The sequence below is a fragment of the Verticillium dahliae genome, genomic scaffold (genome assembly GCF_000150675.1).
Source record: "Verticillium dahliae VdLs.17 supercont1.26 genomic scaffold, whole genome shotgun sequence".
Lineage (NCBI taxonomy): Eukaryota > Fungi > Ascomycota > Sordariomycetes > Glomerellales > Plectosphaerellaceae > Verticillium > Verticillium dahliae.
In genome coordinates, this window is record NW_009276941.1 from 374,813 (window position 1) to 499,255 (window position 124,443).

General features: G+C 55.0%; 44 protein-coding genes and 1 non-coding gene across 45 annotated transcripts; 25 read left to right on the top strand and 20 right to left on the bottom strand.

Annotated features, from left to right (window-relative positions):
- Positions 1-898: 898 nt before the first annotated feature.
- On the top strand, positions 899-1,941 carry VDAG_09532 (serine 3-dehydrogenase; the record flags this gene model as incomplete). Its single annotated transcript, XM_009658493.1, has 1 exon — positions 899-1,941. The coding sequence occupies one exon, from the start codon at positions 899-901 to the stop codon at positions 1,748-1,750; it is 852 nt and encodes a 283-aa protein (XP_009656788.1). The 3' UTR covers positions 1,751-1,941.
- Positions 1,942-2,265: 324 nt separating this feature from the next.
- On the bottom strand, positions 2,266-5,166 carry VDAG_09533 (uncharacterized protein; the record flags this gene model as incomplete). The annotated part of the gene is made up of 2 exons (XM_009658494.1): positions 2,266-2,655; positions 2,728-5,166. The coding sequence occupies 2 exons, from the start codon at positions 5,164-5,166 to the stop codon at positions 2,266-2,268; spliced, it is 2,829 nt and encodes a 942-aa protein (XP_009656789.1).
- A 1,677-nt stretch (positions 5,167-6,843) lies between these two features.
- On the top strand, positions 6,844-13,258 carry VDAG_09534 (aflatoxin biosynthesis polyketide synthase; the record flags this gene model as incomplete). Its single annotated transcript, XM_009658495.1, has 10 exons — positions 6,844-6,945; positions 7,006-7,644; positions 7,698-8,034; positions 8,123-8,307; positions 8,367-9,168; positions 9,505-9,619; positions 9,677-10,254; positions 10,326-12,617; positions 12,679-13,136; positions 13,196-13,258. The coding sequence occupies 10 exons, from the start codon at positions 6,844-6,846 to the stop codon at positions 13,256-13,258; spliced, it is 5,571 nt and encodes a 1,856-aa protein (XP_009656790.1).
- Positions 13,259-14,027: 769 nt separating this feature from the next.
- Positions 14,028-15,974, top strand: VDAG_09535 (vacuolar basic amino acid transporter 2; the record flags this gene model as incomplete). Its single annotated transcript, XM_009658496.1, has 5 exons — positions 14,028-14,523; positions 14,597-15,117; positions 15,170-15,491; positions 15,548-15,690; positions 15,786-15,974. The coding sequence occupies 5 exons, from the start codon at positions 14,028-14,030 to the stop codon at positions 15,972-15,974; spliced, it is 1,671 nt and encodes a 556-aa protein (XP_009656791.1).
- A 4,081-nt stretch (positions 15,975-20,055) lies between these two features.
- Positions 20,056-20,908, top strand: VDAG_09536 (pectate lyase; the record flags this gene model as incomplete). Its single annotated transcript, XM_009658497.1, has 3 exons — positions 20,056-20,289; positions 20,349-20,436; positions 20,499-20,908. 3 exons carry the CDS (start codon positions 20,056-20,058, stop codon positions 20,906-20,908), a joined length of 732 nt encoding a protein of 243 aa, XP_009656792.1.
- A 2,488-nt stretch (positions 20,909-23,396) lies between these two features.
- On the top strand, positions 23,397-24,394 carry VDAG_09537 (uncharacterized protein; the record flags this gene model as incomplete). The annotated part of the gene is made up of 3 exons (XM_009658498.1): positions 23,397-23,422; positions 23,469-23,793; positions 24,386-24,394. The coding sequence occupies 3 exons, from the start codon at positions 23,397-23,399 to the stop codon at positions 24,392-24,394; spliced, it is 360 nt and encodes a 119-aa protein (XP_009656793.1).
- Positions 24,395-24,452: 58 nt separating this feature from the next.
- Positions 24,453-25,664, bottom strand: VDAG_09538 (uncharacterized protein; the record flags this gene model as incomplete). Its single annotated transcript, XM_009658499.1, has 1 exon — positions 24,453-25,664. The coding sequence occupies one exon, from the start codon at positions 25,662-25,664 to the stop codon at positions 24,453-24,455; it is 1,212 nt and encodes a 403-aa protein (XP_009656794.1).
- A 372-nt stretch (positions 25,665-26,036) lies between these two features.
- On the top strand, positions 26,037-27,815 carry VDAG_09539 (WD repeat-containing protein; the record flags this gene model as incomplete). The annotated part of the gene is made up of 2 exons (XM_009658500.1): positions 26,037-26,703; positions 26,785-27,815. 2 exons carry the CDS (start codon positions 26,037-26,039, stop codon positions 27,813-27,815), a joined length of 1,698 nt encoding a protein of 565 aa, XP_009656795.1.
- A 1,685-nt stretch (positions 27,816-29,500) lies between these two features.
- Positions 29,501-34,102, top strand: VDAG_09540 (uncharacterized protein; the record flags this gene model as incomplete). Its single annotated transcript, XM_009658501.1, has 5 exons — positions 29,501-30,338; positions 30,399-30,496; positions 30,546-30,947; positions 31,004-33,697; positions 33,752-34,102. 5 exons carry the CDS (start codon positions 29,501-29,503, stop codon positions 34,100-34,102), a joined length of 4,383 nt encoding a protein of 1,460 aa, XP_009656796.1.
- Positions 34,103-34,656: 554 nt separating this feature from the next.
- Positions 34,657-36,519, top strand: VDAG_09541 (benzoate 4-monooxygenase cytochrome P450; the record flags this gene model as incomplete). Its single annotated transcript, XM_009658502.1, has 7 exons — positions 34,657-34,735; positions 34,917-35,363; positions 35,523-35,645; positions 35,697-35,968; positions 36,024-36,196; positions 36,245-36,381; positions 36,452-36,519. 7 exons carry the CDS (start codon positions 34,657-34,659, stop codon positions 36,517-36,519), a joined length of 1,299 nt encoding a protein of 432 aa, XP_009656797.1.
- A 323-nt stretch (positions 36,520-36,842) lies between these two features.
- Positions 36,843-37,685, bottom strand: VDAG_09542 (uncharacterized protein; the record flags this gene model as incomplete). The annotated part of the gene is made up of 1 exon (XM_009658503.1): positions 36,843-37,685. The coding sequence occupies one exon, from the start codon at positions 37,683-37,685 to the stop codon at positions 36,843-36,845; it is 843 nt and encodes a 280-aa protein (XP_009656798.1).
- Positions 37,686-39,087: 1,402 nt separating this feature from the next.
- On the bottom strand, positions 39,088-39,770 carry VDAG_09543 (NADH:ubiquinone oxidoreductase 14kD subunit; the record flags this gene model as incomplete). Its single annotated transcript, XM_009658504.1, has 4 exons — positions 39,088-39,133; positions 39,187-39,339; positions 39,446-39,552; positions 39,720-39,770. The coding sequence occupies 4 exons, from the start codon at positions 39,768-39,770 to the stop codon at positions 39,088-39,090; spliced, it is 357 nt and encodes a 118-aa protein (XP_009656799.1).
- Positions 39,771-40,626: 856 nt separating this feature from the next.
- VDAG_09544 (RNA polymerase II subunit A C-terminal domain phosphatase) lies at positions 40,627-43,083 on the bottom strand (the record flags this gene model as incomplete). Its single annotated transcript, XM_009658505.1, has 1 exon — positions 40,627-43,083. The coding sequence occupies one exon, from the start codon at positions 43,081-43,083 to the stop codon at positions 40,627-40,629; it is 2,457 nt and encodes an 818-aa protein (XP_009656800.1).
- A 2,454-nt stretch (positions 43,084-45,537) lies between these two features.
- VDAG_09545 (condensin) lies at positions 45,538-49,356 on the bottom strand (the record flags this gene model as incomplete). The annotated part of the gene is made up of 3 exons (XM_009658506.1): positions 45,538-48,105; positions 48,156-48,421; positions 48,474-49,356. The coding sequence occupies 3 exons, from the start codon at positions 49,354-49,356 to the stop codon at positions 45,538-45,540; spliced, it is 3,717 nt and encodes a 1,238-aa protein (XP_009656801.1).
- A 618-nt stretch (positions 49,357-49,974) lies between these two features.
- Positions 49,975-51,465, top strand: VDAG_09546 (cell division control protein; the record flags this gene model as incomplete). The annotated part of the gene is made up of 2 exons (XM_009658507.1): positions 49,975-50,275; positions 50,345-51,465. 2 exons carry the CDS (start codon positions 49,975-49,977, stop codon positions 51,463-51,465), a joined length of 1,422 nt encoding a protein of 473 aa, XP_009656802.1.
- A 560-nt stretch (positions 51,466-52,025) lies between these two features.
- On the bottom strand, positions 52,026-52,986 carry VDAG_09547 (60S ribosomal protein L27a; the record flags this gene model as incomplete). The annotated part of the gene is made up of 4 exons (XM_009658508.1): positions 52,026-52,076; positions 52,139-52,340; positions 52,577-52,741; positions 52,955-52,986. The coding sequence occupies 4 exons, from the start codon at positions 52,984-52,986 to the stop codon at positions 52,026-52,028; spliced, it is 450 nt and encodes a 149-aa protein (XP_009656803.1).
- Positions 52,987-53,290: 304 nt separating this feature from the next.
- On the top strand, positions 53,291-56,338 carry VDAG_09548 (fanconi anemia group J protein). The gene is made up of 4 exons (XM_009658509.1): positions 53,291-53,583; positions 53,630-54,082; positions 54,169-54,801; positions 54,906-56,338. Exons 1-4 carry the CDS (start codon positions 53,443-53,445, stop codon positions 56,193-56,195), a joined length of 2,517 nt encoding a protein of 838 aa, XP_009656804.1. The 5' UTR covers positions 53,291-53,442; the 3' UTR covers positions 56,196-56,338.
- Positions 56,339-57,569: 1,231 nt separating this feature from the next.
- Positions 57,570-58,636, bottom strand: VDAG_09549 (oxidoreductase; the record flags this gene model as incomplete). The annotated part of the gene is made up of 3 exons (XM_009658510.1): positions 58,262-58,636; positions 57,768-58,208; positions 57,570-57,714 (listed from the first exon to the last, which is right to left on the bottom strand). The coding sequence occupies exons 1-3, from the start codon at positions 58,558-58,560 to the stop codon at positions 57,570-57,572; spliced, it is 885 nt and encodes a 294-aa protein (XP_009656805.1). The 5' UTR covers positions 58,561-58,636.
- An 807-nt stretch (positions 58,637-59,443) lies between these two features.
- On the top strand, positions 59,444-60,854 carry VDAG_09550 (disulfide isomerase; the record flags this gene model as incomplete). Its single annotated transcript, XM_009658511.1, has 3 exons — positions 59,444-59,612; positions 59,754-59,976; positions 60,056-60,854. The coding sequence occupies 3 exons, from the start codon at positions 59,444-59,446 to the stop codon at positions 60,852-60,854; spliced, it is 1,191 nt and encodes a 396-aa protein (XP_009656806.1).
- Positions 60,855-60,980: 126 nt separating this feature from the next.
- VDAG_20253 lies at positions 60,981-61,147 on the bottom strand. The gene has a single exon. It is a non-coding gene; the product is annotated as a tRNA-Gln (tRNA).
- A 361-nt stretch (positions 61,148-61,508) lies between these two features.
- On the bottom strand, positions 61,509-65,858 carry VDAG_09551 (NACHT and TPR domain-containing protein; the record flags this gene model as incomplete). Its single annotated transcript, XM_009658512.1, has 1 exon — positions 61,509-65,858. The coding sequence occupies one exon, from the start codon at positions 65,856-65,858 to the stop codon at positions 61,509-61,511; it is 4,350 nt and encodes a 1,449-aa protein (XP_009656807.1).
- Positions 65,859-67,039: 1,181 nt separating this feature from the next.
- On the bottom strand, positions 67,040-67,910 carry VDAG_09552 (short-chain dehydrogenase/reductase SDR; the record flags this gene model as incomplete). Its single annotated transcript, XM_009658513.1, has 2 exons — positions 67,040-67,569; positions 67,625-67,910. The coding sequence occupies 2 exons, from the start codon at positions 67,908-67,910 to the stop codon at positions 67,040-67,042; spliced, it is 816 nt and encodes a 271-aa protein (XP_009656808.1).
- Positions 67,911-68,499: 589 nt separating this feature from the next.
- Positions 68,500-69,411, top strand: VDAG_09553 (isoflavone reductase family protein; the record flags this gene model as incomplete). Its single annotated transcript, XM_009658514.1, has 1 exon — positions 68,500-69,411. The coding sequence occupies one exon, from the start codon at positions 68,500-68,502 to the stop codon at positions 69,409-69,411; it is 912 nt and encodes a 303-aa protein (XP_009656809.1).
- Positions 69,412-71,061: 1,650 nt separating this feature from the next.
- VDAG_09554 (lysozyme) lies at positions 71,062-71,727 on the top strand (the record flags this gene model as incomplete). The annotated part of the gene is made up of 3 exons (XM_009658515.1): positions 71,062-71,200; positions 71,256-71,386; positions 71,434-71,727. The coding sequence occupies 3 exons, from the start codon at positions 71,062-71,064 to the stop codon at positions 71,725-71,727; spliced, it is 564 nt and encodes a 187-aa protein (XP_009656810.1).
- Positions 71,728-75,660: 3,933 nt separating this feature from the next.
- Positions 75,661-76,539, bottom strand: VDAG_09555 (uncharacterized protein). Its single transcript, XM_009658516.1, has one exon. It carries the CDS (start codon positions 76,512-76,514, stop codon positions 75,990-75,992), a length of 525 nt encoding a protein of 174 aa, XP_009656811.1. The 5' UTR covers positions 76,515-76,539; the 3' UTR covers positions 75,661-75,989.
- A 2,773-nt stretch (positions 76,540-79,312) lies between these two features.
- Positions 79,313-81,201, top strand: VDAG_09556 (uncharacterized protein; the record flags this gene model as incomplete). Its single annotated transcript, XM_009658517.1, has 3 exons — positions 79,313-79,433; positions 79,489-79,607; positions 79,666-81,201. The coding sequence occupies 3 exons, from the start codon at positions 79,313-79,315 to the stop codon at positions 81,199-81,201; spliced, it is 1,776 nt and encodes a 591-aa protein (XP_009656812.1).
- An 892-nt stretch (positions 81,202-82,093) lies between these two features.
- Positions 82,094-82,714, bottom strand: VDAG_09557 (acyl carrier protein; the record flags this gene model as incomplete). The annotated part of the gene is made up of 3 exons (XM_009658518.1): positions 82,094-82,140; positions 82,222-82,351; positions 82,484-82,714. The coding sequence occupies 3 exons, from the start codon at positions 82,712-82,714 to the stop codon at positions 82,094-82,096; spliced, it is 408 nt and encodes a 135-aa protein (XP_009656813.1).
- Positions 82,715-83,068: 354 nt separating this feature from the next.
- Positions 83,069-83,886, top strand: VDAG_09558 (NADH-ubiquinone oxidoreductase 23 kDa subunit; the record flags this gene model as incomplete). Its single annotated transcript, XM_009658519.1, has 2 exons — positions 83,069-83,446; positions 83,518-83,886. Exons 1-2 carry the CDS (start codon positions 83,159-83,161, stop codon positions 83,884-83,886), a joined length of 657 nt encoding a protein of 218 aa, XP_009656814.1. The 5' UTR covers positions 83,069-83,158.
- A 1,858-nt stretch (positions 83,887-85,744) lies between these two features.
- VDAG_09559 (uncharacterized protein) lies at positions 85,745-86,917 on the top strand. Its single transcript, XM_009658520.1, has 4 exons — positions 85,745-85,874; positions 85,923-86,128; positions 86,202-86,396; positions 86,481-86,917. The coding sequence occupies exon 2, from the start codon at positions 85,953-85,955 to the stop codon at positions 86,091-86,093; it is 141 nt and encodes a 46-aa protein (XP_009656815.1). The 5' UTR covers positions 85,745-85,874; positions 85,923-85,952; the 3' UTR covers positions 86,094-86,128; positions 86,202-86,396; positions 86,481-86,917.
- A 724-nt stretch (positions 86,918-87,641) lies between these two features.
- VDAG_09560 (chitinase) lies at positions 87,642-89,207 on the top strand (the record flags this gene model as incomplete). Its single annotated transcript, XM_009658521.1, has 3 exons — positions 87,642-88,203; positions 88,266-88,794; positions 88,853-89,207. 3 exons carry the CDS (start codon positions 87,642-87,644, stop codon positions 89,205-89,207), a joined length of 1,446 nt encoding a protein of 481 aa, XP_009656816.1.
- A 453-nt stretch (positions 89,208-89,660) lies between these two features.
- On the bottom strand, positions 89,661-91,379 carry VDAG_09561 (uncharacterized protein; the record flags this gene model as incomplete). Its single annotated transcript, XM_009658522.1, has 2 exons — positions 89,661-91,177; positions 91,247-91,379. 2 exons carry the CDS (start codon positions 91,377-91,379, stop codon positions 89,661-89,663), a joined length of 1,650 nt encoding a protein of 549 aa, XP_009656817.1.
- Positions 91,380-94,447: 3,068 nt separating this feature from the next.
- Positions 94,448-95,961, top strand: VDAG_09562 (uncharacterized protein; the record flags this gene model as incomplete). The annotated part of the gene is made up of 3 exons (XM_009658523.1): positions 94,448-94,483; positions 94,565-95,047; positions 95,125-95,961. The coding sequence occupies 3 exons, from the start codon at positions 94,448-94,450 to the stop codon at positions 95,959-95,961; spliced, it is 1,356 nt and encodes a 451-aa protein (XP_009656818.1).
- A 1,838-nt stretch (positions 95,962-97,799) lies between these two features.
- Positions 97,800-98,914, top strand: VDAG_09563 (tricarboxylate transport protein; the record flags this gene model as incomplete). The annotated part of the gene is made up of 5 exons (XM_009658524.1): positions 97,800-97,905; positions 97,956-97,976; positions 98,027-98,158; positions 98,214-98,361; positions 98,413-98,914. The coding sequence occupies 5 exons, from the start codon at positions 97,800-97,802 to the stop codon at positions 98,912-98,914; spliced, it is 909 nt and encodes a 302-aa protein (XP_009656819.1).
- Positions 98,915-99,115: 201 nt separating this feature from the next.
- On the bottom strand, positions 99,116-99,596 carry VDAG_09564 (uncharacterized protein; the record flags this gene model as incomplete). The annotated part of the gene is made up of 3 exons (XM_009658525.1): positions 99,116-99,259; positions 99,316-99,516; positions 99,579-99,596. 3 exons carry the CDS (start codon positions 99,594-99,596, stop codon positions 99,116-99,118), a joined length of 363 nt encoding a protein of 120 aa, XP_009656820.1.
- Positions 99,597-100,321: 725 nt separating this feature from the next.
- On the top strand, positions 100,322-101,731 carry VDAG_09565 (metal homeostatis protein BSD2). Its single transcript, XM_009658526.1, has 3 exons — positions 100,322-100,557; positions 100,610-101,008; positions 101,062-101,731. The coding sequence occupies exons 1-3, from the start codon at positions 100,537-100,539 to the stop codon at positions 101,635-101,637; spliced, it is 996 nt and encodes a 331-aa protein (XP_009656821.1). The 5' UTR covers positions 100,322-100,536; the 3' UTR covers positions 101,638-101,731.
- Positions 101,732-102,060: 329 nt separating this feature from the next.
- On the top strand, positions 102,061-102,963 carry VDAG_09566 (protein-L-isoaspartate(D-aspartate) O-methyltransferase; the record flags this gene model as incomplete). The annotated part of the gene is made up of 4 exons (XM_009658527.1): positions 102,061-102,162; positions 102,225-102,670; positions 102,739-102,846; positions 102,921-102,963. 4 exons carry the CDS (start codon positions 102,061-102,063, stop codon positions 102,961-102,963), a joined length of 699 nt encoding a protein of 232 aa, XP_009656822.1.
- Positions 102,964-103,089: 126 nt separating this feature from the next.
- Positions 103,090-104,796, bottom strand: VDAG_09567 (uncharacterized protein; the record flags this gene model as incomplete). Its single annotated transcript, XM_009658528.1, has 2 exons — positions 103,090-104,178; positions 104,233-104,796. 2 exons carry the CDS (start codon positions 104,794-104,796, stop codon positions 103,090-103,092), a joined length of 1,653 nt encoding a protein of 550 aa, XP_009656823.1.
- A 773-nt stretch (positions 104,797-105,569) lies between these two features.
- Positions 105,570-107,149, bottom strand: VDAG_09568 (purine-cytosine permease FCY2; the record flags this gene model as incomplete). Its single annotated transcript, XM_009658529.1, has 3 exons — positions 105,570-106,183; positions 106,275-106,837; positions 106,911-107,149. 3 exons carry the CDS (start codon positions 107,147-107,149, stop codon positions 105,570-105,572), a joined length of 1,416 nt encoding a protein of 471 aa, XP_009656824.1.
- Positions 107,150-108,099: 950 nt separating this feature from the next.
- On the top strand, positions 108,100-109,854 carry VDAG_09569 (endoplasmic reticulum mannosyl-oligosaccharide 1,2-alpha-mannosidase; the record flags this gene model as incomplete). Its single annotated transcript, XM_009658530.1, has 2 exons — positions 108,100-109,656; positions 109,711-109,854. The coding sequence occupies 2 exons, from the start codon at positions 108,100-108,102 to the stop codon at positions 109,852-109,854; spliced, it is 1,701 nt and encodes a 566-aa protein (XP_009656825.1).
- Positions 109,855-109,964: 110 nt separating this feature from the next.
- Positions 109,965-111,597, bottom strand: VDAG_09570 (alpha-N-arabinofuranosidase; the record flags this gene model as incomplete). Its single annotated transcript, XM_009658531.1, has 3 exons — positions 109,965-111,180; positions 111,237-111,431; positions 111,491-111,597. The coding sequence occupies 3 exons, from the start codon at positions 111,595-111,597 to the stop codon at positions 109,965-109,967; spliced, it is 1,518 nt and encodes a 505-aa protein (XP_009656826.1).
- A 1,217-nt stretch (positions 111,598-112,814) lies between these two features.
- Positions 112,815-114,461, top strand: VDAG_09571 (high-affinity glucose transporter; the record flags this gene model as incomplete). Its single annotated transcript, XM_009658532.1, has 3 exons — positions 112,815-113,175; positions 113,228-114,180; positions 114,234-114,461. The coding sequence occupies 3 exons, from the start codon at positions 112,815-112,817 to the stop codon at positions 114,459-114,461; spliced, it is 1,542 nt and encodes a 513-aa protein (XP_009656827.1).
- A 43-nt stretch (positions 114,462-114,504) lies between these two features.
- Positions 114,505-115,716, bottom strand: VDAG_09572 (TRI15 protein). The gene is made up of 2 exons (XM_009658533.1): positions 115,288-115,716; positions 114,505-115,233 (listed from the first exon to the last, which is right to left on the bottom strand). The coding sequence occupies exons 1-2, from the start codon at positions 115,592-115,594 to the stop codon at positions 114,605-114,607; spliced, it is 936 nt and encodes a 311-aa protein (XP_009656828.1). The 5' UTR covers positions 115,595-115,716; the 3' UTR covers positions 114,505-114,604.
- A 1,575-nt stretch (positions 115,717-117,291) lies between these two features.
- Positions 117,292-117,910, top strand: VDAG_09573 (uncharacterized protein; the record flags this gene model as incomplete). The annotated part of the gene is made up of 3 exons (XM_009658534.1): positions 117,292-117,327; positions 117,448-117,585; positions 117,650-117,910. The coding sequence occupies 3 exons, from the start codon at positions 117,292-117,294 to the stop codon at positions 117,908-117,910; spliced, it is 435 nt and encodes a 144-aa protein (XP_009656829.1).
- A 715-nt stretch (positions 117,911-118,625) lies between these two features.
- On the top strand, positions 118,626-120,267 carry VDAG_09574 (uncharacterized protein). The gene has a single exon (XM_009658535.1). It carries the CDS (start codon positions 118,685-118,687, stop codon positions 120,155-120,157), a length of 1,473 nt encoding a protein of 490 aa, XP_009656830.1. The 5' UTR covers positions 118,626-118,684; the 3' UTR covers positions 120,158-120,267.
- A 46-nt stretch (positions 120,268-120,313) lies between these two features.
- VDAG_09575 (esterase/lipase) lies at positions 120,314-121,168 on the bottom strand (the record flags this gene model as incomplete). The annotated part of the gene is made up of 1 exon (XM_009658536.1): positions 120,314-121,168. One exon carries the CDS (start codon positions 121,166-121,168, stop codon positions 120,314-120,316), a length of 855 nt encoding a protein of 284 aa, XP_009656831.1.
- Between the last annotated feature and the right edge of the window lie 3,275 nt (positions 121,169-124,443).

Sequence of the window (124,443 nt, forward strand, 5' to 3'; positions counted from 1 at the left end):
TCGCGACTTCCTGCGGCGAGGATACCTTCTTCCCGTAATTTAGAGCATTCTATAGGAGTCAAAATATTACTACACAACGTTAATGGGCAGCAAGTTCCCAGATTTCAGGTGATAGCATCTGTGAAAGCAATGACTAACCTACCTATCTTAGGCAAACCTCGAAAGTTGCTTCGCCCACCAGCCGGCCAGTCTGACACTTAGCGGCAACAAATGTTTCAACTCGGCCAGAGGGAATCGGCGGCACTGCAAGCAAACAGCAAGTTGTTCGTCTTTGAGCAAAAGCAGTAGAATCGAGATCTGTTGCAATTCCATCACAAAGTCAAACATGCATCAGATGGATCCAGTGTACTGAGTCGCTTGCATCGAATGGCATGCTAGAATGGTACGACGCCCCATCGGCTTTATCGGCGTTGCCAGGGTCTGGCACACCTCCAGAACCGCGTTCCACCACAGCATATAGACCAACTGTCGGTGTTAAGATCTGGCCGACCGATAACCTGCCAAGCCTTGATTCCTGTGCACCTACTATGTAGTGGCTGTTGCGGGGCCTGGCAGCCAGCTATCAAGAATCTACACTCCCGTCGTGTCGTGACGTGAAAGACATGGGGGTGCCATACTCCGGTCCCTGCAGATGCAACCTCATCTCAGCCTTGGCGCTCACTCAAGTCGCATCAGGTAGGTGTGCATAGACTATAGCCAACGCCATGAAGCCAACAGGATGAAGTCTGACGGCGTTGGCACAAAAGTGCCATATCACCTCGCCTTGAAGGGTTTGTTTGCAGGCCTCTTGTTTCCACACGATTTTGCCCACTTCCGTCCAACCCCCAAGCCCCTTACGATCTCAACCTCTTGGGCTTCAAGATATATCTATTCACAAAACTTAAAAGAACTCACCATCATGTCCAAAGTCTGGCTCATCACCGGCTGTTCCTCCGGGTTCGGCCAACAAATCGCCCTGGCAGCCCTCGCCCGCGGAGATACCGTCCTGGCCACAGCCCGCAACCCCCGAACCCTCACAGATCTTGCCAGCAAAGGTGCCATCGTTGAAAGACTGGACGTTACCGACACAGACGAAAGCCTTGCTGCCTCCGTCAATGGCTTCCTATCCAAAACGGGTGGCAAACTTGACATACTCGTGAACAACGCCGGATACATCCTGTCCGGTGGCGTCGAGGAATGCAGCCGCGCTGAGGTCCAGGCCACATTCAACACCAACGTTTTCGGGCAGTTGAACGTGCTCCGAGCCGTACTTCCCGTCATGAGGAAGCAGCGGAGCGGCATCGTTGCCAACCTTGGCAGCATCGGCGGCTGGTCCGGCTCGCCGGCTGCCGGATTATACTGCGCCACCAAGGCATGCGCCGCCATGATTTCCGAGTCACTGCGGCTTGAGGTCGCCCACTTGGGCATTAAGGTGGTCTGCATCGAGCCGGGATATTTCCGCACCAACTTCCTTGCGCCGGGCCACCGAACCCGCGCTGCCACGGTCATCGACGACCTGGCGGCCGGCGTCGACGGGACAATCACCGCTCTGGACGCGTATGACCGCCAACAGCCGGGAGATCCGGCTAAAGGAGCGTCGGTCATCGTCGAGGTACTCACTGGCACGGGAAGGGCCGCTGGTCGAGAGTTGCCGCCGCGACTTGTTGTGGGGAGGGACGCTTACGAGATCATCTCGGGGAACCTAGATCGCAACCGGGCCAGCTTGGAGGCCTGGAAAGATGTGACTACGACAACTGACTGCGATGCATAATGCATAATGCATAATGCATAATGTAAGATGTAGGCTGCCTTGTCGTTGCATCCCAGTTCTTCTGCAAGCTGGTCAAGTCACGATGTGCCATGACCTGATCCCACGCTGCATCCTAGTGACGTCCGCACCTATTAGTTCACCTCATTTAAATAGCAGCAAAGAAAAAGTTGTGAATAAAGTACAACACTTGCTCATTCACACTCCCTTCCGGAACTTTAACTTAGTAGAGTCGTGTTTTCTTAACTTTCTGCGGGATAAGCGATGGATGGGTCTGGTGGATGGTTCCATGATAGACATGGTTGAATGGACAGGGTCATTCTTCGGCCTTTTACTAATGGATCCCCATCAAACGAGTCAACTTCCCGCTAATAGCCTACTGTAATAGCCCTGGGGATTTTAGACTTTGGCGTCAGGCCTTGACGTGTTGTTGTGCTCTCAAAATCTTTGCCGCTGCATTTTTGTAACTGAAATGTATCGTGACTGATGGTATTTTTGCATCCACAAATACTCGGCCATTACTCTAGAAAACCCTCCTTCCGCCACCGCGCGACATACTTCGCGATCAGTTGCTGAGGGACTCCCCCGCTACTTCGCAGAGTTTCTGATACAGCCAGAGCCCTCGCTGTATCGAGCACTACAGACCCGCTAGCTAAAGCCTGAAAATGGTCCCTGAAAAATCCCTCTAATGAGCGGAGTGCCCCAGCATCACAAGACTGTTGCATCCACTCCTCGAATGGGATGGTCCTGGTGGGCAGACCGAGCTCCGCCGCGAAAAAGGCGCAGATATCGGCAAGGGGTTGCCGGACAGGATTCTCCAAGTGCAAGAAAAGAGGGACATCCGCTGCGTGTAAGGCTATTTCCGTAAGAGATTTGGCAGCACGGTCGACAGGCAGCCACGATGCTGTCTTTAAGACAAAGAATATTAGCATCACTGTCCGAGGAGGCACGTTAGAAATAAAAAGATGGACAAAACTTACCCCTTCAAGAGCGGGCAACCCCCCAACGATCTGACTCGCTTTCACCAGCGCGGGAATGTGCTCCGCCGTCTTCCATGCGCCCTCGCCGCTCTCTGGCCCGCTGAGCTGCCCGATGCGCACAACAACAGGCTCAACTTCGTCCCGTAGCTCTTGGCTGACCTGCGCGAGCATTTGCTCACACACCCACTTGGCTTCCGCATAGCCCATGGGCGTGGCAATGCATGGGTCATGAAACCCCATTTCCGGGACGGCGCCCGTTGCAGAGCGGCCGTACACCGAACCCTGCGCATCGGAATAGCTCCGTACCACGGCAATGGACGATGCAAAGACAAGGCGCACCCGGCCTGTGACTGCGCCAGCGCCGCGCAATCGCGCAGCCCTGGCAAGTTGAATCAGTCCCTGCGTCGCGCGGAGTTGAGGCCGAAAGCTTTCGAGCGTGCGATGAAAGTCCATCGGCCACGCCAGGTGGATGATATGGGACACCTGGTCTGCAATTCTGCTGAAGCTGGACTGAGTGTCCTGGAAGCAGTTCGTGCCCTTCGCCCAATGGCCTGGGTCGCACTGCTCAAACTCGACCTTTTCCCATTGCTGTGGGCTCAAGCTCAGGCCAGCAGCCCCCAGAGCTGTTCTGACGCGCTGTTCGGGGGTGCCCTGTCCACTGTTTCCTTCTCGCACGAGGCAGATGATTTTCTTGACCAGTGGGTTGGAGGCTAGCTGAGCCACGACATTGGCGCCCAGATTACCAGTCGCGCCAGTGATTGCGACAGTGAAAGGGGTCTTTGGGGTTCTGGGCATGGTCTGGGCACGAATATCCCGGACGCAGTCACCCAAAAGCGCCCGAATGTTCCTCAGTCGTGAGTCGGGACCTGGAGTGTCCTGGGACTCCGTACTGCCGCCTGTATTTTCTCCCTGCTCAGAAAGCAATTGGGTAACTGCTTGAGCGAGACGCCGAATGGATGGGTTCGCGTAAACAAACTCCTTGGTGACCAGTCGCCGAGACTTGGCCTCGCGGCTGGCGTGCTTCTCGCTCAGGGCCGAATTGAGCAGCCTGGCCAGCCGAACACACTGAAGGGAGTCCATGCCCCGTTCGAATAAGTCATCCTCTTCGCCAAAATCCAAAAGAGACTCGGAGAACAAGTTCGTCGCCACCGCCCTGACCATCTTTTGGACACTCGTCACCATATCGGATGTGTCGGTGATGGTATCGCCCGCAGTCACCTCATTATCCAACTCGGCGTAGGCAGCCTCAATTTCCTCTCGGAACAGGTCTGCAACCTCCCGGCGCATGACGGAACCTTTGTCTGATCTAGGAATTGACTTGCCGGGGGGCTTGACAATGATTGCATTGATCGAAGATATCCGAGCATGCTGATCTAGAGTCTCGTTGAGGGACTTAACCAAATCCCATACATGCCTTTTGAAATCGTTCACCTGTACAGATGATGACGGTTCAACAACGACAATAATTTCAAACGCGCCGCTACCGACACAAACAGCCGTTTGAATTTGTGGATCTGCCATGAGTGCTGTTTCCACTAGACGCGGCATGACTTTCTCGCCCGACTTGAGGACAATGACATCGTCCATGCGGCCAATGATCCGTACTTCGATCCTGGAAGGGTTGTCCTGATTTCGCTCCAGTTCATCTTGTACTTCGAATGGCGTATGCCAGCCAACGGGGTATCCAATAAGTTTGAAGCGTTCAGACCCTTTAATGGGCTGAAGATGAAGCCCGAGATCCTCACGTAGTCGTAGGTAGCGATGGTCGTAGTCGGGGCCAGGGTGGAAGATTGATGCGATGGCCCCGATCTCAGTGACACCGTAATGATTGACGAGCTTGATCTTATTTTCAACCAGATGCGTGCCAAGGTCTGGTCTCAGTGCTCCACCACCCACAGCAACGAATGACAGCGCCTTGAGTGAGTTCACGGCAACGATCTTTTCATCGTCAGGAAGCGATAAAAGGTCCTCAACAATGCTAGGGACGGTCAACAGTGCCTCTGCTTTAAATAGTTGAAGCAGATCAACAGTTGACCGCCCTGCTGGAATGACAGAGGCCGGAGGAAAACAGCAGGTCATTCCGATGGAGAGGCTCAGACACGGCGCAAGTAATCCAAAGCCATGATACATTGGCAAGGTTGAGAGGCTTCTTGAGCATACTTCGTTTTCGCTGATCTCGTGACAGGCGGCGTAGCCCAAGATATAGCGTGGTGCAAGATAAATGGGCTTTGGAAGGCCGGTCGTCCCAGAGGAATGAAGGATCAAAGCTCCAACGTTTGTTCCCGAATCTGTACCGTTGGTACTTAACCTTGACCCTAGATGGAGGGGACTCTCAGCAGTTGGACTTGTGGGCTGCTGAAGCCTCTTTCCATCGAAGTCTAGGCTGCCGTCTGGAATCGTCTCGTGAAGGAACTCCTGCCAATGCAGCACCTCAGTCATGCCCACACCCCCAAGGGCGCTCTCTTGTAACATCAACTTGGTTCTTCTAGTGACCAGTATGAAGGATGCCCCGGTTTCTCTTAGAAGATGAGCAACACTTAGCGGACCAAGTCTTGCTGATATCAGTAGAAGCTGTCGATTTCACGGTCAGGACTTGTAGTTATGATGGGGCTGGACCACTGGAACTCTTACGGGGATCTTCAACTCCGTCAAAGCTGCTAGATAGATGAATAAACCAACATCGCTTTCCATATAAAGCGCAATTGGTCTGTGATCCTCCATCAAAGCTCTGCGCAAAGCTTTACCTATCCAGGCTGCGCAGGCCCTGACTGCAGCATCGAGCTGCCCATATGATATGCTGCAACAATGGTACTTGTTACCAAAACTTTTATCATCTTCATCCAAGGCTGGATTTTGAACTATTAAAGCCTGTTTGCAGAATATTTCCTTGTTGTTCTTTTCGGCGTTGAAACGAATCAAGCCCGATAGAGAGGATATTTCATCTTGATCAGAAGTTGCCGAGAAGCTCTTCGAGGGGCTTGGGTGGAAGCGAGGTCGCACGAAGTGTTTGGAGGATGTGTGCCGCATTTTTCCAGTTGAAATGAAGGGTAAAGGTGCAGGTGCAGTTGTGAGACACTGGGCCTTCTCTTTGGAGGGTGCGGTTGTTCAAGATGATGGGACACTAGGAGGACGCAGTTGGCGCTTAATTGTTGCCGCGAGCATTTCCAGCGAGATAAGGCTTCTTGCCTGTCAGTACCCGAACCAAAACATGCAAAACCGAACAGGTGGTTTGAAACCCTGATTTGGTAAGTTCTAGTCCAAGTAACTGGGACCGGAGTGATACGATTAGGTTGCTCCTCACCAAGCACCGAGTGTACGCAGGGTCTAAGGACCGGAGTATCTGAACCCCAACAGGCCACTTCTCGGGACTTTTCACATGCTTTCAGTATATGCATTACTGTTGGAAAGGTCTTGGTAGTTGAGAAGAGTACTTGTCTCACTGCCTTTAGCAACTAGGTTTGAACTGACCCTCAGCCGCTACAGACTCAACTCGCGGACTACGGTAATTCTTGAAACTTTAAACACACAAGACAGAAGGTCAACCTTCGCCACCATTCAACATCAAACAAGGCCTGAATTCTATTCTACAAGCAACTTCAAGCAATGGGTGTCTCACGGGATGTGCTTGTCTTTGCCGGGCAAGGGTCCGACGGGCACTTTTCGGACAAGCACACAACAGTCAGCCTGCTTGAGCGTCTTGGAGACGGCTCTGAGCAACTATGGAACAGATTCCTGTCTCAATGCCACGCCTCATTTGAGAGTCTTTACCAAAATCTGCCTGAAAACGAGCGATCGATATTTCCCGACAACACCCTGGCATCCTTTCCAACATCGGATGATTTCCTGTACCCATCACCGGCGTTCCATTCTCACCCGGTCTTTCAAGCGACAACTTTATTTATGCGACAAGTTTTAGACCTATTCATTTACCAAGACTATCGTGGCAAGTCTGCCGTGGTTGTGGAGGCCTCTGGGGTCTGCACTGGAGCTTTGGCTGCCATCTTGGCCTCCGCATTCACGTCGTATGATTCTGCAGAATTTGTCACCGCCGCAGTCAACGGTTTCAGAGTATCCTTCTGGGTTGGACTTCGAGCTTCGCTACACTGCAGGGCAATCATGGGGCCCGACTGGAGAGCGAGCCCCTGTGTTTTGAGCATCTTCAAAACGCGAACCCCACAGGTTGAAAACTGCTTGTCCGAGCTCAACTCGACCCTTGACGTATGTATTCGTTCCTAAGTCTCGTCAAATATGCTTCGAAGCTGACTGAATCCCCCTCAGGCATCGGACATGCCGCTGAGACTCTCTGCAATCTTTGACGAAAATTCAACGTCAGTGACCGGACCAGGACGCAGTCTGGACAAGCTCAAATCCACCATCTCTTCACTTCCAGAGCCTGGCACATGTCGTTGGGCGCACGTGCACGGCTTTTACCACGGTGGTGATGAGATGAAGCAGGTATCAGATCAAGTCAAAAATGACATTTGCGGCATCGAGTTCCCCAACTGGCCTGTGCTCCATGCTTCGCTGAGGTCCACGGCCACAGGGCAAATATTTCAAGCCAACGACAAAAGTGTATCACTTCTCAGCAGGGCTGTTGAAAACATATTTTGCGACTTTGTTGACTGGAAGCTCACCTGGGAGGCAGCTATGGCGGACTATGCCAAGAAAACCCGCCATGACTCGAATGCTACAATTCGAGTCATCGGAATAGGGCCCTCTGCCAAGTCTTTGCTGGGCGCAAACAAGGACAAGATCCGTGATGCTGGAATACAAGTCATCGGGCATTTGTCAGAGGAGTTAGACATGATTGTGGACGATGACATTGCCATTGTTGGTGTATCTGCCAACTTTCCTGGAGAAAAGGGGCTTGATGGGTTCTGGAATATCATCAGCGACGCCCGAAGTTGCGCTACTGAGGTAATTATTCCTCTCACACATATAGCTGTATTTGACCTGACAGAATGCAACAGATCCCAGGCTCCAGGTTCAACGTCTCCGACTATCACCAGCCCAACAGCGGAGCCCCCAATACTCCCCGACAGATGGGTTCCAAGCATGGCAACTTCCTCGACAATCCTTTCACCTTCGACACGGAGTTTTTCAACATTTCTCCAAGAGAGGCCAAGTCTATGGACCCGCAGCAGCGTCTCCTGCTGCATGCTGCTGTTGAAGCCCTAGATGATGCAGGATATTCGCCTGGGGCTACCCCTAGCTTTCAGCAAGCCTCCTTTGGAGTTTACGTCGGTGCAGCTACGGGTGACTATGTAGACAATCTGCGGGATGAAATCGACGTCTATTACAGCCCAGGTAAGTGATGTACAGTCCGTGAACCACACATCGAAAGACTTGCAATGCGTGAATCACATCGACCCTTCTATCTAACGCCGGCTGCTAGGAACTTTACGAGCATTTCTGAGCGGTCGCATCTCGTACGCCTTTGGCTTCAAAGGTCCCTCCGTCGTCACTGATACCGCATGTTCATCATCTCTGGTCTCAATTTATCATGCCTGCAAAGCCTTGCAATCCGGAGATTGCACTGCCGCGCTGGCGGGTGGCGTAAACGTCATCTCAAGCCCTGATGTACGCAAATTCTGCCCTGACCATTGAGCCCTTGCACCCGGGACTGACCTTGCCCACAGATGTACCTTGGCCTTTCCAGAGCTCACTTTTTGAGCCCCACGGGCCAGTGTAAGCCCTTTGACGCTGAGGCAGACGGTTATTGCCGAGCAGAAGGTTGTGCTTTGGTCGTTCTCAAGAAACTATCTCAAGCCCGAGCAGAAGGCGATCATATCTATGGCGTCATCCGAGGCATCGGCGTCAACCAGTGCGGAACTGCGAAGTCCATAACGCACCCAGATTACAAAACGCAGGCTGAGCTCTTCTCGCAAACTCTCCAGCTGAGTAGGCTGAGCTCCGCAAGCATCGATGTTGTCGAGGCGCATGGTACAGGCACACAAGCTGGCGACTTTGCCGAGGTGTCAAGTTTATCCTCTGTTTTCAAAGGACGTCCAGCAGACAATCCGCTGCATCTGGGTTCTGTCAAAGGAAACATCGGCCACGTCGAGGCCGCGTCAGGCATCGCTGGTCTCATCAAACTTCTCCTTATGATGAAGCATGAAACCATTCCTCAACAGGGATCTTTCCAGACGTTGAATCCTAGGCTGACTCCCCTAGCCAACGAGCACAATCTCGTAGTCCCAAGCAGTCCCCGCAAGTGGACAAGGACCAAGGGTCACCCTAGACGAGCGCTTCTGAACAATTTCGGCGCTGCTGGTTCAAACGCTGCGCTGATTCTTGAGGAAGCCCCTCGCGAAGCCTCGCCTACCAGGGCGTCGATATCACAACGCAGCCAGCATCTACTGACAATGTCCGCGAGGAGCGCCAAAGCTCTGGAGCGCTTGAGATCAGACTACGCCTCTTTCCTTCACAAAAACCGACATTGTATGATACAAGACATATGCTACACTTCCAGTGTCAGGCGGCGTCATCACAAAGAATTCCGGTGGTCTGCCGCTGCGGCTAATATTGAGGACTTGTTGGTGCAGATACAGACGACGGCTGCGCCCCCGCAACGAATTCTTTCTAAACCGTCGAAAACAGTGTTCGTGTTCGCTGGTCAAGGTGGTGCCCACGAAGGTATGAGTGCCGAGCTTCTGCGCACATCTTCAGTCTTTCGGGATGCCGTTCGGGAATGTGATACCATCCTGCGGCGGCATGAATTTCCAACGGTCGAATCCTACCTAGACCCGACGGCTTCTGCAGTTAGCCATGCTCCAGTGCACGAAAGGGATGCTATTATCTTGGTTCAGTGTGCATGCTTCGTATTGCAGTATGCGTTGACGCGGCTCTTGCAGAGCTTTGGGTTGACCCCCGACCTTGTTTTGGGTCATAGGTCAGTACTAACTCTTATCACGCTACTTTCACCCTACTGATGAAAATTGGTTTACAGCATTGGAGAGTATGCCGCACTCGTCACTGCAGAGGCCCTTGGGCTGAATGATGCCTTGCTGTTTGTTGCTAGGAGAGCAGAACTGATGGTAAACCACTGCGAGGCAGGGGAGTCTGGCATGCTGGCATGTCGAATGTCTCCTCCAGATGCCTCACAATTCCTTCAAAACCGGTTCACTGCGTCGACTGACGAGTTAGTTGTGGCATGCCACAACAGCCCAGAGGACTGTGTTATTGCCGGTCCTACCGCACGCCTCATACAGGTTTCTGAGGTGTTCAAGGCCGAGGGCGTCAAGAGCAAGCTGCTGAATGTCTCCTATGGATTCCATTCACCTTTCATGAATGCCATAACGCCCAGTCTGAGGAATGTCGCCTCATCCATGGCCATCCGTCGGCCTAACATACAGGTTGGCTCCAGTGTTCTCGGACAGCTGATACAAGGACACGAAATCCTTAGTCCTGACTATTTTGTCAACCAGACAAGCCATCCAGTCTTGTTCATGGAGCTTCTGGCAGATATCCAGTCCAAGACTTTACAAACAACTCTGCAAGTGATAGAGATTGGACCATCGACCTCAAGTACGTTTATTCTCTTACCAGGCTTCACTTCTTCACAGTCATTCTTGAGTGATACTTATTGTTTTCTACAGCAAGTTCTATGTTGAAGTCGTCTTTCACGAAAATCCCATATTCGTACTCACCATCGCTGCGACCATCCGAGTCCCCTTGGAAAACGATCACATCCGCACTTCAAGGCCTTTACCAGTCAGGGCAGGACCTTAACTGGGATGCAGTCTTCAGAGACGAGTCACCACGCTTTTTGAAGAAGGTGCCGTCCCAAGTTCTTGATGGCAACGAGTATGTGGTTCGATATCATGAGCCAATGTCCACAAACAAGCCTACTAAGGACGTGGATTCCGACTTGTCCTCAACTGGCTTCGAATTGTTGGCCTCATCTGCCATGACCGCTCTCAAAGATGGGTCAAGCATTTTTCATGTCCCGATTGCTAGGTTCTCGAAACTTATCGAGGCACATGCTGTTGGGGGCGTCCCGCTCTGCCCAGCATCTGTCTACCTCGAACTGGCCTTAGAGGCGCTTTCAGTGATCAACACCACCTTCAACGCCCCGAGATGGTACTCAGTCGACGATGTCTGCTTCGAACACCCTTTGGTGTTCTCAAAGGTCAGGTCAGACGTTGTGGAAGTCAAAATACAGTCGACTGGGCAAACCGCTTCTCTTGGATCATCCCGTTTCTCCATTTCGAATCGCGACCATGGCCACCTCAACTGTTCCGGTTTTATCTCACCCATGGTTGAACAGTCTATCGAGGAGCTCTTTATGGTGAAAAGTGCGTACGTCAGGAAGCAAAAGGCCATTTTATTCCAGCTCGCAGCTTCCAACACCCTGGAGACGTTTACTTCTCGAACAATTTACGATGTCATATTCCCTCGCGTTGTATCATATTCGGAGCCATTTCGGACCCTCAAACATCTTACGATCAGCTCGTTTAGTTGGGAAGGCTACGGCACGTTCCAGCTCTCCACTACTCCGCAGTCCGGCAAATTTGTCTCCCCACCCCCGTTCGTGGACACCATGCTACATGCAGCAGGGTTTATTGCCAACGCCAAAGCGGATGTCAAAACAGCATGCATATGTGTGAATCTTGGCCGCACCGTGCTTCCGGATATGTCGAAACTTCAACCAGGTGGCCAAATGGACATCTACTGCAGCCTACTCGATGTGGGTGACAGCACTCTGGCAGATGCATATGTTCTCGATCAAGACGGCCAGATCGTTTCATTCGCGGAAGGAATGCGTTTCAAGAAGATTCGCCTGAGCTCTTTTCAAGCTGCCTTGTCCCGTGCAACGCAGACAGAAGGCAAAACTAGAATCGAGTCGTTGCCCAAACAGGTTGAGGGACTGCTCAGGAATCCGAAGCCCCCAAACAGCTCAAAGTTGCAGATACAGGCACCCCCGACGCCGTCCGAATCTATGGCAGAGGTCGTGAAACAGATGGTTCAGTCTGTGTGCGGCGTTTCTTTGGATTCATCCTCCGGTCGAACGTTGACCGAGCTGGGCATTGACAGCTTGCTATTTATTGAGTTGTCACAGGCCATTGCGTCGCGTTTCCCAAATCTCGTTGTGTCAACGGGCGAGATCGAAAGATGCCAGACTATGAGCGACCTGATTCAGCTACTGGCCAAGGCTCAAGGACATGATGATGTTTCCATGGCTCTGCCACCCTCGGTGTTATTAGATCACCTGGCACCTGAGGGCAACAACCCGCCGTCACCACCAACAGAGCCTGTGGGAACCGATGTTGCGTCCGAGGTTCGGGAGCTGTTCGTTGACATCTGTGGGAGGTCCATTACCGTTGATGACAAGGATGCAAGTCTTGCTTCTCTTGGGGTGGACTCCTTACTTTCCATCGAGCTCATCCACGAACTCCGCCATCGATTCGGGTTGGATCTTGAGGCGCTGCAGTCCACCATCTCAGATATGAGCATCAACAACATCGAGGCTCTATATGCTGCGAACATTTCATCTTCGAGTAATGATGTTTCGTACTCTGGCGACATCCTTGGTTCCTTTCCTGACCAGTCCTGCAACCTCGCAGAGCCAGAACTGCCCCTCCAAAAAGTAAACGATCAACGAGGTGCCACCGACATTTTTTCACATTTTATCCCATCAACCTTCCCTCAAATTCTACAAACTATCGACTCTGACATAGCGCCCTACAAGTCACCTCTCTACTTGTTTCACGATGGCAGCGGATTATCGAGCATGTACGCTCGCGTGAAACCCCTCGGACGGTCTGTCCGAGGCATCTTCAGTCCCGATGTCCCTGCCATTGACCCTGCAATTCAGTCCATGCAAGAGCTGGCATCCCGATACATTATGCAAGCAAATTTGATGTCTGAGAATAGACCAATTCTCTGTGGTGAGTGCAAATAGTGGCCGTCGCGGTAGAATTATTTGGTCAATTTGCTCACACATATTAGGCTGGTCGTTCGGTGGCGTGCTAGCGCTCGAGGTCTCCCACCAACTGCAGCAGCGCGGAAACTCGCCAAGGGGCATCATTCTCATCGATTCTCCCTTGCCAATTGAGCATGAGCCCCTGCCTGAGGAGATCATCTCTCGTGTTGTCAGAAAATTTCCGAGCCTGCACGAATCAGGGGCTGCAGCAAAGGTGCGATCTTGCGTCGAGGCCCAGTTCCGTCGTCATGCAGGACTCTTGAAAGGATACAGCCCTTTACCTCTTAGAGGTGACGTTCCTTGCGTTTCCATTGTCTGCAAGAAGACGATCGATACCCAAGCGCTTTGCGGCGTTTCGTATCCCTGGCTCTCCGATAGTGGCTTTCGAGACAAGTCATTGAAGGGCTGGGAGAGACTCCTTGGCCGTGAGATCCCCGTTTTAGAGATTGACTGCAACCATTTTGAAGTGTTTGACGCGCCGAATGTAAGTCACCACTGATCTCCATGATGACACGACTGGCAATTGTACTTACGCTGGCGTAGATCGACGAGGTCTCCGCACGGCTGGAGAGAGCGTGTGAGATACTGGACAGAGTTGAAGAATAGGCGTTGGTTGAGGGTACGGTTTTGCACATGTGACACGCGCTGATTGTGGTGACTTCTTTCCATTTATGAGTTGGACCAGGTAGTGTTAGGAGTTCATGGGTTCTTTCAATTGCATCTTGGCTCCAGAGTTCCATCTTTCAATTCAGCAATGGCTGTTCTGACTGTCCAGGGCTCAGGTGCCCAAGGAACAACACCATTTGCAAATGCAAGCGACTTTTGAAAGTACAATTGCTCAACAGTCACTCTTTTTGTGACATGTATCGTCACAAATGTCGCCCCTTTGAGAATCATGAAAGCTCAGTCTTGCTACACCTTGGAGGCTAATCCTCACCCGAATTCAGATTTCGTACCCCGATATCAGAGAATACATTAGCTTTCCACTATGTTCAGCATTCAGTAGCAGGTCAAGTTGACAATTGACCTTTTCTTTGGTGAGCATCAAGTTTTTGGGCCCCCACGAACGTCAGAGGCGCCAAACTGCTGGGACTGCATGAATAATTTCACTGAGGTGGTACCCCCACGATTGCGTGCTTGAACCACATCCACACCTACATCATCCGGCTGCGAGAGGGGCAAAATCGACGGCGTGTGGAGATCCGCGCTTGTAAAATCGTCAAAATCTTGCATCTGACATCGGTTGGTTGATATTGTGAGACACTGTCGCAAAACTGCTTGTCTTGTCTTCGACGTCGACGCTGGAAGCGCACCAAATCGACCCCAGTACGAAATTCACGCAGCCTTGCATCGGAGAGAGCAATTGTATGTGAATATGAGGTCTACTCATCTTCGCTTGCCAGACGAGGAAGACACTCTGGAGTCGCAACATGATATTCCTCCTGGGGCAGCTACCGGCGAGGCGGCAGAGGACTCAGAAACGACACTCGCCCCTCGTGAAGACCAGCCACTGCTTCAATCACCAGACGCAGATGTTGGTGATTCTTGGACCCCACCGTCAGGCTTCGGATGGATAGAGCTTGCCATCATGTCCAACGTTTTCTTATATGGTTTTGACGGAACGATCACCGCGGCCACATACGCCATCATCAGTTCCGAATTTGATGCGGCCAACACCGCATCTTGGCTCACCACTTCGTACCTGGTGACGAGCACCGCGTTTCAGCCACTCTACGGACGATTTTCCGATATATTTGGAAGAAGAGTTTGCTTTTTCGTCAGCACCATCACTTTTGGGCTTGGCTGTCTCGGTTGTGGATTGGCAAATCACATCGTTGTTCTCAACTGCATGCGGGCACTGACAGGATTTGGTGGTGGAGGTTTGATGACAATGGGTGAGTGCACTGCTTCAGTCACTGAGTCGGTGCTCTAACGAATGCTCAGCAACAATCGTCAATTCCGATATGATCCCCTTTCGCAAGAGAGGCATGTACCAGGCCATGCAAAACGGCATGTTTGGATTTGGCGCAGTAGCAGGCGCCTCATTTGGCGGCTCTATCGCAGACTACATTGGTTGGCGTTGGTGCTTCCTCCTACAGGTTCCCATTTCGCTCATGGCGCTTGTCCTGGGCGCATTCGTGATCAAGAACCCCGAAGGTGGGTTCGATATCGATACAAAGGACTTGCGGGCCGTTTGGACTCACGTTGATGTTTCGGGAGCACTTCTCCTGGTAACTGCCGTGTCCGTCCAACTCATCGGCCTCAGTCTGGGCGGTAATGAGTTACCTTGGGGTAGCCCAGTAGTCATTGGGACTCTTGTTGGCAGTGCCTTGTTGCTTGCCCTATTCTTTTTGGTTGAGTCAAGGACACGAGCAATCCCCGTCATCCCGTTGCGCATGCTGAAGGGCAGGCTTCCTGTCTTGACCCAACTTTCCAACGTCTGCGCTGGCTTTGCTGCATATGCGGTAAGTGAGTGATCTTCGTGTGAACTTGACTATTGCTAATGAGTACAACTAGTATCTGTTCATGCTTCCCCTGTTCTTTCAAGTGGTTTTGCTCGATTCTGCTACGAAAGCAGGGGCCCGGCTGGCGATCCCGTCTCTCGCCACACCTTTGGGAGGGCTCGTGGCCGGCATCGTCATGTCTCGTTGGGGCAAACTGATCTGGCTTATCAGGCTGGGTGCGCTCCTTATGCTCTTCGGAAACGGCCTCGTGACGTCTTTGCAATTCGAAGATTCCAAATGGAAATACTTGCTGTACATCTTTCCCGCGAACTTGGGCCAGGGCATCATCTACCCTTCGATCCTCTTCACTACCCTTGCCTCATTCGACCATGCAGGTAAGCTTCGATTCGTGCTGCCATAATGGAAGGGTTTCCAACTGATTGGCTTTTAGATCATGCCGTCTCGGCCTCGACCGTCTACCTTGTTCGCTCGCTAGGAACGGTTTGGGGAGTTGCTATCACCTCTGCTATCGTTCAGACCACCCTGAGTATCCGGCTTCCCGCAGTTCTTGGTGACATACCAAACAAAGAACAGGTACGTGACACTTTGATCGCCACTCGAAGTTTATTCCGACTGCTGTTCAACAGCTGGACACTGCCATGGGTGGAATCAGGATTGACGTCGCCTAGCTTATCGAAGAGATACGCCATTCGGTAACAGCGCTCAAGTCAGCGCCAGTCGAAGTCCGACTGCCTGTCCGCCTCGTCTACTACGAAGGTATCAAGTATGCATTCGCCGCATCTACGGCGGCTGCTGGGATATCTTTCGTGGCGGCCCTCTTCGCTCACCCCCGAGGTCTGCGCAGCACTCACAAGTAAAGAACTGAGGTGTCGCCAAAGCGTCTCCGACACGCGCGTTCTCCCCCGGACTCACTGCACGGCGCCAAGTTAGGTTCGGCATCGGCACGGAGACCAGACCGCAAGGACCACATTACGCGGGGATGTTGACACTGCATTCTTGGGAGGGTGACGGGAGGGGCCGGAACTTTAAAATCGCGAGAGAAGAAGAAACATTTTAAACTTTCGGCGTTGAAGGCTTTTCCTGGCCAACGGCCCCGCACCACGAGACTTGATCAATGCTTGATGGAAATCCGGGGTAAGCGGGCGAAAAGCTTGTCATTGACTTTCCCATGCACGGTTCAACAGTCAGATTACCCAAAGGAGCCGCGTGCATGGTCGAGTGACCACAGGCCAAGACATTGACCAAGTTCTCCATTGAAGCATGTTTGATCAAGTCACGGGCAGGGAGAGGCAATACGCGAGAAACGTTAGAGTGAGAATTATTAAACCTGACTTGTGTGCAGATGCACAGACGCCATAGTCGGCGAAGACCCCTCGGTATGATTGACCGACAGCCCCATGCTGACATCGTCAGTCGGGCCAGCCTCTAGTCATAGAGAGGGGTGAATCATAGTGACAAGGAGCCATTCTGTATGTTGAACTGTTGTCATACTGGCAATACGACCTTAATCTTGTAGCAATACTGAACTTCCTCCAATGATGCTTCGGTTCTCCTTGCAAGCCGAGTCCGTTTCCTGGTTCCCTTGGTTCATTACACAGAACGCTTTGCATCGTGGGGTACTGAAGCTCACAGCATGAACTTCCACCAATACCAAGAGAAACCCGATAAATGCGTTTTAAGGATGAACATCCTGCAGGTGTCGGTATCACATTCCGGTCTCAGTTATTATCGCGCGCTAACAAGAAGGGTCGCGTCATATTTCCCTGCATCCCACTTGTCATATCGTGGAAACGGGAGTCGAAGTTTCTCCGGATGACAACCAAAATTCTCATGCGTGAATTGCGCTACGTAAGGGTCACGAGCTACCATTCACTGCATACGACCGGCGGTCGGATCGGCAGAGGACTGAGCATCGTCGATCTTTCACAACGCTGGCCGAGATGAAGATCTGCAAGTCGTCACTGGATTGGTGGAGAGTCGGCTTCGATCCGCATGCTAGGACAGCCAGGTTCTGTGCTAAAATGCTTCCATCATTGCCCGCAATACCCTCGTGGCAGTGCAGTCATCGGTTCACCGGGCTCAAAATCTTGATGAAGCACTATGCGGGAGGATCTCACCTGGCTGCAAGAGCCGGTCTGGGGAAACCAAGGCAGTGAACAACAAAGAAAAATAACTCTGCAGCGATGGTTTCCCCAGCTATTGGGGTGCATGCTGTCCTGCACTCTTTCTGTGCCACGCACTCGGATGACATATTCCCCCGCCTCCTGCTCGGTACATGTGTCGCCCGTGGGCCGCAATTCCCCAGGTAGGTACAGATTGGGCAGGTTGGCAGTGCGGAGACGTCACATCACAGGAATCCGCCCCTGCACCCCATGTTTTGGATTTGCTGTTAGGTGCTGCTTGGACGCAGAGCCGGGAGATGGCCGGGACAATGATGACCGAGATCATATTGTACCTGACCATGACCTCGTCTGCATCTGGCAAACTCATCGTGCAAATGACTTGACAACACGGAGTCGCCTGACTCAAGTTGACATGACGCAAGTTGCTTTCATCTCAAAGGCTGAGTTGGAACCTAGACGCCATGGACTATGGGCACTGCTGAATACGTTGAACAGCATCGGGTCGCCGTCCCGTCTTCGAGATGTACATTGAAGCATCTTCGTCGGGACCATCGGTTTACCCCTGGGAGAGGCGTTTTCCTGCCGCACCACCAACAGCATACTTCCAGCTCTCCTCCTCCCGACTAACCTCTTCCGTCGACAAGATGGCCGAACAAGGTCAGCTCCTGATACTGCAGGTCCGTTGCAGGTCTCCACTCGATCATGTGTGCCAGAGTGGAGGTGAAAGGTTGCATCACCAGTGAGGACTAGCCAAGTTGAGACGATTGAGATGGCAGCCCCGAGATACCAAATCGGTGCAAGACTGGTGGACTCTGGCGAGTCTCCCGCTTTGCGTTGTAGTGTGCACTTTGAGCAAACCATTTTGGCCAAAAACAGATGGACCAAGACATGGGTGTTTGGGAGAACGATCTTCCCGGCGCTTCGTGGCGTCCAAGGGACACAGCTGCTGCGTGGTGTTGATGTTGCCTGACTCTACGATACAAAGTATGTCCTACAGTCATGCTGTGAAAGAGCTCTGATGCTCTCCGGGCGGCATTAAACGCGAGGCCGAGGCCGACACTGCAATCATCATTGGCAGAGTTGCATCGGTCATCCCGGGCAATGGGTCTCTGCAGCTGTCGAATGTCCAGGACATCGGGTGCATGATATCAGAACATGACCACGACAGACGGCGACCTCGTTGCTCCGGCATTGATGACAAGGGCGCGTCGGGACATGCAACCGAAAACGAGCATGTCCCCCCGAGCATCTCGAAATTGCCCGACGTTATTTCTGCGAAAAGCATGTCTTGGGACCGACCCTCTTTCAAGGCCGACCCTCTTTCAAGGTGCATCAGGTCCGCGATGCTGGCCTCGGCAGGGCTTGGAGGCCCGCTCGCCCAGTCTTGTCGTCAAGCGCTTGCCCCATCCCCTGATCCTGTGTAACACCGAGACGGCTTGAAAGGCCCAGAACTGAATGATTAATATCCACGTACTTGGCGCCATTGCTGATTGTGGAGTTTGGGGGCGGGCGAGGCCTGGAAATTGGAGGATGTTTCGAGTGTGTTGCACGGGTCTTAGGCGAGGGGCCAAGTGGGCGAGATCCGAGCCTGAAGTCCTTGCCACACGCGTGGGAGGGTGGTACATGCGCAGATAAGCTTCAATTACATCCACCGATCCCCTTGGGCGGGAATCGAGGTTCCCTAGCATTAGGTTTTCTGGAAGCGATTCCCGGGCTACTAGCAGTACTACTGCCACCTTAAATCGTGCCTGTGTTGTTTATTCTCTCGAGCAGCTAAGGTCTGAAGATCGCTTACACGGCACAGCAAACGATTGATGCCCGCGTTTCGACACGGTTGCCCCCAAGACTTGTCATCCATCAGGTAATCCGACAAAGGCAAAATTCATGCAATTAACTAAAAACATGCACATTGTCAGCTTTCACCCCCGGCAGACAGGCCCACAGAAGCTCCAATGTCTCGTGTCGCTGGGACTGGTCTGGACTGGGGCCCGAGGAGGAGACAGACACCACCAGGCACAACAGCATGTTCGCCCCCCTACCCCATTTCGCCCATGTCCTTTTGGGACTTCGCACTGGACTGCCCGAGCTTGAATCAAGCTTGGGAGATTGTTCCGAGCCTAGTTCCAGATGGCAGGTTAGAGGTGCAGCAGAACCCCAGTGATTGTGACAGGGGCCGCCATGGTCAACCACGAGGATCACCCCAGCTCTCAGTACCATTCGGGGGCGCGCCCAAATGCGGAGATGGATCACCCAGTACCAGGTGCCGGACGAATGACACAGGACGAAGAGCACCAACACCACTACCATCGTTTCCTTTGCGGAGGCAGCCTCCCAGGTTCCACCAATCCAGCCGCCAAGGGGCTCACCCTCTTGGTCAGGAGCCCCTGGCCTTCCGTCGACTAGATTGTTCGAGGTTAAGTGACGTGACAGCACTTGTCCTGGCCCCTGTGGCCCTGTGGGCTTCTGTTAGCTTGGTAGCTTCACAGCTGATTGCTAGCACATCGGAGCGGAATAGCCAGACGACGGATCAGGTCCGCTGGCTTTGAACCCTCCTCGGCCCTGACTGAGTGAGACTTGAATTGGGGAAATTGTCTGTCCGTCAATCAAACGCCATGGCCGGGTGGCGGCGATGATGGGGTCCAGGTCAAGGAAGAATGTATATAAGAAGTCATGGCCAGCCGTCGAAAGGGCAGAACATCTCCAGAACAGCAGACACTTCAGCTTCTACAGTTCAATTCTTTGACTATTTTCCACAGTCCAGCTCTTTATTTCAACATACAAACTTGATAACAACCTTCCGACTCCAACCATCAAAATGAAGTTCTCCCTCGCCATCACCGCCGCCGTCTCGGCCGTCGCCTCTGCGCAGACTCTCAACATCCCTACCCGCTCTGGCAGCATCGTCTCTCTGTCTCAGCCTTCCACCATCAGCGGCTCCAAGGACTTCGGCAACAAGGAGTTCGACCGCGGCCGCAGCTGCGACACCGACGCCGACACTGGCTCTGACTCCGCCGTCTTCATCCTCGAGAACGGTGCCAGCATTAGCAACGTGAGTTTCGATTCTAGTGTCATGGCAAAAGACGCCCTCTCTCTAACCCTACATCTCAGGTCATCATCGGCGTCAACCAGCTTGAGGGTGTTCACTGCAAGGGTGCCTGCACCCTGACCAACGTCTGGTTCCGTGACGTCTGCGAGGGTAAGCCTCCTTTCTTTCCGCAAGACTATCCAGAGATCGCCCTCGCTAACACTCTCTTCAAGACGCCATCTCTGCCCTCGGCAGCGGCAACGTCCTCATCAAGGGTGGAGGTGCACAGAACGCCAAGGACAAGGTCGTCCAGCACAACGGCCGCGGCACTGTTACCATCGATGGCTTCACCGTCATCAACGCCGGCAAGCTTTACCGTGGCTGCGGCGACTGCACTGGCAACGGCGGCCCCCGCAACGTTGTCGTCAAGAACGTCAAGGCCTACGGCATAACTTCCGACCTTGTCGGCATCAACTCCAACTATGGCGATGTGGCTACCATCAGCAGCTCTTGCGGATCCACCAAGAAGGTCTGCCAGGAATACAAGGGTGTGACCAAGGGCAACGGCAGCTCCTCCAAGGTTTCCACCACCGCCAACTGCCAGGGCGCCCAGGGCAAGCTCTCCTCGCTCCCCGCCTGCTAAACGGCTTGGCCATAACTCTCGGCTGGACGACGCGCTCTGTGAGCGCAAGATGAAAGCTAGAAGGCCCTCGCGTGTTGAGTGTTGCCAATTTTCTGTACATAGTTTGAGCATCCAGGCTTCCCATTGATGTGGCCATAAAAGGTCGCTAGCGGTTGAAAGCCCTCCTAGTTGAGGGCTTGGTCTCGAAGCGAATACATACACCCAAAATTTTCTTGCCTCGATAACCTCTGCGCTACTTACCTCCCCTGTGTTTGTATCAAGGCTTTACAGCTGTGTGATGGCTTATGCTTCTAAGCACACCACATCTTCCGTTGAAGAAACGGATCAAATATACTTCTCTATGGTATCCTGTTCGCAGAATTCAAGAACTTCGGCATGGGGGCGGCAGTGAAGCTGCGACTTGAGCGTCGGAGCCAGATTCCACTTATGAAGAGGGACTCGTATGTTTCGTATGCGACACGAAGGTGTGCTTTCATCCTTGCGAACCAAATCGCAACACAGGATGAATAAAATCCTCGCGATCTTGGATCCTGACTCGCCACAATCTTCGTTTGCGATCGTGGTGCGGGAAGCGGACCTGCGCGGTGAACGATTCAGGGACATGTTCGCTCAACAAAAGACGATCGATGGGGACATCGCCAAGCACTAAACGTGACGCTCCAGATATGAGGGTCAGCATGATCCCTGCCCTGGTCGGTCGAGGAAGTCCCTTGAAACCTTGCTTGCCAGGCCCTGACCCCCGGCCAGAAACCCCCCGGCCAGACCATCTCGTGATAGTGTCTTGGCTGTCTAGACAGGGCCACAAGACCTTGTTGTGGTCAATAACAGGCGCGTTCGTGATTGCATCTTAATGAAGTCGTATGAAACCGCAACGATGCCCGGCGCATCATGAATCTGCTCACTTTTTCACTGCATTGGCCTTGGTCACCGTCTTTTCTCTTCCCGTTTGGGTAGAGCGAGGACCTTGAATGGCATGCTGTGACTCGCGGCCAAGGATCGGGTCCGAGAAAAGGCAGGGCCTTTACTGAACACTGTTCAGGTTGCTGCAGCCCTTTATTGCTACAATATAAGACGGTTGGGTCACTTGACCGATATAGTGAGGGGCGGAGTCGGGGATGCCGTGCGGGTTGTAGTGGTGTAGGTTCGGCCGAACGCGATCACTCACGCCGAGCTGGAACATTGTTGCGTATACTGTGGCTCAGTTGTATGTCCGAGCAATCCGGACACCGAAGAATATCGGTCGTCTTCGCAATTTGGTGGCTCGGCGGCTGATCAGTGTTGTTCACGATCAAGCTCCCGGGTTCGGAGGCGTTGGGCAGTCGCGAGAAAAGGGAGTGGCGAGAATGGAGGCGGAGGGGACGGAGATCTGACAATGGGAAGGAATGGGCAAAGCCCCAGGCTACAGAATAGGGTATCTTAAAGTGGCAACGTTGTCATGTTCTTGCACAGCCCAGCAACAGCGGCATCACATCAGTGGAGGCGGACACTTTGGAAACTTGTACTAATAGAGGTGATCCCGAATTCCCATCACTGGCTCCAGCTGGATCCAACCCTCCGAGATTGGTCGGACAGCCGGTCGCAAGATCGATTTAGTCTTCAAAGATCTGCTTCTTTACCCCATATATCGTCTCCGGCTGCGCTCTCGGTTGCCGCCAGGCTCTCGGCTCTGGATGTTACCTATCCAACAAGCCTCTGGTCAGATCCGTTGCTGCGGACAAGGCAGAAGGGAGCGTCAAATCCAGAGGCCCTTCTAATTTTTTGTTCACTCCTCAAAATCTCAGTTGCACAATTGCATCCTCGTTACTCACTTGTGCCACAGACATGATCCTCCTGGCTTCCTTGAAGGCTCTCTACCAGTGTCACAGGACATTCAGGCGTGTCAGCCCCGCTCTTGCTGCTCAAGGCTGTCTCCTTGGCGATACCTGTGATTCCTTGAGAGTCTTGTATTTCACTGGCTGATCGAGCTGCTTCTACCCGTGAGCCTTCAGCTCGGCCGCACTCTATGTGATGCTGTGCTACAACAGGTAAACTGATCCTGATGGCTTGGCTTTTCCCCCCTCCCCTAGATATTCTCATCCCGGGTTCCTCCAGAAATCTGTCTCGCCTTGAGTGCTCATCAATAGTGAATTGGCTTGATTCTTGAACATTCAGACTTTACTCGTGACGATGATCCTTCTCCGTATCGTCGCCACTATCATCGTCAGAACCTGTCTCGCAACATGCTTTCAAAGCTTGGAAAAACGAACCGCCATGGACGATTCGGACGATCCTCAGTTTATCGGATATTTTCTAGACGGTCCAGCCAGTCTGCCGGCCCCTCCCTTCTTGTCTTTGGACTCTCATCATTAGCGATGGCTTTCTAACACATACAGCTGAACGACTGACCCTGTCGTCGGGCACAAGCTGGTCGTCCTCCAGCACAATTGCCGGGGAGTGCAGCACATCCCCTTGCGTTCTCGCCGTCGATTGCACCAATAATATCCTCACCATGGCGAACAATAACAAGCGAACTTGGTATGGGTGCCTCGAAAGACCGGCCGATCTTCAGCTGACAGACTAGTGCTGAGAGCTTTGCATGCGAGACCATGACAATTTACGAAACCTACCCTTTCGGCAAGCCAAGCGCGAAGAACTACAAATGTAGACTAGGCTGGTCGGCACACACGATCTACCGAGCGTTTGCCGAAGAGACGACGACATCTCTCGAGCCGCCCGCTCCCACAGACGTCCCATCTGTGACTCCGAGCCCGAACCGGTCGACCACGCCAGACGCAGACCCGCAAGCCTCATCAGCGGCGCCCGCGGAGACGCAGGAAGCAAATTCTGATCAAGGAGAAACCTCGGGCAGCAAGGCCTGGATCGCCGGCGCGGTCGCCGGCCCCATCGTAGGGCTGGCTGTGCTGGCGTTTGTCTTTTGGCTGGGGATGCGACATCAGCGCCGGAAACATGTGCCTGCAGATGAGGTGGCGGCGGTCGGGGACAAGCCACGGGAGGCGGAGTCGAGAGAGCTGCATGGGTCTTTGTATTCGCCGGCATTGTCAGAACTACCCGGGCATGGGTCTCCGAATGGGGTGATGAAGACGCCCGGTGCTTCGTCGTGAGAGCCATGCGCCAGGATGACAGCGATTTGAGGGGGTGTACCTCTTTCATACGCCTGTGCAGTGGCACAGACACAATGGCATACTGCGGCTCTTTAGTCCCGGGCAAGGGCCAGAGAAACATCTTCCGTGACCGTGGACGCCTCGCCTGGTTACTTTGGCCGACTGGCTTCAAAATTGTGGCTTGCAATGGGCTGGCTGAAGATGAAACCGGAAAATGAGCACAAGAAGCAAAGACAAAGGTGAATGGAGAGAGATGAAAAGTTTAATAGGGATATTGTACATTCCGCTCATTCAGATGGTGTGATATGGTACATGATATACAGGTATTGCGAAAGGGTCTGGGACCATTGTGTGTATCATTAATGGCCCATGACAGAACGCGTAACGAGATGGTTATCGAGGCTTTGTAGTCGCAACATGCGCATGCATCTCGGTCATCGTCTTCAAGATCGGTCGTCCCGCACAGCGGGGATGATCTTGTTCACCAAGCTAGTCAGCTGGGCGCGGACATCGAAGCTGTAGTCAGGCATCGTGGCTAGCACCTGCGTGAAGGGCCCCTGTGACTCGCTGGCCATGCCGTCCAACGAGGCCTCGATGGCTCTGACAAGTTCGAGCGTCCCTTTGTCAAAGCTCAGGCCGGCGTGCTGCATCTCTTGAAGAAGGCCAATGACACCGCGGACGTCGCCGTTACGACGCCAGTAAATCGTGGCCAGTTCGTTGAAGAAGCTGGTCGTAGCGCCAAGGACGTACGAGGCGAAACCTAGCTCACGAACACGGGGGAGAAGGTTGAAGACGAGGGGCGACGATCGGGCGAACTCCGTATCAAGGGCTTTCAGAGCCCGGAGAAGGTGCTGGGAGTATAGAGGGCCATAGAGGTTCATGTCGAGCTTCTCTTGCGTCTCTTCGGCCGCTACAGTGGAGACATCTGCGACTCCTAGCTTGTCGATCATGGAGAAGACCTCGCGGTTCAGAACGTTCCAGACGTCCAGATCAGTGCGGCACTCCTTGACCAGCGAGTCGAATCGCTCAATTTCGGCTTCGCGGGCCTGTTTTTGCGCTGCTAGTTGCTCTTGAACGAGGGGGTCGACCTCGACTGGCTTGATTTCCTCTGCTGCAACGGCTTCTTGGACTCTGGTCTGATGACCCAATGCAGCACGCACTGAACGGCGCAGGGAAGCAGGGTACTTGAGCATCCACTCAGGCGTGTCTGCGTCGGCCGATGCGGAGGAGATATCTTGGTTTTGCGTTCCCAGAGCTTCTCGCAAGGCTCGCATTGTTCGGTCTTGACTGTCTTGCGGCGCATCGGGGCCGAGGCCAGGGAACAGGGCGCCATTACGACTGCGCTTGGCTAGGTCGGCGAAAATGTCGTTGAAGGCTCGCTTCTCGGTTGGTGTAATGGTCGAGGCATGACGCTTGTTTCGCTCCCGACGGGTGCCATCATGGTTTTCGGCGTTGCCCTCGTGCCTGGAAGGTTCTTTTGCGGGCTCTCCAGCCCATTCGAAGGGAATGGTATCGAGGTTTCGATCTTGCGAACGTCGATTTGCGCGAAGGCTACTGGCGTGGTAACATCGCAGCGAGGTCAGGGCAAGGGGCGTCTTTGATGTTGCGCGTTGCAGCGTTCTCGTATGGTAGAGGAATGGGAGTAATGTCGACATGATTGCGGTGGTCGATGATGTTTCCCCTGTCGACCGGGCACCCTCTACGAAATTTTGCTGAAGCTTTGTCGATGTCAAGGCAGGTCGACCCTGGTCGCATGTCTTACATAATATCTCCATGACGCGCTGGCGCATGACTTCGCGTCGCGAGCCACCGCGCTTTGTCCAATTCAATTAACGCGTCTTCGTTCTTCTGGCCTGCTCGTCTGGTGCCCATCATTCATTCCCCTCGGCTGCCTAATTCGTCATTGATTCGATTAGCTTCAGAAGGAAGTATCGTATCTTCCTCTTTTGTGGCCTCTGCGACTTCTCTTTTACTGGACACTTTCTCCCCCAAACCAAATGCGCAAGTGGCTCATCCCGCAATCCAAAATGCCCGTCACCAGGAGATCGACGGGGAGAACAGAGGTGAAAGCAAAACCACAATACAAGGAGGAATCAGATTCAGAAACCGACGAGCTTACCCGAGATGAGGCGGCACCTGAACCCGAATCTCCGCCGGTGCCGGTCAAAAAAGAGGCCCCCGCTACTATGAGTGCCTTTGAGAAGCGTCGTCTCGAGAACATCGCTGCGAACCAAGCCCTGCTGAAGGACATCTCGGCGACTGCGAGCAAAATTTTACCGGCGTCCAAGCCCACACCCACCCGAGCATCCAAACCATCGAAGAGATCTAAAGATGCGCCTGTCAAGCGCGAACCAGCCATGGCCACGCGACGCAGCTCGCGTGTCGCTGGTCTTGGCCCCGACAAGGACGACGCAAAGCGTGCGTTTGAGGACACGGCACTCGAGTCACCTCTCGAGCGAGCGAAGCGCATGCGCTTCTCTGGCGACTTGAACCTCGGCGATGCCCTTGTGGAGGGGAAGAAGTGGAGCGCGAGCCTCGAGGGTCTACAGGGTCTTAAGGGGCTTTCCCGTGGTGCTCAACCTGGCCAGCGGACGTTCACAGAGGACGACATTAAGAACACGACCGACAAAGACCTGAAGGACCTGCGACTACGCATGGATGGCCTCAAGCTCTACGAGGGTTGGATGCCAAACAGTACGTTTCTTCTCGCCTGACACTGACGCATTGCATTCCTTTTTGTTCTGGCTGTAGCAACAAGCGGCTTACATCTCCTAGCTATCAAAATCACGCCTCAGCGGGTCTACTCCCTCGGTTTTCATCCTACAGAGGACAAGCCTGTTGTGTTCGCGGGCGATAAGGAAGGCGCGATCGGCGTGTTCGATGCCTCTCAGAAGGCTCCGGAACCTCCTGAAGACGAGGACGAGGAGTGGGACGAGCCTGATCCGATCATCAGTGCCTTTAAATTCCACACAAAGACAGCCTCGGCCTTTGTCTTCTCACCAGCCGACGACAACGCCGTATACACCTCTTCTTACGATTCGACGATCCGAAAACTCGATCTCGAAAAGGGCATGTCTGTGCAGGTATTTGCTCCCGATGATGTCATGGAGGACATGCCCATGTCGGCAATGGAGATGCCGACCAATGATTCGAACCTACTCTACTTTTCGACACTTCATGGCGGTTTCGGACGTCATGATATTAGGACACCCTCAGGCGAGCACGAAGTCTGGAGTTTATCCGATAATAAGATCGGCGGCTTCTCTCTGCATCCGCTTCAGCCTCACCTGGTCGCTACAGCGTCGCTCGACCGAACGATGAAGATCTGGGACCTTCGGAAGATAACCGGCAAGGGCGATCTCCAGCATCCTGCGCTGCTGGGTGAGCACGAGTCCAGGCTTTCTGTCTCCCATGCGTCGTGGAGCCCTGCCGGCCATCTCGCCACATCATCGTACGACGACACGATCAAAATCTATGACTTTACTACTGCCAGCACCTGGGCGCCGGGCCACGACATTGGCGCAGATAATATGGGGCCGGCGGTGCAGGTCAAACACAACAACCAGACCGGTCGATGGGTCACCATTCTCAAGCCCAAGTGGCAGCTGCAGCCAAGGGACGGCATCCAGAAGTTCACAATCGGAAACATGAACAGGTTCGTGGATGTCTTTGCAGCGGATGGCGAGCAAATCGCTCAGCTCGACGGCGATGGCATCACTGCAGTGCCGGCGGTGGCGCACTTTCACCCTACCCTGGACTGGGTCGCGGGAGGCAACGGCAGTGGCAAGTTGACGCTCTGGATGTGAGCGCATGAGATGTTGTATGAATATTGGTCTTGTCCTTTGGATGTTTTCAAGCGAGGGTGTTCAAGGGTTGGCTGGTATGCCGTCGTGCTTGTCCGCGGATTGGGTTGTGGCTCTATCATGTTGATGTAGGCCTGGCAAGGCAGCTGTGCACGAGCATTGCTCATCACTCAGAGCTGAATCTAAAGAACATGTCACTACATGTAATCCTGTTCCGGGCTATGGCAGGCAGGTTTGACGATGTAGAATGAAGTGCTCTAGGTAAAGGCTGCTGTTTAGAGGTCTCAATTCTGAGGTCTCCATTCTGACCGATGGTTTCGTGATGGCAATAGACGGACAAGTCAAAGTGCAAGAGTTTGCTATCAGTCTTTCTGCTCCCAGCATTGTTTTCACCTTCGTTACTCTAGCTACACTGACAGGTGGTGATGACGACGAAGACGCTTATTCGGCTTTATTATGGCTAGCATGAACCTGTCATCTTATTCATGGAAGTCCAATTTGATAGATCGCAGGGCTCGAGGGCTGATCCCTGTAGTCCGAGGTTTTCTCAGGGAAGATCAACTTGCGACTTTGAGCTGCGTTACTCGGTTGGCCTTTGGGCGGAGGCTTTCCGAGCGGCAGGGAATCCTCGGGTTGAGTGCTAAATTTGGGGCACTGCTCAACGGCCCACAAAAGGATAAGCTTATTGTGCACCGTCACCACGATAAAACCATAGCAAAAAGGAATGTTTCTTTGGCCAGCTGCCACCTACATTTGGCAGATGCGAGTATGATCTGATCAATATCATCAGGATGAAATCCGAAAGAGGAAAGCCTGCTGATAGAGTCATGGAACATCGCATGTGATAGATCGGGTGATGGTGGATAGGGAAACTGAGGGCGCCCTGTGACGGGGTCTAGTAGCACGAGGCACATTGTGGGTTCCTCTCAAGGGACGTGGTGCCCGTGTGGGGATCGGTTGTCGTCATTGGAGCCTTTGGTAGGCTTGGCCAGGCAGTCGTGCCAGATGGCCCAGGGCAGCCCACGGGCCAGTGGCTTCGATTCTAGGCTGTTATCGCTATCGCGATGGTTGATAGCGCTCGTTACAGGGGAGACAACCCCCACCAGGACGCCCAGCAAGTAACCTCACAGCCAATCATGATTCAGATAGTACCCTGACCCCCGGCCCGGCAGCGGATGGCGCCAACCCTTAGCTGACCATCCAGGCTCCTGCCCCCTCCTCCAGCTCCCAGGGTCCCAGCGTGTCCGTGTCTGGGTCCTCGACTCTCCATTGTTGCTTCAACGGGCAACTGATGCAGACCAACATCCATGACAGATCTATCATCACCAATGGAGGCGTGCAACCCTGAAATATACCGGCACCCATCCTCAGCCTAGTCAGGCAACCAACCGCCCAGTCGCCTGACCGATCGAAAGCCAACCACCGAAAGCCTACTACCCACCCATCCGCCTCCTCCGAACTTGACCGACTGATCGAGTGTCCGGACATTTCGGATCCTCTTCGACCTTTGTGCCTCGAGCTGGGCGACTCCCGAAACTACCTACTTCTGCCTGCTGTCAGCCTGCAAATCAGTTAGCTCCCTATCTTGATCCTGCCACCGCAACCTGTCTGACCCTTCCTCCGACACGCCCCCTTCTTCGGCGGATACCTCTTCACACCTCTACGGCTGCCCGCCACCAGCCGCTGTCATGGCGCCGACACATCCCTCCCTACCGCCCATTTCGACGGCCCTCCCTCCTACAACTGCCAGTCCTAACTCTGCCCAACCCACCCCTACGCCCACCGACGAGGACCCCAAGAAGCGCGTGGCCAGGAAGCTTCGAAGAAAACGTCGCAACGAAACCTACGCCATGGACCTGCCAGAAAGGCTAAAGGGCGGAAATGACAGTGAAGACGAGGAAGACCTTATGCCTGCCGGTAACACACAAAATGGACCTCCCATGTTCATGAACATGAACCAGAGTATCTTCGGTCTCATTGCTGCTGCCGGTTCGCGAGTCGACTTTCACGATCGGTTCGAGGGCCAATCGAGTGACGACGACGACGAGTCGGGCCACCAGACGACAAAGCCTGACATGCACACAGCCACGTCGCCGCGACCAGAGTCTAACCTCTCCAAAACGACCGTCATTGGCAAAGCGACTAAGGAACGCCGTCATCGTCGGTCCGGCTCGGCAGGCAACGTTATCGCCCGGTCTCTTCAGGCTCTGCCTCGCCTCGGGAAACGGAGGTCCAAGAAAGAATCGTCAAAGCTAGAGCCCCCGTCCGAAGACGCAAGCGAGTCCTCCGTGCCGCAATCCTCACAACCCGAGTCGGCTGAGGAGGACCAGGATCAGTATAAACTAGCACCCGTCATGAGCCGCATGCTCGAGGCCCGGGCGGACGTGGCTTCGCGGCCGAGTTTCGACCTCGACCGTCTGACAAGTGAGCACTCTCGCCGTGACTCGAGCGACTTGGGACCGAGCCCTTTGGCGCTGCGGTTAGCCGAGATATTCGAGTTCACCAAGCCGGAGGAGGTCATTGAGGGTATGTTGGGCCCCGTCTGCTTTGTCTTTCAGCCATTTGCAGGGAGCTAACTCGTCTTAGAATACCCATGTTGGCTCCTCCAGAGCGTACTCCTGCAAGGTTACATGTATATTACAGCCAGGCACATCTGTTTCTATGCATATCTTCCTAAGAAAGCCGTATGTCCCTCCCCTTCCTCGTTCGCCTATCAAACACTAATGGATACAGCACGAGGTTGTCAAGTCGGGCTATCTCTCCAAATCCGGAAAACGCAACCCCAAGTACAACCGCTACTGGTTCCGTATGAAGGGTGACGTTCTTACCTACTACCGCGACCCCTCCAACGTCTACTTTCCCAGCGGTCAGATCGATCTCCGCTATGGCATCTCTGCGAGCATCACCGACAAGGACAAGGCTGGCCTACACTTTTCAGTGACGACGAGCCACCGCACCTATCATTTCCGGGCTGACAGTGCGCCGAGCGCAAAGGAATGGGTTAAGAGCCTGCAGCGCGTCATCTTCCGATCCCACAATGACGGTGACAGCGTCAAGATTTCCATGCCCATCGAGAATGTTATCGACATTGAAGATAGTCAGATGTTGCAGTTTGCCGACACCTGCAAGATTCGCGTCATCGACAATGACGAAACATACGCCATTGACGAGTACTTCTTCTCATTCTTCAGCTTCGGCAGGAAGCCATCAACGTGTTGAAAATCATGTTTGAGGGTGCGTCGGCCGAGACGAAGGATCCCGCAGATTTGCCCAAGGGCGCCTCTGCGCGGACGTCGATTGCTGCAAACCGACGCAGTATAGGCCCTGATAAGATTGGCATTGCCAGACTGCCCGAAAATGTCAAGGCTACATTGTCGCCCATGTCACCGACAAGTCCTCTCGGACCAAGTCCTCGACCTAGCGCCGATGTGGCCAGGTCTAGCATGGACGCTTTCAGGGTCTTTGGTCGCAAAAGTCTTGACTTGTCGAGCGTCACTCGTGATGCCTCTCCGCGTCGCAGCTTCAGTGGCAGCCGCTCGCACAGCCGAAACCGACTCGAGGATTCACGCAACACGGTTGACAAGAACGAGTCATCCGATTCATACGTCCAGTCATCGATGGAGGATCCGAGCTTCTCTGCCATGGCGGCCTCATCTAATGAAGATGCCTCAGCTAGTCAGATACTACATCGTAGTGACGTTTTCCAGAGCCCGACCATGCGCCGCTCGGGATCGCGTACACGACATTCGTCTAAGAAGACGGTCCAAGGTACTCAATCACCTCCTGCTCTTGCAACATATTCCGGCCAACACGCTGCCACAACAGGCTCGATAGCCGATGATCCCAACAAAGGCCCCTCCCTACAGAGCATCACGAAGATGGGCGCCTATCCCCTGCAACGGGTCGGTGCCTTTGCCGAGTACCTGAACAGTTCAAGCCGCCGCATGAGCTCTATGTTGGCGACCGAATCCATGGGCTATGTTGAAAAGGTGTCTGGTATGTGGAAGGGCAACCGGAAGCACTACGATGCGCCGCCCGAAACGCGTACGGATGACGAGGATTTGTATGAGGATTCGGAGGGGAGGGTCCAGTTATCGACAGAGCGGTTCCGCGCGCACTTCGCGCTGCCTGAGACGGAGAAGCTGCAGGTGACTTACTATGGCTTCCTGTTCCAGGTGTTGCCGCTCTACGGCAAGATCTACATCAGCGACCGTTTCCTGTGTTTCCGCAGCCTCCTCCCTGGAACCCGAACCAAGCTCATTCTCCCTCTTAAGGATATCGAGAATGTCGATAAGGAGAAGGGATTCCGATTTGGATACTCTGGATTGGTTCTAGTCATCCGCGGTCATGAGGAGGTGTTTTTCGAATTCAGCCAGCGCGACGCGCGCGAGGATTGCTTCGGCCATCTCCTGAAGAGTGTCGAGCGGTCGCGCTTCCTGCATAACTCTGGCATGCTCAACCAGGAGGACAAGGAGGATGCCGAGTATGCGCTGGCTGAGAGGGAAGCCCTCAAGGAGGCTCGCCAGGACGAGTTCCAAGATCACGAGGTCAAGCTGCCCAAGCAGACATCCTGCCTCAGCGACGCTCCGACGATTCTTTTCGATGACCCCAAGGCATCTTTCCTCAACTTCAAGCCCGCACAGTCGCTCAAGGTCACCTGCCTGACTATTGGTTCGCGGGGTGACGTGCAGCCATACATTGCTTTATGCAAGGGGCTCATCGCCGAGGGCCACAGGCCGCGCATCGCAACACACGCCGAGTTCCAGCCGTGGATCGAGAGTCATGGGATCGAGTTTGCTAAGGTCGAAGGCGATCCCGGTGAACTCATGCGGCTGTGTATTGAGAATGGCACCTTCACATTTTCTTTCATTCGCGAAGCCAACTCAATGTTCCGTGGCTGGCTGGACGAACTTCTTGTATCAGCTTGGGAGGCTTGCCAGGGTTCGGACCTGCTGATTGAGAGCCCGAGTGCCATGGCGGGCATTCATGTTGCCGAAGCCCTTGGCATCCCATACTTCCGAGCCTTCACAATGCCATGGACGCGGACGCGAGCGTACCCACACGCCTTTGTGGTGCCCGAGTCGAAATTGGGCGGTGCCTACAACTACATGACGTACATCATGTTCGACAACATCTTCTGGAAGGCGACGGCAGGACAGGTCAACCGCTGGAGGAACAAGACGCTCAAGCTGCCAAACACGAACCTCGAGAAGATGCAGCCGAACAAGGTCCCGTTCTTGTACAACTTTTCGCCCTCGGTCGTGGCACCGCCGCTCGATTTTTCCGACTGGATTCGCGTTACAGGATACTGGTTCCTGGACGAAGCGACCAAGTGGGAACCGCCCAAGGAGCTGACGGACTTTATTGCTCAGGCGCGTGCCGACGATAAGAAGCTCGTCTACGTTGGATTTGGCTCCATTATTGTCAACGACACAGCCAAGATGACGCAGGAGGTCATTGATGCAGTACTCAAGGCCGATGTGCGCTGCATCCTTTCCAAGGGCTGGTCAGACCGCGTGGCAAACAGCGGCGATGCCGGCACTGATGATGCTGCTGCGGCATCTAAGCGCGAGGAGCCAGTCATGCCACCCGAGATTCACGTCATCAAGAGCGCCCCGCACGACTGGTTGTTCTCGCAGATTGACGCCGCGGCGCACCATGGCGGCAGCGGCACCACGGGCGCGAGTCTACGAGCAGGCATCCCGACAATCATTCGTCCGTTCTTTGGCGACCAGTTCTTCTTCGGTAACCGGGTTGAGGACATTGGGGTTGGTATCTGCCTGAAGAAGTGGGGGGCCACCAGCTTCGCGCGCGCTCTATGGGAGGCGACGCACAACGAGCGCATGATCATAAAGGCGCGCGTGCTGGGCGAGCAAATTCGCAAGGTACGTGTTTGATAAGCCCCGTCAAGTCAGATCAACGAGTACTAACATATACAGGAAAACGGTGTCGAGAGCGCCATTCAGTGCATTTACCGCGATATGGAGTACGCCACAAGCCTCGTCAAGCGCAAGGGCGACAAGAATCGCAAGGGAGCCCAAGGCCAGCAGGCTGACGCGAGGACGGGCTCAGACCCCGATGCAGATGCGGATGAGGAGGAAGAGGAAGAGAGTTGGACCTTTATCGGCGGTGACGAGCCGGACCCGGACGTGGTCACACAGCGACTTTCGGCAATGCATGCATCTGCCAGCGGTGGGCATGTCCCTGGCATGGGAACCCTGAGAGCCGACAGCAAGAGTCTAGGCAGCAAGGTGCTGGGCAGTAGCCCCGGGTCGCAGGTTGCTGCTTAGCAAGCCGATTCGTGGGAGCCTATGTGAGGAGGTGCGGGACGATGGTCTGGGACACGCCAGCCTGATATGGATGTTTGTTCTCACACATTTGGCTAGGCGTTTGGGTTACGAGGCTTGTTTTCAGTGACCCGATCACGACAGTCATGACGAAACTGATAGAGGTATTGCTAATAATACGATTACATGGAAACAGGCGTGGTGGCTGTGGTGTTTGCGCAGAGAATACGAACACGGATCTCAAGTCGCGGTTGGGTGCCGGGCGTGGCCGGGTCCGTTGTGACTCTAGCGCCAGCCTAAGGCACCGGCTCTTGGTGACTGAGGTTCGCGCTGCGGACACTTGTAAAGTCGCCGTACTATTACTCAAGAGGAGGTCGAGGGTTCCCCAGGCCTGTTCGAGCCGGTGCTTCTTTACCCCTTGCTGTCGTGTTCAGGCTACACACAGAAGGAGACGCAGTTGCCTCCTTGACTCTTTTGCATTTCCCCGTCAGCTGTTTGTCTCTCCTTTGATCTCCATTCAAGTGGACAGTTCCTCATGTTCCTGACCTCCCAACATCATGTCATCTCGTTCCAATGTCCCTGGTCCGTTCTGGGCTAAGATGATGGATCTCTGGATGGCAAGATTCGACCTCAAAGGTAAGCTGTCCCTGCAAGCTAACCCCTTTCCCTGCATACTGCGGGCATCTCTGCTCCTCCCCAGCCAGCATTGACGAGTGAAGAGGCAAACGAACCGCGATGATCCATTCACTACACCAGCAATACGGACCAGCGGTGCAGATCGGTCCCACCACTTTCTGCTTCGCATCACCGCGCGCAGTGGGGGATATCTATAACCACAAGCCCCGGCTCGATCGGCCTCGTGGCGACGCAATGTCTTTGGAACAGTTTGGGCGAGAGAACCTAGTCAGCACGCGGTGCGGGGACCTGCATTTTCGGCGGAGGAGGGCCGTCGCCGCGGGGTATTTCGTGCCTGTCGTGGGGGGGACTGCTGTGCAAGAGATGCTTCGCGAGCTTGTTGCTAGGTTCATGAGCAATTTGGAGACGGAGAGGACGGCAGCGGGCAGTCGTGGGGTTGATGTGTGGCCGCAGTTGCGGTGGCTGGCTGCGGATATCATGTCGAGAATCTCATTCGGTGATGCTGGTGGGTTAGACTTACTGGGAGATAAGGAGGGCCAGAGGGAGAGCATGTCGTATTATTTGAGCTCGAGCCAGATAGAGGAGGAGGCTTCTTCTTTGAGGGTTCTGATGATGGCGTGGTTCCCTCGTGAGTAGGTCCCTGCCTGCTTCGGCGCTCATTGCTCACCTCGGCAGGCATGAGCAAAGTGCTGGAGGGTATGTTCCCTTCCTGGTTCATTACAATGACGGATACCCAGAGATGGGCTCTCGAGGCCACGCCAAAGGCTTTGAAACTTGACGTCGAGAGCTCAGATGGCGAGCACATCGGTGGCGATGCAGCTCGCGAGACATCAAAAGGCAAATGGCAGCTCAGAGGCCGTGCCTGATGAGAAGTACATTGCAGGCGAAGCCCTGGATCACTGGCTGGCCGGTACGCACCATCCCGTCTTGCATCTTGCGTCCGCTAACAAATAACTTGTAGGGTCCTCCACGACCCCGGATGCGCTCTCCTGGTTGCTTTACGAGCTTTCGCGCCCCGAAAACGCCCTTCGTCAACAGCGTCTTCAGCAAGAGCTTCGTGCGGCCAGTATCACGCCGGAATCTCCGCCTCATATCCATGACCTCACCAAGCTTACCTACCTAGACTGCGTGCTCCGCGAGACCCTTCGACGGCATCCACCGACCCCTTTTTCCCTGACTCGGAAGGCTCGCAGTGGCGGCATGACAGTTGATGGGCACTTCGTCCCAGGCGGAGTCAGTGGCCTAGCTTCCAAGATGATCATGGTTCACCAAGTTGACCGACATGTAGGCACGAGTCTCGGTACAGTCAGTCAGCCTCCACATGGATCCCGACGTGTTCCATGAGCCCAATGACTGGAATCCCGAACGATGGGATATTTCGCGGGCCAGTCCGCAATTCAAAGACATGCAGAAGAGTTTCTGGCCATTCGGAAGTGGCCCAAGGATGTGCATCGGCATGCAGTGAGTCTCGGAGTCCTGAACGGGGTACCAATCTGCTAACGGGCACAGCCTTGCCTGGGCTGAGATGCGTTTGGTCGCTGCTAATGTCTATAGCACATACAAGACAAGGCTCGGAGAGCAGTACTACACGGAAAAGGCCGATGGCAGGCGAGCTTTGAGGGAGCTGGATGAAAATATTAATAGGGGTTTGCTTTCCGAAGCGCCCATTCATCCCATCATCTTTGAGAGAGTCGAGCGAATGACATGCTGTGGCAGTAGGCATTAAGCCTCGGAAGGCCGTCTTGGTCAAAGACGAGATAGAAACACAGAAGCATGTAAGATAGTCGAGGTTGTTTTGTGGCAGACACCTATTACCTGATGACTCTCATCTCCGCTCGGCAGGAAACCAAAGGTGATTCCTTACAATCACGAAGGTGTGAATACAATGAACCACCGCCATGTGATCAGATGATTGTCGACTACTTCTCCCATGGGCGAGAAGATCTCTCTCCCCCTTGCCACTGATCGATGAAGACAGCGCGAAGCATTCTGAATCAGATCGCGGCAGGGCTGGGAGACCTTTCAATCCTTGACTCTCATTACGACCAGAATCTCATCTCCATAATGCATGCATACCCCCACCCCATAGTTCATCAGCGAAGAGCCCTCAAGCGCCATGACTGAGTGCGCCGAAACGCCGCTGCCGCTTGTCCCTAGCGTAGATGACCATTGGCTTTCCGGCACCTGGACTTCGTCTGTCGATGTGGAACAGCTCGGTCGCAATGACGAGTTCGCTAAGCTTGGTGAAGCCGTACGTTCGCGGATCAAAGTCGGGATGCTGCTTCGTGATGAGACCGCCAACTTTGGCTAGGTTGGCCCAGCCTTCCTCGTCTGAAGCTGCCTCGATGGCCATGCGCAACTGCTTTGCCAGTTGAGCCTCGTTCCTCAAGGACGGCACTGCTTGTGAGGATCGCTGGGCCAGAAATGCATTGCTGGTGCTCGCCTTGGCTGTCGGCACTGTAGCTACCACTGGCAATGACGGCTGCACGGCCACGAGCTGCTCGTCATTGTAGAGAATGTTCTCAAAGTGAGTAAACTTGTCGCACGCTGCGACGAATGGCTTGGGTGTCTTGCGCTCGCCGAAGCCATACACGACCAGGCCCGACTCGCGGATGCGGGCCGCCAAACGGGTGAAATCGCTGTCACTCGATGCCAAGCAGAAGCCGTCGAAGCGATTCGTGTACAGCAGGTCCATGGCGTCGATGATCATGGCCGAGTCGGTCGCGTTTTTGCCCGACGTGTACGCGAATTGCTGGACGGGCTGGATCGACTGCGTGAGCAGCTGCTCCTTCCAGCTTCGGAGACTGTTGCCAGTCCAGTCGCCGTAGGCTCGTCGGGCGAACGCCGTGCCGAACTTGGCAACTTCGGCGAGAAGAGGTGCCGCCATGGCCGGGGAGACATTGTCGGCATCAATAAGGACCGCGAGTTTGACAGTCGTCTCAACGGCCATGCTGTGGGCTCTAGAGCTTGGACGCGACAGGTGATGATGTTAATTGATTGTGCTGATGTGTTGGTCGTTTGTTTGACTGCTGACGACAATCCGAGCTGTTAATTAGGTCATGTGTTAGGCGCCCGTCAAGCGGATCCCAACAGCACACAGCGGTAGAATGCTTGGTCCATCAGTGAGACGCGCGCATGTGGAACCTGATTGGAAAGTCCCTGAATGAGTGTCAGGCGTGCTGATATGAATTTGCAACATGTTTTTTTTTTAGTTTCGCTCCAAGTTTCAGGGTGCTGCCGCCCTCACCAATTGAGGCAATTAAGGCATACTACTCTGGATGGGGGGACTTCGTGAACACGAAGCTAGGGCGGGTCGCATGTCGCATGTCGCATGCCTCGCCTGGCTCAGAACTGGCTTGGTGTTACTCATAGTGCTTCTTATCGAGCGCCGCAAGCTTATCATTATAGTTGAGGCTCGTCGTCAGGGTTCCATGCGGTCGACAATTCAGCGGAAATCGCTGTAAAGCTCGGGACACGATGAAGAGCCCTGAAGCCTGACGCGCGAGATCATTGACGTCTGTCGCCCAAGTCGCCAATACTGTTGGTATATTTGTTCGTGCGAAGTCAGCATACCTAGCATCTAACATCAAGACGAGTATTTAGGCACGAGAGAACTAATGAAAGGGGGTAGCAGTTGGCTCTAGCATTCCTGTCGTTTGGTTGTCGTTCGTCTGGTGACAATGTCCTGGTCGAATAGTCTGATGGATGCTGTTCATATCTGTGAGAACGGATCCTTTGTGTATGTGTTGGTCGTTAGAAGTACTCGCCCTTGCCGTGACATCCTCATTGAGAAGCAGAGGCCGAATCCCCGGCCGTCCTCCATAACGCAAATAGAAATCGAGCCTGTCACAGCTTAAAACCACGTCGTCGCACCTATCATGACCGTCGTGCCTCGTTTTCCGTCGCTTCATTTTCAAGGAAATAGCTTCGGCCTCGCCCACCGCATGCCATACGTTGTTCTTGCCAGGGTCGTGGCCGAGAATAGTATCCAGTGTTGTTTCGAAGCGCCAATTGATTGTTTCCAGTTCGGTGCCTTTCCCATCCATTGCTAGTAATTTGTGGCTTTTTTAGGCTCGTCTTCGTTCAAATATAGTCGACCATCGTCATCTGTTGTCAGCTTCTCGATATCCGGCATCCCCAAGGCGACGTGAAGACGCCCCACGAACAAACAACCCCGTAGTTTGAACGATGTCCATTCTCCGTACTACCATATGTACACGGCTCGCTGCGTATTCCAACACAGTGAAGCACAGTCTCTGATCTTGTCGCCCCTTCTTCAACGGCTTCGTGCCCGGTATGGCTCTTCTTCTTCCCTGTTCCCCCAAGTCTCCTGTCCCGACCCGGCCTCCCGCCTATTTCGTCTTCTCCGGCGCAACAGCGAACGTAGGTCGGACAAACCTGCGCCTCGTTAGCAAACGGCCCTCTACAGCAAGCCGTCCAGTCAGTCCTACCTGTCCGTGTGGTACACACGCGTGTTCTCGCCCAGCAGCTCCTTCTCGCGCGCCTGGTCGGCGTACCATCGGCGGATCTGGTCGCGGTCCTCCTCGGCCTGGAGGAGAGGAATGAGGTGGATGCGCGCCCACATCTTCTCACGGGCGAGCTCGCTGGCACGGTGGTCAGTTCTTTGTTCGAGGGAGGATTGGTCAACGGCTCCAAGCTACGCAGCCGAAGCAAGACGAGGCAAAGCGGGAGGGGGGAACGAGGACGTACTTGGCCTCGCGGATGCCCTTGATCAGTTTGTACCAGCCGTAGCCCATGACGGCGCCCATTCCGAGAAGGAGGATTCCAGGGCGGAAGCCGCGGGCGGGGAGGTTGCGCTAGGAGAAGCGTTAGCCGGCGTTGCTCGGGGAGAAGTCTGTATGGGCGCCTGGGGCCTGATGCGGAGTCTCGTTGAAGTTTATCGGTGCTGAAGAGGCATTGATGCACTGTATTGAGCCCAATTGGCCTGGCTGTCGGCCACGATGGGATCGATCGGTAAACCCACCTTGTATTGAACGGCATTATAGCCGCCCACGGGCGGCATGTCCTGGGGCATGATGGCGATATGTCGCTGTCGCGCGTTTCTCGGGATTCGGTCGGTCTTCGGGGGCCAAGGTCGCCACGTTCGAAGCAGCGCAGTCGGAGCAGGCAATTGGCGTGGAGGGGAGGTCGTGATATGATTGTAGTAGTGGTCGATGATGGAGGTTGAGCTTGCTCTGAGGTTGTTTTCGGGATTACATAAGGGAGATGCTGATTGGATGTACACGGTGGCGGGTCCACAACTGGTGTTCACCTCCCTCACCGAGCTTGCGAGGCTCGCTGGCTCACCGACCTGGACTCAACGAGACTGGCTCCCGGCTTTCCGCAATTAGGATCATCCTCAGAGGTAGCTAGATGAAGCGACTTCGGGGCAAGCGAGTATGCAAGCGCATAAGAATTTAATCATTGTCTTGGGAACTGCTAGAAGGTCACTCCCATCCCACGCCAACATGGCGCTCTGTTGAGCGACCCAAAAGCACGTACTTGACAGATCCTTGAATAATGCATCGAGAAGAAACATCATTGTGCACAAACTCACATGTTCATGATCCCACCATCCTCACTCACATCACAGAACAAGAAAGTCATATGAGCAATACGCATACCATGTGGTACTTCAATCATACATCTACACTTGCACGCTTCCAACACCAAATCAACAAGTATCAACGCTCCCCGGAAGCCAAGCCCAGTCAAACGCCTGCGCCGCGCCGTGTGTGCCCCCTTTGCCATGCCTGCCTGCAACGCGAGATGGGGTATAAAAAAGAAACTGATACCATTGTCCAATCGCACTTGCACCAGCGCGTGGCCGCGTGCCTCGTGTCGTGTTTCGCCTCGCCTCCTTCCCCTCAACAGACGGCCAACGGCGTCCTCTAGCCAGCGGCAGCGGCCAGTTCCTTCTCCATCTCGGCTTCCATGGCTGCCTCGAGGTCGAGGTCATCGGTGTCGGCCTGGCTCGCGGCCTGACTGGCTCCATTGGTGTATGCAAGATTGTCCTCGTCGCCTGTGACCTGCGGTGTAGGCAAGCTGCTAGACTCGGCCGTCTCTTCTCCGGTACCGCTGCCGCCTGAAGTGCGGACGGCACTGAGCTTGGAGGCGCCGCGGTCTTTTGCGACTCGCTGGCGCTTCGCGAGGGCGGAGCCATCCTCCGACTCGTCTTCGGTGTCCTCGGCTTTCCGTTTGGTGCCCGAATGCGAGGTAGACTCAGCGTCCGAGCTGTCGCCATCTTCGTCGTCAGCGCGGGACTCCCCGTCCGTCCCCTCAGAGTCGCTGTCGCCGGCCATAAACTCATTGAGCTCATCGTCGACGCTTCCCCAGTTGAAGCCTTCGAGTGTCTCAATGGGACTCATGGGGCCGTTGTCATCGGGTGCAAAGTCTTCTTCGCCGTCGTCCGAGTCGTCCTCCAAAATCTGCTCTTCGCCGTCCAAGCCCAGCAATCGCAGCGTCGGCCGGCCGTCTTCAGATGCTGTGTCCTCAGCCGTCCCGTTGTGCCTACGCTGGTGTGGCTCAACGTCGACGAGATATGGTGCCTCATCGACGTGCTTCCACTGGCTCAAACAGTCAGACAGCCAATTTTGGTTGACAATCTTGATACTGGAGATGCGCGACGCCTGCTTGACCTTCTGCGTCCCGGTTCGCGCCGCTGCCACGACGAGGTGAGTAACTCTCCTAGACACCTTCGTCTGGATCTCGGCGCCATAACTCATAGCCTGGAGGCCAATCTCAGACTGAGTGACGTCGATGCCGAGCGGCACCAAGCCAGACAGCACAATCACGGTATCCTGCAGCACCTTGGCCTTGAGGTCGTCGAGTACCTCTCCGACGTCGGGCACCATGGACAAGTCGACGCCGTCATCGTATGACGCTTTGCGGGGCTTGTCGTGGGATGGTGCTTGCCTCGGGGGCGACTCCCTCCGAGAAGCACGGCGCGCGTCGTATATCTCGAAGAAATCGCCGTGGAGACGCGTCAAGTGCGACTGCAAGAACTGGAGCTCCTCGTCGTCATCACGGAGAACCTGACCACGGTGAATGGGTTCATTGTCCTCTTCAGGTGCTGCCTTTTCCTTCTCTTCCTTTTCCTTATCAAGAACTTCTTGCATGTGCGCGAGAGGGCGATCCGTGATCTGATGCTCCAGCGAACGCTCTTGCTCTTCCGTCTGTTCGGCCTGAAGCTTTTTGTCGTTGCCGCTCGACATGCTGACGAGCTCGTCGAGCGCAGATGGTTTGGCTGGCGTATGGGGTTGGGCTTGTTCGGGTGTGACGTTGGGTGACGCGTTGGCGGCCGTTTTACCGTTGGGCACGTCGGCGGGTGCGGGAAGAATATCCCTCCGCTTAGGGAGGAAACTCGAGTTGATGTCGCCGATGCCCTTGAAGAAGTCATAGGGTACCACTTTGATGAGGTTGGGGCGGTTGCGCGGCCAGACGTCGGCGCGGTCGTCAATGATGACAACCATATTCGTGCTGACGGGGAAAAGGCGCTGAAGGCTCTTCGATGTGATGCTGCCGTTCTCGTCACGGCTGATGACGCGGTTGCCGAAGAGCTTCTGCTGGGGGTCAACAATCTTGGCAATATTGAGAGCGTAAGCGCGCGTGCCCATGGTGTAGACATGCAGCTCGTATAGCTCTGCCACCTTCTCGAGAAACTCCCTGAGCCCTGGGCGCATCTTGATATAGTACCAGCATCCCTGTGTGACACCGCGGGGGCCTTCGTCGTTTAGTTGGAACTTCTCCACGTCTTTGACAGCGTCGTAATTCGGGTTTTCGGGGTCGTTCATCCACTCGCCCACAGTGGGTTCAATGCAGGCATGAATGATGGTCTGATCGAGATCGACGACAAGACTCAGCTTGCGCTGACGTAGGAGACGTCTTTGGGCATCATGTTCGGCACGAGCGGCCATATCGTTGCTAACCATGAGTCCAGTCTGGTCGTGGGTCATGTTGACCGTAGCGCGGTCCGTGTCGATCTGGTCGCTGGCCCAGTTGACCTCCGTCATGTCCTGACCGCAGACGGCGCAGAGGCCGTGGAATTGGATGGCATGGTCGCAAGGCTCTTCGACCTCCATGCAGGGCATATCGCGAACTATAACGTCGCCCTCACGGAGACGCCATCTCTCAAAGTTGCCATCGACCGGGCTGGCCCATTCGCTGATGGCGGTTTGTTCTTCCTGGTGGAGGTTGTCGGAGAACTGGTCGCCGACTTCCTTCATGAACTTGAAAGAATATTCTAGGACGGGCTCCTGTTTTTTTATGGTGTCGCCTTTGGATTTGAGAAGCTTCGTGATAGTAATGGGATAGCGCAGGCGCGCGCCGAGAGACAGGAGTTTGCCCATTCTGGCGTGCGTTAGAAGCAGAAGCGCGTAAAAGAAAAGAGAAGGGTAGCTGCGTGCAAGGAGAAGCTGAGTCGGCGTACTCAAGAGGCACCTCTAATATTGGTTAAGATGGTTGATGATGTAGCCTCCAATCCCATGGCACCGAGGCGCGTCGTGACGAGGGTGGGGTGCCGCAGTTGGAGCAAGGCAAGACGCGGTCGTCAGGTCGTGCTAGCTGATTGCGTAGCCGAATCAGTGATGGATCGGTGTTTAAAAGATTTCAAGCTTGTATAGAGACGCCGCCCAGCAGTGGTAAGTTGTAATGGATGGCCCTTCGTAGGTAGCCACTCGTCGAAGAGCTGGTGATGATGTCTCGGTCTGGGTCTGGACCGTCGAAGCTTTCGGGGGGGTTTAAATGTGACGGCGGAAGGGCGGGAGACGGCGGGATGGATTACGGTGGGGAGCTCAGTTGACGCTTGGGGTGCTCTCGCTCTAACAGTGTTCGTCTGCTGAGCCACACTGACGCCACAGCTGCAAACGGAGACGGGTGGCGGTGATACAATGTTCCGTACGGTCTTTTGACGGCGCGGGTAGGTGGGGGCTCTGGTGGAGACTAGGTATATGGATGGATGGGGGGTACAAAAGGAAATTGGGAGCAGGAAGAGAAAATCGGGGGACTGAGGCGAGCTTAAGTTCCCAAGACGCGTCAAAGAAAATTTCCGATATGCGCGGGTCCGTTCTATGCTCTTTGTGCCACGCGATTTTGCTGTCTTTGATGGGGAAGAATGTCGGCTGGTGGCGTGTGGATGTGGGATGATGTAGTCAAAGTCGGGGTTGAAGCACGACAAGCAGAGGCAGCAGCAATTGGCGGCCGGACCCGGTTTACAATTGTCATTGGGGGGGTGGGAAGCCCGGCCTTTTGTACCTGGCAGTGTCAGTGCCTGCTCCTTGCAGGCTGCGGCATTGGAGCTGACGTCCAGCGCTGCTTGCCAGTGGGCAGTTTTAGTTGGTGGTGCGTGGATTTGGGGCCTTGGGGTTCAAGCTGGTGGGGCGCATGATGCGGATGCAGGCGGGGGCTCGGGGCCTCTCGGCTACGGTCCCTGGCAGATGCCTGGCAGCTGGGGCGATCACTCCAGTGGATCCATTACCACATGTTTGTTGCGCGACTGGTACCATGGGCCACCATGAATATGACTGCATGGCCGCATCATGCGTAGCTTCAAAGCTGCACGTGTAGTGACACGACAGAAACACTGGAGATCGGCCGCAGCTCGGTCTAGTGGTTTATTGATTCGCAGATACCTAGCCATTTATACCATCTATACCTTAACTCGTTGAAGGTGGATGTCGCCATCGCAAGTCAGTCACAGACGACTGCTTTAGTACCTGCCCTCACAAAGGGGCAGTAGACCTTCGCAGAAGTACAGTCTAGTTACATGAAAGACTTGGGGTTGTTTTTTGAAATTAGTACGAAATGTACAAACATTTCCTTCCACGGACTGGACACAGTGTCTAGGAGCCAGAGCAGGCTTGTGTTAGTAAAGAATGCCTAGAGTCTCCATTTCCAGGAGGAAATGAGCATCATCAAATGGTACATGTGTAATGGAATAAGAGTTGCTTCAGGATGATGTTGCATGTAATCGCTTAAAGTAAAAATGTGAGTGCTGCTACTATTGAAGTTGTTTGTGATTCCTTTTACTCGAAGCTCAAACATTTATTTTAAGCAAACTAAATGAATACCTTTAACGATAAATATTTTCCACACTACAAAAATCGAGTATCGCCATGAAAATCTGTGCAAATCCATTATTCAGATCAAGAGAAACTCAGTAAACCACTTTTCAGCATTTCATTTCTAACGTTGAGGCCGGTAACACCCCCAGCCATACTCAGAGAGGAGCTCGCCTGCTTATTTTAATGTGCAATCCAGCATCACATCGAGAGCGAACGAGACGCCACTTACAAGCTTCTGGCCAGCAATCCGCCTTCGACTGACTTTTGTCAAATATCTACAGGAAACAGACAAGTATGCCGAAGACTGAGTCGAGGGGCGGTCTACTCGCCCGTCCGCCGGCTGGTTGCCTGGCTGTTGGCCTCACGCGTTGGCGTCATCTGACCCATCCATTCGAGTGTGCACGTCGCCTCACGCGATGGCCAGCCACATCAACACATCCACCACGGCTCAGCACTCAGGGAGTCATCGTCGAGTCACATCTGCCAGATCGTCAATGTTGAGTCACAATTAATACGATGAGACACACAGCCAGTGCCGATTGATCAAGGAACTGGTACAGCCTCAGGCAGCAGCATGCGTACAAGCAGGTAGAATGATGTAGCACCGACATGCTGGACAGGCAGAAAAAAGTCCATGAAACAAAAAAGTCATCATCATCATTACATCCATCGTACGAGGTATCCTAAGCCAGACCAGCCACCCATCCGCAACGCTAACTAATCTTACAGAGACCAGGCATCTCACGCTACCTGCACGAGCTTGAAGCCCTCGCCCACAACCCTTGCGATCTCCTCGTTCTTGTGCGGCAGCAAGCCCAGCGCGAATGCGACATCGTTCCACTGCCTCTCCGTTTCGCAGCGCGCCAGACGCGCCGCCAGCTTGTCGGCCAGCTGTCGTGCGTGCTTGTCCTTCTCGACGAACCCGAGCAGGAAACGCACAATGCGACGGAAACTTTCCTCGCCGAGGCCCTTCTCGGCTGAAAGCAGGCTAAACATATCGACAAAGTGGTTGTAAACGGCATTGTCCTTGGTGCTGAGCTCGGTGAAGAACATGCGCGCCAGGTCGGCGATGCGTCTGTCCTCGTCTTCGAGACACTTTGCCATTTCGCCGAGCTGACCCTTGACCTTGACCTGCCCTGCCAAGATGAGGAAGGTAAGAGTCATGAGACACGTACGCTTGACGGACTGGTCGCTGTCGGCAAGACGACGGTAAAGGAAGTCGGTGTTTTCGTCGATCAGGTGGTTGAAGCACACAGCCATGTCACCGAGCGCGATCACAGCGTTGGACCGGACCGTTGCGTCTGTGGACCGCTCCATGATGGTAATGAGGAGAGGGAGGTTCGCCTCGCAATACTCGGAGCTGACGCACATCAGCTTGGCCAGACACAGCGTAGCCGCCGCCTGGAGACCCTTGTCTGCGTATGTCGTGTTGTTGGCGCAAATTTCAGAAACCAAGGGGCCAAACTGCGCCAGCAGAGCATTCGAGCCAAAGAGGAGCTCCCGCTCGCGAATATGCGCCATGGCTTCTGTAAAATCATCTTCCGTTGTTCCGCCGATGAGGTCCAGATCATCTGGCTCTTCTGTCTTGTCTTTCTTGGCGGCCGGGTCGGCCTTCGCAGTCTTATCCTTCTCAAGATCCTGCTTCCGACGCTTGAAATCAAGTTCGCAGAGTTCGAGATGCACAATTTGCTTGATGGCAACATGGCCAACAATGAATAGAAGTTGTGAGAGGCCGATGGCAGCATCCCGCTTCTTCGGCTGCTGCGCAAATACAGTTTGATTTCCGTCAGCATCGACCCCTTGGGTCATCGTTTGCGTCTCGTCGCGCGAGCTCGGACGTGATTGTGGTGAGAACACCTGCCTTGTTTTCCTCCGAATGATGTCGGAACACAGAATGTCAGGGTGCTTCGAGATGGAGTAAATGGCGTTGATAGCTTGCTCTGTCATGCCGTACCATTCTTTGCTCTCGGACGGAACCTCAGTGATAGCTGCGAGCTTCCCCAAGACGGCGTGGTCATTCGGCAGGCGAGAGAACGTGATGAGTGAGTCTTTGGCCTGGCGCCCTGTCGGATTGATCCTGCGCAGCGCGATGCAAGTAAACTTGGCAAGCTGAAGGTCTGCCCTTCCGTGTGCACCCAAACCGGTACGAAGCATGGTTTCCATTTCGCCAACGACGATTTCTGGGTTGGCTGTAGCCAGCATGCCCAGCACAATGATGGCACCACGGCGTTGGGTCCGCGAAATCTCTCGCTTCTGAACACCATAGACTTGCCACAGTTTCGCAATGACAAAGTCGGGAATGAGACCACCCTTCATCATGGTAGCCAGCAGCTGCTCGAGAGAAGTGAGCTCGGCAGGCGAAGCGCCAAATGTCAGACTGATCATGTTGCGCGCAATGTAGTTGGCGGCGTCGTTGGGACTGAATGACTCAGGAGCTTCGAAGAAGAGCCTCTTGTAACAGTCAATCAGATGAGTCTGCACACCCTTGCCTTCGTCGCTGTTGCCTTTGGTCCAGATGAGACGCAGCATCCTGCGGATGCCCACCTTGTTCTGCTCAATGTTGTAGGCGTCGCCGACCTCAAAGTAATCCATAGCCTCGATAACCTCGCTCTTGTTCCTGGAGCCGAGGAGCTGGCAGATGGTTCCGGTGGCCTCGTGAAGGACGTCAATGAACTTGAGAGCTTCGCTATAGTATCTCTTGGTCAGGCCAAGCTTTTCAATAGCCTCCGATGTGGCAGCCTCCTCGCGTGCCTTCTGTACGGCAGCAAACCTCTCTTCATCCGTCATTGTGGGAGCGGGCTTCTTCTGCGGCGACTCTGGCACCTGCGTGGCGTCGTCCAGGAGCTCAGGGTCGACAGTCGTGTTCGCGTTCTCACCGAGACCAGGCGCCCCCTCGGGCGGCTGCAGCGCATTCAGCTCCTCGTCAACCTTGTCAAGACGTGCCTGCCACTCCTTGCGAGACAGCTGTGCGCCGTGCATGACAGTGAAAGGGTGTGTCTTGATCAGCGCGCCGAGCAACTTGATGGCATTACGCCTGACGTTGCTGCTCTTGTCCTCAAGGCTGCGGCAGGCTAGCTCGGCGGCCTTTTGCCTTCGCTTAGGGAACTTTTGCTCGAGGTCGCAGATCTTGACGTACACCTGGATGGCGCGGCATCGGCAGTAGGGGTTGATGTCGAGGAAACGCTCCTCTAGGACATCAAAGAACGCATTGAGCTGTGACTTGTGGTTCTCGCCACGTTCCTCCTGACGGCTGAGATGCGCGACCATGTTGCCACAAACCTCAATGAGGGAGCAACGCAGGGTATAGGACTGGGCACTTTGTTAGTCGAGCTCACATGTTTGAGTAGAAACTGTCATACCTCGCTATCGAGCTGCTTAGCCAGCATTGTCATCTGCTTGATCACCAGTCGCGGCGCCAACTCCGAGAGCTTGACGATGAATTGGGATACGGATTTGGGGCCCTTCGTGTCGTTGCTGTTGAACTCCTTGTTACTGAGTTCGCGCAAAATCTCGTCGGCCAGCTGAGGGTAGTCGTATGTCTCGGCAAGGATATGCAGGAACTCAGCCATGGGCTCTGAAAGGTGCTCGAAGTAGGTCAGGTTTTGCACAATGTTGATTTGCGCGGCTGTTCAATGTCAGATTTCCAGTTTGGATCGGAATGCCATGAGCTCGCATACCATATCCATGACCGTGGTGCTTGACGGCCATGCAGAGGACCTTGAAGGCGTGCATGCGAATGGACGTGCTCTTGACGCGCTGCTCGCTCTCAAGTACGAGATAGACTGGCCTCGTCAGAAGGCCAATGAAAGTGTCGCGCTCTGAGGTCGTCAAGAAGATCTTCGACAGCTTAAGCTTGAGCACCTTGCACATAGTGTCAAGAGCAGCCTGCAGCTGTGCCGAAGAGTCCCACACGGCCTCCTGGCCCTTGGGCGCATTCTTCTTGGGCTTGCCACGGCCGCGCGCGACGGGCTGAGCGGATGACTTCTCGGCGGCCTTTGTCTCGACGGCGGCAACGGTCCACTGCAGCAAGAAGCCGTAGACCTCGAGCAGGTGCTTGTGGTGGGCGAGGGTCTCCTGGTCGTCGGGAGACTCGAGGTCGTGAAGTATCGCGTCAGCCTCGGCGGCGAGGCCGGACATGACGAGATCGAAGAGTTTGCTCAATGCATGAGTCGGGAGGTAAGAGGTATATCTGGAAAGATTGAATAGCTCAGAAACTGTATCATTCGAAGGGGGCCGGCCGGCGGCGGAGGAAGAAGCGGAAGAGGAAGGGGGTTCAGAAGAGGAGGGAAAGACAGATTGACCGGGGGAGATGGGTGCACACTTTAGGAGGAACTGCAGCGAGTCCATGTACGAGGCGCGCGTGATGGCCTCGGGGTTCTCGGCGACAGCATCGACAATGGGGTTGAGGACAGGGTCGATGACCGCATTCGTCAGCGCGTCCGGCTCATTTTCGCAGTCAAAGAGGGCCCCGTCAGCCTCTGGCGTTGGGATCGAGGCCGGGTCGCTCATGTAGTGTTTCAGAGCCTCGTTAATATCGAAGGTAATGGACTCCATGGCCATGGTTGGTGGTGAAGTGTGCCCCTGGGGCGGGGGGGAAAGAGGGGGGGAAAAGAGAACAAGATGGTGTCGCAAAGAAAAGGCGCGGGGTGGGTGGTAGGTCGATGAAGAAGAGAAAGGAATGAAGAAGCGAAGGACGGCGACTAGGCCAGCTTTGCGTGCTCGTTCTAGATGGCTTGGTTAGTTGTGGGATGGAGGAGGCCGGCCTTTCTTACCAGATGAGGTTCCGAGGATTGTTGTGGTTGCACATCAGCGGCAGGCGGTGATGCGGCAGTGGATGCGCCTGGCAACGGCTGTTTTTGTTTTCTTCGACGCGCCCCCCGCATTGGCTGCTTCGCGCGCGCTCACTAATAGACACCATTGGAAAGCGCCCCACCAGCAGTGAAGGACCCCTCCACTCCACACCGGCTGTGGAATCGACTTTCGCCATGTGCTTGTCTGAAGGCTGACCAACTGCACGCACCGAAACATTCCAAACTCATTGATACCCCCTCTGATACATATCCTCAAAGTCAATTGCACAACTACCACTTCGTTTTAAGGCACACGTCTGCGTGCTGTAGTCTCTACCTCTCCCGCTGCCCTCCGTCCCTCCAGTTGAACAGTCTCCTCGTCTCCGACATGACGGCCGTCCGGCGACGCGCTGGCGATGCCTTTGAGATACACGAGGATGTGCCACGCACGGAAGACACAGAAATGATGGTCGAGTCCGAACTTCGCACAGAGGAAGCGGTACCAGAAGAGGTTCCCGAAGAAGTGCCAGATGACAAATACGCCGACTCCGAATACCCAAGCGACGGCTCTTCTCTGACCTCAGAAGAACCAGAGGTCGACTCAGGCGTGCAACAAGAGATGGACAGGCTGCAAGAAGTATTTCCAGGCTTTCGAAACCAGTACCGCCTGATTAAGCGCATTGGAGAGGGTAAGCTGCTTCCCTTGCCCCCCCTCCCCCCTGACCCAATCTTGTGGACCTGGTTGACACCTTCCGTAGGCACATTTTCGACCGTCTACAAAGCCGAGGACTTGCTTTACGAAGAATATGACAATGATTGGGACGTGGACGGACACCACGACGACAGGGATCGCTACGGCAGGATGAAGGCGCGAGCAGGGCGCTTCGTTGCTGTCAAGAAGATCTACGTCACCTCGTCACCAGCACGCATCTTCAACGAACTCGAGCTGTTGTATGACCTGCGCAACTCTCCCTCAGTGTGCCCCCTGATCACCGCGTTTCGCTCTACCGACCAGGTCCTGGCCGTTCTGCCCTACTTCCGCCACGAGGATTTTCGCGACTACTTCCGCCAGATGACAATCTCCGATATAGTCGTCTACATGCGCTCACTTTTCATGGCCCTTACCTTTGTGCACGAGAAACGGATTCTGCATCGCGACATCAAGCCAACCAATTTTCTCTACGACCCTTCCTCTCGCCGTGGTGTCCTTGTCGACTTTGGCCTTGCCGAGCGCGAGGGTGTCGATGCGAAACCCTGCCTCTGCCACGAACAGTCCGCTGTCCGGCGCAATCGTCTGGCCAACAGTGTCGCGCACCTCAACGGCCCCCAGACGGGCTACCCCAAGAACGACACAAGACCCTCGCGCCGCGCCAATCGAGCAGGTACTCGTGGTTTCCGAGCCCCTGAGGTCCTGTTCAAGTGCACAGAGCAGACGACCAAGATTGATATCTGGAGCGCCGGTGTCATCCTACTCACGATCCTGAGCAAACGCTTTCCCTTCTTTAACAGCGCCGACGACGTGGAGGCCATGATTGAGATTGGCACCATGTTCGGCACCAAGAAGATGCGCGCCGCGGGCGCCCTGCACGGCTGCATGTTCGAGACGAACATTCCCACCATTGGCCTCAGTGGCTTCTCGCTCGAAAAGCTCGTGCTGTGGTCTACGTGTCGGTCGCCCAACGATCGCGAGGGCGACCCCAGAGGCCAACCACTCAACGAAGAAGAGAAGATGGCTGTCAATTTCCTGGAGAGGTGCATGGACTTGGATCCGGCAAAGAGAACCAGTGCCAATGATGCTCTGGACCACCCATTCTTGGCTGAGGGGCTTCCTTTGGTTCGCGAAGATGCTTATGATGAAATGGCTTTGGTGGAATCTTGATGGAGGAATGCATTTGAGACGATTTCGAGTTTGTACAACAGAGGCACGGCGTCAAGGGCATTATTAGACAGCGTAAGTCGTCATACCGACGGCAGGCACAGAAGCGGCCATCAATGCATTAATCATGATCATGCCCCGTGTCCAAGCCAATACCAGAGCGTGACATGAACAGCGTGACGCTCGGAAAGCCGATTGAACTGGAAGAGGGCGGGGGCCGTTGCAGAAGATCAACCCTTTTTCATTCGGTTTAACTCCGTGGAAAAATTCATGTCCCCATTCATGCAATGCGCGAGAAGCCATCCCAGGGCCCGGTTTTTGTCCTTGAAAATTTCCATTTCCACAACCGGCTTCTGAAAAGTGACAATGACAGGAAAAGGGGGCGGTTGTTGCTGGTTACTTCAGTAGTCCGCCGACCCGATTGGGAGCTGGCTTGCGAAGACGCCGGCGTGCCGTTGCGTCTCGCGCTCCCACTACCCCGTGATATTGTTCGTCCGTGGTCCCCTTCTCTCCGCGCAAGCTTGTTTTACCTCCCACATCCGTTTTCCCTGGCTAATCGAAATTTATGCGACGAGCTCGACGACACCGCCGGCCTCGGTGATCTTCTTCTCAGCCTGCGTCGTGTTAGTGTACTGCGGAGAGGCCTGTAATACGGAGCGACAGGGTTGGTACTGACCAGCTTGCTGACCCACCTGGCCTTGACGACGAGGGGGATCTCGGGGATGCGGCCCTTGCCGAGCAGCTTGGAGTAGCCGAAGGGCAGAAGGTCAATGACGGGGATGACGTCCTTCTTCTCGCCCTTGATGTAGGCGTCACGCTGCTCGACGGGAACGAGCGACCACAGCTTGTCGAGGTTGACGACGGGCTTCCAGAAGTGGCTGTGAGGGGGGTTAGCGGGGTCGTCGTGGGAGGGGTTTCGTCTCGCTCGATCGATGTGCTTCGGGGTCGGGGGCCGTTGGTGGCTCAGGACAAATCTTCCGCGTCCGTTTCCCAGCTCTTGCGCAGAGTGATGGCCAAAAGCCCGTCCTTCTCTGATGTCTGCCTGCCTTGACCGATTTGTCCACCGCCCTTCCTCCAAAGCACACCGTTCGAGTCGAGATCGGGGTTCACGTACTTCTGCTGCTTGTGGAAGTAGCGCATACCGACCTTACCGAAGTAACCAGGGTGGTACTTGTCAAGGTTGGTACGGTGGTGGTGCTGACCACCGGCCATACCACGACCACCGGGATGCTTGCGGTGCTTGCCGACACGTCCGTGACCGGCGGACACGTGGCCGCGGCTGTGACATGAGTTAGTGATTGTTCATGGTGTTGTGTGTCTCTTCCTTCCTCGGAAGTGTCATCTCAGTCCCAGGTCTGGCGATCGTAGTCGGCGCTCCCCAAGCCTTGTTGATTGTGCGATGGCATTGTTGCGCTGCGCTTTTCTTCGTCGACCAGACCGGTTCCAATTCCGACGTCTCGAGTTTCAGGGAATTCGAGGGACAAAAACGTACTGCTTGCGGGTCTTCGAGAGGCGGGTAGGCATGGCGACGGTGTGTGGTGAGTCGCACTGCTGTGGTTAGTGAAGTCTCGTCGATGTTTTTCGTGGTCGCTGCGAAGATTTCAGAACCTGAGGGCAGAGGCGGGCGTGGGCAATCGGCTGGGTGGGGCGCTAACTGTCTTGGGCGATTTGGTAGAAAGGGCAGGCAGCCCTAAGTAATCGCAAGCTTGGGTCACCTGATTTTATTTTCAGGACAATGCTGGGCGTTGATGTATGACTCAGCAGGCCCCCCTTCTTCGGCAGGACATTGGTCTGGCGGCTGCTCCACCGAAGCTTCACCGTCGACTCCAGGGAGGCGAGGTCTGCCAGGCCTGACTTTGGCACAGCGAGTGGCAGTGCTGTGGAGGCGATACACCAAGTCTCAACTCCAAGTCGGACCAAGCTAAGGTACAAAGAGGTGACTCGTTATTCGATCCATGCAGTCACTCCCCGGATGGCACCATGGGACCCCCCGACGAGGTCATCGACTTCCACCACCCATACACTCCGTACGACGTACAAACACAGTTTATGACAGAAGCCTACAAGGTGCTTCAGACCGGAAACGGGCAGATTGGAATCCTTGAGAGCCCCACTGGCACGGTAGGTCAGTCTCGGTGAACAGTATACAAGGCGCTCATCATCGCAGGGCAAATCTCTCTCCCTCATATGTGCTGCGCTCACCTGGCTACGAAATCACAAATCGCACGAGAACGAGCTGTCTCTCGGCTCTGCAGGTGTTGACCTCGAGGATGAGCCTGATTGGATCATTGAACAAACCCTCCAACGAAAAAGAGATGATATCTCCAAGAAATGGAAGCAGCGTGAACAGCGCCTGGAGCAAATCCGTCTCAAGGAGAAAGCTCGCGCGGCACGCAGCGCCAAGCGGCGCCGCATTGATGACGGCAACCAGAAGAAAGTGCTCAAGAATCCTGAAGATGAAGAAGCAGAATGGTTGCTGGATGATGCAGACGAACCTACCTCGCAGAGCGACGCTCTGTCGGGCCTCGGCAAAGAGACACTGGAAATTCTATCTCGATACGGCCTTGGAGGGCTGAAGCGTGACAAAGAAGACGAGGAGATCCTCGAGGATGGCGTAAAGGTGTGCTTGCACTGTCTCAATTGGAATGACATGAGGGCTGCTGGTAACGTTATTAGATATTTTACACATCAAGAACGCATTCGCAGCTCTCGCAATTCGTTGCCGAACTCCGTCGACCGTCCTTCCCGTCGTCTATGCCATCGTCACTCGTGTCGGGTGAACATGGAGCGGCTGTTCAAGCTATCCAAGAACCAGTCAAGCATCTCCCATTGTCATCGCGGCAAAAACTATGCATCAATCCAGCTGTCTCGCGCCTCAAGACGCAGTCGGCCATCAACGACCGATGTGCTGAGCTGCAGCAACCAAAATCAAAAAACAAGTGCCCGTATGTGCCGAAAGAGGAAAACTTGAATAAGACACATCAGTTCCGGGACACAGCCCACGCAACCCTACCCGACATTGAAGACCTGTTTCATCTTGGCAAGTCTCTAGAAGTGTGCCCTTACTACGCCTCACGCACAGCGATCGCTGGCACAGAGATCATCACACTGCCGTACCCTTTACTTCTGCAAAAGACCGCACGTGAAGCTTTAGGCATTAAGCTTGAAGGCAATATTGTCATTGTCGATGAAGCTCATAACATCATGGATGCCGTCGCCAATGTGTATGCATCTGAAATTCGACTAGGCGAGCTGAAGAGGGCACGGCTGATGCTTGGCGTCTACGTCAAGAGGTTTGGGAAGAAGCTCAAGGGCGAAAATCGCGTTATGGTCGGCCAGGTAGGTCGTGTAGTGGATGGATTGAGTGGTTGGATGAGTGGCGCCCTTCAACTCAAGGTATGTTCACCATGCCATGCTGACCACACGCTTGCTAATAGCTACAGCCCGAACAAGGCATTGTTGACGCCAAAGAACTCCTGCGCTCAAAAGGCATCGACCAAATCAACCTCTTCAAACTCATTCAGTACATCCAAACCTCCAAGCTCGCCTACAAGATCGAGAGCTACGTGGCGTATGTCGAAGAGGATGACTCGAACAAAGCCGCCCCTCGATCGTCCACGCCTGTTCTTCATACATTTGTGTCATTCCTCGTTTCCCTCACAAATCTCAGCTCCGAAGGCCGCATCTTTTACCAAAAGCTGCCAGGTGCAGCCCCGGATATCCAGCTCTCCTACCTTCTCTTATCACCGACGCACGCCTTCTCCTCGATCGCCACCAGTGCGCGCGCTGTCATCCTCGCTGGCGGCACCATGTCACCGTTCGACGACTATCGCGCCCATCTTTTCCCGTACCTGCCCGAGCCAAAGCTCACGACCCTCAGGTGCGGCCACGTCATTCCGCCATCAAACCTCTGCGTCCGAACGCTGGCTGCTTCGCGAGCCGGCGACCCAAACTCGACGTTTGAGTTCAGCTTTCAACGCCGCAGTGATAAGGCGATGGTCAACCAGCTGGGCCTCGCCATTCTCAACATGTGTGCTGTCGTGCCAGACGGCATTGTCGTATTCTTTCCCAGCTATGGATACCTGGACGAGGTCGTTGCTGCATGGGAGACGACTGCCGCCGGCGAATCAACGCCCATCTGGACCCGTATGCAGCAGCGTAAGGCCGTTTTCAAGGAATCCAAGGGGGCCTCCAGCGAGGAAGTGCTTGCATTGTACAGCGAGGCCATCTTAGGCGACGGCACCAGTGATGCACCGAAGCCACGCGGGGCCCTGCTTTTGAGTGTCGTCGGCGGCAAGATGAGTGAAGGCATCAACTTCTCCGACCGTCTCGGCCGCGCTGTCATGGTTGTTGGCCTGCCGTACCCGAACATGCACTCGCCGGAATGGAAGGCAAAGACGGAATATGTCGAGATGACAGTGTTGAAGCGGGCACTAGAAGCGGAGCCAGGGGTGGACCGAGCAAAGGCACAGGCGGCGGCGAAGCAGGCTGCGAGGGACTTTTACGAGAACGCATGCATGAGGGCCGTCAATCAGAGCATTGGCCGGGCTATCCGTCACCGCGGAGATTATGCTGCCATTATATTGTGTGACCGCCGTTACGGCACGGAGAGGATCAAGGGCAAGCTTCCTGGCTGGATCCAAGGGGGGATCCAAGGAGATGGGCAAGAGAGTGGGTTGCCGCAGCTTATGGGTGCTTTGAGCGGCTTCTTCAGGGGTAAGCGAGGTACTTAGCACCCAGACAGCTGCTGGATGTTCGTCTTCGGGTTTGATATTGCTCAATGACGCCAGAAGGCGTCTGTTGATCCTGTTCGTGGTTTCTATCGAGAGCTCCCTTGAAGAAGTGAAAGCATAGGCAAAGTTTTATGTGTTCCTGGATTGATGTGCCCCTTGACTTGATCAGATATCCAAACCTGCCATAGTCCAATGCGTTTTTCTGAAGTTGGTTCTTGTTGTGAATTCACTCTAAAGCGAGTGGTCGAGCGGACCGTGCCGAGGAACATGCAGCTCCTGCCATGGCTGCAGCTGTTGTTCTCGACGCAGCTGTAAACAAATCTGGTTGCTTGGGATGATCTCGCGCAGCCCAAAGCAACCATTCACCGCGCTCTTTCCTTCGATACCAGCATCTCCTGACAATATAATGAATTCTTGCAATTTCCTTTTCCAACATTTATTGTCCCGTTGGCCTGATGGTTAGGTGCCCGGATTTGCCTCCTGCCAGGTAAGCCGCCAGTCGTACTGATCTTGGGACGCTTTGAAGGGGGGCTGGGGTTCGTCTCCCGGTCTACCTACCCGGTCAACACTTTTTTTTCTTTTTTGCACCTAGTCTACAGGGTTGTCCCAAGTGACTGGTGCACTGAGAATATTTGCAAGTTTTGCCCAAAGCATGGATTGTGTGTTTTGGGCCCCCTGTTGTGTGAGATGCTGTTCTGGGCTGTTGCGATGCTCTCTCCAATTCAGGAAATGCAGTACCTTGAGCCGGTACGTCTTTACGACAAGCCACAAAACTAGGATATCAAGTCCACCTGAGAGTGACCTGCCGACCAGCCAAATAGGCCTGTACTCTCAGGCTTATAAGAAGAACATGGTGTCAATGCGTGCGTGGATCCCCCCTCTATACTGGCTTCGACTATGTTGGTGATTGACAAGTTGAGGTAGGCGCCTCGCCTTGTGCGCCTTAGGTTGCTATTAGCCTCATCGGCAGATAACTGCACGCCAACTTGAAACCACTTTTGCAAGAACTTTCACAAACGAAAGATACGGTTTGAAGCATTCTTGACGTGAAACTTGCTAATTATCTTAGGTGAGCTTTGCGGTCCGCCTGGTGATCCGGGTTGGGACAACTGATACAGGTGCGATACGCGTGCTCAAGGTTAAATAATAAGCCAATGGACACAAGAATAACACATGCACACATGTCTGCTGCAGAACAGTAGGTCTACTTATATGTGGCGAGGGCATCATTCAGTGAGTGTTTGGGAGTATATTACCTAAAAGACAACACAGTGTCATGATCCTTGCGCACATGAAGCTAAACACAGTGCTGTCATTATGCGACATTCGTACATATGAACAACCCCTCACGGCACGGAAACCCAGACTTCCCATTCACGCAAAATTGTCAATCTTTGTCCAGAGGTTCATACCGAGCTTCGAGCCCTTCTCAATCGGCAGACCGGCGTGCAAAACCCGGTCGTCCCCAACCATTTCGCCATCCGCACCCTTGACCAGGTTGGTCCAGAAGACGGCGTTGCTGTTGACTGTCAGTTCTCGTCCATCAGCCAAGCATGCCAAGATTGAACTCACCCCTCAATCGGCCTGAATGTCACGCCCTCCTCCCTCGCCTGGTCGCACTCGACAACGCCACACCAGCCGTCACCCTCGGGCGCCGCCAGCTTCGGGAACTTGGTGCCTCCGCCGGCAATGTCCTCGCTGACGGAAACATACGCAAAGAAGCTGCTGACGCGGTTGCCGCCGCGCTCAACCGACGCATGGCCGTTCTCCTTCGTGTTCTCCGCGGGGAACCAGTCGTGGTGGAAGTGGTACTGCTCGCCGACAGCGTAGCGAACGAGCTGGATGGGCTCCTGGTGGTTCGGCGGCAGGTCGAAGCTCTGGAAGCGTCGGGCGCGCTCGGAGATGCAGCTCGTGACGGGGTCGACGCCGACGGTTGTCGAGGACGAGGTTCGGTGGGTGGAGACGACGTCGCCCTCGGCACCGGCGACGTTGGAGCGAGCGAATGTGCCGTTGCTGGAAGATGTGAGAGGGCTGTTCCCCGGCGAACATACAGCAGCAAAACTTACGTGATTCTCTGGAGGTGCTGTCGCTCAAAAGGCGTGACAAAGTTGGTGATGTAAATGACGAGCGGGCTCTGCGAAAAGATTGAGATTTCGTAGTTTGAGGTGTCGCATACGTAGTTCGCGAGAGGATCCTCCTCTTGGGCCTCGACGGCTTCTTCGCTGACCGCGTCGGCAATGTTGGCCTGCGCAGCATCGTCGGCGACGACAACCGTCACAGCCTCGGCCTGTTCAGGAGTCTCATCGCCATGGCTGAGAGCTGTGCCAGCAAGAGCGAAGAGCGCTCCGACAACTGAGGAACGCATGCTGAAGAATCTGCCCACGGGTTCAAGCTTTGATGACAGTCGAGCCTTGATTTCGGATTGAATGTGGTTAACTTTAGAATCGCTTTCCCTTTCGATTTGTCGACAGCAATGGGTGAGAATGTCGAGCTCGCCTCGCAACGGGATGTCGACCTCAAAAGAAAATGGCACCAGGCCACTTGGCCGCCTTGTCCGCTTAGCTTCTCCAATTTCTGTTGCCCACCCAAACAAGCAATCATCCGCGCTCATCCGGAAAAGGCCATTCGGAAGTCTCCTCCGCACCATGGTCTGGCCCAGCGAAATGGAGAATCCCTGGGCTAATCGGAGACCAAGCCCAAGTCACATCGGCCCCTGAACCACCTCTGCGGGGAAACGGGTCAGGGGTCGCATGAATGGGGTCCAGCAGGGGTCGGGGGTAAAGTGACGCGTTGTCCCCAACCCGGACAATTTTCCTCTCGTCTTCAGACATCCCCCTACCTCCTTGACAGGTTCTCACTGACGCTGCGGTTCGATCTGGTTGAGGCGGCCTGCCAAGACCCCCAAAAAGGCTGAAGACATTCGAGACAGCCCTTGCGGCGCACCTACCCGCGGATCTGCACCCCCGAGAAGCCGCTTTGGTACTGTAGTCGGAGTTGGGGGTGCCGAGGCGGAGGGGAAAGCTCTTGTGGGGTGTTGCCATATTACGGTTACAATACTTGGGAGCTCTCTCGCGCGCGGCGTTTGTCTCTTGAAAAGGAAAAGGACACATGTGAGGGTGACGGGCTTTCTCCTGTTTGCTTCCTCTGTCACAACACGATCATCCTCGGCCGAGAACGACAAAGGAGTGTACCACGACAACGGTCGCCATCTATTGAAACGAAGACATCGGACCCATTGGATCGTGGCCATGGCACGCATCCTGAAGCTCGGCTGGCTCAGTCTCGCCATCGCCTCTGTCGCAGCCTCTAGTGACGCAGCGCCGAGCCAGGAGACGACAAAATGGAGCGCTTTCGAGCATGTCAACGAAGCTCAATTCAGAAAGGCCATCAAGGAGAACCCATATAGCCTTGTCGCTTGTGAGTGTACCCATCTTCGCGTTAAGTGCCCACGCTGACGTAGATACAGTCACAACTGTACGTTGATCCTCTGGTCTGATTTTGTTGGCAAAGGTTACTGACAAAAGCGCGATTGGCAGCCTACCAAGTGAGTGACCTCAGTCGTACCATGCGAAGCTGTGACTGACACACGCAGCTTTGATAGCGAGGCCCTCGAGTGGGAATGGCCCGCCATCAAGGAGAAAGAACCCAACGTCCTCTCGGTCGACTGCTCCGCCGAGCCCGACCTCTGCCTCGAGCACGACGTGAGGGCGTACCCAGCTCTGCGCTTCTACCGCAGCGGCAGCCTCTACGCCCGTTACCGCGGGCCTCGCAAAGCCTCCTCGTGCGTCCTCACCCCAAAATTTGAGTGACCAATCTCAAAGCCCAAGCCCGGCCTAACCTTTGAATCTCCTGTGCTGCAGTATCCTGCCCTACATGCAACGCATCATGCGCCCCGTCGTCGACGGCCTCGAGGCCGCCAACCTGACGTCCTTTAAAGACTCGGACGACGTCGTCTTCATCCTCCACCTGCGCAGCCAGGAAGCCGGACGCGGCCTCTACAAGCGCTTCCACGACCTCGCCGAAGAGTTCCATGACCGCTACACCTTTGCCATCGCCAGCCGCGCCACCGACGGCTCGGCCGACGAGCTCGGCGAGGACGCGCCCAGCGTGCTGCGCTGCTTCAACCACCGCGACGGCCGCGAGGCCGAGCTCGACCACTTCTTCCAGGACGTCGGCTCGCTGCGGCGCTTCGTCGTCGGCTGCGGCGAGAGGCTCGTCAAGCAGCTCACGCGGCTCAACGCCTGGGGGTTCACCGAGGGCACCGACCCTGTGCTGTACTACTTTGACGCCGACCCGGAGGCCCGCGACCGCTTCGCCGACGACATGCTGCCCGTGGCCAAGGAGCATGCGGGCCGCGTCACGCTTGTCGCCGTCGACCCCTTTGTGTTTCCCGAGGTCGTCAACCGCGTCGGGCTGCCGTGGGACTTTCCGTCCCTGGCGCTGCAGAACCCCGCTACCAAGACCATGTCGCTGTTCAACAAGGCCGAGATCAATGCCGGCGTCGTGGGGCGGTTCATTGCTGATGTGTTGCAGCTGAATCCGCCAGCGCAAGTGGCCGCTGCTGAGGAGGTCGTGCCTGAGGTGCCCGAGGTGCCCGAGATACCTGAAGACGAGGGCGTGGTGCTGGAGGACAAGGACAAGGAACACGATGAGCTGTGATTTGTATACTCTCCTGATCATACTTTCAAGACAACTGTTGGTGCAATCGAGCCATTTCATGCACTCATTCGTACTCACACACCTCAACTTCATGGAGAAACAAGGCGTCGAGGGGGAAAAAAGATTTGGGCGGGCCAGGATTCGAACCTGGGTCTCCCGAAGACACTGACCCTGGACTGCGACTGCTTTTTCTTTTTTTTTATGTGTCATTTGTTTTTTTTTTTTTGGCTCCCCGAACAAGACTGCTTTAGGGTCTCCAGTGTCTGGGCGTCATACCACTAGACCACCCGCCCTTTGTTGGGAAGCCATGGGCCTTGTCGGTTCTGAAGAAGGGCAGAGAGCTGGGAAGTGCTGGCAAAGGGGGGGCTTCTGTTGAGGGAAGGAGGCTGAGGGCGTGCTTGCCCTTCCTGCTGTTGCGCCTGTCGAGGAGGGCAAGTGAGTTGGAGAAGGAGCTGGCTGTCCAGGGCAGGTACTTCCCAGGTTGACAGGCCAGACCGGAGCCATTCACACAGAAGCAGGAGGATCGAGGATCAGACAGACCAATGTACCTGGTAAGGCAAGGTACCTAGGTAGGTAGGTAGGTATCATACATTCACGCTCTGAACATCTACGTCTCCAACCCCGCTGCCATGCCTAGATCTAGGAAGTCTGGTATCATAGAATTCCCAGTCCCCGGGGACTTCCCTCGCTCCGCCTCGCCCGCGCCGATCGGAACGTCTGACGCAGCGCCTTCTTCCAGTCCGAAAACCTCTGCAGCTGTCCGTCTACCATGATCTCGCCTGGTAACAACTCCTTCAGCAGCGGCGGCACGTTCATGAAACTGTGGTTCGGGCCGCATGCCGAGGTGTGCCCCGGCGAGAAGCTTCGTTGTTTGATGACGTTCTCCAAACATGGCAGGCAGAAGAGCGTGTCGATGCAGTACACGCACACAACGTACTCCTCCTTGCTGTCGAACCTTCGCAGGCAGTAGTCGCAGGAGAGGCCTGGCGTAAAGTTGCCCGTAGGGGAGAAGACCTTGCCCAGGCTGAGCTCGCTGGCCCGCCCTCGCTTTGGTGAGACGCCTAGTCGCGGCGAGCGGACGCGTCGCTCGGTCATGAGGTTGCTTGACACAGTAGCGGGATTGACAGGCGTACGCGTCGACTGCCACAGCGCTCGTGCGTTGCCCAGATCGCCCGCTGCGATGAGGGTTCGCTGCAGGTTGCGAATGCCGATCTCGTCATTTTGTGGCTCGTCATCTTCGAGAATGTCGAGATGATCCGCCACAAGCGATGCCGCGAGCTCGCGCGCCTCGTCGGGCCGGTCGCGGAAACGGTAGAAGAGCACGAGAAAGATGGAAGCCTCGTTGACGTCAAAGCCTGCCATGTGGAGCGGAACGTTGCGGTTCTGGTGCTTGCTTTGCTGGGCCTGCAGCTCCTCGAGCTTGACGATCCAGGGGTCCACTGCCACGGTGCGCAGCGTAGCATCGCTCTGTAGCGCCTTGAGATAGTACAGACAGGCGAGGTTCTTGAACGAGTTGGCGTACTCCACGCGCACTGCAATGCTGCCTCGTGGCTTCCACTCCTGGCAAATCTCCTCCTGAATGGCAATGGCCCTGTCATAGTCACCAGCGGCGCGGTATACCTGGCCAAGAGCATTGCGAAGGTAGAATTCGGACCGCGAGTTTTGGGCGTCCTGAGCCAAGGCAATGGCCGCTTGATATCTCCGTGCGATTGTCGCCGTGTTGTTTGTCCGGGCCGCAGCTTCAGGGATCCAGTCCCGCGTCGAATCATAGCCGATCTGGTCGAGCATAAACCATACCAGCCGGGAGTGCCCTTCTTCCGTGTAGCGCTCGTCGAGTTCCTTGAGAAGCTTCATGATTTCCGGGATGCGGTTATTCTCGGCGAGAACTCGCATCAATGCAGCCTCGGGCTCGAAAGGTCTTGCGTCGTACGCTTGCTTGATGGCCTCGCGACCATAGGTGAGCGCGCTCTCGACGCGACCCATTTGTCGATAGCAGTTTGATGCCTCCTTCAAGGCCTTGTAGAGCCGCCATCGCGCGCCAGCCACCATTTCCGGCGTTGCGTTCTTGTCCTTGATCGTCCTCTCGTCGACTGTAATGGCCATGAGATGAAAGCGAAGAGCCTTGTGGTAGTCGCCGGCCCGGTAATAACAGATGCCCATTCGGCCAGCCGTCTCCTGAATATTGCGATCAAGCTCCATCGCGCGACTGAAATTGAGCAGCGCCTTGCCGTAATTGCCCAGGTTAAGCAGAGTACTGCCGATTCTTCGGTACCAGTGGGCCCCCTTTGGCAGACTTGCCCACTTGGCCGCTATCTGAACGCGAGACTCGACCGACATGTCCTCCCAATGTGTATCTGAGTCAGACCACTTGTGCCCGCGACTCATCAGCGCCAGGCATTGCACTACACCAAAGCAAAACAGCGTGGGCATGTACATGCCAAAGTCTTCTTGGAGCCAGGCATCAGCAAAGACGCTGCCCATTGGGATCAGAGGTCCAGAACGTGTCTTGACGGCTTCCGCAGCCCAGGCCACCTCGTCAGGTGCGAGTCCACTGACGACGTCTGGATCTGACAGCCAGGTCCTGACAACCTCAATGTTCTCGTCGGTCCAGATGTCGAGGGCTTCCTCGAACAAATTTGTCCAGGCCAGGATGACAGGTCGCTCCGTCAACATTGTATGAAGAAGTTTGCCAATCTGAGCTTTGTCTTCACGAGACAAGCTGTCTCTGTCGAGGTGCTCGAGGTGCTCTTGCCAGTACCAGGCCGCGTACTTCTGCAATGACAAGCCCTGGGCGCCGAACGCTGGATAGTTTGGTTCTGTGAATATGCGCAGGCAGGTCAGAAGAACATGAAGCTTTGCCGCAGCGAATTCAAAGCCAATCGAGGGGTGGTCGCTTGACAGGCGCAGATCTGTCGAACAGTCATCGCGAAAGAAGTCGCTAATGGATGCGTGGAAGAACGACACGGATGTGGTGTGCTTGTTCGACCGAAACGCAATGGCATCCGGGCCTTGGGAGTTCGGGCTGCGTCGTAGTGGCGTGTCCGAAGTTCCTATTGCTTGCATCTCTTGCTGGTGTTGTTCGACAAGTTCGGCTGTCGACATTCCGTCCTCCCGCTCCAGAGTAAAGAAGGCCGCGAGCTGTGTCCGGAGAGACTCCTCTAGGCGTAGGGGAGGGTCACCGAACTTGAGAGCGAGGATGACCTCAACCTGCTCCAGGGTTAACGTCATCTCCGCACATGCCACCCAGCGCAAGACTTCGTTGAGATCATCTGCTTCAGCCTGAGTGATTGTTTCCGAGAACCTCAAAACAGATTGTCGAAGCATGCCGTTGATTTCCTGGGGGTAGGATTGCAGTTTCTCGAGAATACCCCGCGCGTGGCGCTCACGCCCAAGTTCGGCCAGCATGAATTTAGCCAATATGAACTGACCGCTTCCATCAACCTGTTTCGTCATGACGGATACAATCTCTTCTCTGAACGAAACAGGGGTTCCGCGTAGAATGCGTGCTTCATTGACACCTGCTGTGATGTATGAAATGACATCCTGCCCGTTACGGTCGGCGGTGACATGCAGAATTCGAAGCTGCTGGCCATTGGTCGAGTCATTCTGGAGAGGTGGCAGAACCGTCTCGGACATGGCGTTGCGTCCAAAGAGGGCAACTTGGACCCTGGTGCCACCTGGAGACTGTTTGTTGAGCCCATCCAAAAGCGATATGAACTCACGCAACTGGACTTGATCCGCTTCGTCTACACCGTCAAGAAGGATGTAGATGTTGCGCTGCCATCGGTCGGGAATGCAAGGCTCAACAAGCAAGCGTCGGAATGCACTGGAGACGGTTTTGATGTCGTCACTGCTAGACAGGATACGCAGGAGCTGCTTTCCGTAGAAAACGTCGACCTCGCTGACCTGATACGCGATGTCTCTGAGAGCTTGAATCACGGACCGTGTCTCTGGGTCAGTCTGCCGAAAGAAGAAGTAGCCCAGCATGTGACTCGTCTCTTGTTCCTCCATCATGCGGAACCCCCAGCGGACCAAGCGTGCTGTGAGGTGGCTCTTGCCGGTGCCTGGGTTGCCGCAGCAGAAGAGAAAGCGACACTGCCCAGACAGCCACGCATCAAAAGCGGGATCCTGCAGAATCCATTCGCAGGTACCCGGAGTGCGCGTGCGATCGAGCGCTTCATACGTGTCTTGCGGGAAGACACTTGGCTGCAGGATGTCTCGGAGCTTGTCGCGGTTGGAGTTGAGAGCCTGCTCTCTGGTCTCGGTACGCAGCGTCTGCACGTTAACATCAACCCTGGTCATCATCTCGAGGAGACGCTCTTGATTCGAGAGTGACTGCTTCACACCAGCCATTGTCTCGGCACCGACGAGGCGGCCCTCCGCCTCGGTCAAGACAGCCAAGCGCTTGAGTGCCTCGGGTACTGGGCTCTCGTGTCCAAAAAGACGCTTGAAGTAGGCCTTGAGGCGACCGCGTCGCACTTCGGCGGCGGCCAAGACGAAGATCTCAAAGACTGTGACGAGAATGGTGACGAGCTTGTCACGTAGCTCGGGAGACAAGTGCTGAGAAACGTAGAACCTCAGACGGGATGTGAAATCTTGCATTTTCTCGAACAGCTCAATAATGGAGTCGTAGCAGGCCGACACGTCCTTGGCAGCGTTGACGAGGTACATGACAGCGGCAAAAATGTTCTGACTAGGCGCAAACACCTCGGAGGCAGCGCCAGCCAGACTCTCACCGACGACCTCGATGGGCATCAGGGCTGCAGACAGGGCGGAGAAGATGCGTTGCCTCTTGGCGCGGAAAGACTCGAACTGCTTGTTCTGGCGGGCGATGACGGCGAGCATGTCCTCGACGGAGGTCATCGGCGGGTTCATGTAATCAGAGAGGTCCTGATCGGACGACTCGGCATACTTTTTCTGGGCATCGTGAATAATGGCGGCGAACTGACGCTGCATGCCACTGTCAGTCCGCCGCAAATCTTTCATGTCGGACTTTTCGGTCATGGCGGTTGGATGAGGGGCAGAAAGAGGGGCATGAAGGATCGTCGGCAGCTAGTCGACTGCTTTAAGGTCAGTTCTTTGCGGCTCTGTTCTGTCAGTGCCTCGAGTGAGGCTCCGTGGCGAAAGGAACACGAGAGGGCGGCGAGCTGAAGCGGGTGGTCAAGGGTTCGTAACGAAGAAGTAAACTGAACAAGTGCTTGCGCCTCAAGGAGCAACTTGGCGGTTGGGCAGTCCTCGGGAGAGCCAGCCCTACGCTTTGTGGTACGGCGGCTCATCATTGGAGATTAGAGGCGGTGACGGGATCCTGCAGATCCGACCACTGGGCTCTGTCGCGTCCAGAGTGGAGGCACGGGCTATGCCAACGACTGGAGCCTGGGGGAACTGGGGAAACCAGGGAGGGGCTGTCCGTCAAGGGTTCCTTTCCCCTCGTCGAGGCATGCATGATGAAAGCATTTTCAGTAAAACTAGCAGCCTTGTGGCGGCGACGTTGTTGATGATGATGTTGTTATTGTTGTTGTTGTTGTTGGAGACGATGTATCAGAGATGGAGTTGAACCGCGGTTGCCGCAAGAGTTAATTCGGTCAAGCGTGGTGACACACACGCCATGGCGCTTAGGGGAAGAGCAAGACGAGATACAATGTTGACGTAAACTTCTGAGCCGTTGTGCCTTGATCGCTGTGCCTCAGCGCTGTGCCTCGAAAGCTGTGGGGGCTGATGTCAATGGCTGAGCGCCTTCCTCACAGCAAATTTTAGTGGAATGCGCGCTAATGTTTCAGGGCCAACGCCCTTGGTTGACTGACTGACTGACTGCTAGGCTTTCACTTGCATCGACAACCTCACCAATGACTGACTGACCTAGGAAGAGAACTCAAAATTATTGCTACTCTATTGGTATCTCGAGGAATTGACGAGGCCATGCACTTTACTGCCTAAAATGCGCCTGGAATGAATCAGAACGAATGACTTGCCGCCATCTCTTGCCTACCAGTGCGACAACTGGGCACAAGGCTGCGACCATGGTCAACTGACCGAACGAGAGGCCAAAATGGCGCCTCTGAAACCGAACATCCGGAAAGACGCGTCGTTTTCGACACATCACCTCCGAGTGAACCGTTCATTAGCCGCCACATCTCCCATCCGCCAATCTGGTCGCGGTAGTAACGTCACGTTGCGTTCCTCTAGGCTCACCACGTCTGAACGCCCTCCGGCGCCACGATCTTGCCAGCATCACTATCCCGCTCGCCCTCGACGACGGCTCGAATAAGCTCTCCGCCAACGTCTGGACCGACTGCGCCATGCTTCTTCATTGACTCGGCATCTGCCCCAAGCCCCGTGATCAGGAAACCTGGCATGACACCCCAAACCTTGACCTTGTCCTCCGAGAGGATGTGATGCCATGACAGCATGAGCATGTTGACAGCTGTCTTGCTCGTGCGGTAGCCGACAGGTCCTAGCGTCTCAGGTCCCGACGGTGCCCGTGTCGTCTTGGGCCATCCTGCGGGCGGCACCGGCCACGGCTCTGGGCCCTGGGCCATGGTTTCAAACGTCGACAGCTTGCTCGTCAGGAAGAGGAGGCGAGGATCCGACGACCTCAGCAGAAGTGGCGCCATGGTTTCCGTCAAGACGTGAGTGCCTGATACGTTGGTGTCGAACATTTTGTTGAACGCCTCACGGACAGTCATGTTGGTGCCTGCTGCAAAGTCCAACGCGTGTCCTGGTGTCGTCAGTCACGGCACCAGGCTGAAGCCCTTGAGTCACACCGAACGTACCATCGTTGTTGACAAGGACATCTATACGACCATGTGATCCCTCAATACGCTCATACGCCGCCTGTATGGAATGGTCGCTGTCGATGTCGAGCTGTAAGATCTCAATGGTGCTTTCCGACGATGGCACTTCTGCCTGGAGTTGCTCTTTTGCTGTTTCTCCAGCGTCGGCGGATCGTGAGCCCAGGAGGACATGATACTGCTGCTCAGAGCCAATGAGGGCTTTGATGGCCTCGTACCCAACGCCAGAGTTGGCGCCTGTGATCAACACGATACGCTGGCAGGTCATGGTCAATCTGATCTTTGATGTTTGGAACTTGTCTCTCCCTCTCTCCCACTGTTCCCTTCGCAAAGTCACCAAGGCATGCCTCTCTTATCATTCATGGCACAGCCACAGTTGAGGAGGCGACGGCCGGATGTGACGTCGGCCCCCCAAACTCGGCGGCCCCACCCGGTGATGCTTCGGGGCAGTCATCGCGAGCGTCTGCCGGATGACAGTGGCACGGATTGATTGGCCGCACGGCCAGACGACCACACCCACAGTCGCCCCCAAGGCGCCCGTCGATCGCCTTCAATCGGTCCAGTGTGACCCCTATGACGCCTTCAACACAAGCAGCTTTCGTGCCCGCACCCTGGTTTTCGCTCCGGTGCCTTGGTTTCTGCTTTTTCTGCTCGAGCTAATTCGATCCTAGAGGAGCACATTGGACAGGATTAACCTTCACGATACATGCGCTCTTCGATACCTCCATCTTGATCGATTTCCAAAGCCAAGCCATCGCATCCCGAACACGCCACCACGACCCCCTCGCCCCGCTTCGCCGCCGCTTCGCAGCCACCTCTCGAACCTCACCAAGCTCGACCTGCCGCCGAACCTGACAATGGTCATCGAGAATGTCGCTCTCGTCGGCGCCAACGGCACCCTCGGCTCCGTTCTCCTCGCTAAGCTTGTCGACTCGGCCGCTTTCAACCTGACAGTCGTCATCCGCAACGGCTCCTCCTCCTCTCCGCCCTACCCCACCTCCCAAGTCCGCGTCGTATATGTCGTCAAGGAACTCACCTTCGCCTCGTTGAAAGAGGCACTCACCGGCCAGGGCGCTGTCATCGCCGCCTTCCCTCTGAAAACTCCCGACGCACACATTCGCCTCGTCGAGGCTGCCGCCGCAGCAGGCGTCAAGCTTTTCATCCCCGCCGACTTTGGCAGCATTGACGCTGACAATGCGCGCGCGAGGGAGCTGGTCCCCCTCTATCGTCACAAGCTTGCCGTGCGCCTGCGCGCGCAGGAGCTGGCAGATGAGCATCCCGGCTTCACCTGGGCGGGTATCGTCTGCGGGCACTTTTTCGAGTGGGGGATCACGGAGGGCTTCTTCCACACGGACCTGAAGCGGCGCACGGCTGATATCTTTGACGGTGGGAGCCATCGTGCCTCGACGACGACCTTGACGAGGGTTGGTGAGGCTGTCGTGCGGATTCTCAAGATGCATCCGCGCGAGGAGATCAAGAACCGGACGCTGTTCATCCAGAGCTTTTGCATTGACCAGAATGAGCTGGTTGCGTCGCTGGAAAAGGCCACGGGCGCCAAGTGGACCGTCAACGATCTTGAGTCGGAAGCCTTCATCAAGGAGAAGAAGGCCAAGGCGGACGGTGGCGATGTGGCTGCTGTGGAAGATTTGGTGTTTGCGATCGGAACGCTCGACGCGGACTGGACGCAGAGAGATGACTTTGCTATGAAGCTGCTCGGCTTTGAGGACGAGAATCTGGACCAAGTCGTCGCTTCGGTGTTGAGCGATTAATGCATGGGTGCTGAGAGATCTATGGATTTCGTTGAAATTGCTGAGGTCATGGCGGTCCTGTGCCAATGTAGACTGCCTATACTGTGCTATATTCGTACGTTTGGGCACGTATCATATTACCCCCGACATGTTGATCTAGTAAAGAGAACTGTACTAGCTGTCGAAGTCGGCCGGCTCCCGCAATGTTGACAGTCAACAAACTTGAACCGTACACGGCGGGAGCAAACCTGATCAACTCAATGGATGATTCTTGCAGCGCACGTTGGCTTATATTAAGCAATCCAACAAAACACGCTCAATGCCATCTTGAGCGCCCTCAAGCCGTCTCTGCTTTGAATTTTGAAGTTCACAGCATCATTCTCTACCAAAGTTTAACACATACTGCCACAATATCCCAACCCTTCTTAAAGCTTGCTCAACATGTTAGATCATCGCGGGGAAGTCGGCAATAATAGGAATTTCTGAGGCCCCAATACGATTCTGAATCGCTGTGGATGTTGCCCTTGTGATAGGTCCGTACTACGTTTCCAGCCAACGGGGCGCAGCTGATCTTGGAACGTCCATCAGGAACATGAAGTTTCCCACAATAACCAGAGGTAGGAACGAGAAGCTGGGTCTATCTGTCATTTGCCCTGCCAACTGGACGGTTGATGGGAACGGTAACCGAAAGATTCACTTTGAGGCCCGACCTACATCTGGCAATGCTCCAGGGCGACACAGACAGTGACATCGTTTGCATATTTTTGATGTCCCCGAATTGCCTAAGCCACCACTGGAAAGACCTCAGCGAGGCAGGACTGAGCCAGCAGGTAGCACCTCCTCAACATGAACTAATCTTGGCGCATAGGTGCGAAACCTGTGACTGGATACAACATGTTGACTAGATCGCAGTAGTAGTTTCGGAAGTTTGAAGCGAGAAGAAGCTTCATTGGTGCACTCAGTGAGCTCGACGGCGAGGTGAAGATCGTCTTTGGAAATACTTGGAGAAATATTCCGTAATTGTTGCAAAAGGAGGTAGTTGATCAAAAGACTTGTCTTGAACGCTTCGTGTGGGCTGTCACAAACCTGCTCTTCTTGTAAGTGATAGTCGCTGTGGCACAGAGGCAATTGCAACAGGCTCAAGTCGACAATCGTGGCTTGGGCACCGAGCACAAAGGGAAACGAACACCGGCCTCACTTGATGTCTTTTCAGATTGCGACACAGAAAAGGCGTGGCGTGAGGTGAGTTCTTATCGAGCTTCCTAAAAAAGACCCTTGACCTTCCACGACAAGTTAAGCTCACCAAAAGCCGGTCGACCGTGGCCAAACGATTTGACGTTGTGGCTTGAGTGCCGAGCGGTCCGCACCGCCGATCCTGCAACTCAGCCGCTGATCGGCGAGGCGGACTCATTCCGCAGTGCCACGATGCGTACAGTCAGGGGCTCAGAAAACATACGAGTCAAGGAATTCGAGGGGACGAACCGACTCGAAAAGGAGTATTTAGGCGTGCTGCGTTGACGATCATTTGGCCAGAGCCTCGGGGAGTACGGATGACGTCGGAGGAGGCCGACCACGACACTGATCTCAGATATATAAGATGTGTCTTCCTCATTGATTAGATTGGATCTAGACATCACCCATCAGCAATCAGCAAAATACCTCAAGATCACAATGGCCAGATTCAACTTGACAACCGCCGTCCTCGCTCTTCTCGGCGCCAGCCAAGTCCAGTCTCAGTGCACTGGACCGAATGTAAACGCCGCCACAATCAGCCTCATCACCGAGTTCGAGGGATGGTACCCCAACATCTGTACGTGATACGCCCACGAGACTCCCTCCCAAAGGCCAGGAACTGACTGCAGCAGACATTGACCCAGTCGGTCTGCCTACCGTCGGATACGGCCACTTGTGTGCCGATTCGAGTTGTTCGGATGTCCGGTACCCCATCCCGCTATCCCGCGCAAACGGCGAGCAACTCCTCCGCGACGACATTGCAGTAAGTTCCCCTCTCTGTCTCACCTAAAACCCAACCTAACTTGATAGGGCTTCCAAAACTGCATCACTCTCCAGACAGCTTCCTCCGTCGTTCTGAACGCCAATCAGTACGGAGCCCTCGTCTCCTGGGCCTTCAACGTCGGTTGCGGCGCTACAAGAACGAGCACCCTAATCCAGCGCCTCAATGCCGGCGGTGATCCTAATACTGTCGCGGCCGAGGAGCTGCCCAAGTGGAACAGAGGTGGCGGACAGGTGCTGCCCGGACTGACCCGGCGCAGGGCTGCGGAGGTGGCGCTGCATCGCACAGCGACAAGCGTGGGAGCCCTGCCGGCGTGCTCATGAAAGGGCTTTTTGGACGGGGGAATATCTATTCAAAAGCATATCATGCCATTACGGATTATCTAAATGGATTTTGTCACCCGCGTTGAGGGGCCACACAAATTCGTGGCCGGATACCAACGTGCAGTGTCGAAAGTGGGATGTCCTGCAGACTCAACCCAGTTGAACATCATTGAGAGCTGTTGGAATGCTGAATCTAACACTGTGATAGTACCCGTCGTGGTCAAAGCGTACCACGCTCATAAATAAGCGGATAATGTAGAAGACCAGAGCGCACGAATCGGAGCATGCACTATCCAGCACATCGTCCGATTGCCGCCGGCTAAAAGATCAGCATATATTGGTCCTAGAGGAGAGTGTCAAGATAGGTCAACTTTCATGAATATCGGGTTCCAGTGGCCCAGTTTAACACTACACACCTCAGACGTCGCTTCAGTCGGAAAGGCTATGTGTCCTGGCTTTTCCAACCATTTCCAGCGAGTCGAACCCCTTATTCTCACTGCAGACTTAACGTCGCGGAAGTATTGTTGCTCATGATATCAAGTGTTCACCTGAAGACTGTGAAGTAATTTGTCAATCCGTCATGGCTGTGCACGTAATCCTAATGTACTACCCGGTACAATCCTTGATACCAGGGCTAACGCAGGGAGCAACCACAAGTAGAATGCACTCCGTGAAATCCATCACCCGAGATCACGCGAAGCGTCTGTGTAACATGATACACTTTGGCATCACAGTTTTAGGCCGCTCTATCATACCAGTCTAAGCCCCTCTCCTGGTGACCCTGACGATTCAAAGGGCCGTCCGGCAAGTGTCCCATAGCCCAACACCGTAGAGATGACACGTAGGGATGACAACGCCAAAAGGTAACGACACGAAAAACCTATGTTCAGACCTAGACGGTTTGCTAAGGACAGAGATAGAGCCGTCAGTCCCAAGGCCGGGCCCCGGACAAGAGACACTCCACGGCGACACCCGATCCGCCCAAAGGAAATCATCACGCTCAGCTGATCACCCGTCGGTCCCGAGCGAATGAATGTTAGTAAACTCAGCGGACATGTCCTCACAAACCCCCTCACCCGCAAATGGCAAAACAAAAAATCGTCCGGAAGGCGCGTCTCGCACCCCCCTTCCGTTCTCGGGGAAAACCAGCGTCGAGAATTGAGGACCAGGAAACCGGTTCTCAGAGCAGAAACGAGACCATGACCCTCCTTATCGTTGACTTGCTCATACAAAGGGCTGGCCCCCTCGCTTCCGCGTGAGACAACCCACACACCATGCGGCAGCTGTGCAGCAGGCGAGTCCAGTCCTCGCGAGGTCACATGAAGGCAGAGAGGGGGGGGGGGGGGGGGGGGGGAGTGGGGGGGCACCCCGCTGACCTTTTGGAGCAGTCTGTGCCTTTAGAAAGTCTGTGCGACTGTGCGTCGCGTGGATTCGGAGCCAGTGCCGTGGTGTGAATGGTTGGACTATGAGAGGCTGCCGTCCGAAGCTATGGGCACTAGATAGTGGCCTGACGCGGTAAACGGACGCGTCGTGACGGCCCTCGGGCGGTGGAGAAGAGTACGTGCCCCCTTCATGTCATGGCTTGTAAGCTTGTTTCTCGTGCCGCAGTGTCTTGAAGTTTCCGTCATGATGATGTGGTGCAAAGCCCCTGACACTGGAAATCGATTCACAAATGTGCTTGTGGCGAGAAAAGGGGCGTCACACGGGGCTGGATATCACGACACCATCTGGGATGATGAACACCCAAGTGCCGTGAAGATCGTAGTTACTCAGCGTCTGAAGCTGGATAGTCAGACGGCTAGATAGACAGACGAAGGTCTCGTCTCACTTGAAAGCCGCGATGCTACCCCACCGCCACTGCCGACGCAAGCACCCTCCAGATCTCAAGTCAAGAAAGTCAGAAAAGTCGCGTCCGATGCTCATGACCCGAAACTACCGACCGGATGCTACCTTCATGGTAATGGTGCTTGGACGGGGGATGTGGCGGGCGCTTGAAGAGGGATGGGTGGAGTCATGGGATCGCCAGAGTATGTCCTGCTAGGGCCCGGAATGAGGCATCTTGCAGGAGATGGTGTGCAGATGGAATGTCTCTCCAATGAAGCGTGGAAAACGCAACCCGATTTCCCCGTTCGGCGACAGTGAACGGGGCCAGTTGCACAGCAGCCCCCTCTGAAAGCACGCTTTTGGAGTACCTGGTGTAAGCATTCGATACAGTGAGCACCCTGGACGATGACCGGAAGCCGGAATAGTGATCATTGGTGGCAGAAAATGAGAGATACTGGCTTGTCCCTCCAGGTCACAGTCTAGGCGCTGCCTCAACGGGTGACGTGCAGGAATATTCACAGTCGTGGAGATGGCGCATGGCCAAAGGAAAAAGAGTATCGGAATGATTACGAATACTTCCCCAGACCGCCTCAGACTTGTGGCTGGCTGTGGCGCACGCCTTTGGCGAGGCGGAGGTATGTGTGCGTCCCATAGCGCAGCGGGGCGATCTCAGCAGAACTGCTAGAGCCCACCAACATGGAACGAGTAGTCATGCGGTGACACGAAGAGACGAAGGGAAAAGGAGGTCGACCTTCACCTGAAATGGAGGCGAGAAGCAACATTGGGGCAGCGAGCTGAAGGAGGGCAACCGGGATAGACTAGGAGTGTGGGGATTTAGGGGCTTTCGAGGAGGATGATGATGGTGGTGGTGTGTGTGTGTGAGAGAGAGAGAGAGAGAGAGAGAGCGCGTGTAGGGGTCAGGATGATGGTGTGTCGAGAGTCTGGCATGATTTGTCCGAGACATCTAGCCCTGGTCGCACTTGGACGCCGGAGCATAATAAGGCGTCAGATATCGGGAAAGGAGACTGGACGGACAGAGTGATAGGGTAAGATCAGATAGCGCGTTGCTCGACCCGAAGACCAATAGACAGACCACTGGGTCCGTCATCAACATGGTTTGCGCCAGTAGACCACATGCTGGGGGCAGTGGTGTGCCGCTATGGCACGAGTTGAAGAGCGATGGACTAGCTCCCAAGGCAACGTCGTTAGCTCGAGCGGCAGGCAATGATGGCTTGGGAGTTAGCAGATAGACCACCAGTTGGCGAGCGTTCGTAGGACGATGCGGAGAACCAGGGATGGTCCTTGTTCCGCTTATGGTGGCTGAGGCAAATCGTCGTAGACATTTTGCCCAAAAGATGAGCGGCATCTTGCGATCATCGACATTGGCGGACAGGACCCTGTTTCTGGCTCCTGCATGCTTGTCACGGTCAGGTAGCGAAGCCCCCCTCCCTAACCCTGGTGTACTTGTTCGATCGTGGGCCGCCTGATGAGAGGCCTAGCTTTCTCGTAGGCTCCCCATCCCAGCCCCTCTTGCTTTCACGAAGCCCATCGACGGGAGAGGCGGCAACGCGGGAATGTCGCTGCCATCGTTGTCTTGGCAAGCCGACGTGAACAGGCCAGGCCAGACCAGGTGAGGGGTCGAAATAGAACAAGCTGCAAGGCCATGTGACAGGTGGGTCGCGGGGCGGCGTGCTCGGTGCGGCGTCAAACGGCCATCATGATTCATATGGGCCTCAAGTAGGCAAGATATCGAAGCAGCCGGGTAAAGGACTTTCTAGGACTTGTCAGATGGGGTTGTTGTTTGGTTTCCATTTCGAGTAGTCGCGCGAGGCGCAGGACAGGGCATGGCATGGCATTGCATGGCATCTGCCTGCATTTACCCACTTTCTTGCTGCAGCCAGATCGGGTCCCGCTCGCAGTGGTCTGCAGCCTCTTTCTTTCCATCTACATGTACATACTTCGCACACCACCCCCCCTCCCCCCACGGAAATGCACCTCCAGCATGCTATTGTACTAGCGACTCGTGCGGTAGAGTTCGCCTCTGAACCCTAGTCTGTGTTTCGTGAGGAGCACCGCGAAAGGATCGCAGGCGCAGCTCCCGCGGAAAGAACCCAACCAAGAAGTGGCCGCGGTGTAGTAGCTCGTGACAAGGGGGGGCGGGGAGCGAAACTATGCCATAACAACGAGAACGAGGATGAATACGGCGAGGCGACTACGGATGTGCGACCAAGGCAGCCACCTGCTGCATCGGACGACGACCCGGACATCTCTGTGTAAGGTGACAGCCGACGTAAAGATGGCACGACAGGCTCGAATCCGCCATGGCCTAACGGAATGTTCTGAGAAGGAAGTGAGCACTCAAGTTGCGCAACGGATTATCGACAAGCCTCAATTATTCTTTCATTTTCTTTTCTTGGTCAGGCTGTGACCGACCTCCCTCAACAGGCCTGGTGCATCGGCTGATCGCATCCGAAGGCTGTGAGTGTGGCCCAAAGCGGACGAAGCAGAGGCAGAGGGTTCACTTGGTGGCGGAAGGATACTAGATCATGAATACGAGAGGAGGGACGCGTCGTAGAGATCTCGTGTGTTTCGACAAGTGCTGTCTTGGCTCGTTGATCGCGTTCGACTGGATGACGAGGTTGAAAGAGACGTGGATCGTGTGGGGGTGCTACCTGCAGGTGTTCGAGACAAACGGGGGAACATGGGAGCTGCGTGTACTGCGTTTGCTGTGTGTGTGTTACCTGCCGGATCATTGTGTCAATATGCATGTCGCAGTGCTCCAGAGGTCCAAGATGGCTGCCGGTGGAATGTGTGCGATCTGTTGATGGCCCGCCGTGTCGGCAGGGTGAGGGGAAGAAAGAGAGAGGCAGATCGAGGAAGCGTGGCAATGGACCAAGACATCTCGCTTCCCATGCCGTGCCGTCCGCGGCTGACGATAATAGTAAGACACTGCTGAGGAGCATGGTGGCTAGGGGGGCTGCTGGAAGCAAATGATGTTGGAGTTGACGATGCGGTGAGCAGTGGACAATGTCGATGGGAGCTGAAGATGCTGGAATGGAGGTTGAGTAGGTTTGGCGGTCGCGAGACAAGGACCACACTACTGCCTGGTGCTGGTGCTCGACACCTGGCTTGGGGCGGAGAGCGTGATGACGATTGGCTGCGACGGCCTGAAATCCGCTGGAAAGGAACGCTCCGGGGTTCGGGACGGGTCTCGAATCGGGTGCGCTACAGGGAACGGGAGCCCTGAACAAGTCGCTGTTTCTGGATTGTTCAGGCCTGAACGGGAACTGCCACTGCCGTGCTGCCGCGCTCTGCTCCCCCACCTTCCATCACTGGACGTGATCCATCAGTGGATATGATGTTGACCTTGGTCCAGCTCGGGAGGCCTGCACTGAAGCGAACTATCACCTCATCCGTGCTCACACTTAGCACTGATGCTATCATCGGAGCCAAGCCATTCGCTTGAGCCATGATGGATCTTGTGTCACCTCTTTTCTCTCTGCGCTCGCCCCTCCTCTCCCTGTCCAGTAAATGCTGCCCGGTACGCAGGCCTCATCACGAACCCTCACGTAACACTGAAGAATGCCCCAGTCAACGAACATGGGTTCCTCCCTATGAGCTCACCGCGGGGCAGGCTGACGCTCATAAATCACGCCTCGACTCTGTTACTCACGCAGTCATACACTCCATGCACGGCTGCATCATTGGGCTGGCCGCGTGATTACCTAGCTTATGGGCTATGGGAGGCCACGGGAGGCCGTGGCATGGGGCAGCAAGAGGCAGGGTCACGGCGTGGGTGATGCACACAGCGAAGGTGGAGAGGAGGGACGGATGGACGCACACCCACCACACCACATTGGTGTAATGTCTCAGAGGGGGGCGAGGCTCGAGCAGGCAAGGTTGCCTCGTCGTGTAAGGCAGGGGGGTGGGGAGGCGAGAGGATCCTTGCACGGGAGCCATGCCTCTGGTGTGTATGGAAGCAGTTAAGAAGGCGGGCAACAGTGAGAAAGGGGGGGAAATACGCAGGGAAAGAAGGGCAGAGAGGAAAGGGGATGTAGACAGAGACAAAAGAGGCGAGGCAAGACAGGACGGGACAGACAGCATGGCGATGCATGGCAGGCATGGCAGCAAGGGAATGGAGCTTTGCTCAACGCAGAGTCGCTGGTTCGTGAATCAAGTGTTGGAGGTCATACCCAACGGCCAACCAACCACCAAGACATGACGGTTCAGACAAGGTAGACAATCTCGACCGACTGACTGACTGACTGACTGCCTGTCGTACCTTACCTACCTTGCGCTTGACGAGTGTTGGTCTGAGCCTTGCTTGCTCTCTGGTCTTGTGCACCTCACCGAGGGGAAAAGGCCCAGTCAACTGCGGAGGCCTTCACGTCGCCCCTTTAAGAGCCGGCCCCCCCATCTCGAAGGTTATACTGCCGTCTCCTCTATGTTTCTCCCTTTCCTGTTATCGTGGTTCTGGATCTGATAATCCATCCTCTCGTTCCGCCTGTCCTCCTAGGCTCCTACCAATACCGCCATCATCATCCCTGCTTAACTGATTCACCAGTTAGTCGGCCTTCCTTATCGTTTAGGTACTCGTCCACGGAAATCCGGTTACGAGTGACATGGGCGCGAAGAGTACGCGACTATCTCATCGCCGCCTGTGTCACTGCCTGCGCCTGTACGGCCTGCACGACCTGCACCTGTGCGTGCGCCTGCGTCTGCGCTTGTACCTGTACAACCTCCACCTCCACACTGGGTCCCCACACGTCGTTCTTCTGTTGGCATTCTTCCCCTCGTGGTTCTTCTGCTCTGGCAAGTAGTATTGCTGCTGCCAGTCTCCTGGGTATCCTTCCTCTGCTCCCGGCCGCCTCGACTCCCCCTTGCAGTGCCATTGGAGTCAATATTCAACCTCGACATAACTCATCAGCTTGAGCCGGGCCCACCCTCCTCCTACTACGCCATCCATCACCCAATCGCCACCATTCGCAGTCTCGCGCTGCGGCGACACCCCTCATCTGGCTCCCAGACCCTGGCACATGCCCGCACCGACATTACCCACCACCAGTTCCACACCCGTCGCTTGTTGACAGAAGGCAGTGAGTGCTGCGACGAGCATCTCAGAGGCAGAATCCAGGCTTCCCAGCGCATACCAGCGCACATCATCGTCCGCCGGACCCCTGCGAAAGAGCCACCGCTCGCTTGATTCGCCAGACCGCCAGATCGCCAACCCCCATCCAAGCCAAGACTGCGACTCTTGACCTCCAAACTTCGGCTCAATCAGGAGCTTCACTTGACCCCCCCTCTTCCCCGATCTGTCGTCCCTTGGCCTGTCCAGCACCACCCCCTCCATCATCGAACTTAGGTCTTGTCCAGTCTTGCCGGCGACAACCTGCCTCTGCTGCTCGCCTTGGTTCTCACACTATTGCATGCCATCAGCTCAGCCCTTCGACTACCCATCACACACTGCGAGCCGAATCAATAGATTACCCTGCACAATTGGAACGAAAACCAGCCCCTCCTCAACCGCCGCCTTTATCACCGCCTTCCCCTCCTATCGCGCCATTGCGCTGCCCCTCGCTGGGCTGCTGAGTCAACCACCCGAACGACTACGCCAGATTCGACCTGACGTGACCAGGCCCCTCCTCTAGTCACTGTCCGCAACCCGTTCTCGGCCCCTCTGTGGTCAAGCACCATCTTTTACGACTCCCATCGCTACAGATTGCTCTCGTGCCATCACGCTTCGCGCCTCTTCTTCACCAGCATGCCCTCTACCGAGCATCGCCACGTGCGCTCCGGCAGTCTCAACATCACGCCGCAAAACGGCCACCCGCCCAACATGCCCTCCGCCGCCCCGCGCTTTGAGGGTCCTCGCAGTCCTCCCAGTATGTGACTTGTCTGCAATTGACCCGCCACAACGCAACGCTTACCCAGACGCAGACACTTCTCACGTTCCATGCAAGTTCTTCCGCCAGGGCGCTTGCCAGGCTGGCAGTGCGTGCCCTTTCAGCCATGACTTGGGTGCTTCGGCTGAGACCATTTGCAAATATTTCGCCAAGGTCTGTTCGAGGTAGACCCCACCAATTCCGTCGCTGTACACTGACTTTAATGTGAAAGGGCAATTGCAAGTTCGGGCCCAAGTGCGCCAACATTCACATCCTACCCGACGGGCGCCGCATCAACTACGGGAAGAACGGAGTCACGATTGGCACAGCTCCGATAGCCCTCGGTGGCGCCCGAGGCAACCCTCCGACCTCAACCCCATACCACCCCTCCACCACCAGCGCCTTGACTTCGGGTCTCTATCGCGACGGCGTGCCCGCCTACACGTCTGCGTACCCGTACGGCGAGGATAGACAGCAACACCTCGGCCGTCAGCCCAGCCTCGACAACGGCCTACCAACCATCGATACCACCTACTCCTCTTCACACCCCGGCTCACAATATGGCTCACCGCGCGACGAAGATGCCTCCAGGCTGGGCCTTGGTCTTTCGCCGGTCAACGTCAACGGTCTCTCTGTACTCGATGCCCCCCTCCCTGCCTCTTTCGACTCACAGGGCATCTCCAACGCTGCGCGCTACCCTGCCGCGCCGTGGCCTTCCTCTGTTCCCTCCAAATTTGGCCTCGAGTCGCCGACTCCGTCTCTCAGCAATGCCAAGGACGACCGAACTTCGGAGACCCTCAAGAGCTTGCATACTTCTGCCTTTGGCAGCAATGAATACCTTTCAGTTTCCAATGCAGGCCTCGGCAGCAGCCCGCCCAGCCACCCCGTTGGCGAGGAGTACTTTGGACGCCGGACTATGCACTCGAGCCGCTTCGCGAAGCCCAAGATGTTGAGTGCCAGCCTTCCCAAGGCGGCTGTCGATCGCGATTGGGATGCCGAGTTTGCCTTCCTTGAGGAGGATTATGTGCCTCATAACCTCCAGGAACTCCTAACACCTGCGGAGAAGGCCCGACGCGGATCCATTCGTGCAATCGACAGCGAGCCCGGCAGCGAGAATGCAACCAAATTTGGCAGCCCCCTTGCTGGTGCAAGTCCGAGCCGTTGGGGTCCTTTGTTCCAGCGCCAGAAGGAGGAGGAGCTGGAGAGTCGTAGCTTCAGCAAGGCCTCGGCTTTCGGCCATGTTGGCAGCCCACTGCGCAATTCGGTCCTTTCCAACGAGATGAGCAACGGTCTCAACGGAGCTGGGCGCCATACTCCAGGTAGCCGCTCCGGCAGCGACACGACTTCTGCTCTCACCCAGCAGCTCTCGCGAACGCGCCTCGCCGACGATGGAAACGGCAGCCCTCGCCTTCACCCCATGATGGCTGCTGGAAGAACCGTGAGCAACGGCGCGGGTGCGATTGGCAAGGAGCGTGGTTCGGCCATTGAACGTCACATTTCCAGTGGTTCCATCGGATCATCCGGACGTTTCACAACCCCGATCGACGAGGAGGATCCAGCTTTCGTCTTCAACATGGAGGAGGACAGCGACGAGCAGCAGGCAGCTCGGCAGAGGAAGCGCATCTCTGCAGGACTCGGCATGGGAGGCGGCGGCAGCGGCTGGAGCTACGCCGGTGTCTTGTCCGCCAAGACTGTCGCTCCGGGTTCGAGCCTCGCAAAAGAGTCGCGTGAGCCATCTGTCACAGTGGAGACAGTGGGCGGACGGTAAGAGGTGGGATATCAGCATAGCGGAGAGGGCATCTCATTTCCGGCGTTCTTCCACAGCATTGGGCGGTCAACACAGTCTCCCCTTCCTGTCGCACAATCAGCCCAGCAAACAATCTTTCGCCACGATCTGCAACGACATCACTTTTTGGGTTTCAACTCCCCAAGGCATCGGCAGACACCCTTCAGATAACGGGTTACGGAAAAATACACGACATGGTCATCAAAAAGATGGGAAAGCAAGGAATCGGACTTGGACAAGACAGGCGGCGGCTGCAATCTTGGGTGATATGGAGTACGTTGGCGTTTTGATTGAGATTTTGGCACGGTTGCGTAATATACAGTACTTTCGGTCAAGGTGGCTTTTGGATAGTTCATGCGGGGCGAGCCTTATGTTAAATACGAGATCCAAGACAAGATTCTTTTATACAAGCCTTATGGTTGTTGGTGTGGTTCATGTCGTGACAATCTAGACTCTCCTTCTATCAGAAGGTAAAATAACAACCAAGCTTGACGATTGTAGATATGCGTGAAATGGTGTGAGCCATACAGATCTTGATCATCACGGCGCGGCACATCCACATGTCATAATACCTCACAGTATGAGGCTCAAGCAGGCGGTACAAGTCTATACACTATACAAGGCTCGCTGCCCTCCAAGGCCAGCGTACCACGACGTCCCACGTGCCAGCTGCCTTCGTGAACGCCATCTCCTTGCTCTCGGCCTCCGTGCTCCAATATTCTGGCTGCACAAGTTGCCGGGGCTGTACACCTGACTACTGCGAGTGGCGTGGTCCATCATCCCGATTCCGTAGGCAGGCAGGTATTATACATCCGCTCGTCGTCCTCTTCTCGTCAAACTCCGGTCTTCCAGGTGCTAGCAACAGGTTGAGCATTTACTGGGCATCGGGCTGGCTGAGGATGTACTCGACGGCCTTCTCGACTGCGGGGATTTATTAGCTGAAGCGTTCCCATGTCAAGCTGCACGGCGCGAGGCCAATGCAGCGCCGAAGAAGAAACGTACCCGAGTGGATACCATCGGCGTCCTTGTCCGGGATCTCAATGCTGAACTCCTCCTCGATGGCCATGACAACCTCAACGGTGTCGAGGCTGTCGAGGCCGAGATCGTTGGCGAAGTGCGCCGTCGCGTTGATCTGTTGACATTAGCCTCCGTCGACGATATTCCCTCTTCTCCCACATCGATCCGGCGGCATTCGTTTCCCAATGCGTTCTTCTTCTCCTCCCTTGCGCGGCCTCAACGTTCTTCGGGTTCAGGGGGTACCCACGTTCTTGGGGTCGTTGACCTTGTCGAATCCGGCGAGCAGGGTGCTGATCCTCGTTACAACCTCCTCCTTGCTCAGGGCACCACCGGCCGAGTACATCCTGATGCCCATGGGCTTCCACGCCACGGCGAGGCGGGGGGTGACGGTCTGGCGGAGGACGGGGGCGCGCATGGCGGCAGGGCGGGCGACGCGCGCAGCAGCGCTGGCGGAGCGAAGGATGGCGGTGCGGAACATTTTGAGGGAGGGTATCTCGAGATGTGGAATGGTAGGAGGTCGTGGATGGATGGGCGGCGGATGAATCGGGTGGAGGCGATGGATGGCAATGACAACGCGGGCGACTGGAGCTTGGAGCTTGTTCGAATGATGATAAATTCTTCGCCCGGCCAGTCGAGGTCACCCAAGTCACGTGCAGCTCACCACCTATTGCCGGAGCAGCAGCTCCCCAAAAGCTATCACGTGATCCAATCGACCGGCCCCCGCCAGCCAATCAATCCCCGGTAGTTGTAATCCCGCAAAAGAATCCAGCCAACAATCCATCACGTCAAGCAACCACCACAAGCTCGCCTCCCTCTCCCGACTTCACCACCCTCAACCCCTCCCATTGGCGTCCGAATCTCCCCTCCTCCGGCGTCCTACCGACTATACAACACAATGGCGCCGGCAGCTCGACCATTGACCATGTTCGCCGCGACATCGACTCGTGCACTGGCTCGCTCGGCTGCGGCCAACCCGGCCCTCGCAAACCGACTTCTCGCGGCTGCTACCGTTCGCGGCTACGCCACCCCTTCGGGCCCGCCGCCCAAGAACTTCCGTCAGGCGCCTTACCTGCGATGGAACGAGGAGAAGGAGAGCACTCTGGACCGCATGGGACGTTACTTCCTCCTGACCGAGATGTTCCGCGGCATGTACGTGCTCATGGAGCAGTTCTTCCGCCCGCCCTACACCATCTTCTACCCTTTCGAGAAGGTACGCAGCGCGCCATCAATAGGCAAACCGAAATACATTCCAGAGTATCCTCGAGACTAACGTCAAAGTAGGGTCCCATCTCCCCCCGGTTCCGCGGTGAGCACGCCCTCCGCCGGTACCCCTCGGGCGAGGAGCGCTGCATCGCCTGCAAGCTCTGTGAGGCCGTCTGCCCGGCGCAGGCCATCACCATCGAGGCCGAGGAGCGCGCCGACGGCTCCCGCCGCACGACCCGCTACGACATTGACATGACAAAGTGCATCTACTGCGGCTTCTGCCAGGAGTCGTGCCCCGTCGACGCCATCGTCGAGAGCCCCAACGCCGAGTACGCCACCGAGACTCGCGAGGAGCTGCTGTACAACAAGGAGAAGCTGCTGAGCAACGGTGATAAGTGGGAGCCTGAGCTGGCTGCCGTCATCCGCGCCGACTCGCCCTACCGGTAAAATGGTGCTTGTTAGAGAGCGTGGTGTCACTGGGGGAATACTCGGCTTGTAGGTGGACGGGATGGAGGCAAAGAGACAGATGGGCATGTGCCCCGGCACGGAAAGAGAATGACGTGGAGCTGAGGATGGCTACGAAACTGAGCCGTGTATACAGCTAGAGCGAGGCGTGTGTACATATCATCTTTTTTTTTTGTTTCTGACGGCGCGAGGAATACACTGGTTGCAGTTCGCCCATGGCCTCGATGAATGCCGTGTATGGTCATGTGGTCACTCTACACACAAAGGCGTCGATATGCACCTCGACAAGTCGGAGGAGACGAATGGCGATGGAAACGATACAACAACCTCTGCTCTGCCACGACATGGAGCACGACGTCGGTAACCCTTGGAAATACGGTACAAACAGAGACGGCCACGGCTGATGAAACAATCACGCTGCCAGTCGATTCGCAGCCTCGTTTTTATAGCCCAAAGCTCATGCGCAAACCGCAGCGAGGTTTCATATCCTCAATACATCAGAAGCCCCAGAGAGGGCAAGATTGAATGGCGGCGGTGTTGAGACGCGGGGAAGCAAACCGAATATTCTCTTTCATGTGCTGCCCCTTCTGCCAGATGGGCGAGCGGGACCGAAAAGTTACCTGGATTTCTCGCAAAAGGCTGATGAATGGAGCATCACAGCTGGCTAGATACATCGCTCTCAGCCCGCGAGCTCTGGCCATGAGGCCGCTGCTGTGTTGTCTATTTCCATGGTCCTGTACAGGCTCCGTTTGGAGGCCTTCTCGACTTCGTCACATGTGTACGACACAAGACCCCAGAGCTTGATGGCGCATGATCCGCGTCCGTCAATAGGGCCTGGAAGATAACGCTCTGTCATCTCTGATCAGAATGTCAGCTTCTACAGCCTGAACATCTGCCTCGGCTTGTGGGTATCGGTGTCAGTCAAGCATCTCTTGTCGGCTGTCAAGCTCCATTTTGAGTACGATTGTTGTTAAAATCTGCCAGGTGTTCCTTCGCATTCCCTTGTCTTCGGAACCTGTCCCTGACTTGTACTCAGCCTGAGTTGGGTAAAAGGCTTGCTTGCCATGCCTGCAGCTGGATGATCGCGCTTCTGGAGCAGGCCCCTGCGATGACTGTTGCTTTGCTTGCTTTCATTTCAGGGTCTGCAAGCTCAGACCTTCAGGCCTAGCTAAATCGGTATCAGCTGTCAATTGTCGGTTCGGGCTTGTTGAGCGGTGATGTTAGGGTGACTGTTTTCGATTCAGCCTTGCCCGTCATCACGTTGAATAATTCCGTTCCGCACTGTTGGGATCGGGTCGACAATCGAAAGGCTAGATGATCGGCTTGAGCATCAAGACCATCCAATTCCCGAGCGGCTGAGCATCCTCCAACATGTTTGCCTTTCATGTGTCTGATTATTTCTTGCTCCTTGGTCTCGCTCGGTGTCGCTTCTCAGCCCATCCTTATCAGACCGGTGATGTTCTGACTCAGGAGATGGTTCCATTGGTCTGCCGTCGTCATCCGTGCACGAGACTGGTAGCATCAACCATGAATGCGATGCAACATTAATGGAATTACGGCCTTACATCCAGCCGCCCTCCGAGTCAACAGCCAACCGACCACAGCATCTGTAACCCAAATTTATGTCTCAGACGCATTGGCATGCTTTTCTTTGCTCCGAGGTTAGGATTTTGCAGCATTTATATGAGAACCATTTATTTACAAAAATTGCCGAAAGGACCCATGTCGAATTAGCGTTCGCCAAATCTCCAACAGACATTTGGATGCCGCTTAATCAGCTAGGAAACCCCTTATCGGTGAAGCAGGCCGAGCAGCGCCACCACCAAAGGCGTTGAAGCCCGAAACAATAATTTGACGCCAACATATCCAGATGCTGGGAGGGGGGCACGGGCTTCCCAGGCGCCCGCCGCCCATTGTAGTGAAGGTGTTCATATATGAGGTAGCCATGAAGGCATTGTGCCGCATGTCAAGTAAGTGAGATAACTAGGTTGACATAGTGACGCGAACACCAGGCGAAGGAACACAAACCCAATCGATCACTTCACATCATGACCCGAGCCGGAAGCTTTGACGGCGGCCGTGACGATGTGCACGCTGGAACTGCTATTCTCGGCCGAGCATCATTCGCACTGCTCTGCAGTTTTCAGACGCCCCTGCCTGACATTGAGTTCAAGACTATCCATAAATAGGTCGTCTTCCATATTAGAAAGCAGGTGCGCCAGAAGTATGACCTGCCTCGTTGTGACAGAAACGCGTGGATACATGGAAGATTCGATTCAAAGGCTAACTGGAAGCAGTGCACGGAGATTCATCGCAGGCAAACTGAAGGTTCATCAACCCTCAGAACAGCCCACCAAATCACCCCTAGCCCTGGCCATTCGCGCTATCCCAGGGACATCTCGCATCAGAATAAGGTTTGGTAGTCAGTCGCCAGTCCACATTCGAACAACCCCTGTTCAGAAACACGTTGCCTCCTGTCCCGGCCGAGTAAGGTATGTCAGACCACAGCTGAGCTCTCTGGGCAAGGGTCCAAAGTAACACACAGTGACTGAGGGTCATGTCCGTGGTCACTGCAGTCCCACGGCTTTGAGAACAATCGATTGAAGCAACATCGCGCGGCACCATTCGCCACGGACGGTTTCCAATTCCCTTGGCATGTTGACACAGATCTTCTGTCACAGAGCGACCTGTCCATCGACCACCGTCCAAATGGAGTTGAACCAGGTCTCCATTGAGTTAACGAGCCGTTCGACAAGATGGTGGCCATCATACTGTATGGCTATGAAGCCCCTGCTACCTATCATTTCTCATGGAGTACCGTCTCTCGTTATTCTTGGCTGAATCGGCAGTCGGCATGTATCCAGGTTCTTTGTCGGATCCTTCCAGGAACCCAGTTCAAACGCATCTCCGAGAATGCTGTTCATCCAGTACATCAGATGGGCTACTACAGCGCCTCGATGAGGGTACCATCGGACGCTTCTACCATCGTTCAATAACAGGTAGATCTGCTGCCATCAAGACGTCCCCAAGGCGGCAAATATCGCTGCCTTTCCTTGCCCGTTGCAATGTGACCGTCGCATGGCAAATGGCTACCATGTACGCATGTTCCGCATCCCCCTAGAAACCTCGTTATACGTACGTATAGGGCCACCGGTCCAAATCCTCAGCGAAAGCCTCCCGCGTATACGCAAAGTCTAACCTGACCCTTGTTACCCGCTGGACCCCCGCCCACGCTTGGCTCAAAGAAGTAGGTAATCCCTTCTCATCAAACCGCTAAGAAGCGACCAGGCACTTGAAGTCGAGCCCGTTGAAGACTGGGGATGCGCTGTACCCCTGGCGTCTAGACCGCAGCGGCTGGTGTACATGTATCATGTATAGCTGATCCAAGGGCGACGGACGACGGACGAACGTCGGGGTCAGTGCTCTACAGAAGACTTCGTGTCAGAGCCTCTAGATGTCAGGCCCCCTGGTTGTTGCAGTGATTTTCCGGACCCTTTTCCAGATTTGAGGATGAGAAATCTTCCGAATGGAGCTCCTTTGTGAGCATAACGAGAAACTGCTTGATGAAAAGCCAGCTGAATCCCCTGGCTTTCGGGTGGCGTTCGCAATGTAGCCAGATTTGTCTGCTCAACGTCTTTCCTTGTGTCGCCTCTTACTCTTTCTGGTATTTCATATTGTTTCATCGACGAGGCTCGAAGTCCAACTATCTCTGCATTGGTCGTGGCGTTATCAGTAATATGCTTACGACGTTTCTGAAAGCTGTCATAGCCGTGGCGGTCATAGCAAGCCCCGTCCTTGCAAAGACCTCTGGCGGACTCAACATCTACTGGGGCCAGTTTGGCGACCAGACCGATCGGTTAGCCAGCTACTGCGATGTGACTGGCGTCACCTCCGTCACGCTGTCTTTTGTCAACAAGTCACCAAGATATGGCAACGGATATCCTGGGATCAACTTTGCTGGCCATTGTGGTGCCCATTGCGGTGATGAGGAGTTCTACGTTAACCCGGCCAACGGTGGCAACACGGCACTCATCATGAACTGCGACACGATCAAGCAGGACATCCGATACTGCCAAAGCAAGGGCAAGAGAATCATACTGTCGGTCGGCGGACACTGCAAAAGCGCGCCGTGTGGTTATGATGTGCTAGAAGAAGACGAGGCCGAGGCCTTCGCCAAGCAGCTTCACTCCATCTTTGGTCCTTATGATCCCGGTTTCGACGGTCCTCGACCCTTCGACATTGACGAGAATGGTCGGGTTGCTGTGGATGGGTTCGACTTTGATATTGAATTCAAGTATGGTAAGTCTCCAACGCTCAGAGAACTTCTGCGTCAAGTCCACGGGCTAAACCAGCGTCAACAGACAACCAAGCACCCTACATCAGGATGGTGGATGTTCTCCGGACTCTCAATCCTAGCTACTACATATCCGTGGCTCCCCAATGTCCTACCGGTGACGGATACTTTCAGCTGAAAGAACTCGTTTACGGCGCTCGCTTCGACGCGTTCTTCGTTCAGTTCTACAATAACCCCGGCTGCCAGGCCTCCGATAATATCACTTCTCTCTACGAAACATGGTCGACCGTTCTATCGGAGACCAGGTACAACGGCGAAGCCGAGTTGTTTGTAGGCGTACTGTCAGATCCCCTGGCAGGCGGTAGCGGCTATGTCGATTATGCTGCGTTGAGATACATGGTCTGCCAGCTCAGAGACAAGCGTCGGTTTGGAGGTCTATCCGTATGGGACGCAACCAGGGGCAGTTCAAACAGTGATATCGACGGTAACAACTTCAACGACTACGCGGCGCGTGCGTTAGAGTTTGACTGCGACTCGGTGGCCGCCCCAACACCAACCTTCACGAGTCGCCTCACATCCGCGGCAGCGGTTACCTCGTACGCTACCTGCTCTTCTCTGACCCCTGGACTTTTTGCTAACGCTTTTCCTTGGTAGTTCCGTCGAGCTAGTGACTAGCACCATGTTCGCTACGATCCCCCACACCACGACATCTTGCGGACCCGAGCACTGCGAAACCCAAGTCTTTGCAGAAACAATGCCCCTGTACACGGCCGTCTGTCCCGGCAAGAACGGCATCTTCTTCCATCTCCCAAGCCGTGCATCTGATGCTCTCGGTGCGGGCGAGGCCGCCCAAGCGACCCCTGCGATCACGCCCGTGATTTCCGACCTTGCTGTCGATAAACAGAACGCACCGCCTATTCAGACAAGCACATCAGATGCTGGAGCTAAACGAGTGGATATCATCAGCGTCATGACAGTGTCGATGATGGTCGCTGGGCTCCTGCTGTAGAGGAAAGGGGCCTGTTATTTGGTTTGTTCTACGCGTTGCGCCCTTATATGTTGGGATCGGAGCCTCAAAAATGGTCAAAGTATGACTGGGAACCTTCTTTTTGTGCTAGGTGTGGGAGGTATGTCTCTACTAAAAAAAAGTGATTGGGCATCGCATGATGTCAATGCTAGATGGATGGGTCTTAGGAGGCGTTGGCGCAGGTTGGGCGGTTCGTAATCTAAAATCTTGCTATTATATGAGTAATGCCGTCAGCTTCGCCATGTTACATGTGAGATGAAGATGGTCGTAAGTTACAACATTCATTACGCTTTACTATCTAGCTCGGCATGCAATACCGAACATGTGGTTCAACGCCCGCTATAACATCATGTGCTCCTCTACGTTGGCTCATTTGGCGCCAAAACAAAACAACCATGCTGTCACTCATATCCATCAAAGTCGTCGCCCAAATCATCAGAATGTCTTTTCCCAGGCTCCCCACCAGACACCAATGTTGGCCGCCACAACAAGGTCTAGCATCTTCATGCCTTCGCCGCTGACGATCAGCTTGCCCAACTTGGCTCGCTTCCCGCGGTTGCCTCCGCCAGCCTTTTCCCGCCCCAATGCCAACGCGTCGGTATCCCCATCAGCCCCGGTTCCGCGCATGAGCCTGCCAAGATGTCCGGCAATCTCCTGCTTCCGTGCCATGGCTTCTTCCTTGCCCTGATGGAATAACTCGCGGCCCGGCAGGTTGAACCGCAGCTCGCTCACGTCGGCAGCCCCCATGATCATCGCGGCGGCAGCCTCGATCTGCTCGGATGCTGTCCCTGGTACAAGAGGGTTGTAGCCGCCCGAACGTCCGGAAAGGGCGTGCCGCAGCTTGACGCTGCGTCCCCCGTTACCGGTGCGGAACTGACAGAGGCCGCCCCACGGCGATTCGAACATGTAGCCCTTCGGCCTGAGACCCAATCCAGGTCGTGTGATGGGGGCCGAGTCTGAGTCGACCGAGTTTGTTGAGGTGGCCGAGGTTGCTGAGACGGTACTCTTGGTGCGCGTGTGGCGGGGCTGCTGTTGCTGCTGGGCGTCCTTGTCGTTCATGGCAGACAATTTCTCACGGATACCGGCGGTCCACGACTTGGTGTAGGTCATAAAGACGAGGCGTTTGAAGCCTGGTTCGCGGTCATCAGCGCGTGGTGGTGAGGCGGAGGTGCGGCCGATGGCGTCGGGGCTTTGACGGCTTGGCATGCCGCGGAACTTTGCGTAGCCGGAAGTCTCGAGTGTGATGTTGATATCCGGCTGAGGGGTATTGGCCTTGCGTCGTTGGTCTTGTGTCGACAAGCCGGCAGGGTCGTATGAGGTGTAAGAATAGGACTCATCGAGGGACGTCTCGAGCTGAGACGAGGACACGCGGCCGATGTTCCACTGGTGGCCCGTGTTGGGATCGCGGCGGATGATATGGAGGGTGTACGGGGTAGCAGTGGTGTTGTGGTACTTGATAGGCGAAGGGGACCGCGAGCGCGTTCGCTCGCGCGGCCTAGGTGCTGGGCGTTCTGGTAAAGGTGGTAAATTCCGGTCGAGGGGATGACGGCCTTCCACTGGCGATGGAGCTTCTCGCACGTCGTCTCGCGCACCTGATGGATCCTCTACGCTGTAGTATGTCCTGCCATCGCCTGTCCATCTGCGCGTGTCGATCTCATCTGTCGCCCGTTGCTGCTTGGCTTGGAAATCAGCGACAGCTACGCCGCTGTCCCTGACGGGCGACCTGTTGGCCGGTGACTGGTCGCGGGCGGGGGCTATCTGAGCGCCGGCTGGGAGAGGCTTTCTCTTGATCTGATTGGCGCTGCGGCCACTCTCAATGCTCGACCTTGGGGTGTCGATGCTCCGCGTCGGCGCTTCACCAGGGAGCTCGAGGTGAATGTAGTAGAGCGAATTGGCGACATCATGCGACGTGACATTCTTGACTTGAGGTTTTGAAGTGGAGAGGATGACGTCTGAGAGAAAGTATCAGTCTGAGACGTGAACGGCTGGTTGGTGGCGGCGTGCTGACGACGCTGGCTCACCTCGGGTGCCCGGCACACGGGAGATGTATAGGGTGAGAGGGTCCTGTTTCTCCTCGGTTGGGTTGACGGGATACTGAGGAGGATTGGCGGCGAGGAAATTGAGTGAGGCGAGGGAGCGAGCCTCGACGGCCATGGTTTGTCGTGTGGCGGCCAGAGAGAAAGATTGCTGTCGGTGTTCCGTTGGTGTGTTGAGGTGAGATGCAGGGAAAGGACCCTGAGGCTTTAGCTTCCGTCGGTGTTGAGCCTTGGGAGGTTGCGCAGGCAACTACGAAGACTGCGGACCCAGGCGATGGCGACTGCCGTGTAGATCGGACTTGGCAGTGCGTGAGTGTGAAAGAGGCGGCTCGTGGGGGTCTTTCGGCAGGATCAGATCGGAGAGGCCAAAGCGTGAAATGAGGTGTGTGTGTAAGAGAGAGAGAGAGAGGTTGAATTGGAGATGCACCGGTCAAAGGTCGTAAGGCCACGAGCGCAAGGGTGACTGAGCGGCGGGCAGTCGTAACTTATGAACGAGGGGACTAGGGCACGAACAGGGACGATATGAAGAACGAAGGGATACAACAGTGAGGTCAGAGAAGTGAAGAAGCACTGCCGATCGGAGACGCCAGCCTTGCATTAAGGTTCGTTGGGTGTGTCGCGGCCGTTATTTCGGGGAAGACGAAACAACAATGTCAGGGCGGGGCAGTAAAGCAATAGATGATGGGCAATAAAGTCTTGGTGTCGCTTGGGGGGGAGGGGTTGGAGGAGGGGTGCGGGCGCCCTGGCGAGTCAAGACGTGTCAAAGAGGGGATTGTAAAGATTCGAGTGTCAGGTTCATGTGTATGGCGTATGGTGGTGTACGTCGTCTGGAGTGTCGTCTGGATTCCAATCTCTCGTCAAGTGGTCTCTTGGTCTGCTGTTCGTTGACGGCCGTCATGATGGGTCGTGGTGGTTGGGCCGATGGCGAAGACGTCGTCAGCTCAGCTGTTGTTCGTTACCTAGCGCGCCTTATAGAGTGGGCAGGCGCAACAGATGCTACCTACCCGACCCCTTTCCCTAATCTGGCGGTCAGGTCTCCAGGGCATCTGAGAAGGGGCGACGTGGAAAGTGTGGCTGTGCTCATCACGGCCCCCCCTTCTGACTCCTCCTCTGGCTCCTCGCTTGATAGGCGGCCATTTGATCAACGTCCCATGGCCTGAAGCCGCCTCCCGAGAAAACAAACATAACCGTGTCGATCAACCCCAGTGATGCTGATGTATTGGGCCAAAAATCAGACAAGGTAGGTCCTGGGATGGGCGATCCATTCGTGAGTTGTCTTTGATGCGGTGTCCCGCCTCGCCCCTAACCAGGCCAGGGTTCCCAGGGCTTTGGGGGGTAGGATATTTCGGGGTCTGAGCAGCCCCTGAAGAACCAACCCTTCGGCCCCTGAAGGACATGACTTGGCGCGCTGAAGGCCCTGAAATTAGGTTGTCTTTGCCGAGCCAGCGGGTGTCCTGTGCGCATTCGCCTGCACTGCACTGTGCCACGTCATCGCACTCGCCGCGGGTGACGCCCTCAAGCCACACCACAATAGTGCAGTGCTACAGTGCCATTTTGATGTTTCTGGCCGGTGCCTAGCAGTCTCAGCCCTAGAACGGCAGCTTAGTGATCCTGTCCTCTCCGCCTTGCCATTCATCGTCGTGGGTTCGTCGCTTCTTCATTGCCTCACTCGAAAGGGTCCATCGTCAATCTTTGGTATATCATCTCAGCCGTAATGTACCCACTCATCCCATCCCCCAATGCGTAGCTGGTTCTATTTCCAGCTACCGTACGCCAGGCCGACGAACCATCAACTTTGTCCGACGTGGCTCGTGGGCTCGCAATGTAAGACTTATGACCTCACCCAACGCAGGCCTAGTTCAGACACAGCCCCTGTGTGACTCTCCTTTCATCCTTCACCATCCACGTGACGGAGCGCAATACGGGATCCGTCACGTTGCCGGCACAGCAGTGGAAGGAAGGCCTTGAAAACCGTCCGCGATTCCCGGATGCCACGCGTCACAAACTACTTCGAACACGACCAACAGGAACGAACGGACCTCCGGGCTTGCCGACCTGAGTCCGACCTCCCGTCTGGTTATACATGCCATGCGGCGCGGTCATGCCGAGGATCGACCCCGGCCCCGAGCCAGAGTGCCTGAGTCGTCAGCCGCCGCACAGAACAGCAATTTTTCACTTGCGAGAAACCCAATCTCGCCAGTCTCGGGGATGTGGGTTGGGCTGGGCAGCCTGCCAGTGGACTGTGACTCGAAGAAAGCTTTCGGCACTTACAGCTACATAGTAGACTTTCAGCACGCAGAGTTGCTTTGGCTGCCTGATGCCGTTTCATCTATCTGCCGGCTTGAACGTGACGCAAGCGCAGTCGTCTACAGCCCCGCGAATTGGCGCGCTTTCGCCTACCTGGAACAACCTGCCTCGTGACGAAAAATTGAGCCGAAGAGTGTTCCCTCGCTACGGCTGCTTCGCCGGCTGGCCATGAGGTAGGTGGAGCCCCATCATTCCGGCCGGCTCTCGATGACCGTAAGGGGGAGCGGTTGAGGACCATTAGGTCGAAGGCCGACCCGGCCTTTGCCTCCGACCAGAAAACAATCGAAGTTACAACGGCCGCGTATTCGGGTTACATTTCGTGACCTGCACTGCCCGGATTATGCCTTGTCCGCTGTCCACTTATGATTCGAACTCCAAACCTAGAGTCCTGTGCTCGCTTGGGTATGTCGTTGGCTCCGTTCTTTTCTTTTCAAGTTGGTCATGACATGCAGAAGAGATGCCAGAAACACAGTACCACAGCTGCCAGCATGTCGAGAATCGTTAACTCCGGTGTCCTCCTGGTCGGAACGCGGGCCATGTTTCCCTGCACCAACAGCACTACCTGCCATTGGCTCTGACCATCCCCATCTGGCAAAGCAGCGGGATTGAAATAACGCTAATGCAATTACTTTTCCACATCCAGATCTACCAAACCCCGGACGGACATGCTTGAATGCAGATCGAGCAAGAAAGTTCACGACTTATCCGGACTTAAGAGTCAGGGCGTCAGCAAGTTGAGATATTCCGCAACCCAACGGGCTAAGTGATCTAGGATGGCCGGCTGATTTAAAGAGGACGACCGTGTCTGCAACCTCGGAAATCTCGAAAGAGATCATAGAATTCCTCTTACGCCGAAATTTGCCGTTGATCTTTCAGACTATGTCCACTACTCAGAGATCGCTGGCCTGGGCCGAAGTTGCGCCTTGAATCTGGCACCGAGATATCGATGAGGTCGAAACATTTTGGGCCCAGGCGGCCAGAGCTCACGACACGCAGGGGAGGAGACCTTTTGCCATAACTGGACACGCCTCGCTGCAGATCAACCAGGTGCCCTCAAGCTCACACAAGGATCTCAGCAGCTCTTTGAGAGAGGCCTGGTGCCGTATCCGCCATGACCATCCATCGGTCGCTTCCGAAGTAAATTATGATTTTGCTACCGAGCGGTTCACGCGGAGCTACCACAGTCTTCAGATTGATGCTGAAAGGGAGGCGTGGCTATCATCAACTTTTATCGAAATCTCAAACGGCCAAACTGGTGTTGAATTTGCCAACTCTGATCCGCCAGCGCCCAGCCTGCCGACGCTTTTCGTCATCAACCCGCCTTCGCGTTGCGATGCATCGATCTATCCCGATCTCGTCTTTCGTGCTCCTCACGACACTGTCGATGGCGTCGGGACGCTATTGCTACTGAACAATTTGTTGGAACATGCGTCTCGCATCTTCGAGCAGGATGTCAAAGATGTAACCCCCGAGTTCAACGTACTGAAACCCAGAACTTGAGTCCTTCTTATCGCGCGGCGGCTGGAGTTCCCCAACAATTCACACCAGCTCTACAGAAAAGAGTCGCCCAGATGACCGCAGAACATACCGCCTTCTCCAAGACGCGTGCGCCCGAACCGAAGCATTACCTTTCGCCGCCCTTTGTACATGGCGCTCAGTCACCTGGCCGGCATCAGCGAACTGACATCACCTTGGATTCTCAAACGTCGGCAAACATCCTCGCGGCCTGCAAAACACTTGGTGCAACCGTCACTCACGCCGTGAACGCCGTGATTCCTATCGTTCTGCGGGATCTTGTCCCTGAAGACGCAAAGAAGGAGACATTTTACTTTCGCTGGGACCTGTTGCGCAATCTGAGGCCATTCTGCGCGGCGCCCTACAACTCGAGCAAGCATCCCGTCACGGCCTACCATTCGGGCTCGTGTTTCGCCTGCGACCTAGTGATCCCCCCGAAGACAGACGGGAAGTCCTCCAAAGAGGATTTCAAACACGTTCTGCAGGAGATCCGCGCCTTGTATCGTCGCGTAGCCGACGACACTGAACATGGACTACTTGCCCCCGCTGTCTGGACCGCCTGGCTGCAGACTCTCCCAAAGGTTGAGAAGAGCCCTGGACTTGGACCACCGCCGTCTCCAACGCTAGGCTTGACTCTGTCGAGTCTAGGCCGTGTAGACGGTATGCTGCCGTCCAAATTCGGTGCGTTTAGCGTGAGCAGGCCGTGGATCACCGGAGAGGAGATGCGCAACGGATTTGGACTCTTCCTTACATCGCACCAAGGGCAGTTGAATCTTGCGGCGGCGTACAACGACGCTTGGCAAACTGAGGAGGCGGCACAGAATTTCCTGAAGGCGTGTTTGCGATTCTTGAGTACGGCGCTGGGTGTGGAGATCTGATATCTTGCCCCGTAGCGTTAGAGGTGCCATGGTCAATATGAGCATAGAGGAACGACTGGGAGATAGGATAGAACATCAAGAGCTACTGAAAGCACATAGAAACTTTTCTAGAGCTATGAATCTCATTGAACCGCAGCGAAATCCAGACATCTTTATGCTTTACATGATTTACGGTCAATAACCGCTGCCTAGACGATGGGCTTCGGGGTAAGGGATCTCCGAGCTGAGACATACAACCGGCACATCGTCTTCAGCATGAACTGTCCTCTGCCTGCGATCCAAAAGGCATGTTGGCGCCGTATCACGTAGTTATAAGCCCATACTTGTAGCCTTCCCTGTACAGTAGAATATCACCGTCCTAGTAGAAGCAGAGTCCTGAAGTGCCGCTGATCCTCTTGCGTACGTTGACGTATCGAAACGTTTTTCACGCGAGGACGCGAATGCGACCGAGCCGATCGACTACAGTCTCGAGAGTTGCGTCTGTAGCGGCACTTGGACAAACGGTCTAGGGATTGCACAGCCTGAGTACGGCATTGAGGAGACATCCAAGTCTTCGGGTGTGCTGTCTGTGACGGAGCTATTTGAGGCGACGGAATGACATGCTTGTGGGATGATGTCCCAGGGCCATTGGGCCACAGTCCTGCTTGCGCTGGGCAAGGTGTTCATGTTTTCTGGGTCCAAAAAAGTAATTCTGTTGGGAAAAACGACTGCATGGGCATTGAGTTGGGAAACCGATGCTTCCTGGGCCGAGGCAGAGGTGACGAGCAGACAAATAAGGTAAGGCATCTTTTTTTTTGGTCGTCATGCTTTCTTCATAATCGGCCGAGTGCGTCATTCTTTGGCAGACATCTGATACAGATCGCAATTCCTGTTGAATGAGAGCCATCTTCCCGACTTGATGTTGACGGCACTCATCAATCATCGTGCCTTCACCAGCGAGCTCCTGTATTCTACTGGCCCCCCAAGAAGGTGCGTTAGACAGCGGCCAACAAGCGTTCTAATGCAGATGGACAACGGGTCACACTCACTCCCTACAGCCAGGTTTTGAGAATGCGTCATAGTCGAGATATCATTGAGAGATATTGTTCGATAGCCTGTCAAGCAGCAGTCGTGAACCGCAAGGCCTGGTCATGTGAACGGAGAGGCGGAAAGTCATCGCATCAAAGTAATCGTTGAAAAATAAAACCGGATGAGATACAACGACGAAATGAGAAGCCTCAGAGTCCGGCAAGACTGGGAATAAATGACCGGGGATAGAATGCCTCTCTGGATGACGGGACGCCATTGGTGCCCCGCGTTTCACGATGCGGGTGTTTGGCCCCATGGCCACGGCCCAGAGCCGACGAGTGCTCAATAGAAACAGTCCTTCAAGACCATGTAGGCCCTAGAGCCGTAGGACAACGTCGCACGACAACTTTCGGCTCGCAAACGGCAATTTGAGGGATGAGCCTCGAAAGCCCGATTTCGGACCATGTGTCGACGCACGCGGGTTCGCTTTTCTCAAGTTACCTACTAGGTCCGGACTTTCGATGAATGGAAAATTACTTGCATTATTTTGCTGTCTGTTCAAACATCTGCACATGATCGGATGCCACGAAAGACACAAGCCGGACGTTGCTAGCATTGAGGGTCAGCACTGGCGGTACGTACCTCGGCATGATTGTTTGGTGCCGTGCTCGGCCCCACCAATGCCTGCTCCGAAGGCCGGCACCGAAATGGCACCTGCTAGCGCATGCAAATGATGGACACTGACGTGACGTCGATTTTGTGGTGCTTCAATCCCACGACAAACACCACACCAAACGCCAGCCCACGCGCGACGACAGCCAATCCTCGCCATGGCCACCGCGACGCCCACCACCGAGTCGCAGCAGCCCGCGAAGAAGCGGCCCAGCGTCCTGCGCTCCATCATCGCTGGTTCGACGGCGGGCGCCCTCGAGATTGGTATGACGCATTGTGCACGTTTAAAGGAAACACTAAGCTAACCCGCCCAGCCATAACCTACCCGGCCGAATGTATAGTCTCTGATTGACGTCGTGTTGACTATGAACCTGACAATTTACAGTCGCGAAGACGCGCTCGCAGCTCAACCGACAGCTGACAGACGGAAAGAAGCTACCGTGGCCCCCCTTCGGCGCACAGTGGTACGCCGGATGCACAACGCTCATCATAGGCAACTCGCTCAAGGCGGGCATTCGTGGGTGGCTATGGATCCAGGAAGGCGAAGCACATGGCTAAAAACAACCATCCAGGATTCGTCGCTTTCGACCAGTACAAGACGCTCTTGGCAGACGCTGACGGCAACATCTCGGGGCCTAAGACGGTGATTGCGGGGTTTGGCGCAGGTGTTACCGAGTCGGCGCTGGCTGTGACGCCCTTTGAGAGCATCAAAACGACACTGTATGTCGCTCTGGTCACTATTCGTGCAGAACCCGTCGGCTGACCTTTCAGGATCGACGACCGCAAGTCACCCAAGCCTCGCATGCGTGGCTTCCTCCACGCGGTACCCATCATCGCACGCGAGCGTGGCATCCGCGGCTTCTTCCAGGGCTTCGTGCCGACGACAGCTCGGCAGGCGGCCAACAGCGCGACTCGATTTGGCGCCTACAACATGCTGAAGCAAATGGCCGAGGGCTACACGGCACCCGGCGAGAAGCTCGGTGCGGCGGGCACGTTTGCCATGGGCGGCCTGGCGGGTTTGATCACAGTCTACGTGACACAGCCGCTCGATACCATCAAGACGCGCATGCAGAGCATTGAAGCGAGGTCACAGTACGGAAACAGCTTCCGGTGCGCGGCACTCATCTTTAAGCACGAGGGTATCCTGACCTTCTGGAGCGGCGCGCTGCCCCGTCTCGCTCGACTGGTGGTCAGTGGCGGACTCGTCTTCACCATGTATGAGAAGAGTATCGACTTCATGGACAAGCTGGACCCCAACGGGCGATACCTGTAGCGACATCGGAATTCATAGTGGGATTTTAGGAAACAGAGAGAAAAATGGCGTCTTTGTGGGATATAGAATTTATATATGATCATACACGTGTTGTACATTTCTGTTGTACATGCCGCTTGTTGTGGTGACCTGTCGGTCCATATTTACTTCGTGCCGCTTGCCCGTTTCCATGACAGACCTCTTCGTGGTATCACAATATCTCTATTCCCATCGGAAGATGCCCGATAACCTCTTGGACATGCTCTGCAGCCACGTCCTGCTCGGTGCCTCCTCGAGCTCACGCAGCAGGTCTTTGAAGTATGTCGGCTGACTCTGGGGCTTGGAAATCTTCGGTCCGAGGGGAAACTGTGAATCGTCAGTCATCATTGGGCAGACACCAGACGTGAAGCAGGGAAACATACCCTTTTCGCGTAGCGGTCCTCCGCCAGGCTGTAGAGGGCATTGACCTGTGCGAGCTCCTTTTGCTCAGCAGCGGGTGTCGCGGCACCAGCAGCAAGACGTTTCTCGACGCCGCGCTTGAGGAACTCGGCGAATTGGACCTGGGGCCGCAGCTCGTCCTTGGGCCATGTGGCCAGGGCGCGCTGGTAGTGCTTGAGGGCTTGCTGGGGGATCGTCAGCAGATGTCGCGATCTTAGCAGGGTCGGTGCAGGGACGGTGAACATACGCTTGCGGGGCGTGCCATTGTGTCGAGATTGATGTGCAAGATGGACCCTCACGGCATCGTTTGGCGGGCTGGGATGGGCGGGGAAGGGAGTATCCCGAGAAGGTGACACTGGAGTCGGAGGCACGGAAGCTCACTATCGCAATCGCAGACGTCAGGACTTTTTTCCAGCACGGCGCGCGCTGTCTGACAGGGTCTTGACGAGTACCTGTACAGAGGCCTCTGATTGGCTCCTCGTGCTTAGTGCAAGTGGTAGCCCCTGATTCGTCACCCTTTGTTGCGCATGAATGTGCCACCAGTTGGTTCATGGCGGGGCATTCCAGCACTTTCGGACCAAGACAACGAAGACAACAAGTCAATGCAGTTAGTGTCCTCGCCGCCCTTGGATCAGGCTCACACCAGGTAGGCTCCGCTGTACTCTTCGAGGCCGACACGCGGTTAAAGCAGCAAAGCTCTAGGATGCATCCAGTCGTGGCGAGGCTCGTTCTCGATCCGCTCGGATTCGGGGCTTGGCATTGACTAAGCGGGCCCCATTCTGGCTGGGCCCCATGGACTTGGCGGGAGAGGCCTCTCTGTCTGATGATCACGCATGGCCGCCTGTCGTGTCGCCGCCGCCTTGCCGCTACCGCCTGCCACCTACCGCCCCCCTTCCTCAATCGAACTCCCCGACCGCAGTTCCGGGCTGTCCACGCCAACCGTTTCGTCCTAGAACCCCAAGATACACAGTCGCCCCTTTGACCATTTCCCTTCCTTCATCATTCTCTCGACGATACTTCCATTTCCTTTGCGCCTTTCGATACTGCATTCCTGCGACCGTTCCTTTCTTTCAGCCAGCGTTCCATTCTACCGACTCGACGACTTCGTCATTCGATCGACACTTCTGCCTTGAGTAGGCTGTGGAGAACAAGGGGATAGGGAGCCTGCTCTTGACCCAAAACCACAATCCCATACCGTCAACACCATGACCGGCCGATACGAGCGGGTATGTTGCTGCCTTTGAATGTGATTTGTGTTCGCCCTCTGACACCGTACAGGTTCATGCCCAAGACGAGGACGATTCCCGCACACGATCCAACATTACTCCCAACTCACCACCACCATCTTTCCACTCACGCCAATCCTCACGAGAACGGTCCCGTGTCGACCCGACCCTTGCCGATGCCTTTGACACCGACGGCGACGACAGCGATGACGAAGGCGACGACAGACAACGCCTAGTACGCGGCGGCAACTCGCGCGGTGTCTCCCGTCCCGATACCCCGACCGAGAGCCCTACAGATCAATCGATACCCCAGTTCCCTCCACACCAGCCCTCAGGTGCCTCGACTACACCTTACCGTGTGTACGGTGCCGGCACCGACAATGGCGGTGTCTTCTCCAACCTCATGGCGAAGCCGGAGCGAGCGACAGAGGAAAAGGAGGAAATGCCACCGGTACGTCGGAACGCCGTGCAATCACACGACCGTTTTGTGCTAACACATGACAGACCTATGAACAAGCCGCACTCGACGCAGCACCACCCTACTGGGAGACGACGATTCTCGCGCCCGGTCTTGGCGGCGCCGACGAAGTCTACATTGACGGTATGCCGGTCGGCTCCCTCTTCAGCTTCCTGTGGAACGCCATGATCTCCATGTTCTTCCAGCTGGTTGGCTTCCTCCTCACATATCTCCTTCACTCGTCACACGCTTCGAAAAACGGATCTCTTGCCGGCCTCGGCATCCAGATGATCCAGTATGGCTTCTACCTCCGCGGCGGCCCAACCGAGGGCGACAATGCGCCACCGATGAATGGAGAAGACGGATACGCCAGTCCGCCTGACCCCAACTCGCACAACTTCAACCCAGATGCCGTGGCAGGCGAGGCAGGCGGCATCGGCGACATGAGCGGATCGGACTGGATTTCGTACATCTTGATGATTGTTGGGTGGTTCATCCTGATCCGCTCCATCTCCGAGTTCCTGCGCGCGCGGCGACACGAGCAGCTGGTGATGCAGAGCCCGGACAGAGGCCTGCCTGTGCCGATTATTGCGACTGGCGAGTCCACGGAGCGGGTTGTATGAGGGAGGGGTACAGGGCGTTTCTGGGTATGGTTATTGTACATGGCATTACAAGATAATTCGCAATCACATGAATGGCACACTGCACATGTTGGCCGGAGACCGACTCGACGATATTGTTTCATGTTCTGTCCATCTTAATTCCCGGTTGTAAAGGTGATGTGTATGGCAGAGCAGAAAAGGACTTTTAGCTTTCGTGACTTGCCCCTCAACCAGGTGGCTGAGTTGCATCATCAGCCGTCAGAGCACATGACTGACGGTCAAACGCTGAACCTCCATTCACCATCAACACTGCGGGGCAGACTCATCCCGCCTGCAACACAGCCATTACAGTGCAGTCGCCTGCATCCTCACTCGAATCGAACCTAATCAGAGGCTTGATCAAGCACAATTCCCCTCCAGCGATCCTTAGCTCGCTCACTCGCCATGGCCTGGCGCAGCTCGGGCGACACAAACCAGGCCCTGGCCGAGAACCTCTGGCGCAACAGCCTCATCAAAGACGAGCGCGTCAAAGATGCCTTTCTCAAGGTGCGAGCCTCTCTCCTCCTCCTCCACTCACATTCCTCGTCCCTTGCTGACGCTTTCCTCAGGTCGATCGCGCGCATTACGCTCCCAAGTCGCCCTACGCGGACCATCCGCAGTCCATCGGCCACGGCGCCACCATTTCCGCCCCGCACATGCATGCCATGGCCGCCGAGTCATTGCTACCCTTTGTCGCGCCCTCGCAGCGAACGCTGGCGCCGCGGGTCCTGGACATTGGCTCCGGCTCGGGCTACCTGACGCATCTGCTCGCGGAGCTCGTAGGCGAGAGCGGCACGGTCGTGGGCGTTGAGCATATCGACGAGCTGCGGCAGCTGGGCGAGGGCAACATGGCCAAGAGCGAGGAGGGCAGAGGGCTTCTCGGAAGCGGCAGGGTCAAGTTCCGCACGGGAGATGGAAGAGCTGGGTGGACGGCGGATGGGAATGAGGGGTGGGATGCTATTCATGTGGGTGCGGCGGCTGTCGAGTTGCATCAGACGCTTGTCGACCAGTTGCGGTCTCCGGGACGGCATGTGCCCTCTTCTTAGAAGTGACAACGGAGAATGTGCTAATGTTCTATCCCAGGCTGTTCATTCCCGTTGCGGACGAGGATGGTAGTGGGAACCAGTACATTTGGACGGTTGATAAGAAGGAGGACGGTACGGTGGTCAAGGAGAAGAAGTTCGGCGTAAGGTATGTACCCCTGACGGATGCCCCTGGCCGCTGAGAATACTCTGTTCTGCGCTTGGCTGCCAGCATGCATGCAGTGTGTCGAGCTCAGAGCAAGCTTCGTTGGCGCCCCGTCTGTAGTCTGTCGAAGCTACGACGGTCAGCTCAAGACCTTCTTTTCAGAAACGCACACGCCGCCTCACATCCTCCGTGACTCTGGTGTAATAATGAAAATACTTTATCATCAAGTCATCGGTTTCCATGCACTTAGAGCCATCGTTTCCTGCCCGACAGCGGTTCCGTCTTGGCCGAAGCCTCTAAGATCCTCATCTCCCGTATGGAGTCTATGGGTTTGCTCTTGGACGGTACCATCGGTGGACTCTCCAACACCTTTTCTAACTTGGCCAAGTCCACCGCTCGCGTCCCCCATGTCTGGTTGAGGGCCCCGTAAGCCTCGACAACGCGTGTCATGCTCTTGATGCCCTCCGCGCTGAGGAATGCATGTCCATGATCCTTCCCCTCGAGATACAGCAGCGCCAACTCCTCCTGGCCCGTCCACCGCTCCGGCGTCGTCCTCCATTCCCGCCTGTCCTGGCGCGAATACTTGACATCGCCATAGTATATATAACTAGCCACAGCGTCCGCATTCACGACGCTATCGTCGCCCCCGAGAACGACCGTCGTCCGTCGCCCCTGGAGCTGCTCTGTCCACAGCACAAAGTCATGCCAGCATAGCCGTCGCGCCAGCGTGTGTGCCATGCCGGGATCGCTCGCCCAGAAACGGGTCTGCCAATCGTTCGGTCGACCCCGTCGTGGTGCGCGGCGCGTGAGGTTGTAGGACACGTCGGGTAGGTGCAGGAGCAGCGAGACGGGGTCGGCGAGGATGATGGAGGCGATGCGTCCTGCAATGTCGGGCCTCTGGAGCATCGGTGACGTCAGGAGCGTGCCGAAAGAGTGCCCTATGAGTATGGCGTCCTTCACGTCGTGCTTGTAGAGAATGGCTGCCAGAGCGGAGAGGAGCTCATGCGTTGTTGGCAAGGGGCCACTGATGTGGCTCGAGATGGGCAAGATCTCGAGGGCCAGGACGCCGACGTCCCGTGGTAGGGAGGTAAGCCACTGGCGGTAGGCAGCTAGGCCGATACCACCACCGTGTAGGAAGATGAGAGGACGATGCGTCGATGAGGTATGTGGGCGGTGAAAATACGAGAGTTGAGCGCATGGCGAGGCGTTAGGAGACAGAAGTGTCTTGAATCGAAAGGGAAACGTCGTGAAAAAGGTCGACCGCGGCTGGCGATAGAATTTGAAGCCTTTGGCGAGAAATATGACAGTCGTAATGGCATCGGCAAGCCCAACAAGCTGGCTGGTCAGTCCATACTTCCCAGAATGCAAGCACAAATGCAGAGAACTTACTGTGTAAAACGTCAGACTGCGGTGTGTCATCTCGACGGGATCATACGTTAGGCGTATTGGAACCGCATCTCCCTGGCCCTTTTTTATTTTGAGCTCGCCCTTCTCCTCCGTGTACTGAATGTAGTCATCGAGTTCCGCGCTATCGTCACCTAGATCCCCGTCGCGGTCAAAAAGTGCCCAGAGTAGCCATTCCTTGTAATTGTCCTGGCGAATGTCGTCGTAATGAGCATTCGAATGCCACTTGCGGATGTATTGCTCAACATCTGGAACGTGGTCCAGACCACGCTTGAAAATGGACTTGCGGAGGCTTCTTGAGAGGGGCACCGGCTTTGGACCGTGGCCTTGCAGGCGGAAGCGGTACGGGAGGAACCAAGCAAGGTAAAAGATGACCTCCGGAATGGCTATGAACAGAAGAATAATGGCGAGTGGGCTAGACAGACCGTGCAGGCCGCTGACGAAGACAATAACGGAAATGAAGTTGGCAGTCACAAGCCCGATGTAGTTGACCAGTGTGACTGTCACCCGGAAAGCCAGGCTCTTGAAATGAGACTGGCCAACGATCATGATGTGTAGTTTTGTTCAAAGCAATACTCGGCGAAGAGGGTGGACGAGGAGAGAGATTGGCAGAACAATGCCCGCTTCTTCAGACGAGGCCAGCCAGCATCCTGGGAGCTTAGGAGAACCTATATGATCCAGGCGGGACAGAATCCATGCTGGAGATCAGCTCGAGCCAGGATCAACACAAGGTTCCCCTTCCGTGATGGATCGCGAGCAAAATGCTGAGGATGTAGATGAGACGAAACAAACTCAGCAGGTTCAAACGACTCCCTTCGCGAATGGGGGCCCATCGCACACGTTGGGTGGAGCCCCACTGGTGTGCATGAGTTCGTTTAGCTTTCTCTCTGAAACGACGTCTGATGTTCATCATTGTAGCTACCGTAAGAGATTGATGATTCTCGCGAAAGCTAGTACTTGGCCAGCGCTGGCCCGACCATTCTCGGCTGTGAGGGTGACTAGTTGGTCTTAGAGCTTACAGATAAGTCCTAGTCGGCCTGGGATGGGCTGCTTCAGGTTGAAGCTGACGCGGATAGTTGTGTAGGTGAGAGGGTGTGTTTGTTAAGGATGTGAAGCAATGGGACAAATTCTTATTGGATTGGAGGTGAAACCCAGTTCGGCGGCTTTCCGTAGGGATTGCGGCAGCTTCTCCCCACGCTATTCTGGGCTTTTCCCACGATTCCACGAAGCGTGTCGATGGTGATGTATTAAGCTTTGTCTATGAATATTAATTTTTGCCACCTAGTGAGCAGTTGATGCTCGGCTGCCCCAAGTTACTGCCCCTACCTCTGCAGCACACGCTTCTCAGCATATCGCAGCGGTAGATAAAGCAAGGAGCTTAGCACAAAGGCCACCTCGAAGCCCAAGTCGCCCGTCGTCTTTGCAATCGGCCCAGTGTACCATGCCTGGTCCATGCAGGGGATGATGAGGCCAAAGCTCAGAAGCCCTGCGCCAATGGCAGCGAGTCCGCTCGGCAGCCTCGATGCATCGTTCCACTCGTCGTGGTTGTATGCCTTGTGATTGGCCTTGCGGAAGACAAAGTGTTCGACCAAGACGATGCCGATGAAGGCGGCAGACCAGTAGGCGATAACAGCCACAAAGTTTTCGAGGCTCAGGAAGAAGTCGTCAGCGGCCTTGATGGCGACGGGGATCATGATGGCCGTAACAACAATGGCGTAGATGTATCGCGGAACACGCGAGAAAACTGGTGCGACTGTCTGGAAGTTCAGGGTGACGGCGTACATTGTGCCAGCAACGTTGCCGAGCAAAGTGAAGGCTAGGATGACGACGACGAACTTGCCAAAACCGCCAGCGGGCTCAAGCATGGCGGCCAAGACACCGCCGACAAGAGTCTCGTCATAGGCGGCGCTCCACGCCCCGCACATTGGGAATGGCACTCCCAATAGCGGCACCGAGGGTCATGAGGAGGATGGCCGGTAGAATGAGACCGAGGTAACTGTATGCGAAGACGCGGAAAGACGCTCCACGCGCTGAGGGGCTGAAGTAGGTCGTCAGATCCGAGGCGATGCAGGCCCAGGGGATCATGTATGAAGCGATGATCATGCAATAGTTTAGGACCTGTGGGGCCGTGGCCGTCGGGACCTCGACACGCTCATGCAGCTTAGAGCCGCCGGTACCAGTGGCGATGACAATGGCGACCAGTGCCGGGATGAAGGCGTAGGTCTCATAAAAGTGCAGGATTTTGTAGCCGCAGAAGGAGATGGTCAGAGCGAGAAGGGATATCAGCACGATGCCGAGGGTCGGTGTTAGCGCGCCGTCAGTGACGGCCGAGATGCACTGGCCGCCCACGACAAACATGATGATGCAGAAGCCGGTGAGCGTGGCCAGGTTCAGGAGGACGGGGATGGCGACAAGGTAAGGGCCGAAGCTGAATCGAGCTTGGATCATCTGTCGCATGCCAGTTTTGGGACCCAGAGTTGCCATGTAGGCGGGGGCCAAAGTGACAAAGAGGATAACGAAGACAATGATGAGGACAGAGTCACGAAAGCTGAGACCATTGTACTTGGGGCCAATGAGACCGAAAGTGATCCTTGTAGGGTGTCAGCTACTCAGCGTCATTTCGGGGCATGAGGAGTGGAAGGTGAGGTTGGGAAGGGGCGTACGGCAGGATGTTGAAGTTGATGGAAAACCAGATGGTGAAGCAGTTGAAGTAGCGCGTCGAGTTGCGCTCCTCAAGGGCGATGGGCTCGACACCACGCTCCTCTACACGACCGGAGACAAGAGCCTTGCGGAACAACATCTTGAGGGTACTACGGCCGGCTTCCGGCGCATCGTGAGTCGGCTTATCCTCGAGTGGCGAGGCGACGGCGGGCGCCTGCTGCTTTGCTGTCTCGACGTCCATGGCTGTAATCATAAAGCGTAGAGTTCAAAGAACAAGATACACTTGGGACGCCTCAAGAAGCTCGCGACTCGCAGCTACATGCGGAGTAAAAGTACCCCGTCAGTAAGCGGGCGGCGATGAAGATTTCTTATCGCAAAGACTCATCGCGAGTTCGAGTCACCCTGACCACCGGGACGATCCGGCGGGTCTGACCCTGGCGACGCTAAGGCGATCCGGAGGGGCGCCGGGTCATCACCAGTGCACTATTGGCTGGGACTTCCAGACTCAGTGGCGGGCGGTGGTGTCCTTGGGGTGGTCGGTCGGCGATTGGTGAACACCCCGCTGAAAAAAGTCTGCGGGTGATTTGTTGGAGGAGATGCCGGTCAAAGGTTTAGCAACGGGCCGGGGAGGCTTCACATGTTCCCCCGTAGTTATTGTGGCCTCGAGCTAGACTCCCAGTGGGCAGTTGACGCAGTGAAAAGGCCGGTATCGCATCTATGCGACTCAGTTCGGCGCTGGCTTGCCGATGTGGGCGGGCGGGCGGTGTTGATTCAGAACGGCTTCTCGAAATGATCTTTTAGTGATCTGAAGTTATGGTCCATTGTCTGCCCTCCCATCTCTCCACCGACTTCCCCCCGATATTTGCTGTGCGTGTGGCTGTCCAAGGCTGCGTGGCGCTTGGGCGTCAAGGAAGCCCCCACGTGCCACTGTGGACTGGGAGAGCTCACTAATAACCGAGCACCCCCTAATCACTGCCAACCGAGACAGGCAGGCTGAGCTTCGAGCGCGTGTGCCAGTGCCAGCGCCTGCACCTGCCACTGCCCATGCAAACCTCCACGCGTCGGTCGGGTCCTGTTGATCGAGGAAAGCCCCGTCCTCCCAATTTCCATGTCCCCCAGAATGCCATCCGTCCGACCACCTCCCTCCTCATGGCGGTTTCCTACAGGTCCCGTCGCCGGTCGAGGCGCCTTATGGCCATCGCCGCCTTTCTCCTCCTCGCCCTGACCATCTTCTTCATCCTGCGCTCTGGCTCCTATGTCGTCAGGAGTAGCTTCGACTGGAGCCAGCACGTCCACACCCACGCCGTGGCACCCTCTTCCATGCACCCTCTGCCGGTTGGCCAACCGAAGAACCTGCCTCGCGTGCAGCACGACTTTGCACGAACCTCCGATATTGCCGATGAAGCCCACCTTGCCGCCGATGCCCTAGCCGAACAAGTGAGGAAGGCCTTTCAGAAATGCTGGGCGAGCTATAAGAAATACGCCTGGCAGTTTGACGAGCTGGTTCCCGTCTCGGCTGCCGGGCGAAACACCTTTGGCGGATGGGCTGCTACACTCGTCGACTCTCTAGACACTCTCTGGATCATGGGCCTCGAGACTGAGTTTGACCAGGCCGTTGCCGTCGTTGCCCGCCTGGACTGGGCCAACACGACCGAAACCGCTGCCAACGTCTTTGAGACGACCATCAGACACCTTGGCGGCATACTGAGCGCCTACGACCTGTCCAACGACGCGCGTCTCCTTTTCAAGGCTGTCGAGCTTGGTGACATGCTCTACGCCTCCTTTGATACCCCAAACCGCCTGCCGCCTTTTTGGCTCGATTTCGAACTGGCCAAGCATGGCCGTCTCATCGCCGGCACTTCGGACCCCTCAGCTTCGCCCTGCTCGCTGTCCCTCGAATTCACTCGCCTCTCTCAGCTTACAGGCGACACAAAATACTTTGATGCCATTGAGCGCGTGAAGCTCTTCCTGGGTCGCACCCAGCATTCGAGCCGCCTGCCGGGCATGTGGCCGGCGCTGATCAACTTTCGCGAAGAAACGGTCGATGTCTACAACGAATTTACTCTGGGAGCTCTGGCCGACTCTCTGTACGAGTACCTCCCCAAGATGTATGCTCTGCTAGGGGGTCTCGACGCGTCCTACGAGAAGATGTACCGCGACGCCATGGACGTTGTCGAATCATACCTTCTCATAAGGCCCATGGTCCCAGATGGAGCTGATATTTTGTTCGTGGGCACCGCCTTTGTGGACGAACCTGGCAAGGTGCGACGCAACCCCGAAACGCAGCACCTGACGTGCTTTGTTGGTGGCATGTTTGCGCTCGGTGGCAAGCTGTTTGGCATCCCTGAGCACGTGTCCATAGGCAAGCGTCTCGCCAGGGGCTGTGCTTGGGGCTATTCCGCGTTCCCCACAGGCATCATGCCCGAGATTTTCGGCGTCGTTCCCTGTAAGTCGCTTGAGGGATGTCAATGGGACGAAGCAAAGTGGCGCGACAACCTCCGAGACGACCAGCCCGCGCCTGGTTTGCCAAAAGGCTTCACCCATGCCCGCGATCCGCGGTATATTCTTCGACCAGAGGCCATTGAGAGTGTCTTCCTGCTGTACCGCATGACAGGCGATGCCGAGTGGAGGCGTCTAGGGCAACAAATGTTCGTGGCTATCGAAAAGGCCACGAAAACTGAGTTCGCCTACTCAGCCATTGCTGACGTGATGGTGAACGGCGACACCCAGAAGCTGGACTCAATGGAGGTAAGAGTGCTATGACTGTTCATTTCTTGTTCCTTGATGCTGATTCTACCACAGAGCTTCTGGACGGCCGAAACATTAAAATACTTTTACCTCCTATTCTCACCAGAGGACCTCCTTAGCCTCGACGATTACGTATTTAATACCGAGGCGCACCCCTTCCGAAGACCAGGAAGGCCTGTAGAATCGAAACCAGGATAGAACTCGGATCACTCACGATGAAACACTTTACAATTTTAATGATTTATTCTTCGCCTAGCTCCCCCTCACGCTGTGGTATCATCCTTCTGCACTACAGGCACGCCATTCGCTCATGGCTTCCACCGCAGCATGGTCATGGACGCCTGCGGGAACTCATACAGGCCCTGTCCATCCCAGGAACTTTCGGCAATACCGACTTCTTCCTTCTCCTCCGTGTTGACGGCGTCGATGCTCGGGCCCGCCACCGTGAAGACGTCAACTTTGCCGGAGACGCCCTCGAGCTTGGTCGCGAAGCTCTTGGTCTCGTGGATATTGACAACGACAAGCGATACGATGCCCTCGTCGTTGATGGACGCGCTGACGTCGAGCCATGGTGTCTCAATGGTGCCGCGAATCCATTCGGGCTTTGTCTGACCCTCGTACTCGCCGCATTGGACATTGACGCCGATCGTCTGGCCGCGCATATGCTTGCTGAAAAGCAGCAGGGGCCACCACGTCGGCTGCTTGAGGAGACCGTTTTTGGTCGTCATAAGAGGGGAGATGACGTTGACAGACTGCGCAATGGTTGCCATGCCGATGTACTTGGCCTGGCGGATGAAGACGTTGAGCCAGACGGCCACAGCGAGCGCGTCTGACAAGGTGTACTTCTCCTCAGCGCCAAGCCAGCCCGGCGCTCTTACGGGATCCCAGACGTTCCACTCATCAAAGCATATCTTCTGGCGAGGAATGTTGTTGGGGATCTTGTTCTCGATTCGTGCAAGATCAATGAGGCTGGCCGTGATCTCAATGGCACGTTCGGCAGACCGCGGCGCCGTCGCATTCTTGAGGTGCTCAGGAGACGCTGTGTAGATGTGAATGCTGTGCATGTCAATGAGGCACGAGGCTGAGTTGTCTCCGAGCGCATGCATTGTGTAGTTGATACACTCCTTGGTAACGTAGGCGTCCCAAGATGTCGGGCCCTCCATGCCGCAGAGAATCAATTGCACATTCGGGTCGAGGAGCTTGAGCGCCTTGGCCCACTGCCATGCCTTCTTGGCATAGTCCTCCTTGGTCATCTGCTCGACCTGCCACGGGCCCCAGCATTCGTTGCCCAGCGCCCAGTACTTGACGTTGTAGGGCTCTTCGCGGCCGTTCTGTCGCCGGAGGTTCGCGTAATGGCTGTCGGCCGTCGAATTGCAGTATTCGAGCCAACCCATAGCCTCGTCAAGCGTGCCCGTGCCAAAGTTGAGCGCCAGGTATGGCTCGGTGCCGACGACCTCGCACCATCGCAGGAACTCATCCGTACCAAACTCGTTTGTCTCGATTCCGTGCCACGCAAGCTCTTGCCTTCGTCGCGTCAATTTCTCGACTCCCCAATTCTCTGCTTCGGTCTCGTCACTCACTTCTTGGGCCGCTTCTCGCGAGGGCCAATGCCGTCCTGCCAGTGGTAGGTCGCGATGAAGTTGCCGCCGGGATAGCGCACAACGGGGCACTTGAGCTCCTGGAAGGCCTCGATCACGTCCTTGCGATAGCCATTCTCGTCAGACAGAGGGCTGCCTGGGTCATAGAGGCCGCCATAGATGCAACGGCCCATGTGCCTGGTTCGAACATCAGTCACAGGGCCTAATGGTCTGACGTGCGCGAAGCGGAAACTCACTCAGTGAAGCCGCCATAGGTGTTGTCTTCAATCTTGGCAATCTTGTGGTTAGAATTGACCGAGATGACGGGCTGCTGCTCGTCTGTGAGTTTCGTAAAGGTGGCCATGGTTGGAGCAACAGCAAGAAATATGTTTATGAGAAAGAAGACCAGAGAGAGATCAGTTGCTGAGACCGAGGTGTTAGGAACCAACGCGTTTTATCGGCCCTGTACCAGACAGGACCCGCGCCGATGATAGGATCGTTTGCCGGAGCGGAGGCGCGTGTACTCAAGATGCGGAGAAGCGGCCAACGAGCCAGTGCCCAGTCGGCGGGGTCGACGGCGGGGACGAGCGCCCCATATTCTGCATGGCGTCCCGCGGCGCGGTCGACAATGGCCCGAGTTGGTGGAGAAGATGTGAGCTCGTTAGTTTGCTCTGTTGAAGCCGTGCCAGTGACCTCACGTTCTCAATATTGACCAAGACATCCCAGCCATTTTCATCCCACTGACATAGATAACCTGACCCGCCATGCTGTTTGCTGTCTTGATCCTGATCCTGAATCCACCCGCGAGTCAGGGGTTATGTATCCGGCAATGCGGTTGAATTGATGGGAATTGATGCCAGGCTAGCCTGGGTATCAATGCCCCGATGCTCCGATTGGCGCGCTTCGTGGCAGCTTGAATTCGATCTCCTCGTGCCTACTTCGCCAGAACTTGACACGGCCGTGATGGGATGACGGCGACGATACTCACGACGGCTTGGTGGCTTGCTTCATTGTGGATGTTTTAGGTTGAACTAAGCCCTTTTACTTGGCATCTGTCATGCCTTGCTTTGGGACTTGCTGCTTTGCTGCTATTTTGTGGTCTTACCGATGCGCTCGAATGAAGCACGGCATCGGCGAAGACAAGACGGAACTCATACGAGCCCATGGACCTGCTTACGTACCTAGGTACCTGCGGCAGCCGATAATGTTCACATGTAGGGATTTCTATTCGCAACCTGTCACCATCCTCGTTGACCTAAACTGAACGCGCTGCCTCCTGGGGCCATCTCTTATGATCGGAGTTCATGACCGGAGCCAGCACGACTGTCGTCGCAGTGGGCCACGCAGCCCCCGAAGGATTGCCCCGCCGGCTAGTGACTCCCAGGCCGCAGATCCCACTCCACTCTCCCGAGATGCAGGTGGGATTTCCAGCGACACTAGAAACTTGGCATGCGGTGCTGGTAGCGTTCGTATGGTTTCTGTGTGGACCGATCATAGATAAAACCACACGGCCGCGCTGTTCGATCCGAAATTCTGCAGTTGTTGCTGTCCAACAGATACATAGCACTTCAAGAAATCGCCATGGCCCTCCCTCCGAAAGTATATCAGTGGCTCGTTGGCGTGTTCGCCTCGCTTGGCTCGCTGACATATGGCTACGATCTCGGGGTCATCGCCCAAGTCATCGCCGCTCCGTCCTTCCTGGACCGCGTCGGCGACAACCCTGCCGAAATCGGAGGCATCGTGTCTATTTTCACGGGTGGCGCCTTCTTTGGTGCTCTGGCTGCCGCCCCGACGGCCGACAGACTTGGTCGTAAGCTTTGCATCCTCATTGGCGCCGTCGTCTTTATAATAGGAGGTCTGTTGCAGACGTTGGCGAAAAACACTGCCTATATGATGGCTGGCCGTGGGATCGGCGGCCTTGGAATCGGAGCCATGGTTATGAGTATGTTGAGTATTTCTTTGCTCTCGTCCAGCTCTTGCTGACTTGTTCTCAGTCATTCCCGTTTATCAGGCCGAACTTGCACATCCAAGTATTCGAGGCACTGTCACAGCGCTTCAACAATTCATGTTGGGCGTCGGTGCGCTCTTCGCCGCCTGGTTCTCCTATGCCATGACTGTCGGCGTCTCTGATGATAACGAGAACCAGTGGAGGATATCCCTTGGATTGCAAAACATCCCAGCTGGCGTCCTAGCCCTCTTGATCATGCTTTTCCCAGAGTCACCTCGATGGCTTATCAATCACGGAAAGGCTGAGGATGGCCTCAAGACTCTCGCCAAGCTCCACTCCAATGGAAACGTCAACGATGCCTGGGTCCAAGCTGAGTTTGCCCAGATTCAGGAATCCATTAGCGTCGAACAAGAGGTTCAGGCAAAGTCCTACCTGGAACTTTTCCGCGACAAGTCCTGCCTGCGACGTCTCTGGATTGCCTGTTCTGTCCAGGCCTCTATTCAGATGACTGGCGTGGCAGCTATTCAATATTACAGCGTGGCTATCTACAGCAAGATGGGCATCTCGACGAACAACACCCTCATGTATCAAGCCATCTCCAACATACTGGCTCTATGCGCACAGGGCCTCTGCATGGCCTTGGTAGATCGGCTTGGCCGTCGCTGGCCCCTTATCTTGGGCAATGTCGGCAATTGCATTACTTTTATCATTTCCACTGCCCTTCTGGCGTCTTTCCCACCTGACGAGAGCGGCGGAAATAAGGCCGCGAGCTGGGCTTTCATCGTCATGACTTGGATTTATAATTTCTCCTTCAGCGCCACGTGTGGTCCCTTGTCCTGGATCATTCCTGCAGAGATTTTTGACATGAAGACGAGGGCCAAAGGCGTCAGTATCGCGACGGCCGTCAATCTTGCATTCAATGCAATGATTGCACAGACGACTTCAGTGGCCCTGGACGATAATACCGGCATCGGATGGAGATGGTATATTCTATTCATCGTGAGTCATGAATGGTCATCAACCTACGCTGAGCCAACGGCTAACGTTTCAAGGTGTGCAACGCTACCAACGCCATATACTTCTGGTGTGTTCTACCCGAAACTGCTCGCCGTCCTCTTGAAGAGATGCGCTATCTGTTCACCGAAGCGCCGTACTTCGTTCCAACCATGGACCCTTCACAAGCTTATTCCAACGACATGGAGCTGCGACTGGAACAGGCTGAGAGGAAGCAAGGTGGTGCAGCTGACTTGGAAGTCGAGGATGTTCAGAGTCGTGTTTGAGCTCGCTGTACACAAATGGACGCATCCATTCAATCTAAGCATGCAATCCAGAACAGACCATTTGGGTTATCAGTCAATGCTTGCTAAGGGTTCGAGATGATACAAATCATATCTCCACCGCCACTCCTGATATGCTGACATGCTCACTTCCACAAAGTCCTCTTATCAGCGGCATCTTTGACGAAATGCGTCATCAGAAATTGGTTCCCAAGACTTTCCAGTCGCCCCCGATATCTTTCCTCTGCTCGATGCGCCTTCTCAATCTGCTTCTGGTGCGTAGCCAGAATTGCTCGCTGTTGTGGCAATGGCAGGTGAGCAAGACTCCTCTCGTCGTTCTTATTGAGTGAAGCCAGTTGTTTCGCAAACTTGTACTCCTTCTTATTTGCTCGCGTCTGCGTGAGGGCATCCTTGCCGGAACGACTGACTAGCGACGTTGATGCTGAAGTTGAAGGTGCCGAGTTGTCGAGATCGCTTGCTGGTCCATCTTCTATGAGATCTGACCTGCCAGGCGATCGTGGCTTCAGGGGTTGTCGTCGGGGATTTACTGGTATTTGGGATCGGTGAGAAATGACTCTACCAGAGGGCAAGCGGAGCGAATTTTCGTCAGGCTGCACTGTGCGATTCTCGACCCTATCTTTCCTCGGGAGTGCACTATCGTCTGCGTCTTCGTCTACTTCACTCCCCGCCTCTGAGCCGGAGAAGTCGTAGAAGTCCGCAAATTCCGAGTCGTCGCTCGCAATATCGAACTTGCAGTGGCCTTTTCCAAGCATGTCTGCAGATCTGTCAGTATCACTCTCACGACGCCTGGTGCTCGAGGTTGACTGACGTTGCTGTACTGCGAGTGTGCTAGCCCGCTGCGTTCCACAGCAGATGCATTCGTTGTGTCCGACGATGATGAGGTGAAGATAGGAGAAGAGAGTTTCAAGATCCACGATGAGGCGCTTCTTATCTGGGATGAAAAGCCCGTGTGCCGTTTGCATGTGCCCAACGTTGTCATCAAATGATTCGGAGAGCTTGTTGCAGAACAAGCATTGGTCGTGATCGAAAACGGGGTTAGCCCTTGGTGTTCCGATGAGTTCTGAAAGCTTGTCTGGGCTGCTGGACCCGCTTCCAGTGGTTGTTCCGCCTATCATATCAATGGCAATCTAGGCTGGCGAGATTTACTGTGGTGTTGTGAAGCAAAGGGCTGGTTTGGGGTTGGTAAATCAGGTGATGGCGATGATGTTCGTATGATCTGGTGTCGTAGAAGAAGCCCGACACAAAGTATGCTGTGACTGATCATGGATATATATGTTTTGACTTCATCTCGAATCGAACACCTTTGAGGCACAGAGCGCCGTGAAATCCCAAATCATTGCATTCGGGACCATGAAAACACGAGACTCGCAGATGCCAAGACGTGGCGTCGTGAAGCAAGTACTTTCATTGGCACATATGTACTGCCTCAGAATGAATCATCGTGGCTAATGAAAAGCTAGACCTAATCAGTGATGATGTCTTGGTTTAACGCCATGTGATTTGACGACGCTCCTGCGGAGGGCCCCAGTTTCAGTGCTGCCCCCAATATCTTACTGACCAAAAGCCTGAACATTACCCGCCTCGCGTCAATTCAAATGTGTCCGATGGTGCCAAAGCAAATCTATCCGATGGTGCAGCTGTGGTATGGCTGACTGTTGTCATAAGTCTCCAGATAGGTCCCGCAAAGCGCATAGAGACGGCTTAGGCGGCTCTGAACTCCGCTAGTAGAAGCTGCATGCATCTCGAGCTGATGGTCGCCCGTGCTCTCGGAGTTAAGGTAAGGTACCATACTTTGACCAAAGCAGCAGATAAGACCCTGATCGTGGTTTAGCAGGCACCAAAACAAGCCGAAAGCTGGATTGGAAACGAGACCTCCGCCTTGACTTTCCCTCAACTTTCCATCAAAGTTCTGCCGTAGTTCCCTGACAAAGCCTGATCCAATATGACAGGACATCAAGGCATGGGATTGCTGGCCCGGCCCCTCAAAGATTGCGTGATGAACGCATGGTAGCGCGACTGCATAAGCTTCAGCTTCTGGCCCGTAACAAATTGCAGCCATCAAGCACACGTGGGTGGCCACGAAAGACCACTGACTGGCGCTGCGCCCCAGTGAACTCACATCTCTGACCTCTCAATACGCGTACTCGTTATTGACTACAGGGGCAACCGCCCTCTGCCAACGTTTGTCACTCAAAGATAGTGCTCTAAGTTGGGCCAAATTTGCAGTAGATTTCTCAGAGGAAAATTCAAGGCAGTTGCGAGATGCATGCCCGAGCTGACAGTATCTTGCGTAACGAAACTGAACGAGACTCACTTGGTTGCAGCATCCTCAGCCTACTGCTTTTCGGCTTCCGCCGCGAATCGAATAGCATCACCTGTGGCTTGGATCGAGTAGGACCACTGCTTTCATCTGAAGCGAATGACAGACAAAGGAAACGCCCAAAGCCCCCCGCAGACGACTAAAAGTACTCCATATGAATCTCAGGAGTATTCGGTCTGCACAGCCGTGAGTGTTAGCTTACATTGATTCACGATGCAGCAACTATCGCTTATAGCGCCTCGCGCCTCGCGCCTCGCGCCTCACCTATAATCGAATTGGACGAAGATACGCGAATCCATCAGCGCATGCTGACGGGCGTGGACGCACCATTTGCCCATATCGTCACGTAGCCCTTTCCCAGACGGGTGTGCTTTCAGGTTCACAAGAGGCATAGAAGAAACAGCGTATAAATTACAATGTCTTGGACTTATATGCCACCAGCCTATCTACATTTGCTGCTCACACTGAAACTCTTGATATTGCAACATCATAATGAAGTTCGCCGCCGCTCTATCCGTTGCTTCACCTGTAAGTACCACCTATAGCAGGTGTGCGCCGCATGCGAATGCTAGTGTACCAGCCATGCCCGGCGCTCTGGACCAGTGCTGTTACTTGACATACAAAGCTGCTTGCACTATGAATATGGAGCGAATGTTCCACGTAAAACTCTTCTACAACCGCAAGCAGGGTATCACGCCAGAGCAGTTCAATCACTATTGGGCCTCCAATCATGCCGAACTGGCAACACCCTTTCATCTCCGCCTGGGTGCGGTGAAGTATTCTCAGGTATGGTTGTCCAGATTTTTGACCTCTTCTCTACAATACCTGACGCAGTGGGGGCTGTTTATAGTATCACTCGACGCCCGAATTCCGCGACTTCGGCCGTGTTGAGAACGCACCGCCCATTCTTGAGTTCGACGGCGCTGCCGAATTCTGGGTACACAACCTGGAGACCTTTCAATCGATGGGAAGCGATCCAGAGTACCTCAACAAAATTCAGCCTGACGAGGCAAACTTTATTGACCCGGAATCGATCCGAATGGTTATAGGGGTAGACTATATCGTTATGGAGAACCAACACACGGTCGTAGAGCACGGTCGATCTTTCTGAAGATAATCCCCATTTCTATATCGAGGTTAGATCATCATGTCAGTACGAGGCAGGCAAAGGTTTTGACGCAAGCAGTAATATGTCAAATGTAGCAGCGTTTGCTTTATGGAGCAAACCTGTGAGCTCCTGGGATCTGCTCGGTCTGTTTGTGAGACTTGACCTACAAACTGCATGGCGTACGCCTGGAATATTGCGAGGTGCCGTTGTGAAGCCGATGTCCCGAAGTTCTGACGTTGCACAAAAGTGAAGCTGAGCTAATTGAGGGAATGCCTTCCCTGAACATAGCCCCCGACGCGTGGCAACTCATTTACCGGCCGTGCTTCCGAAGCCGCAGACAGAGACACACACGTTCGATGAGTTCAATAGGCTGAACTTTAACGTGTCTTAAATGAGACATCCCAGCATTTGGGCACCACGCCCAGCTGTTTTGTTTTGCCCCATGACTCGATCCTATGGCCCTCCTGGTCGTAGCAATCAGGTTTAATTCGCACGTGTTCCCTCTTTCGGAGCTCTCGGATGGCTAATACTGCCCCAAGATTCCGCCACATTCATCATGTGTACAGCCCACAGGGCAGGATTTCTTTGGCATGGGGTAGCACAAATGACCATGACGCGCCGTCATGTCATGAGCCAAGACTGTTAAGGGGTTTGCGTTGCCCATAAGGTCGCATTATAAATACGGATGCCCGACTCTTGTTACTGCGAGGATTGTACTGCTGCTCAGTCAGCCAGACCCTTTCTGAGTTTGATCATATTTTCTGCAGTTCGTACAACATGAGATTGTCGCCAATCATCGCCTGGCCCCTGTGGCTCGGGAGCGTATCTGCAACCCCCAGCAAGGCCATCGGTGGCCACAATGGTCGCCCTGATCTCGCCTGCAAGGCCAATGCCGTCTATGTTGACGTGGCCATCATTGGCGGCGGCGCCGGGGGTATTCACGCCGCTATTCAGCTGAAGGATGCTGGTGCAAAGGTCTTGGTGATCGAAAAGAAAAACCAAATCGGAGGCCACGCTGAAACTTACAAAAATAAAGAAACCGGCATTGTCAGCAACGTCGGTGTCGTCCTCTTCGAGAATACAGATCTAGTGAAGCGATACTTCAATCGCCTCAAGGTCCCAGTTACGACATCTAATGTACTGGCCACAACAAGTGCATCACGACAGTTCGACTTTGCTTTGGGGTTTCCCATTCCAGCCCAAAGCGCTTCCGCCGTAGCTGCACAGCAGCAGGTCCTTCAAGCCGCCGCTCAGGCTTACACTCAGAATGTCCTCAGCAAATATGGATGGATCGACCAGGGATTCCTAGTCCCTGATCCCGTCCCAGCAGAATTGTATGAGCCTTTTGGTCAGTTCGCAGCAAAGTACAACTTTTCGGCTCTCCTACCAGTCATTGCACAATTCAATTGGTATACGGGGAACCTCACAACCCTTCCCGCACTTTATGGCATCAAGGGCCTCGGACCTGGTCTGCTGAGCAGCCTCTTCGGCGAGTTCATCCTCTCCGGCACGGGCGATACCAGGAGTCTATACGACTCTGCTCTCAATGAGCTCGGTTCAAGTGTACTCTTAAGCACTACTGTACTCAATGTTGACCGTCACTCTAACGCGACTGGTGTTACTCTGGTAGTAGCTGAGTCTGGCAAAAGCCCCAAGACAATCATTGCCCAGAAGCTGTTACTGGCCATCCCGCCAACTTTGAAGAACATGCTGGCCTTCGACCTCTCCAATCAGGAGAAGGAAACCTTCTCCAAGTTTTCTTCTTTGGGGTACTTCGCTGGCATAGCGAGTGTTCCTGGGTTCAACGGCAGCTTCACCAACATCGGTGCTCTGACTCCCTTCAACCAGCCCATCATCCCTGGCAACAATGGCTTCAGCTCCACGGGCTCGCCTAATGAATTCCTCATTGGAGGAGGATTTGATACCGGCGATGTGACAGATGAGGACGGCAAGAACCTTGTCCGCAAGAATCTTGCTACCCTTGCTGCCTCTGGTGTTGTCCCAGCAGATGCAGCGTCGAGCGTCACATTCCCGTACACCTCCAACCACACGCCTTACAACGTACGCTGCAAAGCCGAAGACATCAAGAACGGTTTCTACCGGAAGCTGCTGGATTTGCAAGGTTCCAAAAACACATATTTCACCGGGGCGGCATTTGCCGGACACAACAGCGCCTTAGTTTGGACGTGGAACCAGGGGACCATTCTGCCTGCTATCACGAAGGCGCTTGGTCTGAAATATGACGCATGATGACAGCCTTTCGGACAAATTCAGATTGCTTTTGCTTGACATATGTTCAGAAAGCACAGTCTATCTAATGACAAGACAAACTTGCCGTGCTGCAAAGCCCGATTCCATACATGACTGTGAGCTTATCATCATGCATGACGGAAGAATCAAGTCCAGTTACTCCAAAACACCCAGTTGTCTCAACCAGGCCTCGCACAGAGAGGGCCATCTTGATACGGGTACTTCAGCGCCAGTATCCAGAGCAAATCCGTGTGGCGCATCAGCAAAGACGTGAAGCTCAACGGAGCCTCCAGCCGCCTGTATGGATTGCGCCAGACGGTATGCGTTGACCACAGGAACGACGGAATCGTTGTTGGAGTAGACAATGAAGGTTGGTGGTGCCAGATTCGATAATTGCTGATCCGGGATGACAGTGTCGTAGAGCGCCTGTTTTGCGGGAGGTTCAAGAGGGGCCTTATTCGGGATGATGGTGTGTCCAACTGCGTTTGTAGAAATTGGTCCATACCCAATGATAGCAAAGTCTAGCTTGGGCACCGGCGCTCCTGCGGTAGAGACCCAAGAAGCCGGGTACTCAGCAAGCAGCGCCGAGCCAAGATGACCGCCAGATGACAGACCACAGACTGCCAAGCCTTTTGGCGCATCGGCCCGGTCGCGAATCAAACGCAGCGCCTGTCTTGCATCATCGATTGGAGCTTGAGGCCCTGTGGCAGCCGTAGGAAAGCGATGAACAAGCACGAAAGCCTCGAAGCCGAGTGACGCAAGCCAACGGGCGACCACGACCCCCTCTTTGCCGGCCATCAACTCAACATAACCGCCGCCACCGAGGATGAGGATGGCACGCCCGTTGGACGTCTTGGGCTTGTATCCGAATAGCCACGGCCGTGTAACACTCGAAACAACCCCTTGGTCAATGACCCCTCCAGGCAAGTCGATCTCGAAAGCACCATCGAGGGGCTCATCGTCCCACAATGGCCATTCAGAATCGGCTGCAAAGGCTGCTGAAATGCCCATCGTTACGTTCTAGTGAATTGGTAATGGTGGTGGTGAATTGAGGTCTGCGATTTATGAGACAGGCGGCTGCTCGGTATCTCTAAATTGGGGCACGAAGCGTTTTGTTGTACCCGTTCGGTTGGTTTTCTCCCGAATACAGTGGATATCGGTGGAGGGCGCGGGGGGCAGCTTGTGGTGGCGCAAAACAGGGAGCGGCAAGAAACGTGACCCCGCATGGCTGGTGTCGAGGATCTGGGTTGAGTCTTCCGAGTGGGACGTTTAATCGTCGCAAGCGAAAATGGGGTTTGGGACGATGATCGCGCATTCTACCCATTTCCTAGTCTAAAAACTGTCACGAATTGCAGCAGAAGCGACGTGCACCATGTGAGTTTGTAATTAGTAGTAAGTTAGGGAGAATGCTCTATACATGCCCCTCCCTCTTCTCCTGGCCTTCGATCGCCCCTCTTGAGGCAGTCTTCAATTTGGGGCAGCTGGATATCAGGATGTAGCTCTCCCGCATCCAAGCAGCCCACACTGTTTTACCTGGGATCTTCGAATGCTTTATAAGCATTGGCAGCGCGCCTTTGAATCTTTACATCTGAAACCTAGCTACAGTTTAGATTATACGGAGACGAGTCAGCATTTGATACAGTAACCGAGTTATTGTCTTGAATGACAAGCTTTGTAGGCTTAGGGCACCGGAGCGTACACGAAATGACCACGGAGGGTCGTAATCCAGACATGTTTCAACCCACTACCCAATATTTGACTGCGGATATCGCCTGCGGAACACCTCTTCTCTCTGCTCATTCCACGCTCTGGCCAGTGACCTGGCATGAAACCCCCTGATCAGAATTCATAATCAGTGCCAACACCTGCGAGAAGGAATTCCAGCTCTGAGGGCAAAGCTAGTGTATCTACGCCGCCGAACAGATCTGTCATCCCTAGTTCATTACTGGCAAAAAGGCTGCCTGAAAGTAGCTGGTCTTGATGGCTGTCACGAGCCTGCTGGTTACGTTTGACGGCTTCTTGGTAGGAAGGGCCTTGCGGCTCATATGCAGCATCATGCATGGAGGCTTCATGTTGCGGAGCACCTTCCTCACGAGGGCTAGAATCATTCTGCGGTAATGGTGACAGTTCAGAAAGAAACAGGTGAGCCGGTCCAGACCGATGGGCGGGTTCCTCAAGACGTGCTGTCGGTCTTATAGGACGGGGTTCGAACAATGCAAGTAGACTTTGAGCATAAACCCATAGTTCTGCAGCTTCGCGTAGCGTTGAAAGTAGTGATTCAAAAGGCCGCCTGGCCTGAGCTGCGATGACAGGATTGGGGTCGTTCAAATTGATCGAAAGGTGCACCATGGCTGTAAAGAGTACGTGTATACTTGGCAGCCATAGGCCATGAAGCATTGAACAGATCCTGAGTGATTCAAATATTGAACTGATGTTATTGACGGCACTCCAACAGATTCCCGAGTCGCTGCCGATGTCGCTAACTTGCTGCTCGGGGTTCTTCCGGCGGTGGAGTAGTATGAGGAAATTATTGTAAGAAAGGTGCAATGTGGCAGGCCAGATGCTTGGTGAACTTGTTGAGAATCGTAGGTTCTCGGGTAATTGTAGGATGAACTCAGCCAATGCTTCATCGGCCTCCTTAGTCGCCGCGGCGCGTTCGTCAGGCGTCGAACGGAGAGCCGACCGCTGACGCATGGCTTTCGAAAAGATCACACAGAGCCGAGTATGTTGAATAGTGAAGTCCGTTTGTGCATCATTCACTCCGTCAAAATGCTGAAGCTCGAGCATTGGCACATCGGAATCCTGCAAATTGCTGTCTAGGTTAGAGTCTGATCGGAAGAACAGCGAAGCATACTCACATAGCTTGAGGGCGCCCATAGGCCGCCGATATCACCACATCGAACTGAAATACGATCCACCACAGCCTGATCCAGAGGCGTTTATCCGCAACGTTAAGATTGGAGGGATTGGCGTTCCGATGAATTCCTAACCCAAAGGCCGTTCGAGCAGCAACGCCAATCCAATGCCAAGAGTTGGAGACGACATCCTCTAGGTCTTCGCACTGCCAGGTCAGGAGGAGAGCGGTTTGTAAATATGCTTCTCGATGTTTTTCGTAGCGTTTGTCAAAGATTGTTTTGGTCCGCGAGAAGAAAACAGGCCGCAACGCTTTGATATCTTCTCTGTGGGGCGCTAGTGCGTGAGCCCCAACCAGGAAGAGAGCGTTTAGCAACAGCAGAGATACTGGCTTTATGCTTGGTGTGCTTCTGTTGGTGATGCTGTAGTAAGACCTTTTGAAATCGATTTCATCTACGATGGGGAAACCCCGATTCACGTGAGTGAAGTAAGCTTCGACCAGCTCATCTGCGAGGCCCTTGTTAGGCAGCTCTAGGCTCCCTGATGGCATCGAGGGAGTCCTTGCAGGGAATGTAAGGCTTCCAAAATGCAGCACACTCTCATTCGGCCACCGAGAGCGATGCTGTAGGATGTGATTTAGGTTGGAAAACTCCGTGCCAATGAAATACAGCCGGCAGCGATGCGTAATCTCCACATTGCGAAGGTCTTCGCGATTGATGAAATCCGCCAGATTACGCGTTACTTGCTCGGAAGCGTCACATGCACTGGCACGTCGCTCAACTAGCGACGACCCTGATGTTGGCAACTGATTTGCTGCATCGGGCCGTAGATGCGGGAGAGACGGTGTAGCAGGCGCAGTCGCAGGATGCTGGCGCTCAAGACGTGGCTGCAGAGGTGCTAGAGTCACTCCGCCATCGGAAGGGCTCTTGGGTCGAGATTTTCTCTTCTCGAAGACTTTGCACTCCTTGATGTCATGGGCTACACAATTTGAGCAGGGCGCACCCTTCTGGAGCATGTCGCATCGAACTTTGCGGTAATGGCACCTCTCACATGCCTTTCCATCTATGCGAGTCAGCAGGTCACATACGCGGCACCAATGTTGTCTGGAGCTTACTCGTTCGACCTGTCTTTGTGGCAATATTTGCACGTCTGCTGATACGCCCTTCCGGAGACATGATTTGCCTGGTCATCGTCGCGGGAGACGGATGGACTTGTCGAACTCTGGGGTTTCCAACTGGCCAGTTTCGCGTATCCATGATCGGAAATCACAGTGGACTCGGAAGTTGTTATCTAAGCCCACTCGGAAGTTTTGCCCAATCGGCAAGCTCTATCAGCAATCCGATTACAGCAGTTTCTCCACACAGACCTTGTGCATCCAGACTTGATGATGCATCCCAATAACGAGTCATATTACCAATGCACAGCGCCAATGC

What these genes read in the sequence shown, in the direction of transcription:
- VDAG_09548 (XM_009658509.1), top strand. Translation starts at nt 53,443, where the DNA reads ATGGGACCCCCCGACGAGGTCATCGACTTCCACCACCCATACACTCCG. An exon ending in TTGAGAGCCCCACTGGCACG is followed by an intron (nt 53,584 to 53,629) that starts GTAGGTCAGTCT and finishes TCATCATCGCAG; the next exon opens with GGCAAATCTCTCTCCCTCAT. An exon ending in ATCGCGTTATGGTCGGCCAG is followed by an intron (nt 54,802 to 54,905) that starts GTAGGTCGTGTA and finishes TAATAGCTACAG; the next exon opens with CCCGAACAAGGCATTGTTGA.
- VDAG_09555 (XM_009658516.1), bottom strand. Translation starts at nt 76,514, where the DNA reads ATGCTCCTCAGCAGTGTCTTACTATTATCGTCAGCCGCGGACGGCACG.
- VDAG_09559 (XM_009658520.1), top strand. Translation starts at nt 85,953, where the DNA reads ATGACCCGAGCCGGAAGCTTTGACGGCGGCCGTGACGATGTGCACGCT.
- VDAG_09565 (XM_009658526.1), top strand. Translation starts at nt 100,537, where the DNA reads ATGACCGGCCGATACGAGCGG. An exon ending in TGACCGGCCGATACGAGCGG is followed by an intron (nt 100,558 to 100,609) that starts GTATGTTGCTGC and finishes GACACCGTACAG; the next exon opens with GTTCATGCCCAAGACGAGGA. An exon ending in AAAAGGAGGAAATGCCACCG is followed by an intron (nt 101,009 to 101,061) that starts GTACGTCGGAAC and finishes AACACATGACAG; the next exon opens with ACCTATGAACAAGCCGCACT.
- VDAG_09572 (XM_009658533.1), bottom strand. Translation starts at nt 115,594, where the DNA reads ATGATAGGCGGAACAACCACTGGAAGCGGGTCCAGCAGCCCAGACAAG. An exon ending in CACACTCGCAGTACAGCAAC is followed by an intron (nt 115,234 to 115,287) that starts GTCAGTCAACCT and finishes ACAGATCTGCAG; the next exon opens with ACATGCTTGGAAAAGGCCAC.
- VDAG_09574 (XM_009658535.1), top strand. Translation starts at nt 118,685, where the DNA reads ATGAGATTGTCGCCAATCATCGCCTGGCCCCTGTGGCTCGGGAGCGTA.